The 141,665-nt window shown below is 44.2% G+C and overlaps 9 protein-coding genes and 1 long non-coding RNA gene across 13 annotated transcripts in view; 5 read left to right on the top strand and 5 right to left on the bottom strand.

The window, feature by feature from the left end:
* The first annotated feature begins 12,602 nt into the window (after positions 1–12,602).
* LOC146182286 (terminal uridylyltransferase 7-like) lies at positions 12,603–25,661 on the top strand. Its single transcript, XM_084575925.1, has 10 exons — positions 12,603–12,927; positions 13,236–13,322; positions 14,557–14,657; positions 14,743–14,904; positions 15,495–15,584; positions 18,318–18,443; positions 19,773–19,853; positions 20,061–20,238; positions 24,186–24,233; positions 25,537–25,661. Exons 1-10 carry the CDS (start codon positions 12,861–12,863, stop codon positions 25,659–25,661), a joined length of 1,065 nt encoding a protein of 354 aa, XP_084432051.1. The 5' UTR covers positions 12,603–12,860.
* A 931-nt stretch (positions 25,662–26,592) lies between these two features.
* LOC146182287 (uncharacterized) lies at positions 26,593–38,784 on the top strand. Its single transcript, XR_014700344.1, has 5 exons — positions 26,593–26,705; positions 29,052–29,266; positions 30,791–31,048; positions 35,973–36,145; positions 38,532–38,784. It is a non-coding gene; the product is annotated as an uncharacterized LOC146182287 (long non-coding RNA).
* Positions 37,255–61,099, bottom strand: LOC146182288 (mutS protein homolog 5-like). Its single transcript, XM_084575926.1, has 26 exons — positions 61,042–61,099; positions 60,887–60,985; positions 60,751–60,828; positions 60,559–60,680; positions 59,649–59,755; positions 57,071–57,106; positions 56,912–56,994; positions 52,189–52,234; positions 51,034–51,172; positions 50,818–50,880; positions 50,539–50,619; positions 50,375–50,431; positions 49,626–49,698; positions 49,439–49,548; positions 49,286–49,351; positions 49,083–49,128; positions 48,903–48,944; positions 48,067–48,163; positions 47,123–47,212; positions 46,866–46,992; positions 44,934–45,083; positions 42,909–42,983; positions 42,377–42,514; positions 38,288–38,425; positions 37,491–37,564; positions 37,255–37,388 (listed from the first exon to the last, which is right to left on the bottom strand). The coding sequence occupies exons 1-26, from the start codon at positions 61,097–61,099 to the stop codon at positions 37,292–37,294; spliced, it is 2,292 nt and encodes a 763-aa protein (XP_084432052.1). The 3' UTR covers positions 37,255–37,291.
* Positions 61,100–61,528: 429 nt separating this feature from the next.
* PolE4 (DNA polymerase epsilon subunit 4) lies at positions 61,529–62,172 on the bottom strand. Its single transcript, XM_084577382.1, has 4 exons — positions 62,011–62,172; positions 61,865–61,949; positions 61,725–61,766; positions 61,529–61,640 (listed from the first exon to the last, which is right to left on the bottom strand). Exons 1-4 carry the CDS (start codon positions 62,170–62,172, stop codon positions 61,627–61,629), a joined length of 303 nt encoding a protein of 100 aa, XP_084433508.1. The 3' UTR covers positions 61,529–61,626.
* A 29-nt stretch (positions 62,173–62,201) lies between these two features.
* Positions 62,202–64,223, top strand: LOC146182290 (SOSS complex subunit C). Its single transcript, XM_084577381.1, has 4 exons — positions 62,202–62,472; positions 62,590–62,668; positions 62,762–62,783; positions 64,068–64,223. Exons 1-4 carry the CDS (start codon positions 62,292–62,294, stop codon positions 64,221–64,223), a joined length of 438 nt encoding a protein of 145 aa, XP_084433507.1. The 5' UTR covers positions 62,202–62,291.
* A 456-nt stretch (positions 64,224–64,679) lies between these two features.
* LOC146182291 (protein Hook homolog 3-like) lies at positions 64,680–100,212 on the bottom strand. 3 transcript variants are annotated; one of them, XM_084577376.1, is made up of 22 exons: positions 100,034–100,212; positions 99,732–99,817; positions 98,135–98,207; positions 98,003–98,077; positions 97,775–97,907; positions 94,286–94,353; positions 89,939–90,082; positions 89,150–89,244; positions 85,877–85,956; positions 84,157–84,221; positions 80,761–80,844; positions 80,599–80,641; positions 79,958–80,043; positions 79,321–79,485; positions 78,653–78,722; positions 77,982–78,069; positions 76,489–76,629; positions 75,340–75,530; positions 73,754–73,854; positions 73,243–73,413; positions 70,484–70,608; positions 64,680–64,816 (listed from the first exon to the last, which is right to left on the bottom strand). In XM_084577376.1, exons 1-22 carry the CDS (start codon positions 100,064–100,066, stop codon positions 64,798–64,800), a joined length of 2,136 nt encoding a protein of 711 aa, XP_084433502.1. In that variant the 5' UTR covers positions 100,067–100,212; the 3' UTR covers positions 64,680–64,797. The 3 variants fall into 3 exon arrangements, with proteins under 3 accessions (XP_084433502.1, XP_084433505.1, XP_084433504.1); XM_084577379.1 differs by having other exon boundaries at positions 98,003–98,053; positions 100,034–100,211; XM_084577378.1 differs by lacking the exon at positions 64,680–64,816 and adding an exon at positions 64,949–68,633 and having other exon boundaries at positions 100,034–100,211.
* Positions 100,213–100,379: 167 nt separating this feature from the next.
* On the top strand, positions 100,380–102,743 carry LOC146182292 (uncharacterized). Its single transcript, XM_084577380.1, has 2 exons — positions 100,380–101,439; positions 102,262–102,743. The coding sequence occupies exons 1-2, from the start codon at positions 100,500–100,502 to the stop codon at positions 102,477–102,479; spliced, it is 1,158 nt and encodes a 385-aa protein (XP_084433506.1). The 5' UTR covers positions 100,380–100,499; the 3' UTR covers positions 102,480–102,743.
* A 4,805-nt stretch (positions 102,744–107,548) lies between these two features.
* On the bottom strand, positions 107,549–124,307 carry rush (pleckstrin homology and FYVE domain containing family member rush hour). Of its 2 annotated transcripts, none has more exons than XM_084577383.1 (9): positions 124,185–124,307; positions 122,776–122,840; positions 120,410–120,547; positions 119,729–119,792; positions 118,999–119,127; positions 118,196–118,302; positions 117,365–117,527; positions 116,774–116,919; positions 107,549–110,324 (listed from the first exon to the last, which is right to left on the bottom strand). In XM_084577383.1, exons 1-9 carry the CDS (start codon positions 124,198–124,200, stop codon positions 110,118–110,120), a joined length of 1,035 nt encoding a protein of 344 aa, XP_084433509.1. In that variant the 5' UTR covers positions 124,201–124,307; the 3' UTR covers positions 107,549–110,117. The 2 variants fall into 2 exon arrangements, with proteins under 2 accessions (XP_084433509.1, XP_084433510.1); XM_084577384.1 differs by lacking the exon at positions 124,185–124,307 and adding an exon at positions 123,306–123,508.
* A 638-nt stretch (positions 124,308–124,945) lies between these two features.
* On the top strand, positions 124,946–127,676 carry LOC146182294 (ribonuclease kappa-like). The gene is made up of 3 exons (XM_084577385.1): positions 124,946–125,103; positions 125,247–125,406; positions 127,447–127,676. Exons 1-3 carry the CDS (start codon positions 125,032–125,034, stop codon positions 127,506–127,508), a joined length of 294 nt encoding a protein of 97 aa, XP_084433511.1. The 5' UTR covers positions 124,946–125,031; the 3' UTR covers positions 127,509–127,676.
* A 12,481-nt stretch (positions 127,677–140,157) lies between these two features.
* LOC146182295 (bone morphogenetic protein 4-like) overlaps positions 140,158–141,665 on the bottom strand; it is an 81,926-nt gene continuing 80,418 nt past the window's right edge. The window contains exon 2 of the mRNA XM_084577386.1: positions 140,158–141,665. This exon is cut by the window's right edge and continues 1,905 nt beyond it. The gene's annotated coding sequence lies outside the window, so the exon portion shown is untranslated.

Raw genomic sequence — 141,665 nt, forward strand, 5'->3', positions numbered from 1 at the left:
AAAAAGGACTAGGGCACAAGATGTTCAAGCAGTCTCCGAGCCCTCGACGTTTTGCGCATTAAAGTTTTCGGTTTCGTGGCGCAAGGATGCACCTTCTAAAGCATTAAGTGGAACATAATTCAATATGATCTTAAATGTTGTGAAGGATGCCGCTCAGCATCAGCACCGATGTCAAGGTGCGAGGAACCGAAACCAGGCAGGCATATATATTGCCACGAACCTTCTCTTCTTTATTTGTTGCTGCTGGCAGCCGCCTGCGTGCGGCATTATCACTTTGCATGTGCACACATAAAGATCTTGGGATTATTTGCTTATTTAAGCTCAGTGTCGCCGAGATGTAGCTTTTATCGTTTTCTTTGCCTTTCAAGATGCTCCGACATATGTAGCTGTTCCTAGACTCTAGCGCCCCGCGTCTGTTTCCACAATGTTATAGGTTTTTCTAGTCACCTTATGCGACTTTATTCAGATGTTTCTGCGACAACTCAACATTGAGGGCTGACGAGTGCAAAGGTCATTCGTGCTGGTCGGATTCTGGGAGCATCCCCAAAGGTGGAGTAGACTTGTAATAAGGAACTAATTACTGATTAACATCCACTCAAGCGTAGCCATACAGCTACAAAAAAAAAAATGTACTACTTCGTACTTCGACGGCCGGCAAGCACGTTTTCTGTTATCGCCGAAGCCGAATTGCTTCAATATTTTGACAGCCCAATAAAATGTTTATTTTAGTGAAATGCCAGCGTCTTTTATTGTTTTCTACGGCCTTGTGACTACCATGTGACAATATGGTGTCGACTGACCGTACTCCGATGTCTGCGGCTGTCAAACGTCAGCAAGGATGGCGCGACGGGCTTGCCGAGGAAAGCAAATAGGTGGAGGCCTGACGGACATATTTCGCTATTGAGCAAATGTTTCAATGTGGGGTAGCTTCACCGAACAGCGTAGTGCACCGGCAAGTAGCAATTTCCTACCACTCACCGATTTACATCGGCCTGCAGATAGTGTGCGCCTTCGTCGCTCCGGTTGCTACTACAACTGTTAGCTTTCAGAAAAGCCCCCGTCCACAGTGATGAAGAGGTAAAGGCGATCGTCTCCTATGGCCAAATGCGGGATCGAATTCGGCCTGCGGCGGCCGCTTTTCGATGAAGGCGGAAATTAAGGCGCGCCAGTGTGCGGAGTGACGTAAGTGGGCGTTGAAGAACCCCAGGCGATCGAAATTTCCGGAGCCCCCCACTAAGTTTTCACATTCCGCTGCATGGAAACCGTCCTTTCGCCGATCGAGAGAACGTCGTTCGTAAAAGAACACGTGCGCAGCGAAATGGTACGGCGTGTCGTGGGCAATGGTAGACGAGGAAGTTATGCGCATGTGCAGGATGTTACAGGAAAAAAGGCCCGGCATTACATAGCCAGGCTTATCGCCCAAGTTTACGAATAAAATCACTGTGTAGAGGGAAGCCGTATAAGTCACTAGACGCGGTGTGGCTATGGAGTTCAAGAAGCTATATTTGACGTTGATTTCACCGTCCAAACATGTACCCAAACAGTAAACCTGTGCTTCCCATAAGCGTTTTGCTGTACGCATCTTCAATATCGTACTCGGTACTTAATTTTCTTCCGGGAAAAATAACCTACATTGAAATCCTCCTATTGCCGCGCTTAGCGGGCTAATTGTGAGACATTCTTACAGCGCACGAAAAACACACGGACGATGGTAGAAGAGACAACATGAACGTCGGACAACACGAACACGAACAAAATGGCGGCGGCGGCAGCGCACGCTTCCTATTTGTTGACGTTGCACCTACACATTTGTGTTATATTTACGAAAAATGTATGGTCACGTAAATGTACGTTAGCTTTATATTTACAATTAAGAGGCGGGGGGGGGGGGGGGGGGGGGGGGGGGTGCAAGGAAGACAAAAAAATCTTAAACACGTGGACAAAAAAAAATGGTCACAACGCACGTGGAATTGCTAAGCATTGAGATGTGTAGTCAAGTAATATTAGGAAATTTAGCACGGAAATTTAGATTCCAGCAGAAAACTTTGAATTGAGTAAGAAACGTACAAGCAGCTGTATACACGGGAAATTTGTCTCTTAAATCTAGCTCAGTGCTGTAACGCATGCTGTAGCCGGAAGGATAATTAAAACACGTTGTCATTGGCAGACGCCTCCCATATGCACTATACGGTGAACTGCGTGGTATCCATGTTACAAGGTTCAAACCAAGGCTCATGTTCTTGCAGAGTAAAAACAATTCTTAAGTATACTATGGTGGAGATACTTAGATCTCATTTGCGTGCGGCAAGGCGAAACAGTTTCCTGGACTTTTTGCCCTCATCTGTACTTTTTCACTGATTTGCTTCTTTTTTCTCTGATTTCTTTATTGCTCCTTTCCTTTTCTTTTCTCTCTTTTAGTTGTCCTATAGGCTCTTTTTTACTGTTTTTACTATATTTTCTCTTTTGGTACTTGCTTTCTTCTTTTACTCTTGACTGACTGTTTTCCATGTTGTAGGGCAATGACGAGGCCTGACATTAAAGTTTTATAACATTTTATCACGCTTTTTGCACAATTTTGTAGTATTTGTGTGGTTGTAATAGGGGGATGAATGCGTTTTCCCTGCTTGATCGCGGCTGACAGACCAAAAACCGCCGACCCCACCCAGTGATCGCGTGCGGCACTACCGAGCGCACGCCGACCACTGCAGAGTATAAAGGAGGCTATGCCACTGCGGGCCGTGCTCTTGGGAAAAAAGGAACAACACGTGCTGACAACAAACAGGCATTTATTGCTGCAGTAACAATGCCAGCTAGCAATAAAACACGCTAATGAATGCAGGTTGTCTGACTCCCCAGCAAGGCTACAGGCGAATATGTTCGCCCACGCTAGGGCAGGGGATAAACTCCGAGGCCCGACAGGGCGACAAGGCGGGAAAAGTCCCACGAGGCCTTCGAGATTGTGATCTTATAAATGGCAGCTATGGTCTTGTGTTCAGTTTATAAGGTTGTCGTTGTGACCAGCGTTGTGGTCATCTGGTCCAGACTGCTGGGGCAACATTCCGCGACAGAGCTATAGCTGCAATTTATATCAAGAGTCGCAGGACAGCAATACCTAAATATCTGTTCCGCTGTGCTGCATCCTTTAAATGGTCCTTGTCTGTCCTCTGTGGCTGAAGATATCTTGAACTAAACGGCGGTTGTCAGGCATCCTTCTTGGAAATCACAGTCGAAAGCTAATCAAGTGATTTCACAAGCTTCTCTATGCCATGACCTCTTTTAGTTGGAAATCTTCCCCCCCCCCTCCCCCCCCCCCCTCATTCTTGCGGAAAGCCTTCGCAAGTGAAATCTTTTATCCTCTGGTTTTGGAGTGGCGGGCGCAGTACACGAGAAATCTACTGCATTGTACAGCCTCGCAACGTTTTTTTCTTCTTTTTCTTGTTTTCGGCCTCCTGAAAGCGCAGTATCCGTGAAACGCGATCACCTCGGGGGACCTTTTCTCAGTAGCTCACTCCCTATGAAGACTTCAGGAGAAGGTCATTTGCCGGACCGGTTTACCGAGGCTACACGCGCCCTGAACAGACTGGCGTAGCCTAGGTTTGTGCAGATATCGAGGCACGTGAATGGTCTGTCAGCGATATTTACGCACTGCACTTGATCTGCTTAACCCGTAACAAAAAGGCGCTGGTGAACCTAGTCGCGTCTTCATTGCCGAGTGGAGGGAAAGCGGGAAAACGCATGTATTTGCAAGGGCCCTCCCCAAGAATACCCCAAAGAACTTAGTAGTAGGAGATACAAACACTGCATCAAATTATTCCGCAGCAGTTCGTTGCGTGATCGATGACCGAGGAAACGTCGATCGGGCCCTGTAGGCAGGATTTTCCTCTCAATTTGTTCCCCCAGCAAGCGAAGCTCTTACGTACGACATACAGAGAACTCATCTAATTCTTATCCGGAAATTTTGGAAATAGTAGAAAGCCTCACTGAGGTGTCCCTTTATTTTCAAGTCTCCGATCGTACCAAAGGCGGTCACACGCATCGCGCACTGCACCATGGGGACTTTCCATAAAGTATTTTATTTGGCCGACGCTCTCCTAGTGCTGCGCTTGTATTGAAAGATTCAGCATGGTTTTCTGAACTGGGTTTTCTGAAAGCCCACTGCGCACGAAGGTGTGGGCACAACGCACTCGCCACTGCGCCGACGGAAACGGCGGTTCCTAGCGTGTGTTGTACCGCAGCAGTCTCCAGCGCTCTTCTCATCTCCCGCCTGCTGTCCTCGCGCCGGGGCGGATAAGATGATGACTTCCCACAATTGCTACAGGCCTCACTGTGCCCTACCCGCGTGCAGCATCAGGCTTTTCCAGGCCTCACACCACGTTCTAGCGCTCCATGGACTTCGTGCGGCTTCCTGCACGCCACAGCTTGCCCTGACGTTGGCGCAGCTCTAGCAGCTCAGAGCCGTGGTATCACGTCGCCCTGCCAGCCGCAACCACGTGCGACGATTCTGGTGGCCGCCATGGTTCACCCTCCAAAACAGCTTATTTCCCTCTGAGCTTGCCTTTCCCCAATGGTTCAAAGCCGTGCCCCTAAGTAATGAGGAAGTAGAAATCGAACATTACACCCCTTTCACATCACCCTGCATGCAGCACCAATACAAATGTCCGGCCAACCCCAGCAGCTGGTCAGCACGCTCTTTCTCCGGCATACAACGCCACAATGAGGCCGCTGCTGAAGTACCACGCAGTGCAGACAATGTCATGAACAACACAAAACTCTGCGACCACCGATGTATTTGAATCGCAGAAAGATTACGACGCGCTTGCCCTCGACCATTCTGTTATCGCTGTATCGTACAATATTGAGGCACGTTACAGGCAAACGCAGACAGTGCCTTGTAGGACAACGACTTTTTATGGGGTTTAACGCCCTACATCGGCTCAGGTTTAGCGGGATGTCATAGCAAAATGAAGAACTACAGCACATGGCAAAACGACGAGAAACAAAAGTAACACAAATAAGGTTCAAGCAAAAAAATAACAAAGAATATGCAAGGTAAAATCAGTAAATTTGATGGCAATAAAATAAATTCACCCCTGATAAGCCGGGCAGTAGGCGAGGTGAAAACAACGTTATGCGCTGTTTGATTTCAACCTTTTGAGGACCTTTTCTTTTCCCTACTTCGAAAATGGGGTTTTTTCTTCTGCAAGTTTTTACTGGAACCCGAAAATGACCTTAGAACTTCCTGACGTGATGGTGTACTCTAGTTCACTGTAAAGGAGGGAAACTGTAAGAAATGATTGAAACCAACCACAAACTAAAGGAAACTAAAGTACTACCGGTGCCACGCAAATACATAAATGGTATGGGGTGTGGTGTCTCGGTTAATTATAGGGCTCTTTTCGGGGTGGAGAGCAGGAATCACACACGAAATAGCGGCAGTAACAGATTTAATCAGAGCTGGATGTCCCTGCTCAACTGACGGTCTTGAGGTGGGAGATGGTGGCCATAGCTGCAGGCAGCGCTGATGGTGACGGCGGCGCCGCCGGGATTAGCGAGCCGTCTTCGTATCTTCAGGCAGTCGTCCCTCGGGAGACGAGGATGGGTTTTCTCTCGTTCCTCTCGGCTTCTGTTGCTTTCCTTGTCACCTCGGGTCCTTTGTTCCCGTTCCCGGAACCCTCGCCAATCTCGCAACAGCGCACGTGTAGCCGTCATTAGCGCGTTGTTCCCGCATTCCAGCGTGTCGTTCAGCGACCCTTCTTCGTATCCGGTTTTCGGACAAAAGGCGACACAAGCATGCAAAATTGTGGAGAGGTCGGTGGTTCCCAGAACTCCGCGCCATCCTATCCCAACTTCAAGGAAACACAATACATTTTGTCCTATATTTTTGTGCCTGAAAGGAGGGGGCAACGAAAAGGAGCGGGAGTACTACAGTTGGATAAAACTTGCACCAGTCCCGTTCAGTGTTCACAGATGAATCACTTAAATGAGGTCGCGCCTAGGTTTGATATTTTAGCCCAATTTATCCTCTGATTTTTGAGAAGATCACTGACTATACTCAGTGATCTTCTTTGTACTTTTTCAGTAACTGAAGTGAATAGGCTATAGCCTATTCACATCTAAGCAGTTACTGAAAAACTACCAAGAAGAGACTAGTTAAGTAATTATCTTCCCGGCGAGGGTAAAAGTGAGTCATGAGTTGGAGAGGGAACAGATTGCCAGCACTATATATTTGCTTCGAGGGCTCCAGTAGACTTAGTTTGTGCTGTTGAAGACCAACGTGAGTGTGTCTCCAAAGACCAACTACGACGGCTTAGCTGGTCCGACAGATTGCACTGAACCGTTCGACAGTTCTTCGCGGCAGAGAACAGAGTCCATGCTCCAAATGCCAGCGTTCCAATCCTCTGCGATGCCCGGCACCTCTGCAGCGGCAGCTTCTAACATCAAGGGTCCTTGCGGTAAGTCGACAAACTCTTGGAGCATTTTCTTAAGCGTGGGTCGTTCCATGCCAGTTGATCCGCTTCAACCTCATGGCGTTTTGAGATTTGGGAAAAATGTAAATGAAAAATAGAAGCGTCACTTCAAAAAGAAATTGGTTTAAGATGAGCATCAATCGCCACATACGTTGTGTTTGAGGGGCAGACATGTACAGATATGCCTTCTTGAACTCGAAAAGATGAGAAGAGGGCGACGTACATATTATGTTGAAGTACAACAGAGATAGAGACGGAAATAAGAAGAGAAATATACTTTCTCACTTTTAAATGTGGACTATGTTCTGGTGGTTCGGTAGCAGATACCAGGACTCTCACAAACGTCTCCTAATTTTTTTTTTATTTTCACAATGAAACAGCCACCGCTACCAGCACCACCGCCACCTAAGAGCTTTAGTTTTTGGGTCCTTCTTTCTGGCCGCGTTTTACTTGCGTTGAGGCTCATTTGGGAGGCATTATTTATTGCTCACAAATACCACTATTTCTGCAAATACGCCAGCGACAGCGCTGGAAAGCACCATATGGATAAGAGTATGGACAAACTGCCCGACTATATCTGGCGTTCCCAGAAATTCCTTGCTCGTGCATTTCTTAGCGCCGATTCACTTGACGGACCATTGGTTCGCGGATCGCGAATCTCGCGTTTACACCTGACTACTATCCTAGGTCCGCTGTCGGCCCGCAGGTCGATCAAGCGAGAAATCTCTCCTGGCCTATGTGTCACGAATGACGTATCGGAGGAGGGGCGAAGGGTGCGACCGCCACGAGGTGTGGCCTGCTGGGCAAAACATTCCTCTGCTGATGGCGTGGTGCGGATGATTCGCTCTCGTCTCTTGACAACTCGCTGTGTTTCTCAATGCCGTCAAGCCCTCGGACGGTGGAATGCGATATTCAATCGAAGATGACCAACGGCACGTGTTTCTTCCGTTCTAGAAGCGGACAAAACGTGTTTTTCAGCTGTGAAAGAGCGTATAGCGACGGGCTTCATGCGTTGGCAGGCCCTGATATTGTTCCCTTGCGGACAAAAGTAAACAGCTAGAGCACGTGGTTTGCTTGTAAACGTTTTCCCGCTTTGAATAATTGAAACATGCATGGCAGTCATGTTATGTGCGAACCGGTAGTAGGCGCCAGTGCCCTTTTATTTGGACAAATATTGTTTTATCTCCAGTGCAGAAAGCGTGATTTTAATTTGAACGAAAAGCGTGCTCCGTTTACTTTTATCTGCACCTGTGCATAGCACTAATAACATTTTGCTGTATTCACGTGCGTTCGCGTATTTCTGAAAGAACATGTCTGCTTTATTGCCCTTCAGAACGAATCGTGCTTGCTGACCGATCGCGCCCTCAAAGTTGCGGATGGCATATGCTATCAATGACAGCGCTTTTAGAGATTCTTGCTCGGCATTGCATTTGCTCAATAGACCATTTGCAGAAATCTGCAAGTCAGCTTCTCTGCAGGCTTGTTTTCCAACCAAAAGGTCTCGTTCCCAACCACACAACGCAAGCGGCGTTGACATACCGTCCTAGTCTCTCTCTGCGGCAGATTTGGCCGCAGAAATGTGATTATCGTAAAAATAAACGCTTAATCAAGCACGGAATGTCGCATTTTTTTGTAAACACACGACCTGCTCTCGGATCGTAATGTATTTGTTTTCTCCCTGAAGCGAAATTTGTAAAAAAAAAAATAAATAAATAATAAAAACCGTGCCGTGCCGCTGGTAACCGAGCGGGCATTCCGAGGTACGCTCATTCGAACGGACCAAACCTTTGTGCGACTATATGTGCGCTTTCTACTTTTAGCAGAGTAGCGTTGGAATGATCTTTCGTGGTTTTAACACAAGTGCAGCGTCGTTTCTTTCACGTTCCTCGCTACGCGGTTATTTCCGCTCGGTAATGCATTTGTTTTCGCGCCGCTTCGTATTGCCATGTATCTCGAGCTGGGCGTCGCGTCGGCAGTTTTCGAAGCGCGGAAATCGTAGAAAAAAAAAATGAAAACGCCGCATGTATTCCAGAGTGCTAGCATCTTCTAGGCCTTCGAAACGGACGCATTGTATTGTCCCCAGCTTGCCTCAACAGGGAAGACAGGGCCAGGTTCACCAGCTTCCTGTTGTCGTTATTGTCATGGTTTAACAAGGCGGGGGGGGGGGGGGGGGGGGGGGGGGGGGAGGGGGGTTAGTGATTCAAGGTACGTTTACAGATGACTCACACGTCTCTGCACAAACTAGGCGAGACCAGCCCTCTATGGCTGGTCTCGACCAACTACTGTATGGAAAATAAGCCCACCCGATCCTCGGAACGAATTTCTGCACAAATTCTCGGTAACCCGTCCCGTCAATCGTACTTAGCCTGGCGGCCGCAGAGGGGTGCGCGACTGGTAAAAGGTCCATTATCCGCTATTGTTTTGCTTTGAGCCTAGCGGCGTTTTATGGTACCCTGTTTGTGCACATTGCAGTGCGTGCGCGAAAATGACACGTGGTCTGATCATTGATTTCGATGATTTTATTGAGCAATTTCCCTCTCTATATATCTGCCCGCCTATCGATAAGTCGCGTAACCGCACGACACTCCCAGCCTTTGTTGAAATGAAAAGAAGCAGCTAGGAACCTCTTTGTCGCCATGGTGTCGCAGGGAGGCAGCGCGAAAGAATGGTTTGAACCCCGTCACGCTCTAGGAGACAATCCCCACACCGTTAATCCAGTATTTCACATATCAGAGGTGGCATTCCAACATTGTACTCTTAAAGCACCTCTCCCTGAGTCATCTTGAAGTTTACGTGAAACATTCCCTGGTTTACTTAAAGAGGAGAACGACGTCCCTCTGCTACTTCCGTCGAATAGTATGAGAGTAGTTCAGGGAACGAGACCCTTTTTTGAAAAACAAGCCTTGCAGAGTAGCTGGCTTAGTGCTGCACAAGGTGTCCAGACAGAATTCTTTTTACAGTTGGTTTTGCACACCACGTAGTCTTTCATCGAGCACGACAATTTGGGGGACATGCTGTAGGCAAAACGCCCGTCGTCGAACAAGGATCATTGCAGCCAAATAGCGCTTTTTGTCGAGCGTCCATCTTGGCGACTGTTCTGAGCGTACTGCAAGCGCGCAAATTGCGATTTGGTGTCGTAGACGGGCCTTCGCCCTCCTGCCGTGTAGTTTGTTTATTGTTCGGGTAAGGTGCCACCCTAGCTGGAATTTGCTCCGCGACGTCAGCGCTCTGTTTCTGGCGGAGCGAAGAGAAGCTGCGGCCGCGCAGCGCACGGTCGACTACGGAGCCTGCGCAGTCCGGCCGCACGGACACAAGGAGCTGGGGCAGGAGAATGAGGAGGAGGAAGAACAGCGGCGTAGAGACGCGTGCAAAGCCAGTGCTCTTCGCCAGTGGGGTTCCTCATTTTTGCTGTTTTCGGTTCCTCGGCTGACAAAAAAGCTGATTGGAAACGTGTGCTTTTTTTTTTTTTTTTATCGGTGCTTTCGAAAGCGAGAAACTGTGATTAACTGATAGACTGTCGCCACTGCCCGCTTCAGGTCCTGAAAAACGATCGCCGCGAACATTGGTTTCAAAGAGCGCTTGTTGGCGGGCTCTGAGACAGAAAAAAAAAAAAAAATCATGAACGTGGATTCGCTACTCGAAGGGGAGAGGCAAGCGACAAGTATTTTGTACATAAATATATATATATAGGGGGACACTTAGGCTCCATCGTTAAGGGTATGAAGCGATAGTGTTTCACACACACGAATGATGTTTTTTTTTTCTGCTTTATATTTCAATTTTAAAGGATTTGTTATCCCGAAACTTAGCATCAGCAACCATTTGCTTTCTATTTTTGTTTCCGCTGCTTTTTGTTTCCGTTGCAAGCTTTGGTGCAGTAATTCTTTGTGAGCGAGATAAAGTCGGCGTCATCGTTTGCAATGAAATGTCTTTTTTTGTTTGTTACATGTTAACGGTCACCGGCACATGTGCTATTTCTTTTTTTTTTTTTTATGCCAAAGGCGACCAGTATCCCCTGGATGTATTTTGACCGTGCACACGTGGTTAGTCCCAAAATGCAGTTGCAGTTAACCATTAGGGGCTCAGAAAAGGCCACTGTTATCTGGTCAAGTGAAAATATGTAGTGGCCAGCTTCAAGTGCGACCTCATGTCACGGCTAATTAAACCGATCGATATGCTAAGCTCTTTGGACCACGACGTCCGGACATGGTGTTTGCCAAGTTGCAGAAGATATGCGTTTGCATACAAACTTCGCCAGGCATGGGTGCGTTGTGATGCGTTCTGAACCCGGTTCTAGGAGTGGGCGGAGCCAGCAGTAAAGAGACACCGGCCGGCCCTGCCAAGGCAGGACTTCAGCGGGGAGAATCCGGCCAGCGCTGGTACACATTAGTGGATCCAAGTGAGTGTATACATCGTTTCTACTGTTCTAGGATTTTCGTACGTGGTTGTTGCGGTTGGCAACTTAATCGCCGTCGGAGATGGTAATATTTGAGCGGAATTCCTACCCATGAGTGTGTCGAGGAATTTTTGTAGACCGGTGAAGGTGATGGCGGGAGGAGGAAGGGGGGAATAGATAAAGCAACATGCGCGGTATAAAACATTTGCATTTTGTCCTGGCAAATAATAATTGTAAACAAATGCTACGTCACTTCAATATGGACAGCTTATCAATCAATATACGTACGTGTGCGGTCCCGCTTAAATAGAGTTACTAATCTGCAGCACAGTCGAAAAAAAACTACAGAACTGTGTCAAAAATACGGCAAAATATCCTGTAGTTCTATCGTTACCATCAGATTTTTCTGTAGTATATTGCTGTTGTCTGTGGTTTTGTAGCATGGTTCTGTTGTAACTACAGAAATTTCTGATGTTACTACAGCATGTTCTGTTGTCACAACAGGTTTCCCGTAAAAAACCGCACAGATATTTGTCGTAACATCAGAAAATTTTCATCACTTTTTTTCCGACTGGATCCTGTTTATTTAGTTGCTGTTAAAGTACGTAAACTTGCTACATAAGCTTTTCAGCCATCTCATAGAAAAGGGGGAACAATTCTGCGATCTTTAAATAAAATGCCTCAAAGCTTACAGCGGTAATCTTTGTTATCCCGAAGCGCCATCCTCTAATTTCCAAATTCAGTATGCTAAGCATGCTGCCCCAGATTTTGCGAATTACCTGATGTTGCACTTGGTTCAAGGCTCTTTTCGGCCGAAAATCTGTAAAAAAAAAAAAAAAAGAATAAGGTTTTTTATCGCTTCATTTTCAGGATCCTAGCTGATATATTTCCTCAGCTATCCGATGATTTCGCCGAACAATACCGCTTTATTCGTACGCTATAGCGTTGCAAAGTCCCTAATCTGCGCATTTGCCCGTTAAATAGAGGTCAAATGACGCCGAGTTTGAACGCCCGAATTTCGAGAAATACGCGCTCCGCCGCTATCAATCTGGTTCGAAAGATCGCGATTCAGGCTATCCCCACATTTCGGTTCGCGAAGACGAGCAAGCCGCTGAAGTGGGAAAACAAAGGATTCGAAATTGCGCGAATCACACGCTGGTATTGTCCTCAGTACGTCCTCTGAAAGCCGTCATCAAAGTGGCGACTTTTGGTTGCCTAGTTGCCGGCGTCGACTGCTCGCGTCTTGGCGCCATTTTGACACGGTCGCAGTTGTTAGCTGCCGGTATAGCGCGCCGCCGGTCCGTCATCACAGCCACAGCGTGACACGCAGAATGTTTAGATTCACGCTCATTACTGGCCTAAAATGTGAAGAAAGGTAGAGATAAAAGGCACGCAGGGGACGCGGCATCGCCCCATCATGTTATGAAGCGCCGAATGCTCCATGGCCCGAAAATGGCGTAGCCGGTGGTGTCTGGTGTAACAGCGAGAAACGCGCACGATCTCCTCAAAGGCGATTGCGGCCTCGTACAAGCAGTGTAATCGTGACGGTGCAGATGATAAAGTGATGCCAAAGCAGCTTCCACGGGCGTGGTCGGCAGGACGAGCCTTCCGGCAAAGTTGAGGCGCGGCGGTCGCGAAACAGCACCCAGCGATCGACGTAGGGACCGCAAAGCTTGACAAACTAAACTATGCAAACTATCACGAATGGGACAGGTATGATAGAAGTGCTTTGTTATGATAGAAGTGCTTTGTGGTCAGAATCGCCGTCTATTATTTTGAATTAGTGCCCTTCACGACATCAGAAGCCAGAAAATGAAGGTAACAATTCGTTGCGACATTCCCCCGTAAAGAATTTGTGAACGATAGGAAAATAATATGCGTCCTATATCATCGATCCAACGTTAGATTGCCTCACCGTGGTGGTGCAGTGGTTAGGGCGCTCGACGACTGTGCCCAAACATGTGAGATCGGATTCCGGGCGCGGTGGCCGTTTTTTGATGGAGACGAAAAAGCAAGATGTCCGTGTGCTGTGCGATGTCAGTGCACGTTACAGAACCCCAAGCGGTAAAAATTTTCGGAGCATTCCACTACGGCGTTGGGACTTTAGATGTGACACTGCAGTAGAATCATAAGAAAAACAGTTTTTCGTAATGATTACGTCTGCGGTGTGTGTATCGTATAATTGGATATTTTCCGAAAGCATAATCTGGAACAGGTTCGAAAGTGACTTCAACCAACCACATTCAAAGTGATTCTAACTGTGTTCACTAAAGTTCCAACTGCTCTTTTTGAACGACATACACATTAGCATTCGATCACAAGTGTGCATGGTTCAAGTTGTCCTTGGGGGCTGCTGCTTCTTCGCCCTGCAGACCAACATGGCCCATCAAGCGACCAAATGAAGGCTCGAGAGAAAGTGATGTCATCGCTGCAGCACTTCCTTCGCAAGGGGTTCCCAGGTGAGGCAGCCATATTGAGCCAGAAAGACACTGAAGTGGTTTCTTGCTAAACGTGTTATATTGAGCGCATCCCGGATTATGTGAGAGGGCGCTTCTGCTGGCATCGTTTCGTTCAGAGGTCTAGCTGACGTAACACATGAACAGCAACCCATTTTGAATAGAATGCGAGGATATGATAAGACGCAAGAATTGTTGCACTAGTTTCACTGGGCATTTTCTCGCACAAGCGAGCGACGAACAGAAGGTTTTGAAAATTTTCCCGCTGTACTATAGGGAACAACATGTTGGCTCCCCATACAGGGTAAACATTTCCTGCGCGTTTTGATGTACTAGTGCCCCAAAAGAAAACCGCACGCGAACGTGCAAAATTTCTTTTCGTGGCGTGCCCAGCAAGCGTGTGGGTCACGTACCTGGATGTTCAGCTTGATACTTGTCAGCAGTCCGGACAAAGGAGAGAACCATTTCCACAAGCGCTCCGCTGTATTTTCAGGCACTAGCACGTTTATTTTTCAAGTATTTTTGCATAAAAAGATATTTCTGACTTCTATTAATTCCTTTATATCCATGTTTATTTATGCTGCGCCCCACCGTGGTGGTGCAGTGGTTAGGACGCTTGCCTAGTGCCCAGAGATGCGGGATCGAATCCTTGCAGCGGCGGACGCTTTGTGATGAGGGCGAAAAGCAAGGAGGCCAAGTGCTGTGCGATGCCAGTGCATGTTAAAGAACCCCAGGTGGTCGAATTTCCGAAGCCCTCCACTACGGCATCTCTCATAGCCTGAGTCTCTTTGGGGCATTAAACCCCATAAACTAAACTAAACTAAACTTAATGATACTGCACCGCTCCTTGCGCGGAGAACACTGTTGTTACCCGGACCTGAGTTTTAACTTTTCTGATAGCGTGCTTCCTTTGATTTTCTTCAGTTCTTACCATGCACTTAACTTGCGAAGCGGACAGCAATTGCTGACACAGGCATAACTCATTACTGTAAAGCCCTTCGCTAACGGTGACCTTTCCATCATGCAAAATTAATGGGTACCTAATCACTCTATTGCCTGGACTGATTGTAACTTGCTGTTAGACGTTTACTGTAAGCAAGCATTAGGTGCATACAGCTAGCCTTCTAAATGTGATATTATGAACGAATATTCTTTGGCATGGCCGGACTGGAACGGTCGTTGCTGAACTGAAGGTGCTGTGATTCGCATCGTATCTCACTGTGTGGTATATATGCAGATGTCTCCTTGAAGATGTACGGGTCATCTTGCAATGGATTCGGATTGTGCGGCAGCGATGTGGACATGTGCTTCACACTAGGGCGCGATCGTGGGAAAGAGGTGAGCAGATGGAATTATCATCTATTTTAAATGATTGAGCAAGGATGTCTTCATAAAACTGAGTAAAATGTGTTGTGGCCCATAGAACCCCGACCCCGCAAGAATCCTCAGAAAAGTGGTCAGACGGTTGGAATGGCACCGCGGCGTTACCGATATCCGTTCTAACCCCTGGGCCAGAGTGAAGCTCATCAGCTTCACCCACCGCCCCAGTGGCTTTGAATGCGACCTTAGCTTTGGCAACACGCTGGTACGTACCTTATGACATCCTGCCTGTAATTCAGGTTCATTGTTCTCATTAAACGGACACTAAGATTAATTGAGGATTGATTACATTGATGAACTAGCACTTTCTGGTGACAAAGAGGCGAGATCGTATGAAAACTGACATCTTAAAGAAATTAGACTGCTACTGTCGCCACCAGCCATTTCTGGTGCTGATGTCAGGCACAGAAGGCTCCTTTGCCGCGTAAAATTCAGAAACGAATGATTACAGGCTAGAATATTCGGAAACTAGAGTCAGTGAGCTTTTTTCGCATGACAAACATAAAAACGAGCCTCAATAAGGAAAATTGAGCCAACATTCGACGTAATCACCAGCATATCATGAATATTATTTGGAGTGCAAGGAAAAGGTTTAACACTTTTTAACAGAAAATTTCTGTAGATTATAAAGCGTTATACGCTCCTACTGTTGCTTAATAAGACTGAGATTCCTTCTTCTCTTACTTTACCAATTGGGAATCTCATCGAGATGCTTCCCGGAATTTGCTTCCCGGATAGTTTCACAAAGAAGCATAGACAGTTGATTTTCCCTTCTTCTACATTTCTTAATTCTAGGCTTATCACAACACACGGCTGCTGAAGGCGTACAGCCTTATTGACCCCAGGGTTCGAGTGCTTGGCCTCACAATGAAGCACTTGATGAAGGTATGCATTTTTCTATTTACTCCCCGCCGTGGTGACTCAGTGGTTAGTGCGCTCGACCGCTGCACCCATGCATGGACATAGGTTCGATTTCAACAGCAGCGGCCACTTTTCGATATAGTCGAAACACAGTTCAAAGTCTGCTGAAATGGGTGTCATCTGAAGCATATAAAAACAGAAGTACTGATAGATATTGAATGATCCATCATCCTCGCGCAACAATTTTTGACTAAGCTGCTATATATAAAAAGAAAAAGGGACAACTGAAAATGTCTCCCAAGTTTTTCACTTCAATTCAGAGGCCGGAGCGCGCTGCAGTTAATGGGAAAAATTATTCTAGTGGGCACTTTGGGCCAACTAAAGCGCGATTAGGCAAAGGCCTTTGTTTGAAACGCCGCTGATTCCTGCTTTACTGCGTCTCCTGTATGATGCAAGTTGACGTGTTCGAGGAAGCGCCAAATGAAGAGCATCGCATGGTCCCCTGGGTCGGTCGCTCAACGGGGTCAGTTTCGTATATATGCGTGAATCACATGGTGAAGGCATCGGTCATGACGTCACAATCTCACGCTATCCCGCGAAATCTCGCGAAGAAGTGTGTCATATTTGTCGCGACCGGACACGCTGGTGAACCATGAGCCTATAAAGGCTTTCGCCTCAATAATTTAGACTAGGCTGGGACCATATGCTCCTCCCACAAACACGTCGTCAAGCAGGTGGTTTAACTTCCGGCTGGCGTGCGCGCTCAGACTGAAGATTGCTGTAACGGATTCTCTCCATGGGCTACGAGCTGAACCATCGGACGCGCAGGGTACGACGAATGACTCTCAATTGCCACCGACAAAAAGATGCGGCATCGGTAAATAGGTCAAACGTTACAGGCCTATGATCGACAGCGCCTAACCTAACGGACGGAGTAAAGAAAACGTAAAAGACGAACACAGGCGCTATGTGTTCTTTGCTCTGTTCATGTGGTTAAGCGCTGTCATTCATGGATAAGCACCAACTAGCCGGGCAGCAATGGTCTATTCATGTTAGAGGAGCAGGCGAATTTCGCATCTAGAGTGTGCCATGTGAAGTGGTGGCGGGTGCGCTGGAACGAATAGCAACCACCATACCCATGACATCAGAGTTTAGGAAATATTTCACCCCCTACGCGCAACCCGAATTAAAAAAAAATGCTGCTTATCATCATGCACCCCTGGCTTTGTTCCAAGTAGGTATTATGCTATTTCGGTGCACATTAAAAAAGAACCCAGGTGCATGGTCAATATTTCCAGAGCCCTCTGCTATGGCGTCCATGGTAGCATAAGAACACTGTAGCATATGTAGTCTTTGGAAACCCGCGTTGGTGGCTCAACGGTCAAGATGCTTGGCTACTATCCAGAGTAAACGGGTTAAACTCGACTGCATTTTGATAGAAAAGACATACCAAGGCATCAATTTGCTGTGCGATGCCAGTGCACGTTAGAGGTCATAATAAAAAAATAATAACTGGTCCACAGGAAGTGAAAGGCGCAATAGATTTCACACTTGTTTTTGTGGACACCTGAACCATGCCGTAAGGGAAGGGAGGCATATGGGAATTAAAGCGGAAAGGGGTGCAGGTGTGGAGGACTCCGGAGTAATTTTGACCACCTGGGGATCTCTAACGTACACTGACATCGCACAGTACGACACCACTTCATTTCGCCTATCCCGCCGCCGCTTCGGTGGTGGACGACGGCTGTTGTTGAGGCGCGTCTTTCTCTCCCTCTTCTTTTTCTTCTCTATTTTTTTTTCTTCTGTCCGCACGAGGCAGCGGAGGTGGCTCAGCTACAGAGCCAGCAGCTAGGCCCGTGCATTTTCTTTTTCTTCTCCTTGCAGCCACAACAACCAGCGAAAGGCCAAGCGGTCAAATTTATCCTGGAGCCCTCCACTATGGCACCTCTAGCTTTCTCTATTCATTCAATGCCACCTCCATTCACTTAGCTTGGTACAAGTGTCCACGAAGGTGTGACAAATACCACGCCTTTCCTTTCCCTTAAACCAATTTTTAATTAATTTAATCTACCGCGGTGGCTGGGCGTCCGTGTGCTGTGCGATGTCGCGCGCGTTAAGATCCACAGGTGGTCGAAATTACTTCGAAGCCCTCCACTGGCTCCTCTTTCTCTCCATCCACTTTCATACCACCTCCCCTTACAGCGCGGTTCAGGTGTCCACAGAGCAAGTGTGACAGATACTGTGCCTTTCCCTTCCTGTGAACCAGTATTATTATTATTATTAATGTAAATGACAGTATTGTTTGTATGAGACGAGGACGGTAACACCTGAGTTGTGAGATGATGCTCCTTGTTCCCGTGCACAGTAAACCCTTTCGCTATATGAACCACACGCTCCTGGGAGGCATTTCAGTGTTTGAGTCACTGCACAGTAACTATAGAACACACTTGTATGTCCGAATCTTGCTTCAAATTACATTTTTCAAACTGGGTGCTCCAGCTATACCATTGATGCATACATACATATAGTATTGCCATGTTGGTAATGCATAGGTTATATTGGTGAGGCTCCCTCTGGATTCCCTGCTCTTTGGAAACACACCACTTGCTTAGATGTAGCGAAAGTAAACCAGATGCAGATTAAAGGCAATAAGAGTATTGCCCTAAGTCAAGAAATGGGTCATGTTGATATCACTATGGTGGCCCCAGTTGAAATACATTGCGCTAATACATATGCCCCTGTTGGTTGCTTTTTCAGAATGTCTACCATGAGAAGTGTTTAGCTGATGCTTCGAAGGGAGGCCTGTCTTCATACTGCTTCATCTTACTGATAATATATTACCTCCAACAATGCCAGCCACCAGTCCTCCCAGTGCTCCAGGAGGTAAGTGTGGAACCTAGCCTGCGTCACTGCTTTTTCATGCTCAGTCTCGCATTACCTTGCCACCATAGTAGCACTCAAGCGCTGAAGCTATACAAAAAATGTAGAGTCAAATATTGCAACTCTTTCAGTGTGTCAAACAGAGCTGCTTAGCAATCTTACTGAACACAGCTCGTCAAGACCAGAATGATGATTCAGTGCATGGATAGGATAATTGCTAAATGGGCACTAAGCAGACAGTACACCCTAAGCATCATTTACTCTGTAAAGGAGTAAAAAGAGAGTAACATATATTGTACTTCTTATTGAAGGTATTATCTTTAAGCCACGGGGCAGATTTTCGTGGTACAAAACGCTAAGCCATTGGTAACAGAGCCCTATTCCCATCTGAAAAATAATTAGAGGTGATCAGCAATCACAGGAGACATCTAACTGTGGCATTAGAAATCTTGAGGTTAGTGATTATAGGATACTGAAACCGTGGTTAAGATCTGGTGAATGCGAGAACCTCTTATAATTTGAATATTGATTCTGGCCCGTGGCAACTATATGTATTCAACATTTTTTAGTTATGACTATCTACCCCAGGATAAGTACAGAGTGTGCCAGAGGACATATTACTCCCGTTTTACACCCTGCAGGGTTGTTGTATTTAGACTATAGTCGCTGGTTATTCTTACATTTCCTTGTTACGACGTTAGAAATGCACCAACTGGCCAAAGCAAGGATATTGTCGAAGCCAATCTATATCCAGGAATGGTCACGTTGCAGACTTGGTGTAAATGATTTAGGTTTGACTTCACAACCAACACACTGACAGTGACTGGGTATCTGGGATTTTAGTGTACTGAGATAAGCTGGTCGTAGCTGGTATATCCTCATAGTACCGGATTAGTAGAAGTGGTATGGGAGAGACCTTTGTTGAACAATGGGCTTAATCAGGCTTTTGATGGTATGGACTTAGGACATAATAGCCATGTCTTTTCTTGACTGTATTTTTACTGATCGCGTAAGTAGCATTGGCCTAGTGCCTTTACCCTGAAATGATTTACTAAGACAGGAACACACAGTTGTCAGAAGAGTCATGGAGGGGATTCAGAATAGCACTATGCATACATGTTTCTCGAGTGCATGTCCTGCCGATAGACTTTTTCCTCGAGCTTCAGCCTTTATACTCTAGATTCTATCATTTTTTTCTCGAGCTTGTCCTTGTGTTCTAGATTCTATTATGTTTTGTCTCATAACACTGTCATCCTTACGAATACCTGGCTACTCAATGGACCAGGCATGTGCCCAGATGCCTTTACAGAAGTTCGTTCTTGTGGATTGCAGCTGTATCGAAAGAAAGAAGAGATACCCCGGCAGGAAGTTGAAGGCTGGAACATCTGGTTTTTTGACAGACTAGATGACCTGGTAAGTAAAGTCTTCCAAGAGCCCAAAGAAAATGCGTCCAGTGCATAACAGAATAGAAAATAAATGAAACTTGAAGATGCATGTAGGATCTTTTCCGAAACAGAAAATAGTTGACCACATGGTTATCGCGATCACACTGGCATTATGTACACCTCTCCTATTGACTTGTACTGACCCACTCTTTGTTCTTGTTGCATCCATGTACAGCCAGCCACGTGGACGCAGTATGGCCAAAATCAGCAGTCTGCCGAAGAACTCTGGCTGGATATGCTCGATTTTTATGTGAACACATTTGACTATGAGGCTAATGTCGTGAGCATCCGCCAGAGGAAGCCATTGACCAAGTTTGACAAATGCTGGCATAGCGGCTGGCTTGCAGTCGAAGGTGAGTCCTTGTGCTTATGGAAGAGATACTAAACGATAATGTTTAATTCTGTTTTATTATACATGAAATTTGTACAGCTTGCTGCTTTTGCAAAAAAACAGTGCAAAAATAAAGCCATATGTCATGCGAACCTAAAAATTATCCAATCTAACCTACAAAGAGTTTGGCGAGATGCCATTAAGAGTTTGGTGAGATGTCGTTACATACATTACTACTGCTACTACGACGCAGACGGCTTTCTCACTGAACGAGCTGTATAGTCATCACTTATAATTATTTATCAGAGCATGAACTTGGGTTTGTCGGTACCCTGTTTTGCGCAGGTTACTTGGGTTATCATTTCATCATTCCGCAGTGATAACAAACAATACCTGCTCATATATTGCCAGATTTGGTACTGCATCGTAGCAACACCTAATTAGTGTAGGCTGATCGTTATTGCTGTATTATTCAGTATTGATAAGCCTACATCAGTCTCTGTTGAACTTGTTTGTTTGCCTTGAAATGCCACTTTTACATGGTGGTACCTTGGCTTTTATTTATTTATTTAAAATACCCTCAGGGTACCGATGTACGTTAGAGAGGGAGGGTGCGGATACAGGGTATATATATATATATATATACATACATATACCCTGTATCGTGTTAACAGAAGGTTAACACAATAAGTGTACAAGTCTCTGAAAAACAAAGTTCGTTAGAAATTCGCACATAAAAAGAATGAGGTACATGCATAATTTAGGAAGATGGCATAAGTGTAAAAAAAAATAACAAAAATATAACAATATAATAAGAAACAGAGAATACAGTGAAGATAAAGAAATAACCATACACGAAGTTTTAATACTAGGCAAGAAAGAAAGCGTGCAGCGCAGATATAAATTTTTCTTCAGTTATGCTTGTTAGGGATGCAGATAGGTTATTACAATCATTGCAGGTCCAGGGAAGAAACAAGTTACAATAGGCAGCTGTGTCTGAGTGTGGAGTAGGAATAGGCAACTGTGTCTGAGTGTGGAGTGTTTACCTTTTGACTGTGGTTACGGCGAAATGAAATGTAGGATGGTGGTTGAACCCATAAGTAATGCAATGTGGAGTTATGGTAGTATATTTTATGAAAAAGTGAGAGGCAGGACAGGTTTCTTTGAGCCGATAACAGTGCGAGATACAAGTATGCTTTCATATTAGTTATGGTAGTATATTTTATGAAAAAGTGAGAGGCAGGACAGGTTTCTTTGAGCCGATAACAGTGCGAGATACAAGTATGCTTTCATATTAGTAAGACAACAATGACTGATCTGCAGACTGTTTGATGAGGAGAAAATGGCTTTGACAGAAGGATAAATGTGTCCTGTATGTGTTCAGGCCCTTCGGGTGTCCCATAAGGGCTGCCAGTTCAAAAACGGAGCACTTTATCGAGGAGGTCATTATGTGGTATAAGCTTACCATTCAAGCATCTATTAAGGGGAGACGCGGGTCGAAAAACGGCGATTTTCAGTAAAAAAGTCATTTTTGTGATTTTGACCGTTTCAGCAACACTGATCCTTCCTCTTTAATATATAAAAAAATCAGAGTCGAAAACAGTCGCGAAATCATTTAAAAAGTCTGTTAAAGCACGCAAGGTGGCTAAAGAAGGGGCAGATACGACCCATGTTCAAGCGCGTGACGCGTCAGATCGCGGCGTCGCACGCCACTGAAATTTTGCAAGGCGGCAGGCCTACGCTTTTTCTCCCTAAAGCTGGCTTTGCCGCTTCACAAACCCCCAGCAAGTAATAAAAAAAAAAAGTTTCGCCGCCCAAACCTAGCATTTTCACTGGCCATTTAAATCACGTGGTGCGATTTCGACCACGCCATTGGCTGTCAGTGTGGGAAGCGGCCATAGCTCGTCTGCTCTTCATGCGACGCGTAGCTCGCTGTCACGCTTGCTCGCTAGTTTTCTCTCGGCGTGTTTTCAAAATTTCACGCATCTTCGTGCTCGTCGCTGCGATAGAATCCGAGAAGAAACGTGACTTTCGGTGTCGAAAGTATCGATCAAACCACGCGTTCAAGGGAAGTCACCGGCAAAGTGAAACGGCGTGCAGTGGAGACGTCCGCGGAAGCTAGGCCTAACCTCGGCGGAGGCGACACTTTTGACAGCTCGAAGCCGGCTGGGCACTGAAGTTTCAGTGACAGCTTAGACGATTTCGTCAGTGCATTGGATAAGAAGATAAGGATCTTCGAGCGTTGAGGAGACCTAGTACGGCGAGTGCCTTTATCGGCGAGATCGGTGCCGCGAACGCACTGGCGAGCGAGCAGCATGTCGGGAGCGCAGACGGTGCTAACTTTCCGTTCGCGAGTTGGCCAAGAAGTGAAAAGGACTCTCGTCGTTTCTAGAGCTGCGTTGCAGCAGTGTAGCGTGTGCCACGTCCGTTGTGTCGTAGTCGTGCGCGGTGTGCAGCTCCGGTGGACGACGCCCTTCAGCCAGCCCGAGGGAGATTTTTGCCGTGAACGTCAATGCAGGGGTTGCGGCGCTCGTTATTGGTGCTGGATACAATCAACTTTCCCGATTTTGTGTGGTTCTTGGTTTGCCGAAACAAGTGCACCATAAGGAGTTTAATGCCATAACAAAAAATGTGCACCTTGTGGTTACAAAGCAGTGGCTGACAGAAGCAAGGTCTCAGCATCACTAAATAGCCAAGAAAGCACGCCTTGAGAATGCTGCTCACAATGTCACTGTGGGAGCAACATATGATGCTGGTGAATTCTAAAACTGTGCACTGTATCATAATACCCTGGCCTGCATTGTGTGCAATTTTCATGCAGATAGTGCTGCTACAACAGCAATAAACAGCTTTTGTATCCTTAAATCGCATTTTTCTCGAATTCGTATTTTGGGCCGAATATGAGTTTTGTGCACAATATTTTATGTCGTCATTTTAGTTCAATCAACACCAAATTTGGCATGCATAATCTTTAGGATGTGTAGAATGCAAGTATCTAGGTTTAAATGCAATCAGCAGTATTTTTGGGCATGCAAATTAAAAAAATTATCTGGTGCTAGCCACTAAAAACAAGGCACCAGATATAAAATTGTCTCAAAACATTGCATGCCAAGGGAATGTTGCTATGTTGCTTATTTGCACTCAGTGGAGTGTTGGGGACAAGAAGAACTAGTTGGCTCTGCCCTACCATGCTTGCTGCTGTGTACAGCAGCTGCACAAACATGCATTGTTTTTCACTTATGCATGACATTTAGAATATGAAAACATTAAGCTATTTTAAAACTAAAAGCATATTTAGAAAGAGGAGATCAATCTCTATAAGTGGTGCAATTTTCATTCACCTAGCATCAATATTAAGAAAAAAATGTTTTCGAGTAGCATCTCCCCTTAACACTGGTTGCCCTGCCTTGTCTATGCTCACTCGTTGACAGTTTCTCAGTGGTTACTGCTTGGTAGTCAATAGAGGGTTACAAGATACCACAATCTCCTGCTGTGATTCTCTTCCACAAACGGCCAGGGCACGTGCGCTGATTGGTCTGAATGCGGGAAGCATGCGTGCTGGGTGATAGCGGCTGTTCCCTTTGTAACGGACGAGGACGGATATGTACATCCCAGCAAGAAACGAACATAAATCTATCAACGATGTCCACTCGCACTTTCGCGTGTCAGTGTCGCAGTGTGTTACGGCTAAGTTCCAGTCAGGATAAGTCGCCACCTGGCGCCCTTATGATGACTTTCACATGCACGGTGCTGCCATTGGGAAGCGGATGACAATAGTAGATCGCACTATTGTTAACTGTAATGAGGATGTATTTCTGGCCATTGCGCTTTGTTTTTCATGTGCATACCCTTGGCGAATATTATAAGTTTGTGTTGCCTCTGTCTCGCAATGGTGACTTGTCTCTTATAATCATGCCAAGAGACCACTGAGCGCTTGAATATAGTCGTGGTATGGGGTTTTATCCGCAGATCCTTTCATGCTGAGCCGTGACCTGGGTATAGGACTGACAGAGAAAAGTAAGTCTGCTTATTTATCTTCGTGAACTGTTGCCATGCGTGCAGTTCCTCTTCTTGCATTTTCTCAGTCAGTTTGTGTAAAACAAGTCTTCTTTACATCTGTTGTGAAAGTATTCATTAGGACCTTGTCAAAAACTTTGGGGGTTAGTTAAGCTTCGCCTGCAAGCGTTGACAAGACAGTGTTAACTCCCATTAACGACACCAGGCTCTTGTGGATCCTTGTTCGTATAAATTCACCTTGCTACTTTCCTAGTCAGTGTAACCCTTTAGTTGTATGTCTTTATTGCCACACCCATGCATAGTCATTATTTAGTGCACGGTTGTAAGGTACAAGACCACCAGACAGAGGATAAAAATTTAACCAAGCCCTTACGAAAGTGCCTGCGTGACAGTAACTCGATCATCATCCAAGGGTCTTCCCTTCCAAAACCCTTTCATCTCAAAGGCGAAGTGCAACAGCGGCTGCCAACTCATATAGCATGTCATAGGATCTTGTGAGATCACATGGCCATGGCACCTGCCAAAAACTACCTGCCAGAACCATGCCCTTGATTTTAGAGCGGAAGTTCTATTTTTTCATGGCAAACTTCAAGGTAATCTGGCGACAAAAATTTGACCTTCAAGTGGCACAGAGATGTCCGTGACGTCATACCTTGCGACTCACCACGCTCCAGACTGCTGGCGTGATGTGCGGAGCCACGGACATGTAATAATTAGTTTAAACTACAGTTCAGTTCAGTCGTGTCTGACTCTTCGTGACCCCATGGTGTAGTTTAAACTACACCATGGTTTAAACGAAGCAGAACAAACGTCTAACCGTGGTTAACTGAGCTTCCACTCCGCATAGCAATGTATAGCTGAGTTCAACCACGGGGAATTTTTCGCTCACAATATTCACATGAAGGCTGAGGCTATTTGTGAAAATTAAAAAGTTAATTTCTGGGCTTTATTTAATTCACAGACAATTACAGGAGTTTCCACCGTATCCTGTCTGTTGCAGCAGAGTTCTTTCCTGCAAATATTTTTTCTGTATTTTGAACCCATGATGCATGCAAAGTAAGACCTGATTTTTTTTTTTTTTTTTGAGCCGCCTCGTCTACTTCACGCAGCGTTTGGGCGCTTGTTCAAGTGCGTGCACGTGGTTTTTACACTCCTCTTGTTTGATGAAAAGAAAAAACTAACGATGCAGGTTCTCGTAAAACCTGTGGGGAAAATGGTAGAGAGTGACTGGTGACTGTCGCCCCTTTTTGTTAAATAGGCTTTTTTGTTTAATATGTTCATCCCTTATGCATGTCATTTGCAGAATGGAACGGCATCCTGAAAATCTTCCATAGGGCACAGAAGAAGTTCCAGAGATCGGTTCCTGCACAGCTCCTTCAACAGGCAGCAGATCTTGCGCTTCCCGGAGTAAGTTTTCAGATTTGTTAAGCGGCTAGATATTTGCGTCAAAACACATCTAAACTTGTACACACTGTCATCAAAAAAATGTCTTCTGGCAAGCTGCTGTTCAAATATCACCTGTTGCGCAGTCTAATATTAATTGGCCAAAGTTATTTTAATAAATTTTCTTGGTTCAGGAATGAAGTATATGGGGTTCTGCACCATGTCTTTTTGGTTTAAATATTTTTATTCTAATTCTTGAATAACTGAGACAGGCGAGAAATTTAGGTGATTTATTACACTCTCCATGCCTACATACTACACACATCGCCATATACAGTAGCTCATCTATTTATTATATATATATATATAAAATGGTTTAGACTCCAGTATTTATACATGAGCATATGACAACTCAAAGCTGCGACAAGTTTTGAGTGCCTGACGACACTTAATAATCTGCGATGTGTCATAAGTTAGAAGCATCAGTAGGGGGAATTGTCAGTAAGGTTGTGATGAGATTTCCATGGTATTCTGAGAATTTCGGTATCCGGAATCTCAAAGTATTCTTCCTACGTGAATAATGTTTTCAGAACGCTGTGGACTCCACTCAATGCGCTTCCTGTGGGATAGAAGCTTGGAATGCGCGCAGCTAAAAGCGGTGGCTGCTTAAAGAGGTGCCATAAGTTACGGCAACCACATGTGGCGATCAATGATGATAAAATAGCTAAATTTTCAAGCCTTCCACTTTCATGCAGCGACATACCGAACTACCAATGTTCCTTTAGTTTGGAATCCTCTACTCCGATTTGTTGCTGCGTCACTCCTGCATCAAATATGGTATCCAATGTATGGCTGAGGAATCCTCAATCCTCAGCTCAACTTCACCTGCTTTAAAAAAAAATGCCCCTAAGATATCTGTGCCATCAGCTCTATGCTTTTCTGCTAGTGCTCAATGTCGTTGCTTGCATCATTTCAGGAACAATCCTCTGGTCAGCAGCCACTGAGTGGAAGCCCACCCAGGGACCAAGTCCTTAGGCTCTCTTGCAAGAACTCTGACAAACACAACCAGGAGCAGGTACCATGTACTGGGTATGTATTTTAGCGCCTCACCTGGCTGTACCAAGAGTGCGGTCAGCGCGCAATCGCTCGAAGAATATTGTTCTGGACACTATTACCCAAGTCGATGACCGTGCCTGCATATAGAGGTAATGTGAATGGAAGGGTCCTAGCAGGCCAATTCTGATATCCCCCTCCCATATATGAAAGGAGAATGTCGGGAAACCTAATGTCCAGTTATAGTGCTTGGCCATATCAGCTGGCAGCTACCGCCTGCCAGGGCCATGCTCATGATTTTTCGCTCACAACTGCAATGCCGGCAGACTGCCGCCAGCGCCGGTTTTTCACTGAGCGGGGCCTTTAACACCATCGCGTTAAAATAAAAATCACTCCTGTCTGTGGAGTTGGTGCTATGGCTGGCTGTTCGGTTTCAGCCAACATCCGATAGTCTGCTGTTCTGCTCCATCGCTCGTTAGGCCTAAGGAGCGATAGCTGGTAAAGCTGCAAGTGCTGAGGATGAGGCTGGCCAAGATGCACTGGACGAGGATCTGGCCAAACTGCAACGTGCCGAGGGCACGCTAAAAAGCACTTTTGCCTATGGGCATGAGCATTTTTTCTCGCGATCAACTGCGTGGGCTTATGCCGAAATGGGTATGAGACTGTGTTCATTTCAGTGGTATATGTCATAAAATCAAAATGAGGACATAGCGGAAAAATAAACATGTTATGGCAAACCCCATGGAATGCAGATCACTGTCCCCTTGCATAGCCCTTGTTCGTGTGAAATCTTATTGCATGACATACATAAATATGACTGGCTGGAAAGACTAACCGTGCTTTGAAAATGAAACGTGAGTGCAACGTGAACATAATGTCATTAATTCAGATTTCAAGGGGCTGAGAAAAAAATGAAATTAGGAAGATAAATACCGTGCGCAAAGGCTATTTCCCACAGTTCTGTGAGCTATACGTGAGACTACAGAAGGGTTATTTGAACAGTCACTTTCCGTACATGCTGGTTCATTCATACGTAGCATTTATTGATTACGAAAAAGCATTTGACTCAGTAGAAACTTCGGTAGTCATACAAGCCTTGCAAAATCAGGCTGCAGAGTCATATGTGAAAGTACTGGAAGATATATACACTATAGTGGCTGCACAGCAACCATAGTTCTATATAAAGAAAGTAAAATTGCTATAAAGAATGGTGTTAGGCAAGGAGACACAATCTCCTCAGTACTATTCTATTCACAGCTTGCTTAGAAATATTCAGAGACTTGGAATGGAAGCAGTTAGGGATAAGGGTAGATGGAGAATACCTCAGTAATCTGCGATTTGCTGATGGCATTGCCTTGCTAAGTAACTCTAAGGATGAACTGCAAAGAATGATTGATGACCTAGACAGGAAAAGTAAAAAGGTAGGCTTGAAAATCAATATGCAAAATACTAAGGTAATGTTCAACAGCCTCGTGAAGGAATAGCAATTTACTTCAGGTAGCGAAGCATTGGAAGTAGTCGGCGAATATGTCTATTTAAAACAGGTAGTAACTGCAGATCCGGACCATGAAAGGGAAATAACAAGAATGAGATTGAGATGGAGCGCATTTAGCACGCACTTGCAGATTATGAATAGCAGCTTACTGGTATTGCTCAAGAGGAAAGTATACGACAGATGCATCTTACCTGTACTCACCTATGGGCTGAAACGAGAAGGCTAACAAAAACGGTTCTACTGAAGTTGAGGGCAACGCAGATTGCTATGGAACGAAAAATGGTAGGTGTAACCTTAAGAGATAGGAAGAGAAATCACTTGAGTTAACACATTAAGACGGAAATCAAGAAGAAATGGGTATAACCAAGGCATGTAGTGGGAAAAGAGTGTAACCACTGGTCGTTAATGTCAACAATTGGATTCCGAGGGAATAAAACCATAGTAGGGTGCGGCAGAAAGCTAGGTGGGCGGATACGATTAAGAAGCTTGCAGAGGTGAAGTGGATGCACCTAGCACAAGACCGGGCAAATTGGAGGAATATGGGAGAGGCCTTCGCCCTGCGGTGGGTATGTCCGGCTTATAATGATTATTTCTGTGCTGGCTATACTAGGCAGCCCTCAAACAAAGCCCTTTAAGATTCCTAGGCTATACTCCATCATTACAGCACCTAGGGAGTTTATATGAATTAAAAAGCGTCATATACCATAAACTCTCATGGGCGGTAGCCAGGACGAGAAAGAGCTTTTAATGCTATATTTTTAGCTCCTCGTGCCCCATTCGTCAGTTGCATAAAAAGCATACTTGGGTCACATTGATATGGCTGGCATTCTTTAGCAAGCAGTGTGCTTTGGGCTACATAAAAGTGAACTTTGGAACCTAATTTGCAGAGATGAGAAGAATTTCCAGCAACCGGTACGAAGTGGACGTGGACGGGCAACTCGACGGCATGATGTTGCGAGCAACACAATTGACGAATGCCGGCGCCCTGGCATAGAATGTGAATCTTCAGGTCGATGCCACTCAAACGGCCACATATGGGGCTTTCAGCAGCCTCACACCCAGAGCAGTGTGCTCTTTCCAGTAGTATCTGCAGCACCCCAGAGTAAGTGCAACGTTGAAGATGAGAAGCGTTCACCTTGTACAGGGTCTTGAATATTTGAAGCCTGAGTTTTAAAAAAATTCTATGCGAAATCTGCTTTATTCGAGCTGAAATAACATTCACAAGGTAGCAAAACATGGTCTACGTTATTTGATAAGTGATTCAACATCGGTATTTACCTAGATTTTCCGGAATCAACGAAGAACTGCTCTCGGCAGCATGCACAATTTTCACAGAAGGGAGTCGAAAAGCTGCTTGACAGATAGTGCACCATGTCAAAGCAGCTTTTCGACTCCCTTCTGCGAAAATTGTGCACGCTGCCGAGAGCAGCTTTTTGTCGATTCCGGAAAATCTAGGTAAGTACCAATGTTGAATCACTAATCAAATTAACGTAGACCATGTTTTGCTACCTTGAGAACGTTATTTCAGCTCAAATAAAACAGCAGATTTCGCTTAGGATTTTTTTAAAACCCGGGCCTCAAATATTAATTTTAAGCAGGGGAAAATAAGAGGAAGTAGCACGATAGCTTTATGCTGAAAGCACGGTAATTTAAGGTAGTCAGTGCTACGCACCAATCAGGCACCTTCCTTAAACCATGAATGAATCAAATTCATTTCGAGTTCAATCATCATGAATCAAATTCAAGATCAAGGAAATTGTTGATCTAGTTTCTCTGCTTGTTAACTGGCACCATTAGTTAAACATTTATATAACTAGCATTCGAGTTCATAAAGTTACACATGTACATTAAAATAAAAATTGCACTCATTGCCTTCAGTCAATGATTCAGCTGTAGGTTTCAGCCTTTTATTTTTTTTTTGCAGGCTGGGAAATACATTTGACTGTTTATATCGTCTGTGCTCCTGAAAGGACTTTCACAGAGCCTAGAGAGCAAAATATATATATCTGTAATTGAAGGTGCAAGCAGTATCAGCAGGATTACATTCTCTTGCCAGGCTAGAAGAATTAGAATGCATGAAATTTATGGCCTTTTGGCAGTGCAACGACTCTTTACCTAGTGTGCAGATGTTTATGTAGCCTTGGAGAGATTCATTTTGCTGTAAGTATATGAAAAATTGCACGAAATTCAGTTTGGCCAAAACAGATATCTTTGTAATGTGAAATAATATACCAAAATTGCCAGGCTCCAGTGAGGAAGGAGACCCATATCTCTAACCATCACACATTTTGTGCCAAAGTAGCACACATACTACTTGAGGCCTGCCTTCAATTCGTATCTCTTGAAAAACAGTACAGATCTGAGATAAATAAATATCAACAAACTTTCTTACGAGGGCCTGAATACCTTAGGCAACTCTATTCTGAAATGGTTGCCAACTATGTGGCAGCTTGATGGGCTGATGACTAGCTGCACCAGTAAGAAAGCTGTGTGATTTGCAATTTGGAGCCTGTTTCAATAGCAGGATGTCCTGTTCATAACAGAAAGTGTCAGTGGAAAGGTGCATTACCTTAGATGCTGCCCTGAGCATTGAACCACATGGCGGTATTTTTCTATGGCATTGCAGCTGGCAAGGATCTCAGCATTGGAGCACCACAGCCATTGTATGGCACTGCAACATTAGGAGCCCTCCTGGCACACTCCTTGACGCCACTGCAACCGCATCGAGGGAGAGGAAGGGCACGAGGCAGGCCACAGGGGCAGCATTGATAGTGACCCAAGACAGGTGATCGCCACATCCAGCACCATGTGACGCTTCACCGCCCACAGTTGAGAGGTGCAGTCTGTGGCACAGCAGAGGACACAGTGGTGATCCTCAGGGGAGGTGAGTCTATCTTCTTTGCTCTGTCAAAGACTGCTCCATAGAAATTAGAATTGTGAGGCCATAAAAAAGTTTGGAATTTTTTTTGTTTTTGTTTTTTCAGCAGGGGAAAAGTTAAAAAAACAAAACAAAAAAAAAACAAAACAGACATTTTATAATTTGTTTTCAGGGTTCTATGAGTGCTTGCTTTCAGTTCATGCTTAGTTTTTGCTTTGAAAACCACCATAGTATGTCTTGATGAAAGACTTTACTGTAAAGCGTAATTGTCATTGCATATTTTTAGATGATTATGGAGTTTAACGTCAAAAAGCAGTTCAAGCTATGAGAGTCTTCATAGTGGAGGTGGGCTCCAAATAATTTCAATTACACGCAATTCTTTAACATGCACCCATATCCGACAGCACATGGGTGTCTTGCGCCTTGCCTCCATCAAAATGTGGCCATTGATGCCGGGACTCAATCTGAATACTTCAGCCTAGGTATATCATTGGCTGTTTACAGTGTGTTTTAGACATTTATTCTGTGTGGGAAGTGGACTGAAGACAGGTCGAACAGATGTGCCAGGCAAAGCATAAGTCAATTTTGATGTTTCATTGGTTTCATTGCCAGTGCAAGCTTCACATCTATCGCGCTCATCGTAACACTGTCGCCAAATTTCCCCTTCTGCGTCTCCGTCAGAGCATGTTCCCTCTTCCTCCTTGAGTAAAACTGAGTGGTGCTGCTACGCCTGGAGGTGGCGTTTCTGAAGCCGACCGAAAGAAAGAGCCTCCATGTACTTTACAACGTCACATAATGAACTATTGCAGCCTTGGGGACACAAACGGCTTTGCAGTTTCCAGTAATGTTAAAATAGTAATCGACGATCACAAGTTAGCCGCGTTCGTTGTCACAAGTGCTGATTATTCGGTATTTAGTGGAAAATTTTATCGCCGACTGCAAAAAGTGACAATCCCATGGGGATGGCCCTCAAATAAGAAAAGCGGGGGGTCACCTGCTATACCCTAAAGGAAAATGCACCGCCCATATCAAAATTCATAGTGAGACATGCCCTGCGAAATTTGCGATCTTAAAGCATTGCACTAAAGGTGTTATCCAGTCTTCTAACAGCCTGTGAGATGCACCTGTGGTGCTGGTAAAAAAAGATGGGTCACTTCGGTTCTGCACAGATTACTGGCGACTCAATAAAGTGAAAAAGAAGTATGTATACCCACTGCCCCGAATAGACGACACCCTCTATCGGCTCAGTCATGCCCGCTATTTTTCGTCGGTCTATATGAAGAGTGCATGGATACTGGCAGATTGAAGTGAATGAGCAAGACCAAAAGAAACCCATGTTTATAGCCCTGAATGGCCTCTTGACTTTGAGGTGACGCCACGTGGCTTATGTACTGCCCCTGTAACATTCCAACAAGTCAGGGACACTGTGCTCACCAGACTGAAGTGGGAGACCTGTCTTGTGTATTTAGATGTTATCTTTTCAAGCAACTTTGCCGACCCTCTTGTGCGCCTCGAAGTAATTCTCCAGGCTAAACAGAAGGCCGGCCCCACATTCAAGCCTTAAAAATGCCGGTTCGCGACCACCGAGTTAGTTTCTTGGGCATATCGTCAGTGACGTAGACATAAAGGCGGACCATGAGAAAATAGTGGCCGTAGCGGTTACCAGAGCCATCGGGGAAAACGAGTGTGAGAAGGTTTCTTGGTTTGTGTGCCTACTTCAGACATTTTGTCCAGAACTACGCCCAGACCGCCGGGCCCCTGACCCACCTTACAAAAGATAGCGTAGTATTTGAGTGGAACGAGGAGCAAGAGTCAGCATTCAGCCAGCTAAAACAAACCCTTCAAACACCACACATATACTCGCTCACTTCGATCAAGCTGCTGACACAGAGCTAAACACAGATGCCAGCAAAAAGGAGTAGGAGCAGTACTTGTGCAGTCGCAGGAAGGGGCTGAGCGAGTTACTGCATGGTCGCCATTTTCATGTGGTTACCGACCACCACGCATTATGTTGGCTGGCCAGCCGCAAGGATCCCGCTGAGCGGCTTGCAATGAGCGACTGTAGGAGTATGACATCATCATCATATATAAATCCGGGCAGAAAACATCATTACACTGGCTGCTTGTATCGAGCCCCCCTGGAGCCAGCGTCAGGAAACGATGACACTGACAGTATTTTGCGGTATTAAACACGGTAGATATGGCAGTTCGACAAAGGCATGATCCACTGCTTCGTCAGCTAATGGCGCACCTCAAAGGAGACAAAGATCTGGTACCTCGTATTTTCCTGCATTTCCTATCCACTTTTAGAACTAGGAACGGCGTCCTGTAAAAAAAAGAGCTTTGACAACAGCTAGTGATGTCTTGTACCGGAAAATATGCGCAGCGATATCGCGGAAGCTTGCCCCGATGATACTACAGCTATCACCTTGGTTACAGCCGAACACTTTCACGGATTCTGGAAAAGTATTACTGGCCGAAACTTGCTATGTATGTTCGTCAGTACAGAAGAACTTGTCGCGAGTGCCAACAGCAGAAGACACCACCCACATGTCCAGTGGGCCTTTAGCCAATCAAACCTCCGAGTGCTCTGTTCCACACAATGAGAATAAATCTTCTGGGCCCATTTCCCACGTCCAGTCCGGCAGCAAATACATAATCATAGCGGCAGACTACCTCACACGCTATGCGGAGTGCCGTGCAATTACGTCTGCGACTGCTGTGGAAGCAGCCAAAATTTTCGAGCTTAGTCTTGCGGCATGGCGCACTGGCAGTTTTGATCATTGACCGGACCAGAGTATCTCATTTCTGGCACAACTTCTACAAGAGATCCTGCGTCTAAGCTGTACCAGCCACCACAGAACTGCTGAGTATCATCCGTAAACCAATGGGCTGATGGAGAGGCTGAACAAGACGATGGCCGATATAATCGTCATGTAGGTGGACGGCGACCGTTGTAATTTTGACATGGTGTTACCTTATGTTACGTTCGTTTATAATACTGCAGTCTAGGAGACAACACTTATGTCACCATTCCAGCTAGTGCATGGCAGAAAAGTCAATATATTTCTCGATACTATACTGCCGCACGAGCCACATGACTGCGCTGCCGATTATGCTCGACTAATATGCAAGTGCACGGAGGAGGCTCGACAACTGGCACGACTCCACGTACAGCACCAACAGCGTACCGACGCTCATCGCTACAACCTCCGGAGACGTGACATTGATTTTTGACCTGGTGATAAGGTCTGGGTTTGGACACCGGCTCGACATCGAGGCCTGTCGTAAAATCAGGCACTATATACTTTGGAACATACACGGTTATTCGTCGCATCGGTGACATCAACTGCAAGGTGCTTTCCAGCAGAAACCGACCATCATCACGCCTTTTCCCATGTCCTAAAATTACGCATGCAGTCCGACTTAAGCTGTATTACTTGTGACCCTAGAGGAGCACTTCCTTGTTTTCTCAGCCACATTCTTCATCGCAAGCATCACGTGCAGACACTATGTGTGCTTGTGCAAGTCTTTCCCTCCTTTGAGCTTAGCATCGGGACGATGCTTCTTTCAGAAGGGAGGCAGTGAGCACCAGAAGACGACGAAGCGTAATCGCTTCGAAGAAGACGACGCTGCTGCTATGATTTGCACGAATGCTGGTGCCTTCAAGCTGGACATCAAGGACTCTTATGTCAATGAAACAAAAGCCAAACATTTGGCGAGCTGGTATTTTGTACAGGTGAAGAGTAGCATACACTAGTTTAAGGAATCAAGAGGGCTGCCTCTTTTCTAGTCTGTATCTGTCCACAGAGAGACACTCGCTAATTTTGTCATGGCTGCATCGAAATCATTACCTTATTGATCCTAAAGTAGGCAAGAATTGTCACACCGAAATTATGTTCGCGGCAAGATGTGTGAAATGAAACAAGCAATGAGGTATTGACATCAGTCATAGATGCCAGCAACATACAAGCGTTCTATGGTATTGTTGCAAGTAAGATTAGGGCTTTGCAGCTCTAATCTTGCTTATGAATGATCTCACAAAGCTGGGGTGTTGTAAAAAGAGTGCCATTTTATAAATTTCCATGCAGCATCTTCAGTCAACCCTTCAGCTGTTTTTGGTTTTCGCTTTTTCTGCTTTTTTGTTACACAGAATATCTGCGGCTGTTTCTCCATCACGTTTTATAATTTATTTTTTCTTGAAAGAAGTAAAAAATTGGCAGTGGTTTAGCTTCGGTTAAACCTAGTTTAGTTGTGAAAGCACCAGCTGAATGGCTACGCTTAGGATAGCTTAAGCAGCGACCGGGCTCTCTTTCTCCATAGTTGGTCGATTCTGGCCGTGCACTCCTAGATATATATACACCACACACATCTCTTTTCCGCACAACCAGTGAAGGGAGTGATGTGCAGCTGGCGCCGGCTGTGGTTATGACGTCACTTCTCCGGCACCGGTGAAGCGCGCGTGGCCGTGACAGCAGCTCCGACACACTAGCTGCTACCTCTGACGTGGCGCGGCTCCTCGCACATGCGCAGCTTGGCCCACGCTGTGCCATGTGAAATGGCTCTACGACTAGTATAGTATTTTGTCAAGCAAGGCCGCGGGCGCCATTCTCAAAATGGAGGAATGTGTGGAAGTTATGGTCTTGTGGCAATGCAAGAACCCGCATTATCCAGTGCTCTCATGTTTAGTGTAATCTAGGTGAGATACATTTTCCTATGCGTCGTTGGAAAATTGCAAACAGGACAGTTTGCCCTAATTAGATTCTTAATGATTTTCCTTATATCTGATTGCCTTGGGGTTCTTGAATCCTGAAAATGCTGCCTGCTAGCTTCGAAACAGGGTAGAGGATCGTGGATTGATGATGATCACCTGTGCCTGCAAGGAGAGCTTTGCTTAATCACATAGGGCTGTTTTTCTATGGCGTTGCAGAGTGCCTGGATCTCACCCTAAGAGCACCGCTGGTAGCGAATGCACCACTTGGGGGGACTTGAAAGGCACACCACCTAGAGGCAGTGCCACCTAATACAGGGAGAGGAAGTGCACGACGCAGGCAACAGGACCAGCATCATGATGCCAGTGATCATCACGTCGTGGCACAAAAGGTAGTAGTACAGCACGAGGTAACGCATTCCAGTGCCACATCCTTTGCTGTGTTTCCATATTACGCAACCTAGAGTAAATATTTATATTTTTGCTGCAAAAGCCCCAGCTCAAGCATGGCTACTCTAAATCTTTGATGCGTGTTTTCCCATATTACACAAGCTAGAGTAAATATTTATTTTTACTGCAAAAGCAGCTCAAGCATTGCTACCCTGAATCTTTGATGCGTGTTGAAGTGAAGCCTTCAGTACAAGTTGAAAGGCTCCATCCCCATCCACCTTTGCCCCCCAGATAAGTTCTGTTGCATGTTTAGCCTTGACCTGCAGTAAAAGCATGCAAAATGCCACCAAAGTAACCAATGAGAATAAATTCAACTCCTTTCACAGAAATATCTCATCAGATGTACGACTGCGTGTAATTATTTACAGTGCTTGATTTAGCCTCGATGTGGCAGTGGTGTGGTGGTAGTAGAAGCAATTTTATATAGACAGCTGTTAAGCACCCGTCCCAGAGTTCCGCATCGCCGTAATGGTAGTATGATAGAAGTCAGATTAACTAGAGTAAGGCGGTTGTTGGAGTAAATAAGTAAAAGTAGAGTGGTTGCCACAGAAACCATTCAGAGGGTTGCTATTGTGGAGATAGCGAGAGGAGGAGAGTTATTATGGAATGACAAAGGTATGGCGAATGGAGAGAAGTGCAGCCGGAAGGTATTAATAGACTTATATCGCGATTTATAGCAGCAGCTGTTATGCGCCCGTTCCTCAATTCTACATTGGTATAATAGTAATATACAGTATTCGGTGCGACAACTCTCACAGTTGTTGCAAGGGAAGAGGAAGATGCGAGAGCAAAAGAATGTGCATTCGTTAGAAGTATATCTCATTTTACAGTGATAATTGTTAAGCAGCCATTATATATGAGAGTGCGCACAGACACCGTTGTTGGTCTCATAGTTAGAGTTCAAACATGTCCTTTTTGTTTTATTAATGATGTCGGTACCTTACAGCAGTTCAAGAAAAGGTCATCCTTTTGTGACCTTAGTTTTCAATATCAACTCGAGTTGACTGTGTCTCCTCTGATCTAGGTTGCTGTATGCCATATAAGCAAATCCTTGAAGGTGACGGTAAAAGATATATTTCAACACAGAACTAGCAAAGGATTTCATCCATCTTATTAAGCAGGCCTTCTGCTGCATCTTCCTCGGAGAGGTCAGCGTCAGAAAGCATCTTGACTAAAGGTAGTGCTCTGTGGATGAAGAGGCAACAAAACAGACGTCAAACACATCTACAGGAGAGCTTCGACCTAAAGTACAAAATGAAACATTAGTTGTGTGAACAATACACCTACTTTTTCCACACGCATTCTTTCCGTACCATTCGTTGGGGATGAAGTGCTGCGTTTGAGGAAATGGCCTGCGGTATCTGTGGAGAAACCACCCGAGCATCAACAAAACTACTTTTCATATTTCTGTACTTGTCAGCCTGTTTTTAACACAATATTGCTAAAGGCCCAAAATCATTGAAACCTCAAGCATGGGTAACATTTTAGCTTCTTTCAAGGAATTTTTGACTGGCACATACAGTGCATGCAATAACAGTGCAGCTGTAGGAGGGATAGGTTATGTATAGTTTAATGTGCCTTAAAAGATTGTGCAAGATCCTTCACTTCTGCTTGCTTTCTTACATCCGAGGTAGTGAAAATGATTGCCGTGCAAGAAGGATGATGCTAAAAAGATGCAGCTCTTTTTCTCTTTTTGTTACATTTCCATAACCCTTCCATATTCCCTGCACAGAAAGCGAGAACCACTTCCGTTAGGATGTGTTCGCTTGTCAGCAGAAGAATGCCAGAGCATGCAATGCATCCCTACATGTCAGCTTGCTACATGTATGTGTTCAGCCTAGCTGAGATGTATGCCTGCAAATGAGTATTTTGGGACCGTATTAAAGTGTCAGTGAGTACTGCTACAGTCACATCACCTTTGTTTCTAATAAGCGAATAGCAGCCGCAATATGTGAGCTCAACAATATAATGTTGAAACTATTCTCATATAAGCTTGAGCGTGGCCAAGACCCATTAAGCGCGGTACACACTATTGTTGTTTCAGTCGTGGCTATTTTATGAAGGAGGTAAAATTGGAAGAAAACCTGCTGCTGTCGTTGAACAATGTCCCTTGAAAGACCGGCTGCCTGGCCGACCAGACTTGCATAGCTGCAGCTTGCTCGCCCTTCCCTGAGTTGGTACAGGTACACCAGCTCACCTTCGTGGCGAAGACTTTCGAAAGTCTGCACAGAATGTGAAGCATGCCCTGCAATGACCATCCCTATTGAGAGATCTCTGAAGATGGCATGAGAGTTCACAAGTGTTTTACATCTTTCTTTTTATTTTCAGGTTAATAAAGGAGACGAAGAAACAAAGAACAAATGGGTCCACAATGAGCCTACCTGCAACTTGGCAGTGCATGCCCGAAGCTGTTGCCCCCTGCTACCCAGTGAACAAAACAAGCAGTGGAGGCTTCTAGAGCACTGTGTATAACATGTCTACAAATTGCTCTCAATAAACTGTTTAATAGCATAAGGCTATACAAAAATGCTGAACAGAGTGTGCCTGGCTTTGTTTTGGTGTTTTAAATACAGCAGACTCGTAGGAGGAATTCGGTCAAGACAAGTTCTAAGATATTATGAAGCCAGACTGGCTTAAATGTGGTTTTTGTGACTATTCGAGTCAAATATGAAAGCTCTTTAAAAAGTGTTCCTGTTGACCGCTTGCAACAGAATTGGGTTATATATCTCCGTGCGCAAACCTCCCTGCTGACATCAGTGGGGCTGCTGGCCGTGCCTGCTCATTGAACACTCCCAAGTTATGCAGACGAGGCGTGGTTCCATATGGGGGGGCGGCACTCTGCTAAATAGACTTGTATTTCTTTGTTCTATTTGTACAAAACTTTCTATGCTTGTTAGAAATCATACTATGACTGCTTTTGCTAAATTTCATGGTTATATGTCAATTTATTTTGTTTATAGATCTAGCATTTCTTCCTTGGCTTTTGTACAATGCCTACAAATTAAGGGTGTGGTAATATTTGAAATTTCGAATAAGAATAAAATATGTTTGTTATTCGATTGATAATCAAGTGACTGATATTTGAAATATCCGATTATTCGAAAATTACTGAACATATCGAAAGTTTGCGAATCCACTTCAGCCTCCCCCACACTGCGCGCTTCACCGCAATGCCTGACCGCATGGGCTGTGCAGTGAAGCTGCCTCAGAACGCGACGGGGCTGTTTGGTACAGGGCTTTCCCAACAACATGCATCAACAAAACCAGGAAAAATAATGTTCTTACTTCGGTGTCAATCTCAAATTCGGACATCAATCGTACAGATGTTCATATAAAATTACTGTGATGCAAACTTTTTGTAGCGAGAGCTACATTGGCCACAGTCTCGCCATTTCATCGTGCCTGTACGAAGAGTGAAGAAAGAAGAAAAGAAGGCAGATAACCGTAGTTGGTAGAGGCGAACGACAACAGCGAATTGCTAGGGCAGAAGGTTCGTTTGAACTTTGTGATGGCGGTGTGCCCCGAAGTTCGACATAGAGATGTCATACCACTAGAAGTCTGCTACATCCGAATAAGGATGGTCAACGACAAGAGGCAAGGGGTGCTTATACGTGAAGTGATTCCCTTATGGCATAAGTAAAGCTGAAACCATAGAGTAAACTACTAAGTGCAAAAGCCACGTCTTTACTTTCAAGCCGAACCTAAGCGTAGCCATGCAGATTGCTCTCGCACAATGCCACGTTTAACCACAAGCTAAACCACAATTATTATTTTTTTTTTTGCAGTTTTTCAGGCCCATTCGAAAATTTGAGCTTTCAGTTCATTCGGACATTTTTTCCGGTCCCCTGAAGGCTAAATTAAGGAGAGTTTACTGTATTCAGGAGCGATCTAGCAGCCCCTGGTTTCATGCAGACCCTACCTGTACAAACAAAAACTGGCATACAAAGTCCTGTATAGAATTTATACTCGCTTCTTCAGTAGAGTATACAGAGTATACAGCAGAGTATACAGTGAATGCTTAAATGAACGAGGCAAACAGTGTTTCCTATTTTTTAATTTTATAATTTTTGCCCCATATATATATTCATAAATTTTAATATTCACACACTGCTACTACAAAGTAAACGATATGTGGCAGACAGTCGGGTCAACATTGAATGTTCCTAAATTCTTTCCTGCAAGATACAATATCTCAGTTTAAAATTTTCGCACTACAGTTGCCTAGACTGAAAATGAAATTTCATATTACATTTATAAACAATGTTTTTACCAGCAGTATGGTTCTAGGAGCGTAAAACAAACAAACAATGTCAATATAGCTAAACAGTCAAGAAGAAATCCGTGTTAAGTCGAAGAACTGCAGAGGAGAAAAACGCCGACTCTTTGTGCCTTTCTCAAAATTGCAGAGCCAACATTTGTTGCGAAAAAGTTTTTCTAAAAGTATTCCTTGATGAACTTCAACAATTAAACTTTGAGACGGCATAAAAAACTAGGCACATAAGTGGATATAATTATTCGAAAAAGTGAATGCTCAGCAATTTCATTTGCTATTTCAAAGTCGCGTCCCCACGAACTGTTTCACGTGTCCTTTGGCTAAAATGAACTTTCATGGTGACTGCAAGCCATGGGGACAGCACAGAATGGTTTCTATTCAAAAGAAGCCCACCCCTACAAGATGGCTTCCGCCTGCCTTTGAGCAAAACTGTGGGAATAAATTCTCTACCTTTGAGCCCATTTACAACGGCTGTAGTTATAATGAATGCTTGGTTATTACAAACAGCGGTGGAACTACCGTCAAAATATCCAATGGGGTGACGCCACTGCGTCTAACTAAAACGAACCCCTGTGACAGCGAACCCCTGGTTGTAATGGACGAGGAGGTGGCATAAATCTCGCCTCCGTAGCCGAAGAGTGCAAGCTTTCCATTAGCGTAGGGTCAGTGAGCATTTACTAACTGTCGTGATTGATCGCTCACAAAAGTGCCAGCCCCTACTCTCCTAGAAAAAAATGTACATCGAAATTCTCCTTAACAGCCATCCAAGCACGCACTATGAGGCCATGCAAGATCGGTCAGTGTGTGTGAGAGTGCTGGCTCGGAAAAGCATGGTTGGTAACACAAGGCAGAGGCACTGCTGAAACTACTGCATGCAGTCAGTGCGATCAAAAAGTAACAGTGATGTGTAAAGTTTCAAAAGCAGTCAAGGGTTGTCTTGCCGGCATTCCTGGTCACATGGCGTGTGTTACCGACCCAATGCAGTCTCCCCTATCTGTGAAGCTGGCACACACATGCAGCGCACTGACAGCAGTGTTTCTGTCACCTTCATGTAGAGCGACTGAGGAGTGCGCACCGGTCAATGAAGAGTGAACTCAAGCACACAACTTACCCTTTAAAAAAGCAAGTACTGCTATCACTTTTGTTTGACATCATTTTTTTTCGCTATAACGGGACAAGTCCAGTTACTATGAATATTGGATATAACGAACACAATCTGTGTGACCGTCAGGTTAGTTATAAGTGGGTTCGACAGTATTTGTAACTTTGTGAAATGCTATTTTATTTTCTGTTTTCATGCAACATATATACGGACGCACCCAGCACAGTCGCATAACTTTTCTTCAGAGGCATTTCTAATAAGATGGACAAATTTTCTGGTCCCTTCAAGCCTTTACAGTCGTCGTAGCACACAGACTAGGCAATTGTGTTTGTTTATCCAGATTTCCGTGTCCAAGCCTGTGACAAAACAGGACCGTCTTTGCTCGGAAAATATCACTGTTCAATCGTCTTCTGTGCCACTCTGCTGTCACAGCCTACATGAGTGCAGAAAAACAAAAAAGATAACATCGCCGAAACACACAAAAAAATAAAAGTATTGCAAAGCATAATCGAGGCATCTTCCAGGCAAGCTCTAATCATCGGCAGTTTTTGGGTAAAAATGCAGGTACAGATTGGACACCACTGTCCTCCGAAACCTGTGGCCTGTCCAGGTCTATTACAAGCTGTATCAGACCACTGAACCCATCAAACACTAGTAAATTAGTTTTTCTGCCAGCAATGCACCCTCAGTAGGTTTTACTAAATTTTCGCAGCTTATTTCTTGAGAGTCATGTGTGCCTTTTGAGTTGTAGTATGCTAGTTACCGACCAGATGCACTAGCACAAGATGGTGGACCTACCAGGTAAGAAAGCTGGTGAACGGGTGGTAAGTAGTTGTGCAAAGTGTGAAAGTGCGTGGCCAACAGAGTGTGGGGACACGCAGCTGGATCCTTAAGGAAGCTCTCCAGTGTACCGGCCAGAAGTCCAATGCCGTTGGCCTGCGAGGTTGCAAAAACATTGGTGTCTTCTCAAGCACTTTCACTAAAAATCATGTGAACTGGCATAAAAAGAGACCCTCTGACCCATTTTCAGCCACATATTTTTTCCCCTCCACCCCACCTTCTGTAAAGAGCCAAGGCACACATACACAAATAAATACACATATACACAAATACATAGTGATCTATATCTCTGTTTTAAAAGCAAGCTCATTTATAATCATCATCAACCTCTGCGGGAAGGGCAATGCGGCTGACCACCAATTAAATCTTAACCATTTGACTGTTTTTGCCATACGGGTACTGCGGCTGCATTCTGTCCCGCTGCATTTGCTCACGTGATAACTAAACGTCATCGTAAATAATAGGTAGGGCAGTTGCTGGCTCCACTCACAGTCTTTGTTCCCTTGCCAAACTCATCCATGATGACCAGAGACCTTCCACTTCTCATCTGGAAGATGTGGGCCATCTGAAAAAGGGGAAAGTGGAGCACAAAAAAGAAATTAAGTGAAGCTGCATGCCATGAACCAAACCAAGAAAATTTTCCTCAGGTAGAGAATGCATCACCATGTGTGGTTCCAAATAAGACCCCTAGGGGACACGTTTGAAAGCACATCCTGAAAACATTAGAATGACTATGGGCCTAGTGCGCTGGTATGGAGGCGCCACTGCTCCGGAACAAGTAGCGCCACCTCCCGCCGGCGCACCCATATGTGGTATGTCTGCTCGTCGAAGAGAGGCGGCGGAGTGAACGCGAAGTCTACCCTTCTCGGCAGAAACCTTGTGAGAAGAAAACTTTTGTCGGTCATTTCCTGCCTCATGTCACACGCGTACATACCAGACACATGTACCATGTGTGCGTGTTGAAAAATAAACCAAAAACAATGCGAAGAAAGCCGGTACCCGTTCATGCCATCTGGTAGAAGGCCGCCGGCGCTTTGGGTGCAGCGCATCGTTGGCGCCCGAGCGCTTCTGCTGGTGGCTCTTCGTTTTTTTTTTTTTTCCTTTGAAGTAGGAATTCGGAACCCGAACAATATGGCACTTTGAAAGTAAAGACATAAATAAAACAAAAACTAAGCCAGTGTGCAATGCGCAGCACTGGATTTTCCCCTCGGTGGCAGTGTATGTGGAAACGGCATGCTAGACCCCCCAGAAGCGACAGCCGAGAGCTGGGCTCCGTTGGTCAATAGAAAGGCTCTTAAAAAAAAAAAAAAAAATCACGTCTTCCCCAGGACGGGACGAGCAGGCTGTAGATGGAGATGTACCCTAAGGCGTCGGGCCTTGCGTGCACGTGCTTTTTCGGCGCTCGGCAGTTCTACCGTAGTTTTTATTTTCTACTCGATGCGTCGAAATAAGTGGTGACGGATCAGTGCGCGGAAAAACAGCCATAGCTGAGCAAGCTCCACAGCGCGCGCTGTTCGGGGGATTTCGCGTGATCGGGAATGTTGAGACTTGATTTAAGAATAACTGCTTGGTGCGCGGTCAGAAACTGTACGAAGCCAGCACGTGCGTGGAGTGCGCGGGGAACTTCACAGTGCAGAAGGGCCTTTGGCTAACGAAATGCGCTAACGGTGCCGATGGTGGGATCCGAACCCACGACCTCCGAATAATGCGTCCGGTGCTCCGGTAGAGCACCGGATGCGTTATTCGGAGGTCGTGGGTTCGGATCCCACCATCGGCACGTTGTTTTTTCTTCTACTTTGTGTCTAATTATCTTTCTTCTAAACAGATTACATTACTAATTTCTGTGGTTATCGAAGTAAACATTAAAAAAAAAAAAATGACATAAACATACCATCCCCAACGCTTTCCTTGGCCTCGCCGACTGTTGGCTTCTTTCCTTTAGTAACAGGCAGTAACACAAAAAACAATGCACTTTTACTTTTAAATCATTTATTGCTTCTAATATTGTCAAACATGACATCTAATGTTATGCTTTGTAACTTTCAGTGACATTCAACACACTGTCCAAGGAATTCAAAAATGGGACATGCTTGCTATCTAAACTGAAATCTGTGAAGTTTAATATTCTGTAGCAACACATGGCCTATGGCACATATAGTTGAGGGCCCTGGATTAATTCAAATTAGCTGCGGTTCTTCCACATGAGCTGACATAGCGCAGCCTACATTCATCAAGAAAGCTGTGTGTAATCTCTGATATACTTTGTTTTTATCGTGCACACTTAAAATGACGATATGTAATAAATGATGTCAGTGCATGTTAAAGTACCACAGGCAGTCTAAACTATCCCAAGGGTCCTTCACAACGGTATACCTCATAGTTTGAATCACTCTGAAATACCCCAAAAAGCAACCAACCACAAATCTGCCCAATTTTTAGCGTGTTCGCAAGCAATAAATTGAGCAATGTCCCATCCAAACTTTCACGAACGTCAGGGTGCCCATGCCGTGTATACCTGGTTGAGTTGCATGCCGAACGATGACAGGCCGTGCAAAAGCGACTCTTCTGAGTACATGCACGTCAAGATGGCATCCAATGCTCCAACCTCAGCGGACTCTGCTGGCACAAAGCTTCCAATGTGAGCCATGTAGACTATCAAAGCCACCTATGCGGGGAGAACAAAGTTTTCCGCTAAGTGCAAGTGCAAGTCAAAGGGAGTACCACATTTTCCAGTGTATAGACGTTTTTTTTTTTTTTACAAAATTTTTGATACTGCGTCCTATACAATGATACATCTTATGTGCGCTTCTTTTTTTCATTTTGCGCAATGCTCATAGGCGAACTTTATCGTGAAACGGCAACAGGAGTGACGCCTGCAATTACAGTATTTACAGTTTTTATAGTGTTCTAGAATTTTACAGCCACTCACTAGCAGAATGCCAAAAGGTGGCGACGTCCATACTCCTTGCCCTTTCCAAACTGCCAGGACAAGCAAGATCGAGCCGACTCTCTTTTCCAGCTACAATTTACAACACTGTTTGGTGGCATGTGTGTTTTCTCCTTCCTGCTTGTGTTTTGCCACGTGTGTCAGAGAACCCGTGTACAGTAACGTGATTATGAGCACAGAGAGGATACCTGAGTGCTGTAGTGAGAAATCAGTAACCGCGTACAAAGATTAAGCTTTTAAAGGCTTTCAGTAATAGTAAAGTGTTTCTGCTCTCACTGAACGATTTCGAGCATAAACATTACCTTTTTTTTTTTCCATCATTCGTAGACGCACATAACAAATTTTTATTCAGGCACATAGCACGCGATGGTTGAGTAAGCATATATAGTGAAGTCCTACTGACCTAACCTGAATAAATTAAGGTGTGTCGTATATACTAATTTCTTTTGTTGAAAGCCTCTAAATATGAGGGGTGCGTCTTATAAACCGGGAAATATGGCATGCAGTATCTATGTACATGCACCTTCTGAATATGTTTCCGAACCCTTAGTGCCCACTCTGTCACCCTGTCAGGCCCTATTCTATATTTACTGGTGTCCAATCATCATGCCATCATGTTAAATCACTTGCCACCGTGTAACGATACGAAAGAAAATACATCCCCCAACATAGTCAAGAACAAAAGGAAGCTACAGCACCGCGATGCTGTGCTTTTGTCACTCAAGAGTTCCTTTTGAGGCATTGACTCCACTACTCGGGCTTCTACCGCGACTTTTCTCTTACATCGAAGCACCTTGGCAGGGTTCGTAGAGAATATTTGAAGAAAAATTAAAGATCTCAAGGATACAAATAGACAATTTTCAAGGAGGACAAGAAACCGTTTTTTGGTTGCACAGATGAGAAATCCAGCGACACTTGAGCTCCAATTCCCCACTCCATGGTCACTATCTATGCCTCCTTTTCTTTTGTCTTTCAGTGAAAAAACCCAGTCTTAACAACACTCTTTAATCCATATGATTGTGACAGGCAGGTCTGAACCTGAATTTTCTACCCAGCATGGAATTTTAATTTGCACCCATATTTTAGTATCGCACCCACAGAGGCAAAAAATAGTGTGATGTTGACTTTTGAGCAACCCTCACTGGCACTGAAAATAGGACAGCACCCCTCAAGGGGGAAGAGTGGAAGACATGCAGAGAACGGGGAAACAAGCCTCCTGAAACATTCTCAATGAAATGATGTACTCTCAAAAAGAAAAAGAAGAAAGGGATGCTTCCAAGAGATGCTTCCTAAAGGATTTATGCCCCATTGAAAGGGAGGAAAAACGTTACCCAGGAATGGTAGCTCTAGCCATCATAACCCTTGTTCTATAGGGCACCCCAATGCAGCCCTAAAACAGTTTTTCGAAAATCGAGTGTTTGCAAGAATTTCAAAGGCCTATGCAAACCCTGCACTTCGGTGCCTTGGCAAGTAAAGAGCAGTGCAGAATTGGAGAGACACCTGTTTGAGGTAAATGCTCTTCCCACAGTTGTTGGGTCCAGTGATGACTTTGACCTTGGACTGAACACCTCCGCTTGCAAATGAATTCGGCACAAAGCTGCTGCCTGCACTCTCGACCAGTGGATGTCTGCACATATATATATATGAAGAAAAGAAACAAATACAGAAGCCCAGAACTCAACCACTCGAATCACACTTAAAGACAGTAATGTGCCTGAGAATGGTTGTTCCGAAAGACAACTTAATGGGTCACTCACCTTCCACCGTTGATGACAATAACAGAATCACTGCAGAGGTTTGGCCTGATGAAACGCTGCTCCCGAGCTACTAGTGCCAAAGCAAGCAGCCTGGGTTGTATTGAAAAAAAAAAAAAAAAAAAAAAATGCTCGGACAGCAGTTGGAGTAGGAAGAGCAAACTGCATGTTTCACAATGCCTTTAAATAAAATTAAGAACAAACTCTGGTGATACCCACGGTAAATTTTTCAGTTCCGAAATCACAGTCCCACCGCATCTAGGCTCTCCAAATTAACTATACAAACACGCACTATGTAATGCAGCATTGAGGCATTTTTACACCCGGAGAAAATCCTAGAAATGTACCATCAGCAACAAATAAAATGTGATCAAGATAATCGAGCACTAACTACAAAATGAGACCTTAGCTTAAGGAAGCCCCATACTATAGGAAAGTTAATTTCCATTCGAAGGTCAATCAGCCTTGAATGCATTCCCTCTCCAGTACATAATAAATACTTCTTGTTTCGTGCAGGCATTCCAGCTCTTTTGTTTGCATTTCATTTGTCGATGACAGCATACTTTGAAGCTGCTGTAGGGAGGTGCAAACTACGCCAAGTCTATCAGTGCGCTGCACTATTTCCATGAACCCAGTTGATGTTGAAGTTGAGTGTATCACCAATACAAACTTGGTCTTATTTCATTTTTCCTTTCTTTACTAGCTACTTTGCAAAACGAAAGCCTTCATGTGAGTGAGCATTTGAAAGGCTTCTTTCTGCTAATCAAACTGTTTTACAAAACTCAATCAAAAGAAGAAATTTTCATAATTACGAGACAAAGCCCTCCATTTCAGAAGAGTCATGATTACCGAAATGCCGATTAAACACACCTTCAAGACACAATGAAAATTCAGTTAGAGGGCAGCAGACTTGAAAAATATCCTGGGAACATATAAGAGTTGCTTACGCATCCAGTTCGCCGCACACAGACACTGCCTCCAGGAATGCTTCTGCCACTTCAAGGATCATGTTCTGAACCTTGTGCATGATCTCTGTTTCCCTGTCTGTGCAATGTTACACAAAACGATTTTGCAGGAACAAAGCAAACAAATTGTGTTGTTTTGGACAGCATAAAAGACACAGCTCATGCTTAAGCATAGCTTCAAACATGCATCATTGGTGCTTCATATGCACAGGGTCAATAAGTTAGTACAGTTAGTACTAAAAGTACTAATGCTGTAAGTACTTTAAGTATGGCAGCTTTAACAGAAGCATCAGCCTTAAAGTTATGAACTTTCGGTACTGCGTAGATGGGAGGTGTAGTACACGTCAATCAAAATTACTTTGACAAACAGTCATATTGCTGCAAAACACTGTAATCCCAAATGGTTGCTTTAAACATCACCAGCATGCTGACTTATCACTTTGCTTGTACCACCCAGCTCTTTATTTGTTCATGTTCAGTGTCGCAGAGAGCGGGCTTTATCACATTTTTTTAGCGCAAGATGTGCCGGACCCCTCAAGCTCACTTGCTGCTGTTGCAGCCACTGAGTTGCTTAGTTCTATTGTGGAAACAAGTCAGCCCAGTAAAAAGTTCATTTAAATGCAGCATGTCTCTTCGTTTGCTGCCTTCAACAATGTTACTACCATGTGACAATACGATGTCAATTTTGGCTAGGTGCTGTTTAGCCATATGCCCTTCACTATACTTCTTTAGGGTTTTTCTTGACTTCACCTATAAACGTAAGGTGGCCTCAATCCACTGCCTACAGTCACAAAGCATCCAAATAGTGTCACACATACCAATTATTTCATACAATGTGTCGCCTAAAATCCCATCCAGTGCTGCAACAAAAGGAATTCATTCAAGAAAATAAGTGCAATCAACACAAAATTTTGTTTGTAAAATTTTAGAAAATTGGCAGAGCACTGAAATAGCAAAGAAATACCACCAAACTACTAAGTAGTGGACGACTGACTTACTTTTCATTGTTGTCGTTTTGTAATAGCTTTTATTGTCACAAGTGAACTGAAATGAAGCGAAACACACTCTTTAATCAGGCTAGAACCAATGAACCAATGACTCTATGCGTCTATGGATAGAGGCTAAGTTCAGGCACTTAACACAGCAGCTACAGGAATTCAACGAAAAAAACTGACGAAATGTGTCGTAAAGGCTGGCATACCACAAACTGAAGATCAGGACTGTCCGTTCCAGGTGCATCGTGTGCAATGGTCAGCAGGTACCCAATCTACCAAAAAGCAAGATACCATTTCTATGTCAGCATAAAGCTTTGTGATAACTTGGTAAACAGCAGGCAGATGAGAAATCCTGAGACCTGTGGCAAGTAGACGACTTGGCAGTCCATGACCTCCGGGTCCAGTTTCTCCAACTCACCATAAGCAATCCGGGTCAAAAGGTCAGGAAGGCCATTGTAGATGCGCTTTTCTGCAAAATCAGGTGAGTGGTCACAACCTAATGCGCACAGCTGATGGCGCTAAGTGGCAATAAAGAATCGCGCTTACTCTCATCCAGAGTGCTGTCAATGCCACGGTTCACAACGAACCTCTCTGCAGCCTGCGATTCCTCGAAGTCGAACTGAGGTGAAACAGAAAAGCGAAATTAGCAACAACAAGTAGCAAAACTAATAAAACATTTGTGCAATTTGATACGATTTAACCTCAATAAAAATTACATTTGTGTTAACACGAACCTAAGTGCCCAAAATTAATTTGAAGGTTTCCTTTCAGTGTCACTCAAAGTTCAAGAGTGGCTTCTCAAGATTAAACACCGCATACAATATTACAATACCAAATATAATTGCTCAAATTGGAAGCACTACTCATAGTAACTAATCTGGCACCTCTGATCCCTTTGAAATTGACTTCGTATCAACGAAAGAAGATTAGCACAGAGAGGCAAAAGCCATGTGGCATGAAACTAGTTCTTCAGAATTCCTGAGCATATCAGAAGAAAACCTGCTCTCAGGTTTTCTAGAGAACAAGTACAGCATAGGTGGAGAAAGAACCCATGTCTAGCCATCTTCTAAATCTTGAGAGCAAGTTATTTCTAATGTGCTCTAGAACTAGAAAGTAAATTCCATGTCAAGTGGCTTGAGTCTTCATCTTCTTCTTTGCTTGTTGAAGCAAAGTCGATGGCAAAAGTGTGACGTTACTAAAAGGTGACCTAAAAGAATGAAGCTGACATAGAGAGAGCAAATGAACATATGCTGCTGTAGCACAACACTAAAATCCACTCAAAGCCACTAACTCACAGTCTTTTTAATCAGAGCAGTGATCCTCAGGAGATCCTCAATGCGCAGGGAAGTCATCTGCACGCAAGACCGTAAACCAGATGTGCAACATGTGAGCACACTTCTTTTTCAGAGGCTTGACATTATAAAGCGAGCGGCAGACAGGGAAACAAGAACAGGCTTACCTTGTTCAGGATGTCAATGTGACCGTCGGAGGAGCAATTAGAGTGACAAATCCCAATAATGGAAATAACATTTACAAAAGTCTGCAATAGAAAACAAAAAAGGCGTATGTCAATGCATGCACGTCCGAATTTCGTTAGATTACGTAGCCTGGCTTAGAGACCAACTCTTCCTGGTGTTTCACATACTCGCCTAACCCCTGTGGCTTCTCGCCACCTTTTTATATGAAGCAGTTTGCTTAACTGTAAAATAATGCCATACTGGTTAAATGTGTGGCGGACCTTATAAAATGTCTTCCATTCATTGACTGTGGCAGCTGCCTTGCTCATTCTCGATAGGATTCCCTGGACAGAAAAGAAAAGATGAACATAGTAAAGAAAAGAGATTAGTTTATGTACATCTACACTTGATGCCATCGTTAACAAAACCAAAACCATGAACATCGAGTGTAGAGTTGGCGAAATCGGACTAAAACGAGGCCTTACAGAGCAACCTACCGAGACATCCTTGATATTTGCCAGGCACTCTCGCAAGCTGTTGGCGATGGGCTGGTTAGGGGGTGCGATGAAATGGGCAATCGTTGCTTGACGAGACTGAAGGATACCAAGGTTGCTTGTCGGCCGGCAGAACAGCTTTCTGTTGGTCAAAAAGAGAGGAAAGGTTGCTTACAGGGCTGGAATGTCTACCGGATCAGCATGAAGGCTAGCAACTTCCCTATTAATCGAACTTAATGAATACATAATGAAAAAAAGAAAAAAAAAGGAGTCCCCAATACAGAGGCGAATGTTTTAGCAGCAGCCGGTGATGCGAAACCAAAACTTCTTCATTATGCATATTACTGTTGGAGTAAAAGTGAAATGACTAACTACAGGTAAGCCACTTTACTAGGCTGGTGGGCAGTTGTGTGTGATCATATCTGTTGCCTTATTATACCGAGTTATGGTGTCACGTCTGACTGTTATCTAGGAACCTAATGAAACAATTATGCAGATGTCACATCGGCAATGCATTGCTTTTCCACACTTGGATCTTCATCCATGAATGCCATACCGCTCTATTTGCTTTCCCAGAACATGGGTCAAGTTTTAAACCGCCAAAATATGTTTAACAAATGATTAAGTTAGCATTCCAATGTAAAACTGCTTTATAAGAGCTTTATATTGGACAAATTCATTTTTTTTAAAATAAAGTGAAGAAATGCATTTCGTAATGGTTTAGTAGTTAGCTATGGTAGAGAGAAGGAAGGAAAGATTGAGATCTTGACAGAACACAAATGTATAAGGGATGTGATAGAAAGCTTAGTTGTAGAAAATAACTAAAACCTCAGCCTTCAAGGAAGTGCAATCAAACCTCCCTACTTGGATAGACTTTCCACGAAGCCTCTATGTTATTTGGCACATGACTACACTTCAAATCGCAAGCAATCACAGTGCAGTTGCAATTTCTGGAGCTTCAAAAGATGCTCTGGCAACAGAAACATACATGCAACGAGATGTTGTGTTGGTAGTCCCACGCACTCATAATGTTCAGGAGCATATTGAATATTTAAATGCTCCCCAGAATCATCAATTTAACTGCTCCAGTCTGTTCTTACACAAATTACTGCCTAGTTAGCTTATGCAGTAACTAATGAATGTGGCAGCTGATTTTACCTGAGCTCTCTTGTCCCAACCTTGGACCCACAACGGTTGAATAGCCCTGCAGAGTGAGGACCCCAAAAGGTATTAGAGATAAGTTAGAAGTTTGTAAATGGCAGTGGTAAGCAGTGACAGTAAATAATTCTTGACACACACTCCAGATTAACCGCAAGCAAAATATACACAGATGTACAGTACAACTTTCATAAGCAGCTATCACTACATTGTGCTCCAATGATGCCCACTTCTGGGTCTTTCCTCTAGGGACTCTAGGCGGAGGACCGCTTTCTTGTCTAGACCAACCAGCCTTGAAAACGAAACAAATAATGTGAGCTTCAATCCCCAGACAAAACTGATAACAGCCCTAGCAGCAACTAAGTAAACTAACAAGGTTAGGCTAGGTTAGGTAAGAGTAAGGTGACATAGGGTAGGGTAAGGTAGGACGGGGTGGCGTAGATTAGGTATCAAAGTTACTGTTCGACATCCATGAAACCTTTGTCTCTGGAGCAATTAGGAATGCAGCATTCCAGCTTACAAACTGTAGGATGATAAAACTTCAAGAAACAGCAGTTGATAACTATAGGCAGCGGTCAATGGCGCGCATACTACTCCACTGAACAGTAAACAGGATCAGGAACAGTAAACAAGCCAGGGGCATCAAAATTCTTCAGCTTTCAATTCGGTCTGACGGTTAGCTTTATTTAGGTAACCAAGAAAGCATAAACAGCGAACTACTTTCTGCCATGGTAGAGAAGCTTAACAGGAAAAGTGTGTGGGGATTACTGCAGACGTAGGTTTAATCTGACTATAATATCATGAAGAAAAATGCTCTAATAAAGCTAAGGCTGAAAGCTGAAATGCATAATATCGGACGAAACTACAGCCTGGGTTAGTTGCACATGCTAGGTGCAAAATGAAAGGCAGTCTTTACCGGACAAAATACCAGGCAATCATAAGAATGGCAAAACAGGTAGGCAGATTAAAAAACAGGCTTTCAAGTTTCGAACAAAATAATCTGGAAGGACAGTAAAAGCGCAAACCAAAAGTGTTGCACGATAGAGAAGGTACTAAAGAAGCAGACACTAAAACCAGACAGGATGAAAGCTAGGCTGCACACGCCAATGGAAACAGCCAGAGCAGCTGAGAAAGCTTCGGGTCACATTCCCCAAAAGTTTGACAAAATACTGACCAGTACTTCAAAACAATCAATTTACTGCAAATAAGAATTCGCTGTTCATTTAGAACTTATAAGACTGAATGAGAGCGATTAAAGGATTACAACTGACCATAGACCATCCAGACCAATACACTACAAGAAACAATAAAAACGTACATGGCATCCCCAAGAAAGAAAATCTTGCATAAGAAGAGGTGCCCCCAAAGGTAAAATGGAGCACGAACCTAGGAAAAAAAAAAAACTGCATTGCTTTGCCTAGGCTGCTGATGAGCAAACATCAAAACTGAGGCACTGATCACCCGGATGCCCTGCATGTAGTCAAGCTGAATACATGCGCATCTGAAGGTACAGCGAACCGTGAAAAAAAAAAATTTCGGCGTATGCATGTTCCCTTTTATTTTGGGGGGCACATGTATAAATTTTAACAGAAACGCCACAACTTCCCATCCCTAATGAACCTGGAAATGAATATGTAGACAGACCATAGGCATGAACACCGATTATTTAAGTAGGAGAAAAAGAAGCAATGAATGGAATGAGAACAGGCCGGGAACTTTTATTTTGGGGGGCACATGTATAAATTTTAACAGAAACGCCACAACTTCCCATCCCTAATGAACCTGGAAATGAATATGTAGACAGACTATAGGCATGAACACAGATTATTTAAGTAGGAGAAAAAGAAGCAATGAATGGAATGAGAACAGGCAGGGAATGATTTGGATATGATTCAGAAGACAAAATTAGTGGTAAAGAAAAATAATTTCATCTCATTGGACCAAGAAAGCAAAGTTTTGGTAGTTCGGACTAAGAAAGACAAAGTTTTGGGACTAATTTACTTATATAACGAGTTGCTATGGCAGGAATAATCAGAAGCAGTACAACTGAGATCCTGAAACGAAGTCTAGTGCCACAATTTTCATTAACATTGTTCACAAAATTCATAAACATGTAGAAACGTATTGTATGAAATGTCTATAAGAAAAAGAAAGGCTGGGAGACTGCTTGACTGCACAGCATATATATGGAAATGACTATTATGATAATAGGTTCCAGTCTCCCAAGCTGAAAAAGTAATATGTAAAGGAAAAATAAATGCTTCAATATGTCCAAAGTATATACAGATTACAGGTATTCAGAGTTTGCTATGTTAAATTAGAAGATAAAGATTGCGACGTTGCTTCTATAAGGTAGGTAAAAATGGGTGCTCAAGGATACTTGCGAAATATATAGTAAGTCTGTGGGCTCCAGCCCACGAGTCGCTCAGCGGAAACGCCCAGGCACGCACTCTCGCTCGAGTTCTCAGCTGCCGAGCCGAGAGTATAATCAGCCACCCTGCTTCCGCTGACACTAATATCACACGCGCTTCTCTACTCACCACTTACACAGACATACTCCAGCACTACCGACTCCAAAGGTGCACATATCCTCCCGCACACGGCGATCTAACAAGACGCGAGGCCGTCCAATGGCACAAATTACAAACTGGCAGCTTCCCACACCCCCTCTTATACAACAGGATCTTTCCGGACCAGATAGCCCCCATGTGTAAATACTGCTCAACTCCGGCCACACTCATACACATGGTGTGGACTTGTACTCATTACAACACAGACAACGCAAACACCCCAGAGACGTGGGAGTCTCCCCTGTGTACTTCCGAGCCAGCAGACCAACGCTGGCTTATCCAGCGCGCGGTGGAGCCCGCGGCATCCCAAAGGATACCCCCGATCTCCTCTAAGTCAGCGCAACCGGTCCTTTGACTGGTCCCCTGTTTTGGGGCGCAATAAATGAGTTCACCACCACCATCTCTTCATTGATACACTGCATGTATTTTACAGATACACGTGACCCGATTCTATGCTCTCTCTACAATTTTTCCTTGCCTGGCGAAATTTCTGCACAGCTGCGTAGTGATTAATAAACCATTAGTGATACCATTGTAGAGTAATTTAACCAATTCTTAATTTTGTGATGTGTATGATTTTGCTTGTGAAAGCAAAGAGGTGCAACTCACAAGTTTCTAGGGCCCCAGATAAGCACAACAATGCTTAAGTAATGTTTAACCATTATCGGTATTATTAATATTTATTCAGGTCTTGACAAATGATACCAACTGCAGCGCAATGAAAATACACAATGTAACTTTTTTCCATCTACATTTGGAGCCAGGCTTACAGTTATAGGGTGAACAGTGTTGAAGTACCCCTATTTAGCAGTCTTAAATACACACTTTTCCTGCCGAATTTGCATTAGAGACTTCATATAATCTTTGAACTTAACAAAGATAGAGTCATCTTCAGCACAAAAAGATGTTTACTGTCAGGAGAAATTGAATTTAAAAAGGTTCCTTTCACTTGTGACATTAATATGGAAAGAAACTCCGTGATCATCATCTGAGGGCCACCAGTCGTGTAGGCTGGCTTCAGAGATCCATGCAAACAAAACAATTCTTAGCATCACTACGGATTATTTGTCAAAAGTGCCACTTGTTTCAATTTTTTTTTTGTGTGTTACATTATTTTACCTTTTCTACAGACTCTGTGTGGCTTGAATGCACTAGTCTGTTGATACAGCACAAACTTTCTCGCGTATTTCTGCTCTGAAATTATGCCTTTGACATGAATTGCTATGTAGAATTCATGAGGGCTCAATAAATAACAAGTAATGAAATTTTTTTTAAATCTGCAGTTTTAGTTTCAGCATCAGACTGCCCAACGATGCTTAAAGGAGTACAAAATCATGTGAGGCATACAAAAGCTACAATTAACCGTTGCTTTGTCATTTTGTCCCTTTAATTTTCATTAAAAGCAAATATTTTCCCACCTAAATAGTATATTCCGATATCAAGAACAGAGTGTGTTAGCTTGACAGCAAAAGATATCAGTGGCTAATTTTTACAGCCGTGTGTAAAATTTCAATCAATGCAGTGTTATGGACGAGAATAGCAACATCAAAATGAGGAATTTGTCACGTAAACAGGTGACAAATATTTAAATCAGTTTATGTTTTTAGGATCCTCATTGCACTTCAAATTGCAAAAGGAAGTGACAGTTTTGCAGGCGGGAAAAATTGGTCTGCATGAAAATGGCGGATGAAGTGCTAGACCGCTTACTTTTCTGTTAAATAATATTCTCTGCGTTCACTGTATAGTATAAAATACAATTTTATTTGTGACAAGAATTCCAAAGCAAATATACACCTTCCCGTTACGCACGGCAGCATTCCTGGTCCTTTAACCCACTGTACTACAAAAAGAAATGCTAGAGCAATGCTAATCAGACTAATTCCCAAGCATACCACTGCATAAGAAAAACAATAAAACTGTTTGTAGAAAGAACTGCAGACAGCTGCACTAAAGTTATAGAAATTGTGTGAGATAGCTGTGGCAATAAACTGACATTCCTTGCTATTATACCTGTCACCAAGCTTCCCATATACTTCATGTTAGTCTGCATACTCTTATGAGCCCACCTTTTCCAGTGTTGTAGCAGAATGCAAATGACAAACAAAATTTTTTGACAATATTTCAGTGAGCATCGGGTACCATAGTGCACTCACCAAACAAGGAGAGACCTTCCTTTCCAGAAATGCCAAATTTGTAAACAGAAGGATGCCACTCCTCTTTGAAGATCTGCAGACAGCTGCCAGTGGTAAAACGAACAGAACTGTTGAAAATTTCCACACCCAAGCCAACAAATATGAACTATCTAAACTTACCCAAACGCTGTTTGGTCAATGCGAACACGGTCTTTCCTGAAAGGACAAAATTGTAAAGCGTCTTACTGATAAGAAGTATTGCACATAGAAATCTGTCGCTACATACTTTCAAGTAGCATATGGCTATTGTAAGACATGGCTGCCTTTTCATTTTCTTTTCTGCAACCTGCACTATTGTAGACTATGGTGAAGTTCTCAAAGGTTTACACATTTTAAATATAGCCAGCAGACCAGGTCTTTCAGATTGTGTCTGCTGATTTCTGCACATTTCTTATGGTTGCCATCTTATCCTTATGTTTGTGGTAAGGAGTCTAACCCTTATCATAATCTAATCCTTAGAGTCATGCTCATAAGCATTACTGCATAACTCTTTCAAGACAGCCCCTTGTCCCGATGCGGATTTTTTTCTTTGTGGCCAACGGCGTCGCGTGCACTGTCAAGCTCAGCTATTTGTGCGTTGGTACACATTTCATCATTTAAAAACAAACTTTTTTTCTTATCAGCATGCAGAGATGTGAATTTTTATCTGGAGCGCAGTGGCAACTGAACAGAGAAAAATGCTGTCAAGCTCATGTCAGGCAGTGCAAAGAAACTGGTGTCAATTGTGTGGTACTGCCACTTCAGCTGCAGATTTTTAAAAGAAATTTGGATGCCCTGATTTGAACTCGAACGGTGATTCAGGTGTGCAACTACCTGAAACATCAATTAGTGTCCGAAGATGAGTACGGTTTGTTCCCCCTCGCTCCCGAATACGTACACATGATTGCTACGTGTCCTGACTGTTTCATCTCCGTTTGGTAGTGTTTGCAAAACCTGCAGTTATGACTGGCTGCTGCTGGTGCAAAAGTTCATCAAGTTTTAGACCCTAAGAATCAGATGAAAGAAACTTGTGATTTCCCTCAGCTTGTTCCTCTTGTTGTGATTTCCCTCAAGTTGTAAAAGCTACCTGTGAAAAATGAGAAAATATGCCTGGATGCGAATTTTGGAGGAACCAACACATGCTCGCACCAACGGACCTTGGTATTCAAAGTGTACTCCAAGTGAAATGCACAAATTTACTGGCCTCGCGGTCTGCATGGGCATTGTGAAGATTCTCCGACTGAAGCTATGTCGAAACGTGGGAAACATCTACCATGGTCTGCTTTCACTATGGATAATGCCTGGAAAATGCTTCACTGCCTTGCTGGCGCCAATGCAAGTTGCAGGCATGGAAAATGCGAAGCAGCTGACATGAGGAAAGCTCCAGTACGCGTGGTGCCTCTTTCAGAGAGCCAACCACATGCGAAACTCTTTCAGCCAGCTACATTGAGCCGGGTTTGACAACCTAGCTTTCAGAGACCTCCTTCAGCAGATTTTCAATCTGAATGGCGAATCAGCTAGCACTAGGCCACCCTGGGCTACACATGCCAAGCATAAAGCGCTGTAAGATGTGCTATGGCTATGAGCAGAAGAGGAAAGAGCTGAAAGCAAATATTTCCAGCGTATCAGGTTCCTGGTACTTTAACTTCACTGTGCATTTTGCTGATGTAGTTAAAAGAATGTGTATGTCAGAGTCACAAGAGCCGCTATGAGAACTGGGCGGTAACCATACCGTAAACACACACACACACACAAAAAAAAGAAACTCAGACACCTGAGCTAAACTTTCAAAAGTAAATAAGAGGCATCGTACGACATCTTGTATACATATTATTACGAAGACGACGAAGCGGGCGGTGGTACGGGCCAGAGAGCTCACGCTAGGCCCGATGGCCATTAAAGCATATTTCATCATCGTGTCATCACGTCGTTCTGTTTCTGTTGTGCCACAGTGTTCTATCGCTTACCCTATACCACCACGCAACAATATTCTGAAATTTTTTCTTCATTTTCACACCCGTGCCTTTTAGAACTTCTGGTCTTTTTTTCCCCAATAAGTTTGCACTCAAAGAATTTGCTTTCATGTTATGTTTAATTTTTGTGTAAAATATTATGTGTATAAAAAAAATTTAAATAGCTACATATTTGATGACTGTTAAACCAGGGTTCTTTGAAAACTTCATTTAGAAAAATTTTTCTAGGACCTGTTTTTCCATGGCACCAAAAGAGCTAGTTTCTAATGTTAAATAAAAGATATTAAGGGTGAACCAGTGCTTCACCGTGCTCGCTCATTCATTTCCTGTTCGACAGTGGTGTAAAGTAGGCAACAGCTATGACGATCACATGGGTAATGGTTAACTTTATTGACTCGTGTTCTCTGGCACACAGTGTGAAGCATTGGATATAGCACAGGCCTCTATAATAATGCAGTATAATGCAGTTATTATCACCGATGTATACAGATGTGGTTTTGATATTCTCCAAGCCCTCTTAATCAATGCGAAATGCAAGAGAACAGATGGAAAGGGTCTTTACGAGTACTATGCAATGAGCCATGCACCAGAGAACTACAATTCTGCAGTTGGTACTCGGCTATTTAACTGCCCATTCCCTTACTCTAACTCTGCACAGTTTTTATAATTTCTAACAAAACATGCACTGGCCAGCTTCAACGTGCATTAAGAATCTTTGATAATCTGCAAATACAAAGATAACTTACAAGTCACAAGCAACGATCCCTCGAATCAGGCAGCCTTCTTGTGAGCCCTGTAGGCAGTCAATTTTGCAGTGACCAAGATAGTTCACCAGAGCACCAGCTGCCCTTACCTAAAACGATCAAAGCCAACATCAGTCAGCCAACATCAGTATTGTTGAATGTTAACAGCAAAAAGCACCACAAAACAATGCTAGATTTTGTGGCATTTGTATCAATACAATGTTTTTTTATATGGTTTGTACTACGGGAAGATTCATAGGTAACTCTAGATGAGGTCAGTACAATATACAGCATGCACCTTTCCGAGTTCAACTGAAGAAAAAAAATGAAGGGAAGGGATAAATCTTTTCTGTACTTGGCATGTGCATACACACAGCACGCAGCAATTAATGACTGCCACTAACGGACAATAATGGTCATTACTGGCTGCATGACAACCTTAATTATGCATTTTATTAAAGACACTGAGGCCAAATCTCTCCTAGTTCTGTTATTAAAGAAATAATTCTAATGCTTTTTGCGGTTATACTGATGTTTGCTCGAAAGCAAACCAAGCATTTGTTGGCAAGAGACCTGGACCTATGACCAGGAGTTTTTTTGCTCTTTAAACTCATATCAAGATCGAAACAGACTTCGTGGTTATCGGTTGGAAAAGAATGTCTTGGTGATCTGCACAGAAAAAAAAAAACATCATCACAATTTGCTTCAAGGAATGGTTGGAGTGACAACACCTGCTATTTATTTCTTGAACTTTTTCTAACTTGTAAAAGTTCTATCTTTTGTGTAAGTCAAAGCTGCTCTCTATTGCCCCTCGAACCAGTGTTGGTGACATCATTGCAGACATGGAGTTGGCCATCATTTAAGACAAGCAGTTGGCACAGAGCTACCTATTACAAATTATGTTGGAGCTTACCATAGCGACAGCGTTAAAGTCAACAACGGCCGACATATAGACAAAACGGGCCTCGTCGGAGAGGCCAGCTGGCATGTCAGGTAGATCCAAATACAAGAGCCTATGCCTGCAGGGTTCATATGCTGTTGGTAAAGAAAGGGGTAAGCAAGCAAGCATACAATGACAAAAAAATTCAGTGCATGTGGAGCTCACCAAAGTCTCTAAAAGGAAGGGTAACAATTATGTCCTTATCATAAGACCTTGTTCCTGAAGAGATATCATCAGATGATACTGGAAAGAGAATTAAAGTTTAGTTTGCACAGACCGAAAGGATGGCGTTTTAACTTACAGAAGTCATGAATAGCTTTAGTTAGTTTCTCATCAGACTTTGCACTCAGCAGCACACATGAGGGCCTCACTTCTTGCAGGACTACAGAAAAGAGAACAGCTTGGTTATATTAAGAAAAAGATGTCACAAGCTTAACCTTGTCATGCAACACTTGCCTGAGAACAAAAGGGTGTGTACAGGTGGTAGGTCGTCTTGGTCAGCAATAAGGTACATTTTGCTCGTGGTGCTATCATAATAAGCAGCTCCAAATTTTCGAGATGACCAAGCAACACTGAGGATGACCTGATAAGCCACATAAAGTAAATTGGCGATTCATTCGAAGCAATGAACGCATATCTCCGATTTCATGGTTCCTACATAGTTCCTACCTGCGATGGATCATCGTCACTTGTAGTAAATCCGTCCCGCCTGTCAGTATTTGTGTAGGATGACAACGTTGTACTTTGCATTACAAAGGAAAAGCGAATGTGGGAGAAAAAAAAAGCAAGAGAGCATATACAACTCTCAGAAGCAGAACAACTGCTTCTCTCAGAAAAATATGAAAAGTGCAAGTTGCAGACGACAAAACTCGGAGCTAGTAACCCCCAAAATTTGATCAAATTCGTGATCAGCCGATCAAAAGCAAAAATAATACACACTGGATGAAAATTATTTTTCAGCGTTAAATATTGCTGGTGCTTTATTTACAAAATGTAGAACAGAATTAAAAACCTAGTAGATCCGGACCGCGAGGTGCCCTGTCAATCCAGAGTTCCTGAAATGGCAAGACGAATTTAAATAAGTAATACTGCTTGTGCTATACTTCACAAGATTCGAAAGTCGAAAATTTAAACATTACCTTCCAAGAAGGCGAACGCTTCGACCGCTTCCACTGAAGAGTCTGAAATTGGGAAAACCAACTTTGATGTGTGCGCATATGCGCGCAGATTCGCAATGCGGAGTGTGTCAGTGCACTGAGCATTGAGTTAGTTTACATACCGACGTCCTTCTTTTGAATCGTTTTCTTCTTTGCTTGCCGAGTAAATGAATACGCTTCTTTTGCTAAGGCAGTCACGAACAATTCCTGAAATTACCGAATGTCAATAACAGCCCCGAAAGATATCGCGGGCACGCTGCTTACTCACCGTAGCTTTGGCAACGAGGAACACGGACTCTTGGCTAAAAAGCATGGCATCAGGATCAAGCTTCATGATGTTTTTAACTCGTGACAAAGGCAAACGGCTAAGTTTTTCGCCTTTCTCTGCGTTATTGGCGCTTTCTTGCTCAGTTTCCATGCTTGCAGACATGTCTTTAGCGCGCCAGCTGCCCTCCAGGGTTAGCGGCACGTTCTGGATTCTGTCGGCCGTGTCTAGCGTAGTTCTGCTATGCTGAGAGAAAAGCCCACAGGCTCGAGAAACATTTTAGCATGCAATCTGTTGACAGCCTTTTGTATGGTCTTTTGGCACTAACGGAACTATTTGGCTTAATAAGAGCACAAGAACGCTGCAGCAGAGGTCAGCGTCGGCCGCAACACAGAAAACAAGCGAGATCGGCATCAAACCGAAAAGAACGCAAAATGGCTTTTCAACCACCAACAGCCCGGCAAGGTATCTCGTCGCCAGTGTTGTTCAGCATCTCAGTTCGCTGTTTAACTGGCAAATGTTGTGTCATGCGGCGGTGCTTCTCGACCTCGGTGGCGCGAGCAATGTTTTGGTCTTTTCCAGAGCTTCAAAATCGCAAGATTCTCGAGGAGCTGCAGCAGAAGAAGCAGCTGCTGTTGAAGCAGAATCAAGTGAACGCAAGGTTGTCCTACGCATTACGTGCTTTACAAGGCAGTTCTGCTGTCAAAATGAAACACGTCACGTTAAATGCTGTTTTGATCGTTTTTCTTTCCAGCCCGGCGTCGCTACCACCTGCGGTATGTTTTCTCATAAGCCCTAGCAGCGATGTTTAGCAAAATTCGTAGCTTCGTTATCTTGGCCTGTTTAAAATGAACATTGTTATGTTGCGGCATTTTAAACATTTTGTTTCTAAACTATATCCGGCAAGTCGAACCAAAAGAAACATCTGATATCTTGTGCCAGAGTTACACTACCGTTCCTCAGCCTCGACCTAAAATTGGTACCCTAGGACCCATGACAATTGAATTTTTTGCGCTTGATTGTCATATCGGGTCAGCCTCGACCTAAAATTGGTACCCTAGGACCCATGACAATTGAATTTTTTGCGCTTGATTGTCATATCCCCGGCTTAGAACTCGTCGGGCTGGTTGGTTCATAATTCAGTGCAAGAAAAAAAAAAAAAAAACTGCGCTATCGAGACAAAGACGAAGGAGAGGCAAGACGCACACAAACGCTATGTGCATGGTATAAGAAAATAGCGCAGGTGACTGGACAATGAAGTAGACGCAACAGGAGCGCTGACTACCATGATCAGTCACCAACTCGCCCAGCAACACACCTTGATGCAGCTGTGTGCGTGGCACCGTGGAAGACGAAGAAGGAGAAAAAGAAAAATAAGGAAAAGAAAAAGACCAAAAAGAAGTAAAGAAGACAGATATCGAACTGTAGTTGGTAGAGGCGGACAACAGTGGGTTGCTAGGACAGAAGGTTCGTTTGAACTTTGTGACAGCAGTGTGCCCCTGAGTTCGACGTAGAGACGATGTCATACCACTAGAAGCCTTGTACACCCAAATGAGAATGATCAGCGACGAGAGGAAATGGTGTTCATGCGTGAAGCGATTCCCCAATGATAAGCTGCAACCATAAACTACTCTGCACAAAAGCAATGTCTTTAAAGCCGAACCTAAGCGTAGCCATGCAGATTGCTTTTGCGTAACTCCAGGTTTAACTACAAACTAAATCGCAGCTAATTTTTGTCCTTGTCTCGATAGCGCAGCTCTTTTCTTGCATCGAATTAAAATACCCCAGGACTTCCATGGCGATTGAATCGTCAATTACTTGGGCTAGAGCAAGTCTTCGGTCTTTTTTTTTGATCCTGTAATATCAGAAATCACAAGACAGCTGCATTACAAGCAGGCAGGCAGGACTGTTCATTGCCATTCCATATGGATGGAACATGAACTACATAGCGAGAGCATGACGATAGCTTTCATTGAGCTGGCTAATAGGTTCAGCCAAAAAGTTGGGTTCGAAGCTGCATGTACAAGTGTACACCAATGAGTACACTTTTGATGTTACAGACGACGGCCAACACAACAGATGCCCACGCCTTGACCACATCACAGAGGACTGCACTTCAGCACGCCCATTCCAGTTCCGTAGGATTCTTCATACCCCAGGACTCGTCATTTGGAAATCTTATATTACCTGTGTTACCACGGTTTGACAAGCAGTAAAAATTTGCCAGCAATACAAATTCAGAACACAGCATTTTTTGAAAACTTTATTGTCTCAATGGAATGCAGCGAATTGTACATAACAGCACGTGAAGTGCCGCCATGCCATTCGTTCGTTTTGCCATCGCTGTTGGCGAGTTAAGCTACATTCTTTGGCACAGCGCTTGCTTCAGGTGCGCTGAATGATGCAGCAGAAATGCCTCTATGTACCATCATGTGTGACAATATTTCGATGCATGGCATAACAGTTATAAATAGCCTTCGTCGTCCTTCCGAAATAAAATTACCAATACCTCTGCGTAGCATTCACTGTTGTCTCGGGGAGGGGGGAGCCCATTTCAAAGCTAGCCGCTAAAATGGAAGAGGTATTTTTGTGACACCGAACAAAGCAAGTATAAAAGCATAGCTGCTAAAAAGTAGTGATGTACAGATTTGAGTACTCTGCTTTCAGGCCTTTTCTCCTGTTGCTGCACGAGTGATAACACTGGCCAGATTTGTACTTTCCGAGCATGACTAGACTGTATGGAGATATTTATGGGCACAATCGGAAACTTGGATACACAGTAGAATAACTTCAGTGCTGAGTCCGACCTCTGGAAAAGAGAAAAATACATTTCAAATCTCGCATGCCTTGCGACAGTGTGTGCAGTAACCGCATGCAACAGAGCAGAACGCATCAACCTTGGTGGATCTACACAAGATGCAGGCCTTTTCAAGAAACTTGCTGTTTCTGCCACGTGCACTTTTATTTTCTTTTTATTATACATAAATATTGCATACATAAACAAGGTGTCCCACCCTCTTAAAAAGCTAAATACCTTAAAACTGATGTAAACATCTCTGTACATGCATAAACACCGGTACTCTTCACCAAGCCACCTATTGTTCATCACACCCTAATGGACCAGATGAGATTCGATGACCATGATCTAGAGTACTGTCCACTGTTAAAAGAAACATGAGATTGCGTGGCCTAAGTACTTTGCAAAGCGCTGCTGGTGACCACTGATAAGAATGGACGGCACCAAGTGCATATTCGGGAAGAGCAGTCAGCTGTGCTTGCTGCGCATTAACCTTGTACGATAGTTGCTGGCTCTCTTGGGAGTGCTTTGTAAAGCGTGGCAGCAACGCGACCTCGTGTTCCCTTTAACAGTGGACCGTACTGTACAACATGCAAAGGGTGCACAAATAATGCTACCCCATTCAAGCATTGCACTTTGGTAAAGAAAACACTGCACCTCAAAAGTACAGAAGTCGGCATGGCAGTGTCTGCAGAAAGCTCGCCCACAGCCCATAACGTGAAAGTATGTTGCAAAGGCAATGAAAAACTTGCAATGAATGCATGACAACCCTAGCAGTAGCTACCTTGAACGTTTTTCAACGCACCTTTGTGCACATAAGTTCGGATGCACTGAAGTTCACAACAGCAAGTAAATTGGAACTTTTCTGAAGATGCTACAAAAAGGGAACATTTATATACAGTCAACTGCTGCAGCACAAGGCAAATATCCCTTGGCTACAGCTACCAGCTGAGGCATTCTGTTGTGCACATTTAGGTCCTGGTTCAGGTATCCAAGTGTAAGAAATAGTGGCTTGATGCTTCTAAGTGACTGAAATAGTGTAAAAGTTTTACGCTGCACACAAAATATAATTTGTAATGCATCATCATTCACGTCCCTACCATGAAGAGCTGATTCTAAGTTACAGTACAGTTCACACGTTTTAGTTTTCACACAAAATGGGGATCCTTTACGCAGTACTGAAAAAGTATCTCGGAAATTCTGTGCACTGATTCATAATGGATGTTGGATGGATATTTGAGCGCCTGTTCTGTCCCTTTTCTATGTTTGTCTGTGCTGTACTCTTGCAAGCTACATACTCCTATCGTACCCAGATTACTGCATTGGATGTTTTACATGACACGAAAAAGCGCAAGTATTCAATGTAAAAACTGCAAGCCTATAGTCATGAGCACTTAAGCTCTGATTATAGCAAATACATATTTTCAGCACTGTTACCCTGACATACAGTAACAACACTTGTTGGCTAGATTCACACAAAATAATTTCCATTTCTTGATACTGCATTTTTGCTGAGTCATTGCGGCCGATTATCAACATGCCTGGTAGTCACAGAAGTGACAATATTTTGCAATAACACATCGAACAGCTCTGTCACAACCATTCTTTATAGAGGCACGGTAATATTAAAGTTGCGTTCATGTCATGTGCAAAAATTCTTGCAGCTCCATTGAGCACACTAACAGCCTTACTGTATTTATCGCATGGATGTTTTCAAGAAAATGGGAAAAAAGTATGTGTATTAAGAACTCCATTTATCGGTGCTCGCATTATTTACACAGCGTTCTGTCTTGAGGCCAAGCAATGCACGGACAGAATCAAGCTCCCACAATGTTGAAATGTAAATTGCACCGTTGTGCACCCTAGTCAGGGAGAAATTCTGATAGTCGCTCAAACATACCTCCGAAATACTAGAAAGCGACAATGCATCAATATATGAGAATTCTAGTTTCATATGCGATTCAAACAAATCTTAAAAACAAAATCAAGATAGTGGCAGGCTGCAATAAACAACCTAACAATTAAAAGTTAGTTCGCAAGGCGCAACTGGAGAAAGCGGCAAAGGCGCACTCCGCGTAACATTTTGACCATGTGAATTTTGAAGTCACTGTGAAACCAGCTGCGTCTTGATGCTACAGCAATTACCATACCCGGCAATTTTTGGAAATAAGAACATAGGTTCATGTGTGTGCGTTAGGGGCACACATATATTTAAATTTCGAATGCTAAACTTGAGTTAAGAAAAAAATACAGAAAGAGATCGAGCAGACAAATGTTTCTGTCCTTACTTCAATGCAGTCTGTGCAATAAGCAAACTGGTGATATGTGGAAATTTCGCGCAAAGTCCAAGCCTATTGGTGAGTGGATGTGACCACTCTACACGATGGCCAATGGACAGCTCAATGGAATCTCAATGGAAGTGGACAGCTGTACACTGCTCTCCCGGCACCTCAAACAGGATCTTTGGATAATTTGCCCAGATATTCTGGTTTTTCCGTGTTCAACTGGTGACAGAGTCAGCATCTACTCGATCCCTGCCGAATATAGAGAAGTTTTCAAATACTTAAAATTATCAAACATCAATTGATTCGCGTTCAAAATTTGTTTGCACACCCCTGCTACACATTATATGGGTGCAGGCAGTAACAAATATAACCTTGCAGCAAATTAGCAAATTCTTGAGCACCCAGCAGGGCATGACTGATCTCTCTATGATAGTAACATGAAGGTACACTTTGCACTTTCTGGCCTGTCTTTTGGGGATGCTGAAGAAAGTGTTCCAGGTTTTTTTCTTCCTTTATGTTCTTTCGGTAAATAAAGCAATGGAGATTTATAAAGGAACAGTGGTTTTCTTGTTGGTTGCAAATTGAAGCAAATAGAAATTTTCTTATCAAGTAATTTTGACATGAAAAGTTCTAATAGTTTTCATATATAGATAGCAGGTTGCATGACAAGCAGAAATTTACAATGCTACTGTTTTAACCGCAATGCCACTAATCGACAAGAAAAATATCTGCATTGAGAACTTAAAGCAATTTTAAATAGAACATACTGTTTACCGGTCTGGTAGTGCATAAGGAATGAAATATAATGACACCACTCGCAGCCATCAGCCCAGTTATGTCATTTGCGGGACAAAAACCCCTTTCATTTGTCTCGAACTAACATCACCTCTTCAGTAAGTCCCAAATCTTGTTTACTCATCTGGACCCTTCAAATCCATTCTGTCAACCTAATTATCTGCTCTCCATACTAGTCACGAAAAGTAAAAGTCCCAAGAATGTCATTCACATTTAATCAATGATCTACAATTTCTATCAAACTGCATGTTAATACCAAATTGAAGAGTGAATGCCTTACGTACGCAGTCAGTTATCGCACAAGCCTGAACACACAGACTAAGTTGGATTGTGAATGCTATATATTGCTAGCGCTATTATTCACACAGGGCAACTTATTTTTTTTCATTTTCAGACATGACAGCACGAGGCGTCGGATATCAGCCAGCACATAAAAGCAAGACAATGGAATGTGGGCGCGCATGCGTTTTCACATTTCTAAAAAGCAGCGCCATATACCACTACTACTACTACTGCCATGTAAAAGGTAAAAGTAAAATAAAAGAACGTATGGGGAGGGGGTGAGACGATGCAGGTAGTTTGTGTGATCTTCAGGAAGCGAAGTAGCAGCACCAGGAACGAGCAGGCGGTCCGCTTGCTGTCTCTCGTGACGATGCCGAACAGATATGCAATGTTCATGCTTTTTCTTTTCTATTTCTGGTTACATCGAAGATGCGGGCTGATGATGACATTCTCATTCAAAGAATTCACTGCAAGCACAAAAAGAGAAAAACAAAAAAATAAAAGCGTACTAAGGGCAGGCTATGAGAAACAAGTGTCTCGTTGCAAGTGGCGAAAACTGGGGGGACTATGCTGCATTCACCACGGAACAATTTCAACATGGTAACAATTGGTAAAATTGCCTGGAAAAAGTGTACAATGTGCAAAATCTCAAATGTTCCAAATACTTCCCACGTCATTACACATAATACTAAAAAAAATCAAGGAATTTGTTGGGCTATAGAAAAAATTCTGAAGCCCTAAGCAGAGAGAGTACATATTCTATCTAAACTCTAGACCTAGGTTGAAAGTGTATGAGAAAAATTCTTTATTTATAAAAGTAAATGCTTACTGAAAACAATAGAGTGTGATCTTCATTACAGGTATAAAACAATAAGCTTGATGAGCTGCACTAATTGGTACTATTTTACTATAATATGTAAAAGCATTTTCTTCACTTGTTTCAGTTAACTAAGTGTCTCGGCAATGTACAAAAACAAGCTTCTGTCCTCAATTGCTGCCGACTTGTGTGTGGCATTGACAACTCCTTTAAGTATGTATTACAGTTCTACAGCCTCAAAGAAACCGGAGTTACGAGCTGATTAATTTTACCCCTGTAAAATGTCGCAGTGCCCTCAACAAACGGAGGTGTTAAACTGCCAACCATATCTTACAAAAATACGACATGCTGTTATCGACTATAAAAAGACATGATGCTCCAATGCGTGTGACTTTTCAAAAAACGAAAAGGAAAAAGACGGCAAAATTTCAGTCACCTAAAAAAAAAAAAGGATCACAAATAGACAAATAAAGACCGAACGTTTACAAGCCTCGTTCCTCTGTGCATGCCTATCACTGTTGTGTTGTTTGAATATGCAGGTGTTGTAAGCAGTGCCACTTATCTTAGACCAAACAGTTACATTTAAAATGGCCCCAAGAGCAAAGAGCAAAGAGGTAAGAGTAGAATGAGGTTGCCTACCATAAATCAGCTTCATATCTGTACGTTAACAGTTTTCTTCTCTCTCTCTCTCTCTCTCTCTCTGTGTGTGTGTGTATGTGTGTGTGTGTGTGTGTGTGTGTGCGCGTGCGCGCGCGCGCGCGCGTACGTAAATCCTACCTGTGCCCTACAAAAAGCATACTAAGTGAAAGGAAACTAAAAAATGCAGTGCAAAACAGCATGCAGCAGTGAGAACGATATGTGCAGAGGGCTCATGTATAGCAAATACTCCGTTGCAGAACCAATTCCGCAGGTGAGCTCAGGCAAAATAAGTGTGCATGCCACTGAATGAAATGATGGCCAAATCCCATCCCACAGGTACAGCCTCGAACAAAGGCCGTTAGCCAGATGGTTTGCTTTTTCAGCTGTGCAATGGATTTGGCCCAGGTTTCATCCTGAGGTTTGTGTGCATGCAATGCACGCAAAAACATCAGAACAAAAAAGCAGCTACTTGGGTCAGAGAAAAAAAAATATTGCAAGCAAGACAACTGCATTTCCAGAGTGCAAAAGCATGGCCGAAGATGAAGAAAACATTGGCTTTGCATGCAAAGATGAGCAACATCAGCCAAACTATATACAATAGAATCTTGCCGAATTCGCAAACATCCCAAGCTGGAAGACACTACATATAATGTGCAGAAATTCGGATGTTCCGAAAACCCGTGAGATTTGTATTACCGCATACAATAAAGAAAAAACAAAAACAAAATGGTGAAATGAGGCCACACCACCATACATGCACAGCAGTTTCTAAATGAATGGCACAAGCTAATTCAGAAGTAGATGCAGTGAAAAAGGTGAAATCATTAGAAAGAAATTGACACAAAGCCCAGCGAAGCTTACCTCGTCTGGACGCCGGGCAAATTGTGGCGCTTGGAAGTTGCCTGACGCTGCCTTGCCAGGAAAGACTGACCGCCGGTCATATGGACAATGCGTTCTTCAGCTGACCGCTGCTGTGACTTGGCTCCCTACAGGTGTGTAAGGAGAACCAAGATGGAGAGGAGGAAGACGTCGCGCCAAATACAAAAACAAGTCACGTCACTCAAGTAGCAACTGCCATTTTAAGTGTAATGCCTACCAAGCCTCAGTTGATGGGGCAGTTCTCCAAGAAGATGGTGCTAGCATCGCTCTGGGTGAACAACTTGATAATGTAAGTGCATCTCATGTCAGAATGGAGAAAAAGAAAATCCTGCTATCTCAGCTATCTCAATGGCACAAAGTATAAGACAACGGTGAAGAAACTGGTCATAAGACAACGAGCGTAGCCAAGTGGCAGTCCCCTTTAGCCCTCTGAACTCATTTGTCCAGCTTTGAAAGTGCTTTGTATTTTGGTGAGTCGCACACTGACTTAAGCCCTCCATCTCACTCAGGCGATGAATTTCAAACATGATGAAGTTTACTCAGTCACTTGCTGCAGAAACCCTCCAAGAGCGCAGCAAACCGCTGATTTTCCAAGGCTGCCTTAAAAACTGAATTTATTAGATACTAAGACATGACACGGTGCGGTAGTTTAAGATAACCAATCATCTTCAAAGCTTATGTTTCGTGACCTTCCGTTGAAGAGAGGTGACACAGTAGTTGGCATGTACTCGTTGTCCTATTGAGCCAAAGAAAAGAAAATGCAACCCTTTCTCTGCTCCCCATCTGCACCGAGGTAGAAAAAGACACATATCTGCTTTTCTAGTTTCATAGGTTTCGTTTCTTTTAGAGCTTTGTCTTTCATTTGCGTTTTGTCTGTAGGACCTGCATTCTGGAACTTGGTTGGTTGGTTGGTTTATGGGGTTTAACGTCTCAACGGGATTCGGGCTATGAGGGACGCCGTAGTGGAGGGCTCGGGAAATTTCGACAACCTGGCGTTCTTTAACGTGCGCTGACATCGCACCCCACATTGGCGCCTTGCTTTTCGCCTAGATTTAAACACGGCCACCGTGCCCTTGGGTTAAGTAGTCGAGCGCCCTGACTAGTAGAGAGCCACCGTGATGGTGGCATTCCGGAACTGTCATCACCACATACTTGCAAGTATGTGAATGAATGTTTCGCTAGTGGGGCATCAAAGTTCAGACTTAGCATTTGTGGAAATTTCTAGCTATGTAAACTGCATTTCCTGCTGCTATACAGAATTCTACAAAGGGGTGGAGGGCGCTGCCATATTGGGGTGCTGGGCAGCTCTAGTAGCACAGGAAACCCAGTCAAACCGGTTTCTCCGAGGGTCGTAAAAAAGGTCTATACACTTGTTTGCCTCATAACAGGTCAAGTTCGTACACTATATTTTTAAAGATACACTCCATGTCTTTTTCAGACTTACACTGCATGAGTGTCTTAATTGTTTAATTCCTTTTAACATGTCTTTTAACGGGTGAAGTGACACGTAGCTGATGGTAACCAGAACCAAGCAAAAAATGCAGCTACGAAAGTGCTGCACGATCTATGAACCTAATTTTGATGCTTCTACTGCTCCTACCTCTTCTCTTTCTACACAGTAGAATCTTGCCGATAAGAACACAACTAATATGAATTTCAGGATGACAGGACTTAGTAAAATTCCCTGGCACAATGTGCAGAAGCTTGGATGTTCCAATCACTCTCTTGCACTACTATGGAAGATATGAATGTACGATCCAGGACCACAGCTTTGAGCACAACAACGCACTCTTCACTCTTCGCACTATGTGCAGGGAGCAGTTTTCAGCGGCATGCGGCAGCCCGCACTTCGACTCCATGTTCACCAGTTGTGCTGTATGTGCAGAGTGCTGTTAGCAGCGGCGCACAGCCATAAATAAATTCCCTCAGTTATAAACACACCTGCGTGAGTGGATTTCCCATGTTTCTGCATACAGACCTTTGTTCATTTTGATGACACAAATTTTTTTCATGGCCTCGTGAGATTCATATTACAGAGATTCTAGCATACTTCTAGAGGTACAAGTATTTCGCCGGCTGTCCGCCAGTGCCAGCGTTGTGAATGAAAAATCACGAGCACTGCTCTGGCAGGCTGCAGCTGGCAGCTGACATGGCCGAGCGCCGAGCTGGTCGTAGGGTTGCCAGACATTACATTTGGTAGGAGCTGCCAACTCAGGCCTCTCCTTTCATATGGGACAGTGACATCAGAATCTGCCTGCAAGGACCGTTGAATTCAGTTTACCCCTAGGCCAAGCGGGCAAGTTCATACGGCTTGGTTAACTCAGGGCTGTATAATGTGAGATGGTAGCCTACGCTTAAGTGTCCGCCATGATTGTTTTCACTTGGGCCTAACGCTCGTCATTCCACTGCCTGCAATCGTTCACTTCATTGTGATCTGACCGATGCTGATGTGACAGATGGAGTGGTGGCGGTTTGGTTTGGTTTATAGGGTTTAATGTCCTAAAGAAACTCGGGCCTGAAAGACACTGAAGTGGAGGGATCCGGAAATTTCAAACACCTGGGGTTCTTTTTTTTTTTTTTTTTTGCACTGACATCTCACAGCACACAGCCGTCTTGCTTTCCGCCTCCATCGAAAAGTGGCCGCAGCGGCCGGGATTTGATCCCGCATCCTTGGGTACAACAGTCGAGCTCCCTAACCATTGCACCACCACGGCGGTGCAAAGTGGTAGTGCTTTGCTCACCAGGTTGTAGAAGGCAGTGCTGATGAGGCGCTCTTCCTTCTCCCACTGGGCCTTGAACATCTCCAGTTCCTGCTGCAGCTGTGCAATGTGCTTGGTCTTGTCCTGGAGCTGGTTCCTCAGGGCCACCACCTCAGCACTCGACGGCGACCGTGTGTCCAACGTGCGAATCACCTAAGAAGCAAGCACATTTGCGATGACAAACGAGCGAGCAAGCCTAGCCAATCACAACACGGCCAATTCAAAAGACGTCTGACTTGTGAGTGGAAGTCATGGTTAGTCTCCCCTGACAATAGCTGTGTGCTATAGCAGACATACACCAAGAGAGTTGCCTCTGTATTATAAGAACACTACAATCAACCGATATGAACCAGCTTTAATAGTCCTCGCGGTCCCTCTGAGGAGATAAATGAAACCAAAGAAAACAACTTGCCCTGCAGAGCTCCCAGCCCCCGTACATACACATGCCTACTGACATCGTAGTTATGTAGGTACTAAATGGCATTCCACATACATTTTTGGCCTTTTCAAGGTACTTCTGGTACCGCTCTTCCATGACTCTCGTCTCTTCAGATTTCTTCTCCAGCTGCTCCGTCAGCTCAGACTGGCTCTCACCTGTGCAAAAGAAGAGATGCCACGTTTGGGACCAGATAAAGATGACACGTTTAAAGAAATTACAATTTAGACAACAGAAGCATAAACTGTGAAATAATAAAAAGAATACCAGCTTATACCAAATGGCTTTTTGGATAACACAGTTGGACTCGGAGCTTCTGGGCATGCCACAGTTAAGGTCCCCTCCTCTGAAAACGCAGTTTTCTTTTGCTAAATTCGAATTGTCACTTTTGATGCTGTGATGATGTTCTGACAATGAAAAATACCGTATTTACTCGAATGTAACGCGACCGCAAATGTAACGCGGTGGGCGACTTTATATATTGCCCAATGGGAAAAATAAAACCATGAATGTAACGAGAGATAAGCGTTTGAAAAAGTACCTTTATTAGACATCATGGCTCTTGCAGTTACATCAAAAACACTCATTCATCATCGTTGTCGGAGGCTGAGTTCTCGGAAACCAAGTCTTCCTTTTTCACTCTCGTCCTCCCGGACGATGTCGTCGGAAGCCTTTGCGGTCAGGCTCACATTTAAAAATCACCCATTGTTGCAACCAACACCCATGTATGGTTGATTGGTTAACGTCTGGCCGTCGAGCTGCCGCAGAATTTCAGATTTATTTCGCTATCAAAATAGCTTTCCTTTTGAAGCGAGCGTCGTATTGTGCACGGCGTGTTGACACAGTGCGAAATGCAATAACGACAGAAGTAACCACACTAATCTACTGCCAAAGAAATGATAAGCGCGTGATAACGTGATTCTGAGCCTATGAGAAAAAAGTGGAATGTTTTGGCTTTGGTTGGATTGGGATTTGGCTTTTTTGTTACCCTTGTTGCCAATGTAACGTCGTAGAACCATGGAAACTGAAACCGAGTCAACCGTGTGGTGACAGATTCATTATCGCGGCACCTTAGCATTGCTTTTGACCACCTGAATCACAGTATTCGATTATAAAGCAAGGGTAGACTTTGAGAGCCAAAAATTATGCAAAAAAATACTCGCGTTACATATGAATAAATACGGTATGTTACAGAAAGAATTATGCCTCTAAGGTAGCAGTTGAGTCTGGCTACCACACACCAGTAACTTGCATCAGCAAAAACCGTCAAGATGTGAAGAAGGCAAATAAATGAGTCTAGTGGTAATGAAGAAATCAAATTAGAGAGAAAAAAAAAAAAGACAGCCATAAAACGAGCTAAAGGTGAACTTGCAAAAGGTGAACTTGCAAATGGTATTGAGGAACCCAGCTATAAGCTTGGTGGGTTCCAGCTACATAAAACTTTGCATACAGGCCACTAGGACATTCACAGAACATTATTTTGTATTGCTAAAAAAAAAAAACTTAATCTTTCGGTGTTCTGAGTTATGTAACACCTGCATCATTGTTCGATTCACATCATCAACAATGTACTGGTGCAGAACAAGCAGCAGTCTGTATAAAAGCCATGCCAATCTGATCAAGACGAAAGGCCGTGAACGCACATGACTCGGCAAGGCGCGTGGCCATGGCTTCGAGGCTGGACTCGCGTTCTCGCAGCTGGGCCTCGAGCTCCTTGCACCGGCGCTGCGCCATGGCTAGCTGCTGCCGCGTCTCCGCCCCCTCGTGCACTGACGCCGCCTCCCGGCTGTCCTCCAGCTGGCTCTCCAGCTCCAGGTTGCGCTGGCTCAGCAGTCTGCATTCAATTCAAATCAATGTATTCACCACAAATTTCTCAGGCCAACACGCCCCGAGAAACTGCAAAGCGCAGCTGATCATTTGTTTGTTTGTTTTTGAGCGATTAATGTCCCAAAGAGACTCAAGCTATGGGAGATGCTGCAGTGGAGAGCTCCGGAAATTTCTACCTCCTGAGGATTTTTAACATGCACCAACATCGCATAGTGCATAGGTGCCTTGCTTTTCGCTTCCATTAAATGTGTGCGCCACGGCCTGGGTTTTGACCCACGTCCTTGGGCTCAGCAGTCGAGGGCCCTAACCACTAAGGCACAGCAGTAGGGCCAGGTGCAGCTGGTGAATGGAGTGTTGTGCTATACCTGCTCAAGGCAAAAATACTTCGCCAGCCCAAATTCTGGTTCATTTGTTTGCTTATTCCACCCAGTGGTGACATTTGTTTTTACATTTCTTTAGCTATGTGGTTATATATACCTTCCACAGATGGCGTCAACGGTACCATCTATCTGTAGAGAGTAGTTTTGGACTGTGCGCAGCAAATAAACAGTTGATTAACTATATTGGGCACTCACCACATTACGAACTAGGTGACATTTCTTCCTACCCTAATAAAAAGGGGATACTAATAATTATCTATCTTATCTATCTAAAAGCTGAGACGGAAGTGTTGGTGCCGCAATACAGTACCTTTCTCTTCAACGCTAACAAAAGTAATGGAGTACAGGAATTTTCACAGATGATTAAGCCTCTGCGTCCTGCAGTCATAGCATCTATTGTATAACTTTGCAAAAAAAAAAAAAAAAAAAGCTGCCTCCTAACAGTTCTTTTATGTTACAATATGATAGTTGTATTTGTTTTTGTTTTTTAAAAACAGTATGTCAAGTCGTGGCGTGTGTGGAAGCTATGAAAATGATCTCAGAGACAAACCAGCGTGCAGTCACTTCGTGAAGCCAATTACGCACCTGACTTCTGTCTCCAGATCATTCTGCCGCGACTGCGCGTCCTCCAGCATGGTCTTGAGTAGAGTCAACTGCTGGCCTTCGCTCGAGCTCCGTTCAAGCTTCAGCATCTTGTTCTCGTGCTGCAGCCTGATCAGTTTTTCCCTGGGAAGTGCACGGAGCAAAAAACAAAAAAAGCGTTTACAATGCATCACACACCTGCAACGTGTTTTTCCTCAACCACTACTTTCGGAACAAAGACATGAATGTAACACTTTTCTTTTTTCGCGATGCTCAAAATACTTTCAGCATGCTTCACCACTGGACTCACAAGCTGCTAAGAGAAGCAGCTTTTCAACAACCCTCAAAGGGCCACTGTCCAGGGTATGACTTTTTAGTCAAAGAAGCTCAATGCTTCGATCAGGTACCGGAGATAGTGCAAAATGCTACAGCGATATGCGTGCCAGACAGCAGCAAAAATAAAAATCAAAGTCTCTCATTCTCCACTTCGGGAAACCAGATTCGCCGTTCTCTACAAGCTGCTAGGCTGACGTTGGGGTAACAAACGATATACATTGGTCCGTCTCGCTCACTGACGGGTGAAGGATGGGTGTACACGACTAATTGTGTGCGCCGCTCGCTGCGCGCTTCTCCCTCGCCATGGCTGGACTGATGTAATAAATGCAGCGGCGCGCGCTCCCTCGCCCGTTTCGTTTTCCCGCACGCAGAGTACCACGCCCCACCTCCCGCCAAACGCGAAGGAGGAAGGGGAATTTGTTTTGCGGAGACGAGCGGGCAGGAGAATGAAAATAATGAAAAACCTTTGCGAGGGAACGGGAGGAGGAAAACATGACAGAGGCAGGTGATTGCGGTGGCTGTAACTGAGTTATTACTCTTTTCAAAAACATTTTGCAGCCTTGCATTCTGGGGGCAAAGCCTCAGTCACCGGGGAAGAAAATATTTTCGACCGGACAGTGGGCCCTTAAGCCATGTGGCATGCACAGGTTAAGCAGAGGGTGCCGAACGTGGAAAGAGGCGGCGCGGCCCGCTCGGAAAAAGAAGTGAAAAAACGAAAAGAAGACATTGCTGCTCTCTACGGTGCCGCACAAATTTTGAAGTGTTGTCCCTCAAATAATATTACTGCTTTTGTGTTTCTGCATGTCTTATATTCCATTTTTTCCAAGCCTTCAGCTGCAGCAGACCTGAATAGGTCAAGGTGGAGTTGTAATCATAATGTTTTATTTATTCCTTTATTTTCACGAGGTCTCAAATTCCCCTATTGTATTATGTTCGCGGTAGCATTACATAAGTGTAAATATGAAAATCACGATATTAGTGCAACTGATACTACTGTCACAAAAGCACATTTAATCCTTATCAAGTTTGACCTAGACTAAGTTTCAGTGCACTCCACACGCAAAGACCAATACATTTAGGTAGTAGAGTAAGTAGTAAGTAGTAGTAGAATAAAAAACATTTAAATAGTAGAGTTTTTCTCTGGTTTGAAAATCCCTTACTTGATCTCGGGTGGAAGCGTCTCAAGCATGTCAGAGTCTGAGATTGCCCCGACAGCCTTTGCTCCGCTTCTTTGAACACTTGAGCTCTCTGCAAAAAACAACAACGATAAACAAAATACAGCTTTTAACTAACACATACAGAGCTATCTCACGCTCTATAACATTTTTCTTGTATAAATGGCACGTGTTCTAAGGGCAAATAGTCTACCTTTCATTAAAACCACAACCACACGAAACTGAAATGTCAACCTATTTGCCGGGTCAAAAGTAGCTTCGGCCGAGCCACTTTATCACCTTTGATCTTCACTTGCTATAAGTGGAGCCCTCACGACTGCACCTTCACAAGACACGCACGTGTCGATTTACATTTGGACTTAAAATTTTGTTCTCTGGTCAGCAAGGGCTGCAAGTTATGGGGGGTCAACTTATACTCCAGAGTCATCTTATACACAACAATATGGAGTAAGGATAACAGTACATCATATGGAGCTATATCACTAGCTCCATTTAGGAATAATGTTGGTGTCTATCAACTTCCCCAGTGTCGTACTGAAATCAATGAAAGTGAAGAACTTCTTGCACTAACACTAATAACTTGCACTTCCATGATTGAAAAAAAAAAAAAAGGGTAAAAGGCACTGCGCAGAATGCACGAAGATATCACGACTTGCCTTTTTGGAGCTGAGAGCAGCGCATTTCTTCTAGAGCTTCTTTCAACGAATCTCGTTCTGCCACCAGACGCTGAAAGAAAAGACAATGAAATTTGTACAACCAAAAATACAATAATCTATCCTGGCCTCTGTAATGACTGGTTTGATCGATGGTCAAAACACTAGGCTTACTGAGGCCTCTCTAATCAGGAAAAGACATGAAACGCGTAAATACTCAACATGGACAAAACCAGTTCAGAAGTGAAAGCGGATGATTTTATCTATTGGGATGCACCTGTTTTATGCCTGCGCCAGGGAGCAGTCTATTCTAAAGTACTGCACGAAGAGGCACATTACGCTGCTTGCGTAACAAGGCCAGCCTTGCTGTCAATGGTTAAAGATCGCTCGTATTTAGCTAGACACCCCTGTAAAGCAACAAAACGCTACCCTGGCTAATCATTGCCTGTGCATCAAAATTGGAAAGCCAGCATCTTTCTTAGCAAACATGCAGAAAAAGCCACCAATGAGGATCTACACAATGAGACACACAATGTGGTTGGTGGATGACTCTGTCGCGCCATGAAAGATTTCTATTTTGTTCACCACTGCTACAACCGAGCTGCACAAACCTCTGCCGCAATTGATACGAATAGTTGAAGAAGGAGGTTCAGGGTATATTGCACACATACCTCCTTTTCAGTCTGTAGGGAAGCCAGCTTTTCCTGAAGCTTTTTGGCATCAAACTCAGCCCGGTTGGCTTTCCGTGTCTCGTCCGCCAACTGAAGTCTCAACTCCTGCGTCTGCTTCTTGTACAAGTCTACCTGAGACTTGAATGCTGACATCTTCTTCACGTCCTGCAAAAACATAAGTATGCGCAGCGTTGTTTAAAAGGAAGATAGCTACAAGAAATGCTATTCAGATGCTATAATGGCTGATGAAAAACTATGGATGACAAAGTGTGGTGCGAATCGAACAGCAAATCGTATTCGAAAACTATTCGAATTTTCAAACATTCACCCATTTCTAGTTTAATGTCGTCGGCTAAATTAAAATTATTGTTTAGTCGGTATAAACCTACCAGTAACTGATGGCAGCAAAAAACACTAGTAACTGCATGATGCTGTGAAGCAAGTAGCAAGTGCCATGAAAATAAGATAATGAAGAGAAGCATGGAAAATAGCAAGTAGTTTTTCTGTAAGTAATGCATTTTCTTTTTCTGTGCATGCACGCGCGCACGCGCGCGCGCGCGCGCACACACACACACACACACACGCGCGCGCACACACACACACACACAAACAAACAAACAAACAAACAAAAACTGACCTCCTCAAGCTCGATGTTGGTCTGCATGTAGGATGTATTCTTTTCTTCCAGCAACTTGAGCTGCCTCTTGAGATCACTCATATCCTCTATAAGCACACAGCCATCAGAGAAAGAATCAGCCACCAGCTGTTCAAACATGATGTCAAACATTCTTTTCCTCTCAGCTTAACTTCAAGCCTTATGCAAAGTAAATGCTTGCAATGCTTACTGTGTGCAACCAAGTAAAAAACTATGAAAGATGCCAAGCAGGCAGGAAGAAAACAGAATATATGATAAATATGATGCATCAAAAATTGTTCTGGAAAAAAAGCCCAAATTTCATAAAACTAGAAAATGATAAAAATTATTACTAAAGAAGGCTGCATAACTGTTGCTAGCTTTTTATTTATTTATTTATTTTATGCAGTACAGAAGTGCAAAGTTCAACTTTGCCAGACATGATCACCCCCCTATGAATGATAACACATGAACACAACAATATATGTTCAATGAATTCAGCAACAGGTCTTCAATCACATACAAGCATCAATTCTGAGGCCAATATGCCTGCAAGAATCATGAACGCAATTTGGATGCTAGCCCTATAGATTCTCGTGGTGCACAACGGTCGAAGGGAAAGTCAACTTTGCCCCAAGACTCACCTAACTTTTTCTTGTAGGTCTCAATGGTAGCTTCATAATGTTCCTACACAACAAGAAGCCAGAGGGGGAAAAAAGTAAAGAAACACTAGATTAGCACAGAAGCCAAAATTTAGAGGGGACTTTCCAAAGAGCCCTGCAAAATAACCAGTGGTTTGAACATACCACTTTGTCCGACGTGTGCCGCAGTACATCCAGTTCATCCTTTAGCGTTTGCGCTTCATTCAATGTTCTGTGCAACTCTTCATTCTGGAAATAAGACACAAATTCCAGATGAGAAAATACAAAACAAGGAGACATAGTCAATGCTACGCGTGAAGTCATCTCCCTTCTCAAGACATACCTCTCTTTTATGTTAATGCTCTAATTGCGTGCAAATTTCCTTTCTGGCCTGTACTTATTGTATTGCCCGTACAAAGAAGAAAAATTTACACTTCTACAGAAGATGCGTATATATAACTGTTACAGAGGCTACATCAAAACCACCGACTATTTCAAAACAGAATTGGGTCTCGGCCATGAAATACAACTACCGAAATTTTTAATAAGACAAATGCTTGTTCCAGCATGTATCTAAAATTATTAATAAGACATCTTTGTTCCAGCCTGGATAGTAAACTCTCGTTACAAGAGACACTCAAAGGAACCGAAAAAGTTGTCTCTTATAAGCAAGGTCTCTTGCAACCAAAAATTCTAAAAACACTGTGTTGATCAGTTTACTGCATATGAGCATATAAATGTATTCACACACCTTAACAGGGAATTGTTCAGGAAAGCTTAAAGAAGTTATTCATACTAGTATTCATAGTAGTATGTATTTTTGTGAGTGCAGAGTATATTCATTCCCAAATTCTGGAGGTAAAGCACTTCACTTTGCAAGCCTTCTGTTGCTCAAATACCTTTGAAGCACTCTTACATGCTAGTCACCCTCAGATGCTGACACTTTTCCTCCAAAATGTCCTCGTTGTCATCCTCTGTGGCACATGTGTCATTTACTTGCGCGAGAATTGCACAGTCTGTAAGCTCTTCGGGAGCACACAAGATCCACATCTGCAGATACGAATTCCTCAAAACATTCTGGTACCTCAAAAGTCTCTTGGATGCTCGCCCAAGTTTAATTTTCAAGGAAGCTTTCTACAGTATCCATATATGAACCCTCTTACATCATGTCACCACATAGCCTGCTTGTCTGAAACAGTTTTTCGCTGCTTCACTTCTCAGACCATTCCAGACACCTGAAGTCACCTTAACAGTCTGTTACCTATAAGGTGTTTACTGAGGTAATCGCTAATAGAATCAGGACAACCTTAGACTGCAATCAAGCAAAGGATCAAGCAGGTTTCAGAAACAATACCCTATTATCGATCATATCCATACCATCAATCAGGTGATAGAAAAATGCTCGGAATATAACCAACCCTTATACATAGCATTCAATGATTACGAAAAAGCATTTGACTCAGTTGAAACCTCGGCAGTGATGCAGGCATTGCAAAATCAGGGGGTAGACGAGCCGTACATGAAAGTGCTGGAAGATATATATAGTGGCTGCACAGCAACCATAGTTCTGCATAAAGAAAGTAACAAAATTCCCATAAAAAAAGGTGTTAGGCAAGGGGAGACAATCTCCCCAGTACTATTCACAGCTTGTTTAGAGGAAGCATTCAGAGACTTGGAATGGGAGCAGTTAGGGATAAGGGTAGATGGAAAATACCTCAGTAATCTGCAATTTGCTGATGACATTGCCTTGCTAAGCAACTCTGGGGATGAACTGCAAATAATGATTGATGACCTAGACAGGAAAAGTAGAAAGGTAGGTTTGAAAATCAATATGCAGAAGACTAAGGTAATGTTCAACAGCCTCGGGAAGGAGCAACAGTTTTTACGTTAGGTAGCGAAGTACTGGAAGTAGTAGGCGAATATGTCTACTTAGGACAAGTAGTAACCGCAGATCCGGACCATGAAAAGGAAATAAGAAGAATAAGATTGGGATGGAGCGCATTTGGCAAACACTCGCAGATTATGAGTAGCAGCTTACCGGTATCACTTAAGAGGAAAGTATACAACAGTTGCATCTTACCTGTCCTCACCTATGGGGCTGAAACGTGGAGGCTAACCAAAAGAGTTCTACTTAAGTTGAGGACAACCCAGAGGGCTATGGAACGAAAAATGGTAGGGGTAACATTAAGAGATAGGAAGCATGCAGAGTGGGTCAGAGAAATAGCTCAAGTTACCAACATTCTAGTGGAAATTAAGAAGAAGAAATGGACATGGGCAGGAGATGTAGTGCGAAGAGAGGATAACCGATGGTCGCTTAGGGTAACAAACTGGATTCCAAGGGAAGGAAAGCGTAGCAGGGGGCGGCAGAAAGTTAGGTGGGCGGATGAGGTTAAGAAGTTCGCAGGGGTCAAGCGGATGCAGCTAGCACAGAACCGGGTTAAGTGGAGAAATATGGGAGAGGCCTTTACCCTCCAGTGGCTATAGTCAGGCTGATGATGATGATGATGAGCAGCAAACTTCGCATCAATTACTATTGTACAGTCTTGCTGCCCGTTGAGCAACAGGCGTTCTACCAACCTTGTTTTGTACAGCAACTTGACAGAGCGCATAATGCCTTTGTCTATTGGTTGAAGGTAGAGTGTGAAGTTTGGAGGGAAAAAATAACTTCGGTGGCTTTGAGCAAGAGAACTTTGGTGCTGCAAAAAGCATTGTCCACAAAGAGAAAGGCATCATAATTCTGAGCTTTCATCCTGTGATCCAATTTTAACAGCGAGGAGTTAAATATGCTGGATGTCATCCATGCATTTTGATTTGCTTCGAAGGTGACAGTAATGCGATGCCAGTGGCTGAAGAACCAGGGTCGTTTTGACTTCCCAATAATGGGGAAGCACTCATTCTCAGTTCCTGACATATTGCAACAAAAAGGATGCTGATATGAAATAGAATTTAGCTAAGGGTATCTGAAATGCATCATGTACGAGTTGGTACGCTTCAGCTGCATTGCATGAGCACACCTGGGTTGTGTCTCTTCTAAATAGTGAAGAATTTACTCTAGGGACCTGAAAAAGTTGTCCTTAGTAACTGAGTGTCTCTTGTAACCATGTCTCTTGTATGCAATGTTGTTAACATGGCAGACATAGGAAAACCAACCAAACCATTTTCAGATGTCTCGTATAACCGAATGTCTCTTGTAACAGTGTCTCTTGTAATGAGGTTTAACTGTATCTGCTTTTGCATCCACTTAAGTTTTGCAATTTTATTGCCTGCTGTGCACAGAGCTCTCAAACTCCAATCTAAAGTGACTCTCATCATCTATCTATAGCACTGCATCTATTTTACGTTTAAAGTGTGTGGGCAATGAAACCCGCATCTGCCCTATAAAAGTGGCTCGACTTGCATTACCTGCTGTTTCATTCCACACTTTACAACTCATCTTTCACTAAGGCTCGAGAAATTGAGCTGATGTGTAGCTGCATCACCTCTGCATAAGGACCTATCCGTGCAGTTTCAAAGCGCTGCATATGAAATGTGGGAGATTGAACAGAACACAGCGATTCTCACCTTTTCCTGGAGATTCAAAATTTCTTTCTCTTGAAACTCAACCTTGATCCGCAGTTCGTCCCGAGCTGGTTAGTGAGGCAGCAAAAAAAAAATATATATACAAACAGAACAGCACTTTCAAATAAAGAGCTGTGAAGACTCGCAGCAGCAAACGTGCCACCAATAACAGTTTACCAAGGAAGGTTTGGTTTGGTTTGTGGGATTTAACTCTTTCCCTACCGTGGCCAAAATGGCAGTTTTCTGTAGGTTTCAGTAGATTTTTTTTTTCTGCAGAAACTACCAGGTCTAAAATTTTGTGCAATATACAAAAAGAAAGCTAAATAGATTCGCTTTTTAGGCACACAACTTTGAATATGAAGTAGTGGGTTGTAACTTGCAATACAATTTCCCAAAAACCAGATTTTAGAAAAAAATTGAACAAAACTTGACGAAATGCACTTGTAAATGAAACAACAAAAATTTTAAAAATTGTTTGAGATATACTATATGCACATAATTATATTGGTCTCTCCCAGTGAAAAAATAAAAGTTCAGTATTGAATAGTGTTCTTGATGCATAATGAGCAATCAACGAGGGCCGTTGCCGAGCGCCATGCCGAAACGGATGCTCGGTTCCCTTCTTGGGCAGGACGTCACTCCCTGTTTTACGGGAGGCAAGATATGGTGTCAAATGATGTTGAAACCCTGCGAATGAGCTGAATCACACGAACAACACACACAAAAAAAAAAAAAAAACTAAAATAAACATCCAGAGCGGTCACACATGCAAAACAGGCCAACAAAGTGTGGCCGCCGATTTTCTGGGCTGGTTTCCATCGTCATCGGAACCGGAACTGAATTATGAGGATAAGGCAGCATCTCCAGAGTCACTGCTGCTTGAGTCCTCGATAAAATTGGTTGTAAACAACGTGGAATCATCAGATTTGTGACGTCTCGAAGCGCTCATCGTTGATGCGGATTGTGCCAGTCTCGCATGCAACTGACGCGGCGACGCTGCCGCGTGCTTGGAGCTCGTTGAAAAATAGCCGCCTCACGGGAAAAATTGTAAACAGGAATAAAATTTAGGCTTCAGTTACTCAACTACACTCTAGATGGTGTAGCGTGTCTGTGAGTGATGCGGAAAGGTTCAAAATTTGCCCGTGAAGTCATCGTTAGCGGGCCGGAGTGTGGCCGCTGGTGAGCTGGTGTTCCGAGCTGATTTCCGTCCTCAGCGGGGTCGGAACTGAATTCCGACTATAATTGGCAGCATATTCAGAGTCGTTTCTGCTTGGTTCATCGATAACATCGATCGTAGATAGTGTGTAGTCAGATTTGCGACGTTTCGAAGCGCGCTTCGTTGACGCGGATGCCGCCATTCTCACATGCGACTGAGACATTGCCGTGTGTTCGGAGCACGGTCAAAAATAGCTGCTTCGCAAAAAAATGTAAACTGCATCAAAATCGAAACTTCAGTTCTTTGACTACACACTAGATAGTATAGCGTGTCTGTGAGCGACGTGGAAGGGCTCAAAATCGGCGCGCGAAGTCATCATTAGCGGGCTAACGATGCTCAATGGGCGCGGTAGGGAAAGAGTTTTCCAAAGCGACTCAGGCTATGGGAGACGCTTTAAGGAAGGAAGGACTGAAGGATATCAGCATACAATGTTTCAAGCACGACAGAGATCAATAACTTGAAGCCAGCCCTAAAAGAAACAAAACAAAGAAGAGCTGAAACACTTACCAGTCTCAAGCTTGAAGACCTCGGCCTGCAACGCGTCTATTCTCTGCTGCGACTGCTGGTATCGCCGGCCAGCTGGCGTGCTGCAAGTTTCGGAAGGCGCGAAAAAAAAATGTGTTAGCGTCACTCCACCATGTCAGCTTCCCTTGCTTCCTTTTTTAACACAAAAGTGCACACACACAATATTGATGAGGCACGAGGTAACGAGCACAATTACAAAGCTGCGGAGTAAGTGTACCCGACTTACACAAACTCTCAATGCTACCTTTTCAGCAGCATCACTGTTCTGACATCTTGCAAGGGATTAGCACAATAAAAAGTTATTAATGGAAACTACTTATCGGCCTAAAACAGCAGAGCACAGTACAACGACCAGCAGAAGTTTACACAATACATGCAGCTGGAAAGAAATATACTGTAGCACCAAACACATGACCCAGTATTTGATGCCATTTTGGTGGAGTGTACAGCATGTCCCCTGGATTGAGTATGTAGTCCGCATAACTGGGTTTAAAATATTTTTTTCCACACGCCCATATCATCTGGCAAGTGTACGATCACCATCGGCCCAGACACGTCAAGTGGCAAAACAAAAGGCCTCTCCCGCTTATCACAAACTAACCCTGTCCTATGCCAGCTCCAACCCGTCTGATCATCACAAGCTCTCTATCTCAACTGTCCATATAACCCTGCCCTCCACCCCATATACTATACATGCCCCACTCATGTCCATTTCCTCTACTTCATTTCAGCTAGGACGCTATTAATTTTCACTCGTTTCCCAAACCCTACTGTTCTCTTCCTGCCTCTTAAAGGGACCCTGAAATTATTTTGATGGTCCTATTCTAATATTAATAATCTTATCAAATTTAAAGGCCCAGCATGGACCCTACAATTTACAAATAATTTCTGAAAATTGCTGCTCACAGCCCCCAATTACGGCAACACTTCACCAAGCATTCTTAGCTGCCCCTTCTAATGCAGAGAGAGAGAGAGAGAGGGGAAGACACAGAGAGAGCCAAGTAATGCAGGCCGGCCACAGCATGAACAGTTGCAGTCCTGAGCAGTTTTAGCTCTTCTTTTGCATCAGCGATTGTTGAGTTGAATAAGACAGGAGAACTGCAATTTTTGAACATAATGTCTTCAATGTTAGTGAAACCAGCTTCAAAATTTTTGCCATGTGGTGACAAGTGATGGGATGCCAATTGTTTGTGCAATTTTTCTAGCCTCAATAAACCTTGTTTCATTGTCCCTTTAGCATAACACAGATAATATGTATTCTTTTTCATATTTTATTAATTCAATCTCAATTTTTATTCTTTCTTTCTAGCCTCCAAGCCTTTGCCCCACAGGTAATATGTATTCTTTTTCATATTTTAACAATTCAATCTCAATTCTTCTTTCTTTCTAGCCTCCAAGCCTTTGCCTCACAAGTGAGTACGGGCAAAATGAGAGCACCGTATTTACTCGTGCAATGAACATGCTCATATATTAAGCGCACCCCCTATGCTGGCTGTCAAAAAGTAAAATTACCTTTTCTACTGTGTAATAAACGCATTCCGTTTTTTTCGTCATGCAGTCTTTTGATTACGATGACAAATGCTTGTACATGTCCTCTTTAAACACTAAAGCAACCATGTAAAATAATAGCGTGCCACCTCCCTAAGCCACAGACCACTACACCTGACCCCTACAGGATAAACACCCAATAAAAATGTTCCACAAGGAATGGAGAACCAACAGAAATCATACTTGGCTGAGTTTTCTCTGCTGGATCGCCAAATTAAAGAGACCAAACACCAACCAAAACGTGTTCCAAAATTATGGCAAAAATGAAAAGGTCTGCCTCATATTGCACAGACTAAGCACTCTAGTATCCAATAAATGGGGATTCATAATATTAATTTGGCAATGAAATTTGCATAGCACGGTAAAACTCGGCCATTATCAGTGTAGTCCACCACACGACCACATGACACATCTTGGGATCTAGAAAATATCACCGATTTTCTTATGTGCACACTGCTTTCTGTATCAGGAGTGCACATCATGTTTTCTCATACTCTGCCAATGAGGCTTCCACCAACGAGGCTTACGTCTCTGTGCTGTGCCTTGGGTGTGGAAGCTGAAATTGACACTACTCTGCACTAAAAATGTTCACTATCTGGCATGAAAGATTTATATTACTTTTTGGTACATCACATTTTTCAACATGCCATCGCCATCGCACTTACTCCTCACAGTTTCCGACATCGATCTAGATAAAAATGGGTGCATGAAAAAAAAATTTTCAATGACATTACAAAAAAAACAAACAGAATAAATCACTTCAGACAGCAACTTGAGGCAATGAAGCTTTGTACTGAATGCTGTGAGTTGTGTTAGCATGGACTCGAGTAGTGCTTTCTTCGGACGAGTCATATGGATAAATTTATGATAAAAGTTGTTAACTGTGGAATTGGGAATTGAGCACCACTTCTGTGCTGAAGAATGTTTTGTTTGATTAGAAAAGCAAGTCAATATGGACAAACTGCTCACCCTATCAGACTACTCGCCATCGCCCTTTTTTTTTTTTTCCATCTTCAACCATTGCTTAATATTTTATCACAGATAGCAAATGCATAACCAAAACTTTAAGCCACTTTTTAGTACTGTATAAAGTGTGATAACTATGAGAGATGCGAGAAATAGAAGCATTACATACTCTGTTTATAAGGAATATTGATAAGCTGGTAATATTGCAGTGAAGTGAACCATTTGTCTTTATTTGTTCTTTTTAAACAGCCGCCGGCATGCGGCCTTATCACTGTGATTCTAGCGTGCAGATCGATTCCTGTATTTTTTTTGTTCACACTCATTGTTGTGAGATGCGGCTTTATTATTTCCTTTGTCACAAAAGATGCGTCGAGATGTATCTCGAAAGATTCCAACCACGCATGTGTGCTTCTACAATCTTCCAGGGTATGCTACCGTTCGTGGTTTTATCTAGTCGTTCTTCGCCGCCTTTAAATTTACTGCCGAGTACGATTGTGGCTACCGCCACTGCCAATTGCTAGCTTCTCTTGCGGGAGTCAGCCCAATAAAGAGCTGATTCAAGTGAAGCTCAAGCCTCCTCATTTGTTGTCAACAGCATTGTCACCACTATGTGGCAATATTCATGACCCAATAGCACCTAGCAAATACATTTCACTCCATTCCTATTTTCTCAACTAAATTCATTCCTCATTCTCACGAGCAAAATCCGAAGATCTGTAATGTACACGGCAACCAACATACCTGGGATCTTCCAAGTTTTCCACATGGTTGAGCTTTTCCAGCAATTTCTCATTTTCCTGGACCAGGCTCATCTTCTCCTCTTGAAGCATTGTTACCTGCACAAAAAGACCATGCAAGGTTTGGTGACAACACAATCAGCATTTGAGCTAGCCCCAAATATTGATCACAGAAGAAACGGCATAACATGAACCTAGGCAAGTTGGCAGAGACTTAGTATAATGAAAAGCGCAAAAGGATCACGATGACAAAAGACCCAGCAATTTCGGTGCCCATTTCTTTTCTCATTTCGGTCCTTATGTGCTGTTCACTGTTCAGTGATGAGTTAAGACTCTCTACTAAACCAGGCCAATAGGGTTCTACTTAAGTTGAGGACAACGCAGAGGGCTATGGAATGAAAAATGGTAGGGGTAACAATAAGAGATAGGAAGCCTGCAGAGTGGGTCAGAGAAATAACTCAAGTTACTGACATTCTAGTGAAAATCAAGAAGTAGAAATGGGGATGGGCAGGACATGTAGCGCGAAGAGAGGATAACCGACGGTCGCTTAGGGTAACAAACTGGATTCCAAGGGAAGGAAAGCGTAGCAGGGGTGGCAGAAAATTAAGTAGGCGGGTGAGGTTAAAAAGTTTGCAGGGGTCAAGTGGATGCAGCTAGCACAGAACCAGATTAATTGGAGAAATATGGGAGAGGCCTTCACCCTGCAGTGGCTATAGTCAGGCTGATGATGATGACCAAACCAGACTACCAGACTGACATCGGTACCAATGGTCCCAGGTTGTGAATCACGTACCTGCAAGTCTAGCTCATGGCAGCGCTGTGTGATCTGCTCCTTTGCTTCCGCCGTTACCTGCAACTCCTCCAGGGCTTTCTTCAGCTGCTCGTTCAGATCGAAGCTGTCGCCGGTGTAACTGGCGGGGCTCTCTTTTGTTATCAACTGAGGAGAAAAAGATATGCCATTGCTGTACGACTCAAGTTGACACCATCATGAAGATTACCTGCACTTCTACCTTTTTTTTTAATTCATTCCCATACTTCGATTAAACTGCTGTATTTCTCGCACACAGCACAACAATTTGCCTGAATAGACTATCAGTACTTATTTCAAATATTTAGGGTCTACTGTTCGACACAGGAAACACTTTGTAGCCAGAAGCGACTAAGCCATAAGTGAGTAACGACAGCCACAATTGCAAGAGGTTAAAACTCCTACAGAAAATAAAGCAACCAAGCCCAGGACTAAACGCCAAGCAGTTACTGTTTGCCCCTTACGCATTATTTACAACTAAACCGTATCAGTGCTTGAAGGTATCACCACGAAACCACCATATCCTACCCTACTGCTTGCTTATGACTTGGACTACCTTATGACTACCTTACTGCCCGATTATGACCATATGACGCTCATACAGCTCAACAGTTTTTCTTACGAAGTACCCTCTGTCTTCTCTTGTAACTGTACTTCTCTGTAAACAGAAATTACACAAGAAAGATGAGTAGGAGCAACTTTTAATGCAGGAATGCATTTAACGGCTACATTTCCCCCTCTAATTGTCCGTCACGGTTTTGTCTACCAAGGCAAAACGAAGTTAAGAAGTGCACTGCACTGTGAACAATATTTTTTATTTACTACATTCAATAACCCCTTCATGGATCACTGCCTTGTCGTGGCGGAGGGGCTTGCGAAACTCGATGAAGTCGTGAGCTCTGCTGTGTAGGACCACCCAAGATAGACAGGTCACGGCAGAGAGTTCTGACAAAATGTGATTCACTGGAGAAGGTAATGGCAACCCACTCCAGTATTTCCTGCCAAGAAAACCCTATGGCCAGTCACAATACCATTATCGATATGGCGCCGGAAGATGAGCCCCCCAGGTTGGAAGGCGTCCCACATGTTACTGGGGATGAACAAAGGGCGATTCCTAGTAGCTCCAGGACGAATGAAGCGGCTGGGCTAAAGCCAAAAGGACGCTCAGTTGTGGATGTGTCGGGAAGCGACCGGAAAGTCCGATGTTGCAAGGAGATATATCACATAGCAACATGGAATGTAAGATCTATGACGCAAGGTAAACTGGATATCGTCAAGCGAGAAATGGACAGATTGAACATTGATATCTTGGGTATCAGCGAGCTCAAGTGGACCGGAATGGGAGAATTTAACTCCGGCGACCATTATGTCTTTTATTGTGGGCACGAATCCAAGAGAAGGAATGGGGTCGCTCTCATAGTAAACAGAAGAATGGGCAAAGCAGTGCTAGGGTACAACCCCAAATAAAGGGGTGAGGCAAGGCTGCATACTGTCGCCCTGCCTATTTAACCTATATGCAGAGTGCATCATGAGAAAGGCCGGTCTGGACGAGTCTTCAGCTGGAGTGAAGATTGCTGGAAAACGTATCAACAACCTTAGATATGCGGATGATACCACTTTAATGGCAGAAAGTGAAGTGGAACTCAAGAGACTTCTGATGCGCGTACAAGAAGAGAGTGAGAAGTTTGGGCTTAAACTGAATATTAAAAAGACGAAGATCATGGCGTCTTGCCCTATCAAGTCCTGGAGCATCAATGGACAAGAAGTGGAAGCTGTGACAGACTTTCTGTTCTTGGGCGCCAAGATTACCTCGGAAGGAGACTGCAGCCATGAAATTAGGAGACGCCTGCTTCTGGGAAAGAGAGCAATGGTTAGCCTTGACCGTCTAGTAAAGAGCAGAGACATTAGTCGGCCAACCAAGATCCGTATAACCCAAGCTATGGTCTTTCCAGTTGTGATGTATGGATGCGAGAGTTGGACTGTGAAAAAGGCTGACCGCCGAAGAATTGACGCGTTTGAATTGTGGTGCTGGCGAAGACTCTTAAGAGTTCCTTGGACTGCCAGAAGATCAAATCAGTCGATATTGTTGACCATAAACCCTGACTGCTCATTGGAGGGTCAAATTCTAAAGTTAAAGCTCAGCTACTTTGGTCATCTGATGAGACGAGAGGAGTCGCTGGAGAAAGATTTGATGTTGGGAAAGGTTGAGGGTCGCCGGAGAAGGGGTAGGCAGCGAACGCGATGGTTAGATGGCATTCTCGAGGCATTGCAGATGAAGCTATGTGATGTTAAGAAGATAGTGAGAGACCGGAAAGCGTGGCGTGACATGGTCCATAGGGTCACGAAGAGTCGGACACGACTGAACGCCTGAACTGAACTGAACTGAACTGAACATTCAATAATGTTATTGCAAAGACACAAAATTGTTAGCTTGGGACAGGTTCTACATGTACGGCCTCACGCTAAGGTCGGCAACTTATTGGACAAGTGGCACCATCTGGCGCACGCACTGCACACCATGTTTACTTGAAGTAAGTAATTAAGTAAGTAAGTAAGTGAGAAGTCCTGATCCCTTTTGACTCAGGGCAGGCGTTTGTCAACGCCACAGGAGAAATGGATAGTTAAAGGAAAAGAGCAGTACATCACACATTGTGTCACGGTGCACTGAAATATGTCTTTCGTGGCACTACTGCACTTTAAAGGCACCGTCGGTCGAACGGCCTCATTGTGATAATGGCATCAGATGGCGCTACATGTCCAAAACGTGGCCATATACTAATTTCGTGACTGAACAAGCTGTGTTGTCCTCTTGCTACCGTCCTGTCGTTTCTGCAGTTTTATTTTACAATACTACGTTTTATCCTTTTGGATACCCCACACATCAACTGCCACCCGTTATGACCTCCCATTATGGTGTCGTTTTCGGCGGAATCTTTCATGAGTGCTGCTGCCTATCGCCGAGAACATGATTGCCTTCGTAAGCAATAGGAACAAGCTCTGAAGACAGAAGAGGAGCAGGCTAGGGCAGCAATGCTTTCAAAAACAACAAGCGAGAGCTTTGAGCCTCAAAGAGCAACGCGAACAAGAACGCCCTCGGAAGCAACGAGAGATAGCGTCTACTTCGGATGCTGGCAATCAGCCTTTGCAAGGTGTGGATGAGAGCCCTCGACAGTCAGCTAAGTGAGTACGCACACACATACTGCACAGACACCCGACGCTTCCCTCATCATTTGTGACAAGTTTAATAAACATCGACACTAAAAACTCAGTGGTTGTCAACATTCCTGTGCGAACTAGTTGCAGTCACAATTGTTAATAACCCACTTCAAGCCATTACCAGATGTGCATCTTGCATTGATTAATCGTTGCACGACACGTGGCTATAACCAGCACAAATTTTGTGAGTTACTTCAATTACCACATGCCGTTCCACACGAGTCATTAAAACTATGTTTCCTTAATATCTGTACTTTGTGGCAACAGAACTGTGGGTCAGCATGCATCCCTTCCTGCAGTGGAATAATCTGAGCTTAGCACGGATTAGACTGCCAATTTTTTAAGATTATAATCATTACAACAGTTCAGCAATATGTTCAAGGAGATTTGGGTTGCAATACTAGTTATATTAGGTTCGTGTTAGGCTTTTGCAAGTATCTAACTTCAAGTAATCAGTATTCAAGGTTTGATACGATCCACATATTTCGTTTCAAAATCTTGAAGCTTTGACGGAATAATGTTTACGGTAATATTGGTTTGTGGGGTTTCGGATTAGTATACTATACTCAAAGAGTTGCCATTGCGGCAAGCGAGCAGCGATAGCCGCACAAGGATGCAACAGTATATCAGCCGTCAGAGACAAGTGGCTTTTCAAAGGTGATAAAACGGCACGATTTCCATTTTTCCAAAACACATGTGGATCACGCTGACTGAGCAGCTAACTAAACTGTCAACCGTCCTGTTCATCTGACTCCCCAGCATGACGCACACTCAAGAGGCTGCTGAAAGAATCAGAAGCTCGGTAATGGGCATCGTCATAGGATACTGACGATTTGTCCAATTTTACCTCAGACCCTTCAAATAGGTTGACAAGCAGGCTAATTCCAGATGGCCATGTTCACAAAAGGAGTGTGACAAAGCTTTAATGTGCTTTTATTTCTTTTTTTCACATACATAATGGCCTCATATACCAATAGCGCTCAGACTATCTGCTTCAAAATTATTCGAAGCAAAATTACCAATTCTCTTTAACAAAAAGAAAAGAAAAAAGAGAAATATTAATAACTCAAGCACAGCTGATGAAGGTCTCAAAAAAGGCAAAAAAGTTTTACAAACCTCTTGAATAGCCTTCATCACAACATGCTGAACAGCTTCCTCAAGGCCCATTATGACTTGTATGTATTCTGGAAAAAAAAAAAGGGGGGGGGGGGGGGAGGGGGGGAATATTCAAGTTTGCGCGTCTGCAACTTCTTTGTTTCATTCCTTTACTGCATTAGAGAAAGCATCACACCACTAGCTTTTACTGCCAACAAGGCAATACTTCAAAAAATCTGGAGCTATTAGGAAAGCCCTCGGATTGTAGAAACAAAAATGTGAATGACCCCTGAAACAAGGTTGTGCAGTGCGTCTTTAACATACCACAGTCCACAGTTTAGTATCTTTGCTTTACACCTGCTTTAAGGACCATGTCTGGGATTAATGTAGGTGGCAGGCATGTGCCAAATAGAAGACAGGAAAGTGGAAACAGCGACAGTAATACAGACAGGCACAATACACTACAAACAATGCACATTCTTTCTAAATCTGTGAAAAAGTTTTAACTTGAGAGGGTAAACTAAATATATTTCCCAAGTCTAGGCATTCGTATGAACAGAAGCAAACAATTTTGCAGTTGCAGGCCAAATGTTTTTTTTTTTTTTTTCTTTGTTCGTGGTTTGTGCCACAGGTCTCAATGTTTTCGTAAATAGGAAACAATATTTTGTGACATACATTTAGGTAGGTACGTACATATGTGGAAAATAAATAGTTCTGTCAATACTACAAAGATAACTCAAGTCGTTTGGCTATCGAGGGTGGGAAGATTATTTAGGAAGACAAGCCAACTTTTAAAGCTTTTCAGGATACACCTATTGTCGCACAGTTATTGAACTGGTGACATCACAGCACAGTAAGTACACACCCTGACTTGCAGTGGCACTTAGGGTGCTGAACTGATGTTGTTTCTAAAAATGCCCCCAGGGAGATGTGAGGATCCGAGGACATATCTTCCTTCTAAATATATCAGAAGGTGCACATCTCAACAGTATACCAGAGAGGAAAAAAATTAAATGTTGCTAATGACAACCATCTTCCTTTCTTTCTGCAATGTAAAAGCCAAGTCCTGTCCCAAAGTCAATTAAAAAATACAAAGGAATGTTGCTAGGTATGGTTTGCATGTGGGGATTAAAAAGAGTGCATCGAAGGCAGGAAATGTCTGTGATACTGATAGATATTTAACCGTTTACCATCATCCAGCAAAAATTTTAATATAACAACAGTAGCCCCAGCGATATCAGCAACTAAAAGCCTTCACGTTTTTGCTCTCAGCTCATAACCAGACCAAGAGAGCACAGATATACAAGCAGATGCAAAGTTTAGAACTCATTTGGCTAAGATTTCTATTGTTTAGCTTCCCTTTTCAATGTCTTGCCTTGTATCTAAAGTATCTAAAGGATGAGAAGGGGCTAATTAAGGTCTTTAGAGTAATTTCATCAGAGGAGATGAAGACAACAATGTCCAAAGTGCAGCTTGAAAGAGTGGAAACTTAGCAAGTGAAAAAACTGGCTACTAATAAGGCAAAGAGGTCTAACGCAGTGGCCAGTGAAGCTGGTCTCATTGCCTCGGCCTGGATTCAAAACCCATTGAAAAAAAGTTTATATTCTTATAGTTTATAGCCCACGTACACACACGGGCTGGCAGGAGCTGCCAACTTAGGTCTCTCGTTTCACATGGGACGGTTATGTCAGAATCAGCCTGCTAGGAGCCTGGCATTCACGTTGCCCCTAAAGGCCACTAAGGCACGTTCATACGGCTTGGTTAAAGCGGGGCTTTATATATGGGCTGAGGAAGAAGAAAAAGAGAAGAAAAACCTCTGTCACCCACAGCTTATGCTTTCGCTCAATATCTGGTTTAGCAGCGTTGAACCCTTGTAGTTTTTTAATCCCCTTTTGGGATTCTTTAACATTCTGAAGCAGCTTAGCCTACGAGGAACACCATAGAAAAACCACAAGCTTTCGACCACCGGGAATTTTTAACGTGTCCCGATATCGTACAGCAGCATACGGGCGCCTTTGCGTTTCGCCTCTAATGAATTGTGGCCGTGTTCAAAACATGTCTAGCGTATTTAGAAAGTGCTATTACAGTTGAACCCCTTTATAAGGGGCATGCACAGGGGAGCAGTTTTTTGTCTCTTATGTGAGAGGTCCCCTATAAGCAGGGAACCACGTCAACATTTTCTAACCAGACCTTATTTCGACGTAGGCATCCTATGGCTAAAATACGAAAAAAAAAAGGGGGACCACCACACACTGACCACACGTTGCGACTTTCATTCACTACTGCTGAAATAGTTTAAATCTTCGTCTGCTTCAGGGCTGCATTGATGATGTTCAACATGGCCACTCCCAGACTGAAAATCGGGCCAAGAGCCTCATGACCGCTGGGCCAAAGCCGTATATGTTGGCGAACTACATTTGCAGCAATTACAAAGTGCGATCACGGTGCAATGTGGCACCACAACTAGCGATTCGCAACTAAGTTATGTGTCTGGTAACTCTACAAGAACTTGAATTAAAAAAGCGTTACGAAAATGTAAATGTAACCAGCTTACTACCAAGGTGCTAGAAGCAGCCAAAACTATAAAGCATCACCAGCAGAAATATCACTCAGAAATTTATGCTTTTTTGACAAAAGGTAATAGGGACAGTGAGTAACAAGTCTATGAATATCGCTACTCAGACGAAAAAATCAGACGAAAAATAAAGAGCAAATGAGTAGTTTCTGAGTGGAGCTGAAGCAGGTTGAATAGCAAACAAAGCAGTTTATTTGTCCTCGCCTGAGCAGAACCACTTCTGTTTTTATGTCATTTGTTTTGGTCTTGGCTTGGCTATGTCTCGCTTTCTAGGCACAATGGCTTGTTTATGTCAGCGGCACCAGCTGAGCACTTTCTTTGCATTTACCAGATTGATTTGCCGCTCATACTGAAATGCAATGTAATAGACAATTTTCGCTGTATTTTTCAGACTAGTGGACACATCACTTGTGGTGATTCTTAATAGGAAGCTCCACTAATTGGGAACCCAACGCGCACTCCCGGTATGCTCGCGCAGATGCTCGAATGCGCAGTCGTGCTTGTGGCAAACCTGAAGAACCTTCTTTATGTTGCATTCCCACTGCAGGTGCTTCTTTTAGTAATTTCCTAGCTAATTGACCTGCCCTTTGTTTGCTGAAGTTATAATTAATACTTACGGCGCAGGTGTGTCTCCCTTATTTTGTTTTCACTAGTATAGCTGCAACTGAACCGGGCGACGGATGGTGCAGCATCTAATGTTAAAATGTCTGTTACAAGCAAGACTGAGTACCAAATGTTAAGGCTAATTTGTCCTTTATAGCCAATTGTCTTCTACATCCAATGTCTGTTAAAAAAGAGATCCAGTTAGTGAAAGTCATATGGGTAGCAAACCGTTTGGGTGGATGGTGTCTCTTATACCCAATTGTCTGTTACACCATTTTCGTTTTCAGCGGTCTGTAAAGGCTACTTTAAGGATCCATAACAGGCCAACTCACCCTGTTTCCTGGAACAATTGACTGCGCACCCAAGTATCAGCTGCAGAAGCCGTCCCATTTCATCTCGACTTCCCCGTTCTGCAATTGCACCGACATCCGGAAAACGGAACTCTGTGATCTGCTGGAACAGCACCTGAGGAGGAACACTTCATTTTTAGCCCTTTCCAGTTTCTCTTGGATTTATAAATCACCTTAAATTGTACGATATATCCAAATGAAAATTCATACCTCATTGTAGTAATCAATGATTGCCTTGAGAATCTTCTTCAGGTTGCTGAACTGAAAGTTTGAGGAAGCAGACGTCTATCTCAGGCTTAAAAATTATTAGGAAGCTATGACATGCCACAGAAAAAGACTCACTTTTAGCCTCCAGTTACTTCCAACGTCTGTTTTGACCTTTCCAAGCCAGGCCGAGTCGAAGAAATCTGGATCGCTAGAAAGAATGCAATATAGCGTTAGTGGCGACGTTAATGACGACATAGCGTTAGTGACGATAACATAAGGCAGGCTGAATCTACTAGGGATGTCCATTCCAACAGGTGTATAGAAGGTAGCATTACGAGACGACAAACAAACAATTCAGATGAATCCGCTTCTACTCTTTTGTACTATGGGTTAATGTGATTAGCTCCAATACCAACAGCCTTTAATGGGCATTATAGGGTCACATTACAGCACTGAAATTCTCTCATCCAGTTTTGCTACAACCAGTGCTTGGTTTAGCTGGTTCCGGTGTGTTACATCATTATCAACCGGTTCAATCAACGATCTTGCCCAAATGCCTATATTTCAATGCCGTCACAACTCAAATTATCAATTACATCAAGTGTGTTATGTTTCAGTTCATATATTTGTCCTACCTTCTAACAGACTAAGAAAAGTCGTGCACAGGTCCAAACACTGACTTCTAGCATGTTTAACACCCTACTAAAATTTCTATCTCTGTGCCTCTGCAAACAAATAAAACGCAAGCAGCCAAAACAGGCAGAATTTGAAAACTTGAAGCCACATAGGAATGCATACAGTCATCACAGGTAAGTCAATTGTAATATTATACATCACCCTCATCCTCAATTTTCGACTGTCTGTACATAGAATTACCCACAGACATGTATACCTTAAAAAGAAAAGTTAAAAGGCCAAGTCTAAGCTTAAGTGTGAAAACGAGGCAAGCAGATCTGCCCACTTTCTGAAGGGAAAATTAAGCTGCCTCGCTTTTTTATGACAAATTCACTTAGGAAAAGTAATCGAGAAATAGGATTTCATCTTGTGCAAGCAGTGCTAAGCTCCATACAGTGCTCGAACTTATGCACCGGGCAATCAGTTGTTGCATGAAGTGATTGAAACAAGCAGACGATTTTTATCATTTAATGGCAGCTGAAGCAGTTATTAGTTCTGAACACTGCCTTCATTTTTTTTTTTTTTTCTTGCGATTATGTGTGATCATGTGCGAGTCCTTGTCCGTACGTTGAAGTGCGGCGTCCTGAGCAACGAGAGTCAAGTACACAAACTATTGAATCACGCAAAACTGAACGACTTTAGAGCTAGCGCCCGGCTTACCCATCTAAATCCGTCCGTCCGCGTCCGCTTGGTTGCCGACACAAATACTGGATCAACACGAACAGAACAGCAGAACGAAACTTCACCGTGTTTACCGCTCGGAAAGCTCAGACAAGCAAAGCAGCATACAAGTAGACAGCTTCCGCACAAGGCGGTTCTTAACTAAGTCGTTTTAAGTGACATGACGCTCGCGAACGGCACAACGACACCGAAGCGCGGTGAATCAACAGTGAAGGGCACCCCCAACGAAATCGGCTGGTACAGCGCCGGAAACATTCAGCACTGTAGCTTCGATTTATGGATTCACCAGGGCAATGGACTCTATGTGATAGTGAAAAACGATGATAGGTTAACGTTTTGCAAATCACGCAACGATACACTGCGGGCACCAACTTACATCTTGTGCAGGACTTGAGCGAGTGCGACCCCATCGGACAGCTGATCAACAGTCTTGTGTGGGGCGGAGACGTTGAATGTCTGAAGCTGCGCAAAGCGTACCGGCAAAAGGATAAGACACCGCTGTCAGCGCTGTGACAGCGTCAGCTGTTTCGCTTCGAAGCAGCAGCAGAGATGCCAATGAAAGTTGGCCCATATTACACGGATGTATGCCAGGCACCCATTCAGAGTCACGGCAAGGTTTGTAACGAAAAACATGGTCGAAAACGAATATTGCGCTGCAAAACTGCAAGGTTTACATACCCAACTTATCAGGCTGTCAGTAATCGAGTTCATCGTTGAGTAAAATACATAAAACGGCGTTAAAATCAAGACATTACACCGACGCCTACACCACCTCTACCATATATTTTATCTATTTATTTACATTTCCGAGTCTTCCTTGACTTGTTCCTCGACGTCCTCAACAGTTTACCTACCTTTTATCTAAGCCACACTGACGTATATAAATAAAAATTTTACTCTGCCAAATTTAGGCAAATAAAAACAGGTTTTTTTAAATTTGTTACTACAAATTTATGTTATTTACTTGTTGCTCTATTCTTACCGGCCTTGTTTGTTAGAAGTGCGTTGTTACAAGCTCAACTGGGGATGAGCTCCAGTGGCCTATTCAACATTTCTTAAGCGTCTGCTAGCATCAGCAAGCTTGCTTGGTGTGTTTGTGGTGCATTTCAAAGGTGACAGCAAGCCCTGACCGAGAAAAAGTGCCATGATAACCGTAAGATCCATTTGTGCTGGGCTTAAACACATAAACTATGAAAGAATAGTGGCCAGCACGGCCTCGTGTGTCTGTGTCGATCAGGCGGGATGGGTGGTGTGCCTGCGAATGGCGCACGACTCGGCCAACGAGCACAAAAGGAGAGTTCGTAAACAGAACGACAGTTCAGATAAGACAGCGCGAAGGGAAGTTCACTCAGACCTGGTGCTGCCTTCTCAGCAACAGGCCTTCTGCGAAGCGACCGACGCTCAGTTGCTGCAGCTTCTCAAGGTTCTGCGCCTCACCGAAGCCCTGGCGCTAACCGTCAGGTCGTTTGCCGATCGCAGGTTTCCCAGCTCAAAGACGGCGATAGCTCTCATCTCGGCGCTTGCCCGCGAAGGGGAAGTAGACGGACTTCAAAAGACACGCGAGATGGTTGAATCGCGCTACCCGGACGTCTCCGCCGCTGATATGCGCTTCGAACACTACCACGCCGAGGCACTGTCGCGGGCGGGTCGGGCGACCGAGGCGATCCTCAAGTTCGAGCAGCTCTTCACGTCGCACCACAGCCACCGCACAAAGATCTGCTCGTTGCTCACGTTCCTGGCCGCGTACCTCGAGCGCAACGACATGGTTGATGAGGTGACCCAACTCGGTGCGATGTGCCGGCGTCTCGCAAATAGGGGTTACTTCCACCCACTGTCCAACGTGTGGAAAGTGCTGTTTCTGAGCGAGAAGCGGCGCTACCATGCGGACGCCTGGGAACTGGTGGAAGCAGTGCGTCTGCGCCCATCCGCAAAGCTTTTCTTCGAGAAGAAAGTGTCCTCAGTCATATCACACGCGCTAGACAGGTGCAGTGTGGACATAGTGCAGAGGCTCCTACACGTGGTACTCTACCTGGACATGCAGGAATCGTGCGGAGTGGTGCTCAGCCTTCTTCTTGAATTCTACTGTGAGTCGTCGTGCATGTTGTTTTCTTTTAGTGGGCCGTGTTCAGAAGCTCGCGCACGTTGAACGGTCCATGTTTAACAGAGCATCACGACAGGAATTCACACAATAATTAAGCTGCACTGCAGGCATCCGTTTCAAGTATCCTAGCTGTTATCTGTTTATGGGCCAGAGCACATTCAACTTGTTTTAGCGTCGTGAAATGCAGCCCTCCACTAACGCATGCGCACCTATTGCTTTAGCACATTAAAATCCAATGATCACATGCGGCCAGCGAAACTTTTTTACTATTGAACCTCACATTGCTAAATTTGTAATGACACACCACAAGCCGAAGGTTAAAGCCGAAGGTTAAAGCCGAAGGTTAAACTCGTGCACAAAAGTTTAACCAGTGTACACATGCTATTGATGCTACTACAAATTGACCTCTCTTAAGTTAGTTTCAGGGGATATATTTGTCCCTCAAAGCTGAACATTACATCTTTGAATTAAGTTTTAACTCCAGGAACTGACTAAGCTCCGAGGAGTCAGTATATTTAAGTGCTTCTGAAATTAGCCCTTGCCAAAACCCGAATGTTCCAGTTTTATGCGAAACATGAAACCATGTGCTCACCAACGGAGCAAGTACTGTCTGCTCTATGGAATGACATTGCATCGTTTATTTTCCGTAAAGAAGGTGATATTTGGTCCGACAGCATTGTAGTCTGTCCAGGTGCAACCTGGCTAGCAACTGAAATTACATTCTACCCGCATTCCGGCATGCATTTGTCTCACTTACTTTGATAAGGCAAGGCTCACCAGTGCTTATCTTCTGCCTCTTTTCCAGGTGATGCAGAAGACGTCAAGAGTGCACAGAAGACATTTGAGCACTCCAAAACGTTTGGCATAGAGTTAAACCCGGTAACTTTTTACCGCTACACGTGTTTTCTGAGTTCGCAAGGAATTGAAGTGCCATATGAGCTGCTGTGCAAGAAGTACAACATGACTCCGAAGAAAGTTAAAGATGAGGCGGCCAAACACAGCAAGATCAAGTTTAAGTTTTGACACCCTCTGGTTGCAGTTAGTGTACAGATTCAACATATTTTCCGGTGCATTTGCCTGTTTTTGGAGAGTTGGAAACATACCGAATGAGACCAGTCTTGGAAGGTCGATTTGTGTTGCTCTTTTGGAGGCAAGTTTAACATGGCTTCCATTCTCAAGCATCTCGCTTTTCACTGGTGCCACAGACTGAAGCTGCCTTAACTTGTAAAGTTGCCTTGCAGTGATCTGTTATTACATTTGATCCCAGATATCATGGATATCGCAAGCCCCTCCGCCACGACAAGGCGGAGGGGCTTGCCCCTCCGCCTTGTCGTGGCGGAGGGGCTTACGAAACTCGATGAAGTCGTGAGCTCTCCTGTGCAGGGCCACCCAAGATAGGCAGGTCACGGCAGAGAATTCTGACAAAATGTGATTCACTGGAGAAGGTAATGGCAACCCACTCCAATATTTCCTGCCAAGAAATCCCTATGGCCAGTTACAATAGCATTAATGATATGGCGCCGGAAGATGAGCCCCCCAGGTTGGAAGGCGTCCCACATGTTACTGGGGATGAACAAAGGGCGATTCCTAGTAGCACCAGGATGAATGAAGCGGCTGGGCTAAAGCCAAAAGGACGTTCAGTTGTGAATGTGTCGGGAAGCGACCGGAAAGTCCGATGTTGCAACACATCACATAGCAACATGGAATGTAAGATCTATGACGCAAGGTAAACTGGATGTCGTCAAGCGAGAAATTGACAGATTGAACATTGATATCTTGGGTATCAGCGAGCTCAAGTGGAACGGAATGGGAGAATTTAATTCCAGCGACCATTATGTCTTTTATTGGCACAAATCCAGGAGAAAGAATGGGGTCGCTCTCATAGTAAACAGAAGAATGGGCAAAGCAGTGCTAGGGTACAACCCCAAAAACGACCGAATGATTTCACTTCAGATCCAAGGTCACCCTTCCAACATAACAGTTACCCAAGTCTATGCATCAACCACTACTGCTGAAGAAGCTGACGCTGAGAGATTTTATGCTGACCTGCAATGCCTTTTAGACCGCACTCCATCATCAGACGTCGTTTTTCTCATAGGAGACTGGAATGCTAAGGTGGGGAGTGAAGAAATACCCAGAATTACAGGCAAGTTCGGTCTTGGTGAGCCAAATGAAGCTGGGCAGAGGCTAGTAGAGTTTTGTCAAGAAAACAAGCTGACCATAGCGAATACTCATTTTCAACAGCACAAGAGACGCCTGTACACATGGACTTCACCAGACAGTCTGCACAGGAATCAGATTAATTATATTCTTTGCCGGCAGAGATGGAGAAGCGCTATACAAGCAGTAAAAACAAGGCCTGGGGCCGATTGTGGCACCGATCATCAGCTTCTTGTTGCCAAATTTAAGCTTCGATTGAGGAAAACGCAGAAAACTAGAAGGCCTTTCAGGTATGATCTGGATCAAATTCCATTAGAATATGCTGTGGAAGCGAGGAATCTATTTCAAGAATTAGATCTAGAAGACAGAGAGCCTGAAGAGATGTGGACTGATGTTCGTGATATAATACAAGAAGTTGCTACTAAGGTAGTTCCAAAGCAAAAGAAATGCAAGAAAGCAAACTGGTTATCTGAAGGGGCTTTGCAAATAGCTGAGGAAAGGAGGATGGCAAAAGTTATGGGGGAAACAGAAAGATACAAGGTTCTCAATGCGGATTTTCAAAAAATAGCAAGGAGAGATAAGAATGCCTTGTTGAACATACAGTGCCAGAGTTGAGGACAACAGCCAATTGAGGAACACAAGAGCTCTGTATAAGACAATCAAAGCTATCAAAGGAAGCTTCTGTGCTAAGCTGGGTGTGATAAAGGACGAACGAGGCAGGGACCTCACTGAAGCCTCAGAGATAAAAAAGAGGTGGCAGGAATACACAGAAGAACTGTACAAGAAGGACCAGGATGTCAACATAAGACGGTTGTGATTACTGATCTCGAGCCGGGCATCCTGAAGAGTGAAGTTGAATGGGCCTTTGCCAGCCTTGCTAAGAACAAAGCTAGCGGAATTGATGGCATTCCAGCTGAGTTGCTTCAAAACCTCAACCATGATGTTAACTTTCTGTATACATTATGTCAGCAAATTTGGACAACCCTGCAGTGGCCACAGGATTGGAGGAGGTCAGTTTACATCCCCATTCCAAAGAAAGGCAGTGCTAAAGATTGTTCCAATTACCGCACAATCGCGCTTATTTCGCATGCTAGCAAGGTGATGTTGAAAATCCTCCAAGGTAGACTGCAGCAGTATGTGGATCGGGAGCTTCCGGACGTGCAAGCTGGGTTTCGCAAGGGCAGAGGAACTAGACCAGATTGCCAACCATCGCTGGATCATGGAAAAAGCAAGAGTTCCAGAAACCCATCTACTTCCGCTTTATTGATTATGCGAAAGCGTTTGACTGCGTGGATCACACCAGATTGTGGCAAGCTCTCCAAGAGATGGGAGTTCCAATTCACCTCATCTGTCTCCTCAGGAACCTGTATGAAGGGCAAGAGGCCACAGTCAGAAATGGGCATGGTCTTACTGATTGGTTTCCGATTGAGAAAGGAGCAAGACAAGGCTGCATACTGCCGCCCTGCCTATTTAGGTAACCTATATGCTGAGTGCATCATGAGGAAGGCCGGTCTGGACGATTCTTCAGCTGGAGTGAAGATTGCTGGAAAACGTATCAACAACCTTAGATATGCGGATGATACCACTTTAATGGCAGAAAGTGAAGTGGAACTCAAGATACTTCTGATGCGCGTACAAGAAGAGAGTGGGAAGTTTGGGCTTAAACTGAATATTAAAAAGACAAAGATCATGGCGTCTTGCCCTATCAGGTCCTGGAGCATCAAGGGACAAGAAGTGGAAGCGGTGACAGATTTTCTTTTCTTGGGCTCCAAGATTACCCTGGAAGGAGACTGCAGCCATGATATTAGGAGACGCCTGCTTCTGGGAAAGAGAGCCATGGCTAGCCTTGACCGCCTAGTAAAGAGCAGAGACATTAGTCTGCCAACCAAGATCCGTATAACTCGTGCTATGGTCTTTCCAGTTGTGATGTATGGATGCGAGAGTTGGACTGTGAAGAAGGTTGACCGCCGAAAAATTGACGCGTTTGAATTGTGGTGCTGGTGGAGACTCTTGAGAGTTCCTTGGACTGCCAGAAGATCAAATCAGTCGATATTGTCGACCATAAACCCTGATTGCTCATTGGAGGGTCAAATTCTAAAGTTAAAGCTCAGCTACTTTGGTCATCTGATGAGAAGAGAGGAGTCGCTGGAGAAAGATTGGATGTTGGGAAAGGTTGAGGGTCACCGGAGAAGGGGTAGGCAGCGAACGCGATGGTTAGATGGCATCCTCGAGGCGCTGCAGATGAAGTTATGTGATGTTAGGAAGATAGTGAGAGACCGGAAAGCGTGGTGTGATATGGTCCATAGGGTCACGAAGAGTTGGACACGACTGAACGACTGAGCTGAACTGATATCAAACTTGGATATATATAAATTTATATATCAAACAGTCAGAACAGCTCCTGAAAAATCTGTTGCAAAATTATAGCACTATATTCACTTTTATCGAACTCTCATTTACCGGAACATTTCATATATCCAGTGAAAATTTATTGAAATAATATATATATTGTTACGGGCAAAGGAGGAAGAAGAGGGCAGTGGCGCGGGCAGGAGCGCGCACGCTAGGCCCACACACACATTCATTAAACGTCATCTCACGACCATCTAGCATCTTCTCTCTGTCCTCTGTTCTCCTGTTGTCATCGCTTACCGCCACGTAACAATAAATACTATATTTTTACGAACGAGGAAGAAGCTGCAGTGGCGTGGGCAGGAGTGCTCACGCTGACCTGCTGCAATTCATTAAATCATCTTGGTCATCGGACATCATCTCTCCATTCTGTGTTCATCGGCTTGCCGCCCCTTAACATTTTGGTTGGAGGTGTGCGGTAAGTCATCATCACTAGTCATCCTGGCCCGGAGCTTCGGTGCCCTGTGTCTGCTTGCGCCACCGGTAGCGGGTTCCCTGGAGCACATCGCCTGCCTGTTCCTCAGCTTGCCGGACCCGGCGCTACTTTGCCTTTCATCTGCCCTAACCACAAGAAGTGACGAAGGAGAGACCAAATAATCCTACCGACCCGAGACGCCACCCACACGTCCACAGGACACTACGAGAGGCACGACTGACCTGATGACTCCACTGCCTAGAGGGTGACTGGAAGGACCCCATCAACCCAGGACGACACCACATGAGGACATCCCCCCCCTCATGCCAAGCGGTGCGCACCTGGGCTTCAGCTATCGTCTCTTGGCGACCTGTGGCCCGAAAGCGTAGTGACAGACCATCATGCCTTGCTTTGGTTGCTTTCACTGAAGGACCATACAGTCTGCTTAGGTCGTTGGGCCTTGCTATTACAAGAGTACATGTTTACTGTTGTGTACAAGTCAGGCCGCTTACATCAAGACGCCGACTGCTTGTCCCGCCATCCCGTCAATCCTCCCGAATTGCCTGACCATACTGCCAACTGTGTTTTGTCAGTCTCCAACTGTCTAAAGCGGCGTCGAACAGAGTCATGACCTTTCCTTGTGCCTGCATAATGAGAGTTCCGGTCTGTCCGTCATTGTTTGTGCTGCGTAGCAACACATTATAGAGATGCAACATGCGCCCAGATGGTGTATATACATCTTTTGCTTGTCGTTCTGACTCATCTGCACTCTACTGTCCTTGCACTCCTGCCCACGCCACTGCCCGCTTCTTCCTGGACCAGGATTCATCAGGGAATCATCACGGCGGCAAGCAGTTGTCTTCTTCCTTCTTCATTTAGTCACGCCCATCGTCATGCCATGGATCTCATCGACAAACTTCCTCGTCCATGATCGGAACGATTGCTGGTAATGTTACGGACGAGGAAGAAGCGGGCAGTAGCTCGCGCTAAGCCCACCGCAATTCATTAAATCATCTCATAGTCATCAGACATCTCTCTCAATTGACTATTTGGTTAGCAGAGGATGCTAAGCAGTCAAGCGTGCTTCATGCAGTCCAGACAAAAGTAAGACCCATAGACAATTTTATTGGATCAAAAGTCCTCTGGTTAAAAAAAACACGTCTTCCCACAAAAAACAAACAATACAGTTTCTTTCCTGTGGTCGCTCTGGTAAGAAATGATCTACTTCTGTTGCTATTTACATCACACTCATACGGATGCACACGAGTACTGTGCTTTTCTTTGAAACCTACATAATCTCTTTTGTCTAATGGAGCGTACGTCTATTCATTTGCAGTGAAGGCACTTTGAGGCAAGTGTACAAGGACCACGCAACACACACACACTACCAGACCCTGACTTACTGGCAATGACAAGGCCTACATACAGAAAACAAAACAGGCAAGAATTGCTGCAACACAGACAGCACATATTAAAAAAAAATTACTTTGTTTTGTTTGTGATTGCTATCTACTCCTGCTCCCTCTATGCTTCCTATAAATTCCCATCGAAAAAAAACTAAAACACAAGGCCTTCACCTTCAGAAGACATAAGGTAGACCAGCACAAAGGAACACTGCATTAAAAAGCACAAGTTACACACTGCTCGGTGCAAAAGAACAAAACATATACATTAGCCCTAGTCTATGCTACTTAGGCATGGGCATGAAGCGCCACTTGAAGACAGTTCATTATGAGGGAATAATGAGCTACCACATGAATCTGACAAGCAGAGACGTCTACCAGTTGTTGACACAGTGCAGTCAAAGGGGGCACGGCCTGAAGGGAAAAATTGTTCTCAACAAGTTTTGCTCCCCGAGCGCTCCCCTCAGTACACTTATGTGCACGGCTTCTCTATCATAACAGCAACGTGTCCACTGGTGACGTAAGCCGGGAGGGGTCTGCTATGCCACAGGCATTCCAACTTGCTTGAACATCATAATTTGTATACATGCCGTGACCGATATGTTTAGCTCAAAAATATATGCAAACAGGCAGTTCCAAAGCACAAGGCTAGAAGGTAGTACAATACAAGAAAGGTCAAGCACTTCAAGATGATTCAGTTCATGCTCGAAAAATAGCAAGGCAAGCTTACAATAGAAAGCACCTTCCATGCTTGTGTTCTCTTATGAAAAAGAAGCTGACCAACATGCGTGTCATTCTTGAATTTGATTCATGATGCAACAACACAAGAAATGTTTGTTAATAAAGGCCAATTGTTCAGGGAAAGCAACATGCCACAACTAAGACAAGAACCAAAAATTGATATAAATTAGTCATAAATGAGAACAAAACGCTGAATCATTTCCCTTTCCTTGGTAAGCGACCCGAAGCAAGCATGTAAGCGTGGCCCCATCTGTACAAAGTTCAATGCTGCGACGGATGACAAAGTTCCAAACTGGCAGGATGCTGCGTCTTGGCAGTTCAACTGCGACGCAAAAGTGGTAGATCATGAATCGATAACGGTACAAAAATGCTACATGGCTTATAACGTTCAAAGCAAAGCGAAAATACTAGCATTTCACACAACGCAATTCTCTCGAGACTGGCAGCATCCAGACGACGCGAACTACATTCACATTAATTCCACTATATACGCATAAAGGCGACGACTCCAATGCAATCGCATGGAGAAGCACAGCTATGCAAATAGGCAGACAAAAAGAAGAAAAGGGAAATGTGCTACCGCAACGCGGAAATGGAAGCCTTGATGGCAGCTTCACGAAAACAGCTGTAATTTCAGAACCTTCGGTAGAAAAAGATAGCTGTGCAGGAGTAGCTACACCAGAAGTGTGCCTTCCATGTTTATATTGCTAGTATCGAAGTGCATCCTGTTTAGTAACTAGCAAGTCGCTAGATCCTTCCCACTACATATAGGTCAAGTGTGTATCCAAAATAAGCACACTTGAAATGCGCTGATCTAGAGTTAAATAACTCTTCCATTCCAAGTTGTGCGTAACTAGGCAGCATATGGCCGACAACAGCACCGCCCTCTGATGTCTTGTACGCAGAGATATTGCACTTCCTCAAAAGGGGCTGAGTGAGCCCGACGACACTTCGTGACATTGGAGTGTGTTTCGGTAATACTCCCCTTGGAAATTCCAAGCAGTTTCCTCTGAAGAATATACAAATGGCAGCTCACATCGATGGGGGCCTTGGCATATAAAACAGCATTGTCATCTCTGCGCTTCAAAAACTCGTGCATATGGATATGAACACCACGTGCTACTTGTTGTGTGCTACGAAGAGTCACAAGTGTCGACAATATCTTCCCCATTCAACACGTGTTGCAATTCAACTGAAACATGCATGACTGTTGTGCATACACTGCAGTGTTTTGGCTTGAAAGGCCCAACTGTCTGCTTAATAACGGGGAACTCCAAGCGTTTGCCATAATGTAACAAATCGAAATGCACCCTAATTGCAAACGGGCGATTTCAAACCGTAACTTTTCAAATAACACTGCGCCGATCCTGGATAGCACCGAGGCGGTGGCTTTTGTGGAAATGCGAGGAGCCTGCACCACACCAACAAGTGCGCAAGTTCATTGAACCCAACAGCAGACAAAGTATTTCCTGGGCAAAAGACACCCTAGGGGAACCAAAAATAATAGCAAAAGGCAGGCAGCAACTGTCGCTAGTGTCCGTCTGGATGTGGCTCTCCGCCAGCCATGGAGTCCACTGCTGGAGCGTCTTCCTTGGAGCTTTCGACAGCGACGGCGGCAGGCGCAGTTAGCGAGCTGTTAGACTCCGTTGGAGGCGTAGACGCCAGCACAGCCTTGGCCTCTTCAGCGACCTCCACTTCGGGGCTTTTGGCATCCATCATGTCCCCATAGAATGTTGGCTGAAAAAAAAAAAAAAAAGAGTGGTGCTAAATGGGGCTGCCTGCATTACAGCAGAAGGCATAGCATGCATGGAGCTTGTTCTTTTTCCTGTGCTGCCAGCAGTACTAATGACCTGTCATGATGTAATAGTAAAACCCCGTTAATACACAGTTGGTGAGATGTGGGAAAAGTATGCACTATCTGGTAGTACACCTTAACCGACCAGTACAAATTTGCCATTATTCACACTCTGAAATAAGAAAAATTTAGGCACAGTAAATTTTCCATGAATACATATACGTGCTAAGTGCGTTTTATTGAAAAATCCATCATTTTCAGAGTTGCCATCGTGGCAGTCGCGCAGTAATAACAATAGTCTCAAAAACGGCGAGACTGGGGGGTAAGTAAGTTTCATGGACGTGCTAGTGCACTCTTTGTAGTTCTATTTTCAGTAGAATGAGTAAAGATCAACATTTCCTTAACTGTCAGTATGCGATACTTTGGTCGAGTAGGCTTCGCACACGCACTAACGCAACAACTGATTTGTGCTTCGCACAGCACCAGCTACAAACAAAAGACGGCCCCACAAAACGCGCGCCACCTGCCCGCAACACATCCAAAAACGAAACAGCACCCACAGGCCAGCAGCGAGAGGTTGGCACGAGCGAGCAGCACAACCGTGCGCGAGCAGTATGATGATGATGGCTACAGCGATAGAGCTGGCACGATGCGTTCACGTCAGCGCAGCCGACGCTTCCTGGGCTCCCCACTGACATGGGCATCACCGCATTTGTCGGAACACGGCCAAAATGGCCGCAATGTCATATCGCCGGCAGTTCGCACATGATAATGCTTTCCGGAAAGGCAAAAAATGTTTCATGTCGCAGCACAGCCAGCTAAATTGCAACGGTAGGAACGCATTAAGCGGCAGGCACTTCGTGAGCCACTACGTCTTAAGCAGTCAGCCAATAAATACATGGGTTTCAATGGTGGGTAGGCCGAGGAATTCTCGCAACTATGTTTTAACCGCAACTACTTGGTATGCGGGTACGTATTAATGAAGTTTTACTGTACCTACAGGGAAATCTCTACCACAACGAAGTATTCTTAATTCCCCATCAGCAAATCATATAGACAAAGTGATTACCATATTTACTAACATAATGAATCCGTTCGCACAATGAAACCATCCCCCAAAAAGCAGACAAAAGCGTTAGTCGTTAGCATGTTCCTTCGCGTTCCTTGACAGAGCATCAAGATGCTGCGCAGCTCATCACAGCGTGTTTATAAGTTCGACCTTAACTCCTGCGGTGTGCATGTAAAGTGGGGGTGGGTGGAGGGGGAGGTTTGTCCGGATGAGCAAGTCTGGTCTTCAGTATATTCACTTTATCATGCCAACCGCGATTAGAAAAATGACCAGCACCCAAAATTTTGCTGACCTATTTTTCAGCAAGACGTCTGGGGCTTCATGTGCATGTCAAAATGAAAAAAAAAATATATATATATAGTTAATATGCATGCAAATTAACTACACTGTAGGAAATTTAAATAGCATGCTATTTGGCTGGCTCATTCGTGCTGGCGGTCACTCTCCCAGACAAGCGGCAGATAGCGTGAGAGCAACTTCCGATAAAACAGGTCTCCGAGATCTGCGCGCACCTCTAAATGGTAGGGCAGAATTTGCCGCAAGTCTTTCAGGCCACACTCGAGTGTGGCAGGCAGTGTGGAGTGCCATTTCGCTTTTCGTTCACACTGCAACATGCTTAATTTACTGCTTTAAACTTCATGGAACCCACAGTGCCATCTTGTGGGAAACCGCAAAACAAAGTGTGATGGGAGCACAAAAACGGAGGTATGCGCAGCATGTTCTCGCAATTAAATTTTGCACCTGGGCACAATTTTGGCTGTGTTTGGTTAATGTGAACATTTGCTGTATCAATATGAATATGGTGCGTATGCTTAATTCAAATAGGGTTTTGCTGTACATTTTGCATTTGCAGCAGGACCAGTCAGGTTACCATATTTACTGCACACAGGTCGACGTTCCTTTCTTTTTTCCCCTCCGAAAACCACTACAGTAGAACCCCGCTGATACGTTTTTCATGGGACCGTAAAAAAAAAATGTAAGAGCCGGGAAACATAAGAGCCGGGAAGTAGGACAAATTGAAAAATGACAGTAGTGGGCAACTGAATGCATTTATTGCCATGTTATCACTTGAAGAAATCATGCAGCGTTGTCTGTTGCATCTTTTCGCGTCCGGTGAGCACAACTCGCTTCTCCAAAAGTTGCAGTGCCATGTGGCTCTCGCGATCGTCGCGAACGTACCTTCTGAGAAGGTCCAATGCCGCCACAGCCGATGTAAACGTCGGTTCCGGCTGCGGCGCATCCTCCTCCTCCTCTTCCTCTTCGTCGCCACTGTTGTGCGCGTCTACACACTCGGCCACGATCTGGTCGATAGTCATCATCTCGGAGGTGGCAACGGCATCATCCACAGACACGTAATCGTTGTACACGATCCCGTTCGCGCCAACCGCTTCCATGGCCGTGTCCAGTTCGCAGTCCTCGGGGGTTCCGGGTTGTCCACGGTTCCTGGTTCTGCTGCGCTGTCTGCGTCGCCGAAGCACTTCGCAAAGCAATTCCTGACCGTTGTGGCGGTGACAGCACTCCATGCCGTGGCCAGATAGTGCATGGCATCCAGGATCGTAATGACAGTTGGCTGTTGCCCGCGGTCCACAGAGGCCAGGGATCGCTTCACGATGCATTTCCTGTAAAAATGCTTCACGTTTTTGATGATGCCAGCATCTAAGGGTTGAAGGTGGCTGGTCGTGTTGGCCGGAAGGTAAACCACATTGATGTTCCGCAGTGACGTAGTGTCCTTAGGATGCGCGGAGCAGTTATCTAAAAAAAGGACGACTTTTCTGTCCTGACAGCCCATATTCGAGTCCATGTACGCGTGGAACTCGTCAAAAATTGCGCACCTCATCCAAGCCTTGCTGTTGTTCTTGTAGTGGCAGGGCAGGTAACATATATTCTTTAGGCAACGTGGGTTTCGAAATTTGCCAATGACCCACGGCTTCATCATCTCGGAGCCATCCGAGTTGCAACACAACAAAACGGTGAGACGGTCTTTGCTGCATTTTCCGCCGTGGTAAGCCTCGCCTTTCAAGCTAAGCGTCTTCGAGGGCTGTACTTTGAAAAAGAGCCCGCTTCATCGGCATTGAAAATGTCCCTAGGTTCGTAGCCGTCAATAATGCGCGCCACGGTCTCTTTCCAGCTGCCTACAGTAGCCACGTCCACGCTTGCGGCCTCCCCATTCACGGTTTGGTAGCAAATTCCGTGCCTTCGTTTAAATCGGTCGATCCAGCCGTTTGACGCACTGAAATCGACGATCCCGAGCTTGTCTGCTATCTCCAGTGCTTTTTCGCGCAAAATGGTGCCATCAAAATTAACACCTGCAGCTCTGGCTTGCTTGAACCATTTGTACACCGCCTCGTCAAGCTGCACGTGCTCCGCACCGCGGGCTTGCTTGCTTTTGATGTCAAAGGACCGGGCATTTGCTTCGATCTCGTTTCTTTTCTAAACAATAGAGTTGAGGGTGGATGGCGTAAGTCCCAGTTCCTTAGCGATGCACACCCGCTTCCGCATTGGGTTTGCATCCACAGTGCGGAGAATATTCAGTTTATCCTCCAAGGATAGCGCTTTGCGCTTTCTTGATGCCATCTTGCTGTATTTACGTGCTGAACGGTTGGCACGCGCCAGGTGGGCGATTGAGTGCGCTGGACGCGTGTGCACACGACCGCGGAACGAATTCACAGCCGGAAAATACACGCGGAAAGAGTCCTAAGCTCGGCAATCGTGAAGTCAGTCGCACACACACCAACCGCACAAAGGATGGAGCATGGAGTAATGAAAGACAGCAAGACGCAAAAAAAAAAAAGCGCAACTACTGCTGCTGATGATGATGACGCAGCCTGCCCAAGCGTCACTAGTGTCCTCTGTAGACACGCCAGCAACGCTAGGCCAAGCCAGGCCAAGTCAATTCGCCGAAAAAGTAAACATGGCCGTCGCTGCTTGTTTTTCGGGTTGGCTTGGGGTGCGAGTTCACAACGTATCATGCGGGAACGTGTCCCAAGCTACGACGTAACAGCGGGGTTTCTAATACATGGAAGTCTATGAGAGTCATGCTGGGACTTGGCCACAAGGACATAGCAGCCGGGAAAACGCAGCACCCGGGAACGCAACAGCGGGGTTCTACTGTATCTCCGAACTTGGAAAGGTGAATGAACGCAAGAATCGCAGCAAGGGCAAGGTGCAAACCCATCTAAAAGCCAAGAAAAAGATGGAAAGGTGGCACCAAAGACCTGCCTTCTGGACAGTTTCAACCCTTCACAAACTACAACTTCTGCCACCATTGCAATACTATCAGGAGAGCTATGCAAAGAGGGCAGCACGAAAATATAAACGAAGTGCCTTGGCACCATCGTCGCATCTGTCTTGACACTCTAGAAGAACATCTGTAAAAAGAAACCTTCTTTCCATTGCTCAGCCATGCGGCACGTCAATGCTCCTGAGCGTAGGCAATCATTCTCTAAGCAGGTCGACCATCTGTTCTGCTGAGGAGCAAGAAAATTGTAACATTGCCATCAGCTACTGGGCAAGCAGCGAGACCATCTCTCCAGTGGTAAGCTTATAGCAATATGTTAAATAAGCACTGGCAGCCCAGTGATTCTGTTGCTTGACCAATAACTCACTCTACACCTCCTTTCTTTATACTCTGTTCCAGCTCCCATATTTAGGGGGTTGATTAGCTTAACGCTTCAGCCAATACAGTAGTAAAACCTCATTACAAGAGACACTCAAGGAACCCGAAAAAGATGTTGCTTGTAAGCAAGGTCTCCTGCACACAAAAATTCTAAAAGCACTGTGTTGATCAGTTTACTGCACCTCAGCATATAAATGCATTCACACGCATTAACAGAAAATTGTTCAGGAAAGCTTAAAGAAGTCATTCATACTAGCATGTATTTTTGAGAGTGTAGTGCGTATTCCTTCCCAAATTCTAGAGGTAAAGCACTTCACTTTGCAAGCTTTCCTGTTGCTCTAATACCTTTGAAGCACTCCTACATGCTCGTCACCCTCAGATGCTGACACTTTTCCTCTGAAATGTCCTCGTAGTCATCTTCTGTGGAACATGTGCCATTTATATGTATCAGCAGCGCGAACACAATCAGAGGAAAAGAAGAATAAGAAGGACAGAGCGCTGAACTTGCAACTTTATTAGAGTGCGGGTTTCAGTTTCCTCTAATAAAGTTGCAAGTTCAGCGCTCTGTCCTTCTTATTCTTCTTTTCCTCTGATTGTGTTCGCGCTGCTGATACATATGGATCGTTACCAACTAGCCCGACAGATCGTGTTATGTGCCATTTACTTGCGCAAGAATTTCAGGTAAGCTCTTTGGGAGCACACAAGATTCACATCTGCAGATACGAATTCCTCAAAAGATTCTAGTACCTCAGCAGTCTCTTGGATGCTTGCCCAATCTTCATCTTCAAGGAAGCTTTCCACAGTATCCACATATGGGCCCTCTTACATCATGTCACCACATTTAAAGCCTGCTTGTCTTAAACGGTTTAACACAGCTTCATTTCTAAGGACATTCCAGACACCTGAAATCACTTGAACAGCAAATTTCGCATCATTTACTATCGTACAGTATTGCTGCCTGTCGAGCAACAGGCGTTCTACCAACCTTGTTTCGTACAGCAACTTGACAGAGTGCATAATGCTTTTGCCTGTTGGTTGAAAATAGGGTGTGGAGTTTAGAGTGAAAAACAACTTTGGTGGCTTTGAGCAAGAGAACTCTGGTGCTTTTGGTGCTGCAAGGAGCATTGTTCACAAAGAGAAAGACATCAGGATTGTGAGCTTTCACCTTGTGATCAAATTTTAACAGCCAGGAGTTAAAAATGCTGGATGGCATTCATGCATTTTGATTTGCTTCATAGGTGACAGTAATGCGATTCCAGTGGCTGAAACAGCGGGGTCGTTTTGACTTTCCAATCAAGGGAAAGACTTCCTCAGTTCCTGACATGTACAACAAAAAGGATGCTGATATGGAATAAAATTTAGCTAAGGGAATCTGAAGTGCATCATGTACGAGTTGGTACGCTTCAGCTGCACTGCATGAGCACGCCTGAGCTGCGTCTTCTAAATAGTGAAGAAATTACTTTAGGGACCTGAAAAAGTTGTTCTTAGTAACCAAGTGTCTCTTGTATGCAATGTTGCTAACATGGCAGACATAAGAAAACCAATCAAACCATTTTCAAATGTATCTTATAACGAATGTCTCTTGTAACAGGATTTAACCAGTTAGCAGGCAGAAAATTTCTCTGGCGTCGCAAAAGCCGACAAACAGCCAAGCTGTTTGTTTTCACCCTAGTTTATATAAATTAATATATGAACCTGAAGAATACCTTTTCATCAAATGTCAGGTCATCCATGTCCTTGGACAGTCCATTGTCTCTGGAACCATCTGCCTGTTTGTCGTCATCGTCAAAATCCGAGTCATCCTCCCCAGAGGAGTCGGCAGTAGCAACTGGTTTCTCCGGCTTCTGATGAACTGTGAACCCATGCAACAGCAACAGAACGTAATATCTAAGCAGGAACCAAGAATGCGACAAAATACTGGTTGAACAAGCCATTACAACGCCAACCCGCAACTGATGGAGTGACACGGCAGTCCATTAACGCACCTCGCTGATAAAAAAAGAAAAATTGCGTTGTATGAACCTTGCTCGCTGATACTGAACAGACTTTCGCGAGTTAGTTCTGCATTTTTTAACCAAAACGTTTAGCCAACAACGTCCTTTGGTGCATGCACAGAAACTAAGAGCACCCAGATTAGCAAGCAGACCATTCACAGTGCCAAACAAGAGGCATGAGTATTGCAACACATTCACATAATCTACATATGTTCTCCATATCAGGCCCAGAAGGATGAAAGCAAAGATGTGTAAGGTCTCTCAACACTACTTCTAAGCTGGAGCAGAGAGGGGCACCCTCACCCCTTGCCATGCCGCCCGTGGCAGATTCCAGGATGGACGCCCTGGACAGGGCATCGTAGCAGGTGAGGCAAACCCGCAGGGGCTTGCTGGACTGAGCCGGTAGCAGGAACTTGCGGTTGGAGCAGGGCCCACACACCACAGTGCCACACTTACGGCAATGATGCTAAAGAAAGACAGAGACCAGTGTCAAAGAGCCGCCCACTGTGACAAACTCCAACTTGCATGCGCTCTCGTCTTATTCTGACCAGTTCCAACTTTAGACTGGTTTTCGGAAGCACTCTTCTTTGCCATTTCCTGCATTTTCTTTGAACAGTTTGCCGTCACTACATGCTTAGTCTGTGTTAGGATAGAGTACACACATTCATCAAAGAGATGCGAGACTAGCCAAAAGTATTTGCACGAAATGACAGGGCAGCAAGATTCGCAAGTATGCTTTAAGGAAGACATAAAAAAAAAAACAACGCAACATACAAACACAGGACTGTCCATTACTGTCGTGAGGAATTTGAAAGGCAAAACGCAAAAATGAAACCAGCTAGCAGAATAAGCAAAGACGGCAGGCAGAATTACCGATAAACACTCCCTAATGACGTGCAAAAAAACTGTTTTCTTCTAGAAAAATCACAGCGCTTCTTGCATTATTTTACAGTTTCCAAACTGCAAGTCCCACAAGAAGTCCATATAATTGCTATTTCTTGGATTTCACCGCAGATATCTGCAAGAGGATTTTGGCACAAACTTCAATTTCTTTACTCCTCAAATGCCACCGTGCTCACTGCAGAAGCATTGAGGTCGTCTTGGCTCTGCTTGAGAATCCAGTATTCCACATACCCGACGGTTGAGCATGGTGAATTGCGTTTTCCGGCAATGCATGCAGTATCCAGCCTCAGCGTCGGGCACCCATACGGCAGCGTGCTCCTTAGTTGGGTACTTCCCAGCTGGCCAAGTGCAAAAAAGAAAGAAAACCACAACACAATGTCACAGTATCCCCCTCATGCGAACTGCTAATGTTTTTGTGGCAGGTCGAAGAAGAAAAAAAAAATAGGACAGTTAGAGTGTGCCAAGCAGGGGTCCTACCAAGTCACAGTCGTACGTGCACTATACAAAACATGACTTCCCGGTGAGGGTAGACGAGTCAAGCCGTTTTTTCTTCGGTAGAAAGAGCAAACAATTGTTCTGCTGCATCGACAACTCGTGGTTTCCTCAAGAACCAGAAAATACGCATTATCTGCACTGACATCATCAATCTACAAAAGCTCTTTGAAATTGACTATGGTTTAATATCCAGACAATGAAACGGTCGCGCTGGGCCCACTGCAGAGAATGCAGCAGATCTAAACTGAACAGCCTCATAGACCTCGCTGGTTTATTATCTTCACGGTTCACCGTACATGCAACCTGCTGCCATTCAAGCTGTGTAAAAACTGTACAGAAGCCTTGATCCAAGTTCCTGCTCGCATGCTGATCAAAATTTGAATTGAACTGGCTAAGTCGAACTAACATGAAGCATTATGGTGACACAATTTCACCTGGCTCCCTCAACAATTGGCTAGACATACCAAGCACCTTACAACTCCAAACATACCACCCTAGCAACAGGCACTAGTACGAGTGCAAAATCAATTGCTGTATACTTTTCCTAATTGTGTCCTCAACGCATTTGTTGATGTGGGCCATCCACTCTGTCTTTTCGGTGGCCGTCGCCGCATAGACCGCAAATGACTTGGTCGGGGTCCTGATCAGCCAGCCATTCTTCAGCCCAGCTGCACATCAGAGCATGCGACAATCAACACGCACATTAGGCTAATTGACAATGCAAAGTTTCCTGAAGCATTGGCTGAGTGATATCACGTAACCAATAGTTACACATGTCTACAGGCTCTTCCGAGAATCTGAGACTGCACAAATAAAGTAACAGAAGAGGGCAAGGCAGAACTGCTGCTAACTAAGCTTAGGCTGGCTCACAACTCAAAATGCAACTGCCATTTCAATGTTACCACTAGTACTTGTGCTCACTTCAGCATTGTGATGCGGGAATACAGAAAATCATTGAATACCACAAACTTTCGACATCTTGTGCTTTTTTTCTGCTTCTGTACAGAGCTACACAAGAACATTCATGCAAGTCAAAATTACACAATTTTTCAACATTGTCTACCTTGGACAAGCCACGACTCTCAATGACAGCATAAATGTGCAACAGCCATTTTTGGTAGGCAATGACATTATGCAAGGCTATTACATGTCACTGTATATGCAAGGCACACAAGGTAAACACGTCCTCACAACACATTCTCAATTCCCTGATCAAGAATGCTCCAAGCTGACTTCAATATGGCCGCTGCAGACAAGTAATTTACTCACTTCCATCATCTCCAAGGTTATCCAGCTTGACTTCTTCCAGTGGAATAATGTGCTGTTTGTTGTACTGTTTAGAAAAACAAACATAAGCAAATTGAACACATGTATTCCTATTGTTATATAATGATGTGAAACAGCAGTGTTAAAGCTGTAATGCCTTTGAGCCATACTATGGAATGACCAGAGAAAATCCCTGCATTCTGCAGGTTTGTCTCAGCTCTCTGTTTCCATTACACAGGTTGACAGCAGGTGCAGCCAGCATGATGCTCACTTGTATAAGCACATAGTAAGAACAGACTGAACAACTCAAGAAAAAACTACTTCTTACTAGCACAACCTAATGAAACCTCTTATTTTGTCACAATTTAGCAATATGCAGCAGGCTTTGCCTTTTGGTGCAGTCTGGTGCAATTGGTGCAACAAACCTATTACTGCATTGAATTTCATGTACATAGTATGCTATATACTGCATTCATTTTTAACTACGTTTTTTTTCTATGTTCCTTTCAAAAGCTCTGACCGACAAGAATACAGCATGCACTCGTTAACAAGAGAAGTTTCTCAAAGAAGTAAAAAGAGGACTGGAGGATGCTTGGCCAGGTTAAGCACACCTACCGCACACTAGCACAAGTAACTTGAACCTGCCAGTTTCAAAAACTTGTCCCAATTTTACGCAGTGATCACCTTCTTTTTGTTGATCAGGATGTTGCCGTAAACCAGGATGTCATTGAACAGGAAGAATTGGCGTGGCTTCTGCTTCTTACGGCACATCTTTGTGAGCACACCCTCTCCAACAAGCACACGGCCCTGGGAGGCCAAGGGCTGCAGGAACAAATGGCCGCCAACATCGTTAACACAGGATACTCATGCCAGTGTATGCAATTGTACAATGAGGCAACTTGCACGCTACTTAGAGAGCGTGCAGGAATTCTGCTCCCTGAGCGACAAGAGCACACTGAGGCTGCTGCGGTTTCGCTCGTTAAGAGACCTCCTGTGGTGTCACAGCGAGAGGGAGGAAACGGCAGTCATGTTGCGGCCCCTTCAGAAGGGACGCTCCTCTGAGAATAGCTGTCACACGCCCTTCCGTTCTTTTCCCATCAGTCTTCTGGTCACCTCCCAGTGCTGTATGGGCTGTTTTTTCAATATGAAGCCATGCACGGAAAGTGAGGAAGACCGCGACAGTCAGGAGCACCACAGCAGGGTGGATAAGCTTTCTCTCCGGGCTCCGCGTGCACTGCGAATGCTTGCTCTGCCCTGTGTTGCGCATGCTTAACCCTTTGGTTGGCCGTGCTATGGGTTGTGCTGAGGTCTGGGAGGTTAGTGCAGTGCTGCGTAACAGCTTTCTGCATAATAAACACTTTTGCTCTATATCACGTGGACTTTCGCTCCTTCAGAGCAAAAGTGCAGTGAATGCTGACTGTGCCCTTCAGCTTGCTCTGGCCCGAACTTGCTGTATGTAGGTGAAGTGCCACCTAATGACAGCATACACTTTCACAGGTAACCCCACAAGCGTTACAAATGAGTGATCAAGTTTTTTGGCAGTATGCGAAAACCATCCGAAAACATGGAAAGCCAACCATAAGCAACAACACGATTCATAATGACCTTAAACCTTTTCAAGGGACCAAACACTGAGCAAATTATGTCATATGATTATTGCTGAAACGAAAAAAATCTTGCCTCGTATAGTAAATAGTGAGCACTCCAATGCCTAACGACAAACAATTTATAATTTCAATTCAGCACTGAAATTGAAAAGTGCCCCTCTGTGGTGAAACAGTGACTATAGATGTAACCAACCATGTGAATCAATGTATGTGGTTTGGCATGCGTGCTCACACAACTTATTTTTTCTATGCCATTTATTGGCTAGGCCACAGGCTTAGTTGTGCCTGCCCATTATAAAGGAAAGAGTCACCTGTCACCATCAACACCACCACAAATCTTGAAGCGGCAACCAAGGTTCATTAAAGCATTTGTCGACAAAAACATGTCGCTGTGCCAAAAAGCTTTGAGTACAGAACCCGAAAAGGACACTACTGTATGCTAAGAACGTCTAACTACTAGGTATCTAGCAGGCAAGATCTATACTAACTTTTGGCACATTGCTTTCACCTAAATGCAACTATGACTGCACTTGTTGGTCGCAGTTTCCAGTATCGGAATACATAAAAACGGGTGCGTGCACTAATAAAAAAAAAATGGCTGCGGAATTGCCTGGCTAAGCTAAATGAGGCTTAGGTGTATTAGCATGCTTTGCCATTGCTTAGCTTTGTTCATCTTGGCTTAGCATTTCCTGTTTCTCATTAAACTTCGACATAACGGCTCCTACACAAATGACATTTTATAGCTTTTACACGTCCACCAAGGCGGCAGAATACTACCAACAGCACTGATAAGTGGCCAGAGTAGAACTTCTGCTCCTTCAACACAGACACAAGCATGGCGAGCGAACCTTGCTGCTGCTCTGAGGAATTTTTCTAAAGCGCCGTTTTAATAACGCTACAGAAACATGCCCAGAAGTAGCCCGCCTCAACTGGGACGAAGGGTTCAACGTTCTATTCCCACCTTAGTCTGATTTTCCCTCACAGCAAAACTAGTTTACTTTACATACTGACATGTTAAGATAATGACATTCAAGTCATGGTGCAATCTTGTAATCACAGTTTATGTGATGCTTTTCTCCAAAACTTAATCAGCACACATAATGTCATTTCTGTTAATGATCCATCTAGCGCTAGCAGACTAAAAATTATTTTTTTTGGTGTATTAAGAAAAACGAAAAAGACTTCAATAAAAGCTATGTGTGGTGACCCTCCCCCATAACCCAGGCAAGAGCCCATGACTGTACTGCATTGATGGGAATAACAATGAAAGATGAGGTGTGGACTGATAAGACAATACGCATTTGGAGCAAAATCCTGACAAGTAAGCCCATTTTCTTATCCGCATTTGCGGCTTAAGTGAGGAACACAACTACCATTCCAAAGCACTGTACAACGGTGGAAATTATGCGACTCTACAATTTCAACATGAAATGTCTCGCATACCTGGCCTGAGCTCCCAAAGCAGTTTTCGATGTTCGCAATCCGCTTGGCATTTGCCCGGGTATTGACTGTGGATGAACAAGCAACAGGAATACAAAGGACAGACATATATTTCATTATCAACTGCAGAATTGAGAAGACCGAAGAAGAAAATCAATTGAACACATTAAAGGCTAATGCGGTAAAAACTAAAATGCACTGTTTTGCTACCTGCTTACTGGGATATTTTGTAAGACAAGTTATTAACATAAATAGCAAACTTTTCTTGTTAACCAAAAACGGCTCAATAAGCGGCTTGGTCACATTTCCCCACCGCCAATATGCGGTTTTAAACTACTCAGCTGCGAAGTCAAGCCTTTATAAGTTCACATCGATGATCGAAATCTCCGAGGCCCTTCATTAAGGCTTCCCAGATAGTCATAGTCGCTTTGGGCTGCGCGATCAAAATGCGAAATGGCCTGCATGACACTGCATCACAGATTCACGCTTTCTGAGCACAAGCAAAACGAACAATAAAGAAATATGATGCTTACCGAAGATTTCATATTTCTACTTCAACGCAGCCGCAACCACCCCCAATGCCAAACAAAAGAGTTGTTTAGAAACTGGATTAAACCGCTCGGGTCGCACAAATACAATGCGAAACTAGGATTTACATTGCAGTCCGTCACGTACTCTGGGAAAGTATAAAATGAAACGTAGATCTTTTTCCACCAGACACGATCACACTGATGGCGGTAATGCATCATTCATTGTGCGGAAAAGCATAAAAATGCTCCCATCCTTTCTTTCTTCAGATAAAGCTGACACAACTGCTACGCTTCGTAGTAGCATGACTCACGATGAAGACGTAGGGAAACATCGCATTGAAAAGGACCAAACACGCTTCTAGCTTGCATGCGTCATGTCAACAACCGACGCGACCCTGGTCAGAAAAGCGAGCTACGGGCCAAGAGTAGACCGCGTCCGTGCTTCGTTCGGATTCTTTTTTTATTATTATTGTTACTATTCATCGGAGCAGCCCGAGTAAGGCCGTTCATTCACTGTCAAATGAACCATCCCCAAGAACTAGCAGACACGGGCAAAGTAAAAACCATAAATCAAGTTTCTAAATCAAACACGACGCATGTTGAAGTCTCGCATTTCCGACAAGGCCCAAAACACGCATCTTCAAATAGGTTATTTATAAACTTGCACGGCGCAGTCGACACCACATTGACAATGTGGGCGTACCGCGCACACCTTCAAAGCATCTACTCGACTAAAATTTCCCACAAGGATCTCGCAACTCAGCTCACAGAATGTTCATCAGAGCCACTTAAATCGATTAATACTGCACACCCTGATCGTGTAAAAAGTGACGGTACTTGTTTATAAAGGCACACAAACAGCAAGAGATCGCACAAACTTACCCAGACTGTCAACCATCTTGAACCTCACAGTGGTGGTGAGATAACCTCAAACGCAGGCCATTCATGAGCAATGCAAAAGAATGCGTTTTAAATGGTTTTAATAAGACTACTATGTTTTACACCTAAATTGTTATATATATCATTTACTTTTACAACGTAATATTAATAATGCTGCTTATAGGTTACAAATATATAGTTGATTATGCTAACACTGTGGAATAGACAGTGGGTCACCATGCAGTGCCGTGCAAACGTTGATGCAGTGGTGACTGCGGGCGACCGCGGTTCTGGTGGGCGCTAGAGTCCTTAGCAGATAGCACGGCAGACGAACTCTGCTTGAAATCGTTCTAATCACTTGGTATACCAATCTTGACACAAACAACAGAGCACTAGCAAGTGATTTCTTGTTAGCACTTCGCCAAGAACGATCTGTTACCGTCTTGCCAAAGCTTCTGTGTCAGTCAAAAACGGTGGTGATTTGCATTCATCAAAATCACCTTAAGCGACAACGGTAAGAGTCAGAAACCCTATGGCGAAGACTATAAAAGCAAGGGTCTAAGCATGTGTAATAAAAATTTTATTGGGATGATTCAGTTGAAGCTCGAACAAGAGAGCAGACAAGTCAAGATGGCGACGAGATCGCCCTAGCGGCAAATAACTTACACATTTGTTTATTTGACCATTTGACATAGCGAACTTACTGCAAAAAGCTATGAATCATTTATCGCTAGGCAGCGCTAGGAGCGCTAGCGATCTTTTACATTTGTAGTGTGCAGTATCCTCGAAGCCAGGTAACCTGCGTGTGATGCAGTGATCGGAGGGCGGAGGGAATAAGCGAAAGCAAGCTATGATCCGAGTTTGTGGGCCTAAATTGTCAACATGCTGCTCCATACTTAGTGTATGGGGCATCATAATGCTGGTAAGTTTATCTGATGATTCCGAATTGTGCCCTGTATTCGCGAAAGCGGAGAGTTGCAAGTAGCGGTTCAGCATCGAGTCATATGACTGGTGAGCGCCATGTATTCTACGCGTCTTCCCGCGGCTCGTTTTTTGCCTTTTCAGGTCATTATGGGCATATTCCTGTTCACGCATAGCGTAGCCTTCGCGGAAGATCTGGGCATTGAAGCTGAGCACATGAAAAAGCACGAGTTTTTGACAGAGGCCAACCGTCGGTACACCCAGGCGGCGTACAACTGCTGGATTGCGGCTTGTTTGTATGTCGGTAAGTACCGGTCCTCGTGATTGAACTTGTTCAAATTGCAGCTCGTACGATAAAAGGGTGAACAGGCGCAAAGTCTTTAAGTGTTCTCATATTTTTGCATATGGGGTGGGGTGTGCATTCATATACTCATAGCTGTGAGCGGACTCTCGGCAACTGTCGGAAAACAAAACAAACAAAAAAAAATTCTAATGGAGCGCCTAACAGGCAGCTTCATTAGTGCTTGAACTTACCTTGTTTCTTGCTTTATAATGCTGAGAAGAAAAATTCTGGAAGCATGGGTAATGGAGACCTGCCAGAAACTTCTGCTTGGGCTTCAGTGCACTCTGAATGATCGAATTGAAATCAGAGGTGCACGGGTACAGCGGAGCTGTTGTCGAAACGAGTCTCCACCATGCCAATGTGACCCGAACGGTGTATTTGTAGCACAGATTCGCAATATACAACTTGATTAGTACCCTGCTCAATTAGTGTAGCTGTGAGCTGCAGAACAGCAGATCGATTTCAGTGACAGTTTCAAGGCACTGTTAAAACAGAGGATATGACTAGTGTTCTTTGGAGGGGTTTTTGAAAGCAGGAAAGGTGTAATATGTATTTTGTTGAAAAGAGAGTGAGTAAACTTTATTAGATGGAGCTGGCATGAAGGCTTATTCGCGGGAGATAGGGAGTAGGGACAGGAAGATTTGGACACGAGATTGATGTCAAAAATAATGCAATTATGCAAAACACAGCTTAGTGTGGTAAGAAAACACCGACAAAACCCCGGGTTATGTGCCGCAGTGTGGCTAGATTGGGTACAATAGGGAGTAGGGACAGGAAGATTTGGACACGAGATTGATGTCAAAAATAATGCAATTATGCAAAACACAGCTTAGTGTGGTAAGAAAACACCGACAAAACCCTTGGTTATGTGCCGCAGTGTGGCTAGATTGGGTACCTGTTGCAAGGTTGTTTCAAGCTGCAGGGCAGTGAATGACCAGTAATGTATACAGGCATCTTAGGTGCCTCAGAGGATGTCCACTTACACAGTGAACATGATAGAATCAGACTGTTCCATGCCTCAAAGGGTGCCAGCTATACATAGTGCAAAGATGTAGGTGTTATTAAACTGAAACAAGAAATTCTGCTCACCAAACACTAATTATGGATGAGACAGTTAAGGTGAAAGTGAGATTCCATGACAAGGCCGTTTGGGCTGCAGCAGCAGTTTTATGCTCTTCACTGGCACAAAAAAATTTAGTCACAGTGAGTACACGTGACTCTTTAGATATTTTCCCGTTACTTGATTAGAATGTGATGGTTATATTAAGGAGGACTGCTTATCACCACTTGGAAGTGGTGTAGCTTCGTCTCTGGGATCCATAGTGTTATCGCAGTCGATCTGCTTGTGAAATCATCTGGTCAAAGTGTCACTCGTGTTTCTTTTGTTTTTATTTTTCCTATTCATAAAAACTGTTTTCTGCAAGAGCTATTTTTTGGGATCATAACAGTACTTTGTCGATACAGGCCCGCTACAGTTTTTCCTTGGATATCCTTTTTAAATCTGTAGTGAAGATCTGCCCACATTCATGACCATCCACTTTCAACCATGGCAAGAAAATAGCCAGTCATTAAAGCAGCTTTTTGGCTTGCATGAAAAAAGCTAATCTTAAGATAAAATTGCAAGTGCAACAGTTTTATTGCCTTCTGAATTTGGTTAGTGGACAAACACCTGTGGGCATTGGCTGTTGTTACAGCAGCATGCACGCAGCAACTAGTGCATATGGTTTTGAAGTTGTATCCAACTGTAGTTTTAGTCTTTCCAGTGTGGGATTACTCTGGAGTCACTGCTCACAAGCATGCAACCAAATGTGTGTAAGAAAGCCTATGTTAGCAGTGTACGGCTCTATATTTCTTTGTAATGTGGGCCCTGCCATATGTAAAGCAGTGTATGAACACATGTTTCTACCGAAATATAAATTGGCTATTCTGGAATCGATATCAGCACTGTACATGCATTGTCTTTAATTGTCTATTTCTAACCTAAATGTTTGTCTGTTTCAGTGACATTGGCAGCCTCTGTGCACCAGATATACATGAACAGAAGAGCACAGCGTACTTATTAGGCAGTTCCTCACATCGTTGATCGTGTTATTGAAGCATTCAGCATTCCCTTGAAGACTGCCTCAACCTTCAGTGTGCTTGATGTGATCAAATGCAACTTGTACCCAAGAGACCTTAGCTCCTAGTCTTCTTTGTAAATATGCAATAAAGGCTGTACATACGTTTTCCCAGTTCCTTGCTTTTTTGTTCACAGAATAAGTCATAGCTCTTGACTAGATGTAATTTATTGTACCAATTTCTATTATTAAGAGCATTTTATCATACATGAAAGCATCAGTAGTGACGACTGTTTAAGATAGGATGCATTCCATTAGAGGTAGTTAACTTGTTTTGAGTCTGAACAGGCTGGTGTCGTAATATAAACTCGTGAATAACATGAAGTTGTCAGCATGTGTAGCACTTCAGTGCAGAATCCATTTTCACAGGCTGTATGAATCTCAAAGATTCAACAACACAACAACAATTCACCGTTGTGGCCGTAGAAAGAAGGAAACAAAAATGCACGGGCCTGCTACTGACTGTAGCTGAACCACCTCCGCTGCCTCGTGCAGACAGAAGAGAAAATAGAGAAGAAAGAAAAGGACGAGGGAGAGAAAGACGCGCCAATACAACAGTCGTCGTCCATCACCGAAACGGTGGCGGGTGCAATGACGGCCTAACACAAAAATTCTGTGGCAGGCTAGCCCCCGCCATAAGCAGCGGTGACCTACCTGTCCCAGCCCCATCAGAGGAGTGCCATTTTTTTTTTTTTTCATCCTTCCCTCCCAGCGCGCAAACAATTGTCCGCAATACACGCCCTCCCAACGCGCCCCCTTCGACCTCCCTCATTTGCAGCATTCCACACTTCGCAGCATTGTGCACGGCGCGACGCGGAGGAACCGACACTAGGGTCCCTAGAAATATTCCAATACTTCTAGGGACTCTACCGACACTGCGTGTAGCCGGTCAACCAACTTAGGGGCGGCGGCGGCAGGATCGCGGGGTCATGACGTTACTGAGGGTAGTTATGACGTCACACCTGCCGGGTCACAGTCGGGAGCGCGCTGCCTCTGACCCGGCGGCCGCTCAGAAAACGTCAAAAATACAGGCATCCGCTCAAAACTAACCCGAATTATGTGTCTGTATACCAGTGTAATCGTGTCTTAAGAATGCAATTGTGGTGCTTTCTCAATATTCTTGGATACTTGTTCAGTATACCTTTAACAACGCGGTTCAGGTGTCCAAGAACAAGTGTGACAGATCCGGGGTGGTTCAGTGGTAAGACGCCCGACTACTGTCCGGAGTGCCCGGGTTCGAACCTGACTTCGGCGGCTGCATTTCGATGGAGGCGAAACGAAGAGGCATCCGTGTGCTGTGCAATGTCGGCGCAAGTTAAAGATCCCCAGGTGGTCGAAATCACTCCGTAGTCCTCCACTACGGCTCCTCTTTCTCTCTTCCCACTTTCACCCCACCTTCCTCCCTTCCCTTAGGACGTGGTTCAGGTGTCCACAGAAAGAAGTGTGACAGATACTGCGCCTTACCCTTCCTGTGAACCAACTATTATTATTAGGATACTGTTCCTTCTTTCATTCCCCCACCTTCCTCCCTTCCCTTACGACGCGGTTTAGGTGTCCACAAATCGAGTGTGACAGATATTGCACCTTTCGCTTCTTGTGAACCAATTATTATCCTTTCCTGTGAACCAATTATTTTGCAGCGAGAGCTACACTGGCCGCAAAGTAGTTTTTTTCGCGAAGGTAGAGGTGGCCAAGGATGGCTGAGTGTGGCCCTACGGGGCTGGGACTGGTAGGTCAACGCCGCTAGCGGCGGGGGCTAGCTAGCCTGCCAATGATATTTTTTGTAGGCCGTCACTGCACCCGCCAGCCACCACTGCTTAGGTGGTAGACGAATGCTGTTGCGGTGCGCGTCTTTCTTTCCCTCTTCTTTTTCCTTTCTTCTCTATTTTTCTCTTCTGTACGCACAATTAACCAATTATTATTATTAGGCAGCGCGGTGGCTTAGCTACAGAGCCAGTAGCAGGCCCGTGCATTTTCTTTTCCTTCTTCCTACAGTCGCTACAACAATTTTTAAAGACGTTTACACTTTCTCAGACTCAGTCTATCAATGCCATTGGATTGGATTGGTAAAACGTTCATTCGGGGCCTGCAGTAGAACGCGCGCTCGCGCGCGCGCGCTCCGTACGGGGCCTACGTCGTCCTCTGGGCACCGGCCGCGCGGCCTGGGTCCCCGCTCGCCGTGGCCGGCTCGCTGGTTCCCTGCCGGGCCAGCGCCTTGATGACCTGCTGGACGGCCCAGAGTTGTTTCTCTTGATTGTCGCTCCCTGCGGCTGCTTCCAGTCGCGGCGGGATCCTCCCAGACTTAGCTTCTTCCTGGTACTTGGTACAATTCCACAGCATGTGTGCGAAGCCGGCCGTCTCCGTTCGGCAGACTCTACATTTGTCTGTCGGGTGCGTCTCGGGATACATTCTATGCATCAGCGACGGACTGGGGAGTGAGCCCGTCTGTAGCTGTCTAAATAAAACGGCTTGCTCTCGACTGAGCCCCGAGCAAGGGGGTGGAAGAGTTCTGCGAGCTAGGCGCAGAAAATTGCAGAATGAAAAGCCGGTGTTAAAGACTATCGCGAACTACGACTAATAGTTGACTCTATAAAGGGAGCTGGTCAGGTCGAATGCATGTAGAAACGTCCCTAATTCGGGTTAGGACATATGCTGGCTTACGTGTAGCACTGGATGTGGTGCGCTTTCCAGGTTTGTGGAGCGCTCTCGTGATGTGTGGTGATATAGACACTAACCTGTAATGCACTGACTGCTTCCTTCGCCCTGAAAAAAAACCGGCAAGTCTATTACCTTTACCTCTATCAATTTTGCCTTTGGCCCTCCAGCGCTCTTGGTTTCACCATGGCGCAAAATATTTGAGGTGGGGAAATGGTTGCCCGCACCATTGTTGGGTGAAGTCCAATATATAATTACTTCAGGCACCACGAAAGGGCTCTTCATAAAATGGGTCATTATCGCACGTTCTTTTAACAATATATTACATGGGCAGGAATTGGCGCTTTCGTGACAAAGCAGTAACTCCCGCCTGATGTTTTCTCGGTTGTTCGCTCGATCGTTGGCTCCTTCGTTCTTCACTGTCCTTAATGTGTCTGCCACCACTCAGACGACAACTTAAATGCAGTACTCGTTTTGAAACAAGAAAACACAAGAAAAGAGCTTAACACACTTTTTAGCTTTTTGAGCAGGCATTCAGCCACAGAAATTAAAATGAGGTTGGGCAGCCCGCCTTACCGAGTCTTTCAACTTGAAGGTGAAAACGGAATCCCATCTTGTGCAGGCATGATTTGAGTAGTTCAACTTGTTGAAATCATGCCGGTACAAGACAAAATATTTGTAAGACTGTGCAGGAAGCCTCCGCTTCCCGAAGAGTTGGCTAGCCGAACGAAGTTCGTAATTTCTCCATATCTTCGTAAGATTTCTCATAAAATCTTCAAAATATTTCACGGTGATATGAAGATGATGAGATAATGTCTGCGCCTTGTAAGCTTTCAAACATCGCACTTCAGTGGGGAAAACAGACTTCAAAACCTGCAATCTTTTTCATGAGGCACTAAAGAAAGTTCGTTTCATGCGCCACAGGTGTCGTTGTGAGGTTTAACGTCTCAAAGTGACTATGAGAGACGCCGTAATGGAGGATTCCGGAAATATCGACCGCTTGAAGTTCTTTATAGTGCACTGATATTGCACATCACACGGACGCCTGACTTTTCGCCTCCACCGAAAAGCGGCCGTCAAGGCCGGCATTCGGCACCCTTGTCAACAGTAGTCGAGCGCCTTAACCATCTATACCACCCCGGCGGGGTGCTGTGGTGGCTTTTTAGTTGGCCAGACGAGTAGATGTCTAAAAATCCGCCTGCAAGAGGACGCGCTCTCTCTGGAGTAGCCTGGAAGATCATACCTGGTCGCTCCCTATCGAAGTTGCGAGGGCTGATATCCTATAGCTTAATTAAACACAGATTAGAGGACAAACGAAGAGCCAGTTGGAACGAGAAATGATTGGGGATGGAAAATAGTCTACCTTAAGGTCACAGCCTGATGAATGTGTTAGAAATCATTCAGTGTCCATTCTGCTGAGAGAATTATTGGCATTTCGTGCTTCTTATTGGTGTTGCTCATGCGCGATCACAACGCTTTTGCGCATTTTATTGTTGTCCTCTCAGGCAGATTTTTTTTTTTTTTTGCTCCTTTTGAAAGTGTCTTCGTCCAGTTTTCATGCAAATCCTTGTGCGGATACGTTTACATATTTCACACGTTCACTGTGTTTTTTTTCCGCTGCTTTCATGCCATCTACGTAGTGACTGTTATCGCAATGTTTGCAGTTTCTTTGGTCATGTTTACACCCACCCACTTAGTGATTGCTGGCAGAATGAATGTTAGTTGTCAGTACCGCCCTGTGTTGTCTCCTTGCCTCCGTCTTGTCATTTAGACGGTTTTAATTTTCTTCAGTCTTCAGCTGGAGTGAAGATTGCTGGAAAACGTGTCAACAACCTTAGATATGCGGATGATACCACTTTAATGGCAGAAAGTGAAGTGGAACTCAAGAGACTTCTGATGCGCGTACAAGAAGAGAGCGAGAAGCTTGGGCTTAAACTGAACATTAAAAAGACAAAGATCATGGCTTCTTGCCCTATCAAGTCCTGGAGCATCAATGGACAAGAAGTGGAAGCTGTGACAGATTTTCTGTTCTTGGGCTCCAAGATTACCTCGGAAGGAGACTGCAGCCATGAAATTAGGAGACGCCTGCTTCTGGGAAAGAGAGCAATGGTTAGCCTTGACCGCGTAAAGAGCAGAGACATTAGTTTGCCAACCAAGATCCGTATAACTCGTGCTATGGTCTTTCCAGTTGTGATGTATGAATGCGAGAGTTGGACTGTGAAAAACGCTGACCGCCGAAGAATTGACGTGTTTGAATTGTGGTGCTGGCGAAGACTCTTGAGAGTTCCTTGGACTCCCAGAAGATCAAATCAGTCGATATTGTCAACCATAAACCCTGACTGCTCATTGGAGGGTCAAATTCTAAAGTTAAAGCTCAGCTACTTTGGTCATCTGATGAGAAGAGAGGAGTCGCTGGAGAAAGATTTGATGTTGGGAAAAGTTGAGGGTCGCCGGAGAAGGGGTAGGCAGCGAACGCGATGGTTAGATGGCATCCTCGAGGCACTGCAGATGAAGTTATGTGATGTTAGGAAGATAGTGAGAGACCGGAAAGCGTGGCGTGACATGGTCCATAGGGTCACGAAGAGTCGGACACGACTGAACTGAACTGAATTTTACCATGTGGAAACACTGCAACCTCAGTGCTCGTACACATTTTAAGGCTTACCACTGCTGGTGGCAGATGCACGTAACAAAGATAATCACCCTGCTCCGTTTATTCTAAACATCAATAATTTAGATAAAGATGCGGCCAGCATATGCACTTCGTTTACAGCACTCTACTTTTACCCTCCTCCCCAGCGTCTATAGCATCGCGTATCCAGCCTGGTTGTTCGGGCCGAGACAATGGTTTATTTTTCTCCTTTACTATTTAGTCGAGCCGTGTTTTCCGTAACTGTTTAGCACATAACTAGGAATGGGCTTCATATGCGAGTTTCATTCCTTTTTCTCTTTTAAGGGTTGGCACAACTTTCAGTAACGCTGGCTATAGGCAACCAGCAATGAACTTTGCTGTGTCGATCGACGCGCCGTAAAATGTATCTTAGCGAGAAGAGCAAATACTTTTCTGCCGCTTTCGTAGGGCGTTTTCACGCCACCTGCATGAGCTTACAGGCATCAGATTGCACGTTCTGCCGAAGCTTTGCATGGCCTGCCAAATAACTGGGCTACATCGAGAGCGCCTGGGTAAGATTGCACGTTCTGCCGAAGCTTTGCATGGCCTGCCAAATAACTGGGCTACATCGAGAGCGCCTGGGTAAGACGTTAATTGTCATACGCGTATCTATAATGCTGCTGAATATCCTCGGTCGTTCATCGCGAACCAAGCGGCTAACAACAGCATTTTAGAGGCGCGCTGGATGGGTGAATGGATGGATGGAATATAGGAGCATCTCCCTTGAAACGGGGTGGTAGCAGTTGCTATCATGCTCGTTTTTCCCCCTATATCTTAATTATTGTTTTAGATCACTTAACTATATTATTTTATTTTTTGAATTTTTGTTTCTACATTACTAACATCATGTTACTTTTCTGCTTTTAAGCCACCAATCTTCTAATCGTTTTTTGCTAGCTTCCACCACAGGTTCATTCACCCGTCCACTGGTATCTCTAAACCCCAGGGCCTCAGTGACTGCGCCTGCATCGACTTCCGGAGGGATACCATCACGTTTGAGTATAAGATAGTTAATTGTTTCTGTGGATTTACCACATACTGCACATGTCATCTTCATGGTATTTTTTTTTCTGTAGCTGCGTGTTCTAAGGCACCCCGATCTAACTTCAAAACGCAGGGCACTGCCTCTTGAGTTATCAAAGAAAGGTTCCTTCCTGATCTGCCTTTTCCACTTTCGGTATAGTTCTACACTCTGTTTCTTTTCCATAGAATTTATCCAATTTTACTTTCTATGTCTTTCACCTGTTGTTTGACGCTCTTTATTCTTCGTCCTTGTGGCCAGCATACTTACAGGTTAGTTTCCTAGTTCTTTTCCTCCATTGTGAGTCAACGCTTTTTAGGTATAGGTACTTAAATACCTTAGCTACCCACCTGTTACTGTCCAGTTTTCTCAGACGTTCCTCATATAATATTTTACTCTGAGCTTCCCGTACTTCAAAAGATGCCCAGCCCATATTTCCCTGTACCGCCTCATTTGTGGTTTCTCAGTAAGCACCCAGTGCTAATCGTCCGACGGCTCTCTTATTTATTTCTATAATCGACTGTATTTCTTCTTTTAGGCACAAAACCGCATTTCTGAATGTAAGCCCGGGAACCATAGCTCCTTTCAGAATACCCCTTCAACACCCGATACCTGTTGTATCCCCACGATGCACTATGCTTCATTATCTCGGCATTTGTTCACCGTTCTGCCCTATAGTTACTGCTCATGATTTTCAATGTATGCCAATCCTTCGTTTACCCATACCCCGAGGTATTGATATTCTGCCACTCTGGGTATTTCATGGCCTTGTATTTTAAGACCCTGATCAGTTGAGCCGTTGAAAATCATCAGACTTGCGCTGTGGCGCTGTGGAACAATTGAAGCGCCACCTAGGCAGTGCAGGTTGCCTATAGTATTCAGTATTTTTAGCGGCAGGATATGATACGGCTGACGGACTGGTAATAGCGCTACTGCCAGTATCATGTACTTTAGAAGCTGGGTGGCTTCTTGACGTTGTAACATCTTTCTCAGTGTGAAGTTTAGCCTTTAAATACGCAGCAGCAGTAACTCATTGCCACTTATAATTATAAGGTACCATGCAGGAGTTGGTATACATTACGGGCTCGAAATAAATGTTCATTGATGGGAGCATGTATGGAATCGATAGTTCGCAAGTGCCGCAAATACTTCTTCAAAGTCCACGCATGTGCCTAACTTATGATAAAACATGACAATTTCAATTATAGTACTTTTGCAGTTTTTCTTCTCTTTTGCGGTGTGTTTCGTCGTGGCGACTATGTGCATTTATCACACACTGCTCACATGCTAAGTATATTGCCGCGAAACCTTCAAAACTGTATTTGTTGTTTTTTTAACAGCCGCCGGCATACAGGCTTATCACTCTGATTCTGGACCGCGTATCAGTTTCGTAATCTTTGTTTGTTAATGCTCGATGTCGCGAGTCACACCTTTATCAGTTTCGTTGTAGCGCAAGATGCACCGAGATCTATCTCGAAGATTCCGGCCACTCGTGTGTCTTTCCACAATGTTCCAGCCCGTGCTGGTAGCTGTTTGCGACGTTATCTAGATTGTTCTGTGCAGCCTTTAAATTGAGCGTTGACGAGTGTGACGAGCATTCTTTGTTTGACGATCGACGAGCACGTTTGTTTCTACCGCCGCCGCCGAGTTGCTCAGTTCTTTTGCGGGCGCTAGTCAGCCCAAATAAAGAGTTTCTTTAGTGCAATCATCGACCCCCTTCATTTGTGTCGTCGACCTCGACACCACTACGTGACAATATAGTAGCTAGTTTGCCTGTAGCATGTATTAGTTACATATGGTGCAGCACCGTAATTGGAGAAGCAGTATATACTATAGTTCCTGAGCTTAATGAAACAGTCGAGATCAGAGCTAAAAGTGAGCTTCCCAACAGAGGATTTAAACCTCTTGAGGTAACAGCGCGGAACGTGGACGGGAGCACAAGATTAGAAGCCGACACAACAGCGCTCGTTGTGTCGTCTTCTAATCTTGTGCTCCCGTCCACGTTCCGCGCTGTTACCTCAAGATGCGTAACCAACATGCCCAAGCTGCTATTCTAGAGGATTTAAAGCACTGTAATCGAGTGATCAGGGGGCATTTGTGAAGAAATGTTTGCGTGTACTCCAACCCATTGCGAATCAGGTCCGGAAAATGCGACGGTGAGATTCGCGCAGTTGAAGTCAGACTATGTTGAAGTCACGGTATCGACAGAAACCCGCTTTAATCGGTAAGACTGAAAACTGAATGACGATTGTAACGAACTGCTGCGTCGAATATATGTGCAGGTGGTAATTAATGGAAGAAAGGTTTTCCTTTTTTTTTTTTTTTTCTATTGCACGCCCGCCTTGAAATATCCTCACTATACACTGCGCATCGGCATAGCGTTTAAGCCCTGCATTGCTTTCGTGCAGCTGCGCTGTTATGATACTGAGCCCTAATCGATGCGATTCTCTAACATGATTGCATTGACGACGCGGCTCGTAAGTCAACGAAATACGTTTCTGATAAACCGCAGTGGTCATCGAGCCGAGACATATTACAAACCGGTCCAGTGAGCTTAATCGCTGCGCCCTTGTTTGGTGTCAAGTACAACGTGGTTGTTTTGCCTAACATTCATTGATGCGCACATCAGTGAAAATAATTCCATTCATTTTTACTTGCATCTTCAAACTTCAAACGACTGCGGTAGCCAGTGCCGCGAACAACGATCCCCCTATAGATTACTGGGAGAAGCTACTCACAAGCGTCAGCCCGTGACGTCAGCGGAGATGCGGTGGCGCTGGCGACAGCAGTGACTTTCGTGGTATAGGCAAAAGCGCGGGCCGTCTGCATTGGACGCGCGGCGATTGCTGTGTTTTCGGGCATAATTCCCAATATTTCTACGAGCTGTGGTGCGGTTGATTGCGCCACGAGGCACAAAAAGCAAAATGGCACTTGTTTTAACATGTTTCTTGCGGTAGAATAAAGATGAGAGCGAAGGGCAGCGGCATTCAGCGCGACAAGTAGACTCTTCGGTGACGGATTGCCTTCGCGGCTAACATATATATGCGTTGCAGTTCTTCACCGAAACTAGATCAGTTCGTTTGAAACCCTTAATTATCATGACTGCTTTTCGGCGGTACGACGAATAGCGCAAGAACAAACGCCTGCAGCTCGTGCCCATTTTGATATATTACTATTAAGTTGTAAGAAGTTCAGACGCGATATATTCCGTGTGCGTATGATCCCGCAGGGAAGCTGCACTGTGAGTTCTATTCACTTGCAGTGCTGCCCGTGCATATGTTCACACAGAAAGGACAAAAACGCTGCTGTGAAGGCAATTGCAATTACTTTGAGCGCGGTCACTCCAGTGCGATATTGCTGGCTATAACAGGCCCGGACCTGTAAAGTATAGCTTTTCTCTGTTTGTACTTTCACAAGTTTCAACGAGTCTCTTCATCACCGGTTCTATAGTAAATATTGTTATGATCCGGGCAGTCCCTCATTATTATTTCTCATTTCTAAATTTTATTTTTGGAGGTCATTATAAGATCTTGACGAACGAATTAAATATCCACGTACAATCTAGCTCTGATCGAGCAGGATATATTTAAGTATGTATATGGTACATGGAGTTCGATGTCCCAAAGGGGAATCGACTATGAGGGGTGCAAAATAAGCAGAATAAGATGATGCGCATTTGAAAAACAATTTCCAAGTATAATTAAAAAAGCTCAGCAGATCACGCACATTTCGCTGCAAGCGATCGTGGAGAACGCTTCATCTGCACTCATGCGTCTCTCATAGATCATAGAGAACAAAATGAGAGCTTTCGTACTGGCCGCCATGTACATATTAACCTGTGAATGACCTTGCTACATCTGTAAGATGAGATAGACGTCAACGTCTTTTTTATCGGGCAGGCGAAAACAAATTGGCAGTGCACTTTGCCAACATGTTAAACAGATCTAAAAGATTGAGTTCTTCTTATTAGATACGAAATTCTATGACTTAAGTTGCCGGTAAAGTGAGCTAGAAATGTGATTGCCGATAATATTGTTCTTTAGAGTGATCGAGTGCTTGAAGCAACAGAAAGGCAGCTCAATAGATTCGTCATATATGAAAAACACACTTCCAGTCATTCATATTGTCGTCCTCCTTGCATGCGCTAGGAATAGGCCTGGGAGTTGAACAGGGTTGACTATTAGTCTTTCTTATACATTGCGCTTTCTCGTTTTTATTTAACTTGATCACTCACGGCTGTCGCCTACGTACCGCAGCCGCGCGCTGTTGAGGCCACGGAGAAGGAAGCCAATGCAGCGCTCTTCGCCAAGTAATTCTAGCTGTAATCGGCTGATAATGTGCGGAAATACTCTACAGGCATAAACCAAGCTATTTCTACGCATAAGCGAAGCTTACATCTCATTATATTCGCACGCGCGGACTGGTTTCGAAGGCAGCGTCGCTTTGCGCAGAGTAGGCACGCTGCGCTTTTGCCTACACCCCATGTCGCTGCCGATCGCAGCGCCACCTTTGTTTACAAACATGACGCTTGTCTATAAGGACCAGCGCAAGATCATTACATGCGCTCTCGCTCGGATAGCCCTCCAAGGGCTTTCTTTTGCTTTGTAAGAGGGCCCTCCGTACATGGAGGGGGCTCTCAAATGCCATGTAGGGGGCAACGCCCCCCCAACCCTCTATAATATTGGCAGTAAATGTTTCTACCGCCACCATTTCTCGCTGCTTCGTGGAGAGGCCGCGCGGCACCGCCACCGTCACTGGAACGGACGAATAGGAGTACACCGGGTCAAAATAGGTAAGACTGCCATCCAGTGCTGGCCCCAGATTAGGATGCCGATGTCGGGTCCGGTAAGACACATATTCATCCCCAAGCTCTCGGCCCGAGCTTTTCTGCTGATATCAGGCAAATATGTTTTTTGGTTTTTGTAGCGATGTTAGCCCGATTTAGCGCTGAGGTTGTTTTGACTAATGGATATATAATGAGTTGCATTCATTTGGAGGTACGTCGCTTAGGATGCAGACGCATACATGACTCTTGATGGAAATAAGCTTTGCACCGGAGATAACCGATTCATCGCCATCACTAATTTACCCCAAAATAAAATTGGTTTACCAAGATACTTTGTTGGGCGAGTTGGTTAACATCCATTATTAATTTAAACAGCGCGAACAAGAGGACACAGGACAAGATAAAAGGAAGCCACAGTACAAGCGCTGACTCACAACTATGCCTAAGCATTTACTCGAAGGCCCAGATAAAAACAAATAGGACGAAAACGAAACAATCACGTGAAACAACCCCTGGGTTCACCTGCTGCACAAAGTCACTAAAAAAAGATATCTCTTTGCTTGAAAGAGCAAGAGAAGTCTTGCTGACACACTTATTGTCCGTTGAAGTAAAATATGATTCGACTATCTCTCTCGTCATCTTTTCTTTGTGGCGATACAAAATCCTAACCAGGTCAAACATAGGAGTACACTTTTTCTTCTCCTTCTTCATTGTTTCACAGGAATGGCAATGTGAGATTAGAAATGTTTTATCCTTGCCACTTTCCAAGTTGTTCCGGTGCTCCAGTAGTCTCTTGTTAATACAGCGTCCTGTTTTTCCTATATAACAGACCCCACCAGAAAGTGGAAGCCTGTACAGAACACCAGTCTTGCATCCAACAAATTGGTCTCTATGTTTCACCCCACATTCTTGCTTCTTCGATTCTCTTTCCCTTTGAATAGCCGGACAAATCCTCTTCAAAGGGAAAGGGAATCGAAGAAGCAAGAATGTGGGGTGAAACATAGAGACCCATTTGTTGGATGCAAGACTGGTGTTGTGTACAGGCTTCTACTTTCTTGTGGAGCCTGTTATAGTATAGGACAAACAGGACGCTGTATTAACAAGAGACTACTGGAACACCCGAACAACTTGGAAAGTGGCAAGGATAAAACATTTCTGGTCTCATATTGCCATTCATGTGAAACAATGAAGAAGGTGAAGAAAAAGTGTACTCCTATGTTTGACCTGGTTAGAATTTTGTATCGCCACGAAGAAAAGATGACGAGAGAGATAGTTGAATCATATTTTATTTCAACGGACAATAAGTGCGTCAGCAAGTCTTCTCTTGCTCTTTCAAGCAAAGAGATGCCTTTTTTGAGTGACTTTTTGTGCAGCAGGTGAACCCAGGGGTTGTTACACATGATTGTTTCGTTTTCGTCATATTTGTTTTTATCTGGGCCTTGGAGTAAAGGGTTAGGCATAGTTGAGTCAGCGCTTGGACTGTGACTTCCTTTTATCTTGTCCTGTGTCCTCTTGTTCGCGCTGTTTAAATTAATAATGAATAAAATTTGTGTTGTGCAGTTTTTTTTTTTTTTTTTTTTTTTTTTTTTTTTTTTTTTTTTTTTTGTACGTGTGCACTACTCTCCTTCGTACGAGAAAGTGAAGATCCAGAGATCACCTCCACCCTTGTAACATGCGTGAGGTTCATTTATTGATACACACAGTCTTTCGGGGGAAACAACATAGACGCACTTTTGTTTTTTCACATACTTTATATAACACACGAGAAAGGACGAGGCCTAACGCACCCTCGTCGCTCAATACACTTTCGAGGTCATTCTCGTGGAGTTGCGTGCAGTCGAGGGGAAGACCACAGCGCGCGAAAGCACATCTGCTACTTACAAAAGGCGCCCGAAAACAGCTCGAAACGAGGATTGCCGTTGATTTGATGGCTCTAGTCGAGCCAAGTTCTGTTAAACCTGCGTAATTCTGGTGATACGGCGAGATGTCCTTGATACGGGGACGTTAGTGATAGCAGTTTCAAGCGGGGCTATAAGTGAGTAACTTGTTGGGAATTTTTTCGCATTCGCTGTGATCCTCCTCGCTGAATGAGCAGTGATACGTTTCCGCCCCACTGCACGCAACCACTGAGACGGAGCGAACATGGGGGTGCATCCGCTTCTACGGGACTCGCAAATGTTCGTGAAGAGCACAATGACTCACAATACTCGTGTCGTCACAATTTTCTTCTCTCAGGGAACGGCATGGCATTGTGGAGTATAGTTATAGCGCACGAGTGTCAGCGTCGGCGGCCCCTCTCCTGAAGGGCAGTCTCTTGCCTAAACGTCGCCCGCGCGTTTCAACTTATCGTTGTGACCCTTCGAGCCAACAGAATTATCTTTTTTCTTTTTTATCACAGGTCATTTTGAACACTAGAAGGACGTCCGCGCCTTGTTACGCGGCGCGCGCTAGCGCTACGAAAAAAAAAAAAAAAAAAGGTAACGAAGCACGAAGAGGCTGTGGAAGGACATTTGCCTCGGAAGGAACATGACACCGTACCCTGGTGCGACTGACGACGGCGCTTGCGTTCGGAATTTTTTCCTCTCTTGTTGTTTTCCTTTGATTGTGCACATTTACAACAACAAAGAAGACGACGACGACGATGTTCTTTGGCAAGGCGCAGCGAACCCTGGTGGTGACGTTGAGCTGTTGCGACGAACGTGCTTCGCACCGCGAATGAGAATTCTCGCTTGAGTCAAGCTTGGGTTGCACTGGGAAAGAGTGGTAGGCCCGGGCAGACACGAGTTAGGGCTTAGACTTTTTTTCTTTGCTATGCCGGCATCATTCTTGAATAATTAATTTCAGTGACGCCATGACGCACCGTTTGCGTACAGTAAGTGCTCCTTTCATTGTGCGACGCTATATTCCGGGTTGTTTTCGGTAGAGGCGCTGCTTGGAGTTTCCATGACCGACACAGTGATTTCGAAAAGA

The sequence above is a fragment of the Amblyomma maculatum genome, chromosome 8 (genome assembly GCF_055883805.1).
Source record: "Amblyomma maculatum isolate TAMU_Amacu chromosome 8, ASM5588380v1, whole genome shotgun sequence".
Taxonomy (NCBI): domain Eukaryota; kingdom Metazoa; phylum Arthropoda; class Arachnida; order Ixodida; family Ixodidae; genus Amblyomma; species Amblyomma maculatum.

Coding starts and splice junctions, on each gene's coding strand:
- LOC146182292 (XM_084577380.1), top strand. CDS start 100,500: ATGATAACCGTAAGATCCATTTGTGCTGGGCTTAAACACATAAACTAT. Junction 101,440..102,261: donor CCTTCTTCTTGAATTCTACT/GTGAGTCGTCGT, acceptor CCTCTTTTCCAG/GTGATGCAGAAGACGTCAAG.
- LOC146182286 (XM_084575925.1), top strand. CDS start 12,861: ATGGAGACGAAAAAGCAAGATGTCCGTGTGCTGTGCGATGTCAGTGCA. Junction 14,658..14,742: donor GGCGCGATCGTGGGAAAGAG/GTGAGCAGATGG, acceptor TGTGGCCCATAG/AACCCCGACCCCGCAAGAAT. Junction 24,234..25,536: donor TATAGGACTGACAGAGAAAA/GTAAGTCTGCTT, acceptor TGTCATTTGCAG/AATGGAACGGCATCCTGAAA.
- LOC146182290 (XM_084577381.1), top strand. CDS start 62,292: ATGCAATCTGTTGACAGCCTTTTGTATGGTCTTTTGGCACTAACGGAA. Junction 62,473..62,589: donor ACCACCAACAGCCCGGCAAG/GTATCTCGTCGC, acceptor GGTCTTTTCCAG/AGCTTCAAAATCGCAAGATT. Junction 62,669..62,761: donor CAGAATCAAGTGAACGCAAG/GTTGTCCTACGC, acceptor TTTTCTTTCCAG/CCCGGCGTCGCTACCACCTG.
- LOC146182288 (XM_084575926.1), bottom strand. CDS start 61,099: ATGTACCTTATTGCTGACCAAGACGACCTACCACCTGTACACACCCTT. Junction 60,986..61,041: donor ACACACCCTTTTGTTCTCAG/GCAAGTGTTGCA, acceptor AATATAACCAAG/CTGTTCTCTTTTCTGTAGTC. Junction 45,084..46,865: donor AGAGCATTTACCTCAAACAG/GTGTCTCTCCAA, acceptor CTCCCCGCATAG/GTGGCTTTGATAGTCTACAT.
- rush (XM_084577383.1), bottom strand. Junction 118,303..118,998: donor TGAGGACACAATTAGGAAAA/GTATACAGCAAT, acceptor GCACTTGGCCAG/CTGGGAAGTACCCAACTAAG. Junction 117,528..118,195: donor TCACCATGCTCAACCGTCGG/GTATGTGGAATA, acceptor GTCTTTCTTTAG/CATCATTGCCGTAAGTGTGG.
- LOC146182291 (XM_084577376.1), bottom strand. CDS start 100,066: ATGAACTCGATTACTGACAGCCTGATAAGTTGG. Junction 76,630..77,981: donor ACGCTTCCACCCGAGATCAA/GTAAGGGATTTT, acceptor TGCACTTCCCAG/GGAAAAACTGATCAGGCTGC. Junction 70,609..73,242: donor GCACTGCCTTCTACAACCTG/GTGAGCAAAGCA, acceptor ACACACCTGTAG/GGAGCCAAGTCACAGCAGCG.
- LOC146182294 (XM_084577385.1), top strand. CDS start 125,032: ATGATCCGAGTTTGTGGGCCTAAATTGTCAACATGCTGCTCCATACTT. Junction 125,104..125,246: donor TATGGGGCATCATAATGCTG/GTAAGTTTATCT, acceptor TTGCCTTTTCAG/GTCATTATGGGCATATTCCT. Junction 125,407..127,446: donor TGCGGCTTGTTTGTATGTCG/GTAAGTACCGGT, acceptor TGTCTGTTTCAG/TGACATTGGCAGCCTCTGTG.
- PolE4 (XM_084577382.1), bottom strand. CDS start 62,172: ATGTCTGCAAGCATGGAAACTGAGCAAGAAAGCGCCAATAACGCAGAG. Junction 61,950..62,010: donor TCCTCGTTGCCAAAGCTACG/GTGAGTAAGCAG, acceptor CGGTAATTTCAG/GAATTGTTCGTGACTGCCTT. Junction 61,767..61,864: donor GATTCAAAAGAAGGACGTCG/GTATGTAAACTA, acceptor TCCCAATTTCAG/ACTCTTCAGTGGAAGCGGTC.